This window comes from Mustela lutreola, chromosome 10, assembly GCF_030435805.1.
Source record: "Mustela lutreola isolate mMusLut2 chromosome 10, mMusLut2.pri, whole genome shotgun sequence".
NCBI lineage: Eukaryota > Metazoa > Chordata > Mammalia > Carnivora > Mustelidae > Mustela > Mustela lutreola.
The window spans coordinates 12,278,224-12,420,180 of NC_081299.1; the positions used below are offsets into that span (position 1 = coordinate 12,278,224).

General features: G+C 51.7%; 1 protein-coding gene across 1 annotated transcript; it reads left to right on the forward strand.

Annotated features, from left to right (window-relative positions):
* The first annotated feature begins 452 nt into the window (after positions 1–452).
* On the forward strand, positions 453–62,674 carry ACTL8 (actin like 8). Its single transcript, XM_059137277.1, has 3 exons — positions 453–617; positions 59,596–59,980; positions 61,467–62,674. The coding sequence occupies exons 2-3, from the start codon at positions 59,633–59,635 to the stop codon at positions 62,217–62,219; spliced, it is 1,101 nt and encodes a 366-aa protein (XP_058993260.1). The 5' UTR covers positions 453–617; positions 59,596–59,632; the 3' UTR covers positions 62,220–62,674.
* Positions 62,675–141,957: the final 79,283 nt, after the last annotated feature.

Here is a 141,957-nt window from a genome sequence, read left to right on the forward strand (position 1 = left end):
CTGAGCCACCCAGGCATCCCTCCATTTTTATTTTACATGCCAGTTTTGGGAAATGAACCTTACAATTTTGTCCTTGGGTGACAGTACCCTATGGGACTGTGACCGAGTTTGAGGAGTAATAGATACGGTCCGAGGTGACTTTGGGGGCTGTTAGGTCCATTTTATGGGAAGTATAAGAATGATGGCTGCGTCTTCTTGGGTAGAAATACAGAGTCGTGTTTACAGGAGTTCGGTTGCGTCAGGAGGGTTCCTATGGAGGCTGAGGAGTCAAAGGGATGGAGGGCACGGCTTAGCCCCCCCATCGCCTTTGCCACTCCAGACAGGTCCTTCCTGCCTGCTGGCTGGAAATGGAGCTGGGCCCTTTAAATTTCTTGCCAGCAGCCTGCTAAGCTCGGTCACTAGAGGGCGCTGGGGAGCCCGTGCGGCCACACGGGGCCCTGCTTCCTGGTTCAAGGCTCCCAGGCCCCTGCAGCTCCTGCAGCTCCTGCAGCCCCTCCAGCGCCCAGCTCTTGCTTGCACAGCGGCCCGCAGCTCCCCCAGCGCCCCTTTGGAGGCGCTTTTCAGGTCAGGTGTCTCACCAGAGGCGGCTGTGCGGCCTCCCCCAGGGCAGATTTCTGGTAAGTTTCCCTGGGGTGGTTTTCTAGCAAGTTCTACAGCTGTGGCACCAGGCCAAGTGTTTGCCATGTGGTGGGCCACAGGCCTGTCTTGTTCAACAGAGTCTGGTTGGCGGCCCTGGCTCTGTGTGTGTGTGTGTGTGAGTGTGTGTGTGTGTTTTCTGGGGGTTCCAGCTAGCTCTGGGGGGACACCTCTCAGCCTGGGGCAGGCAGATGCTTCCCTGGGGGCTCTGTGTCAGCCCCAGAGGGACCCCTCCCTGACACTCTTCTCTGGAGCTCTCTTCGGCTCTTTCCGGCCGGCCTCTCGGGAATCCCATCGTCCATTACAGCGAATCACTCCTTACGGGGGACGTTTCCCGTGGGGTGTGGGTGCTCCCTCCCCACTGGCTGCAGACGGATTTACGTGGCGTGTTGGAAATCACTGTTTGTTCATCCCTGTTCACAGTGATATTTCCAATTCGGGGCTGTTATGAATAATTTGCTCTGCATATTCTCCCCTGGACCCGGCTTTGGGTGTAATATGTTATCTCCTGGAGAGATGCTTTGAGTGGGGTTCCCCTGCGAAGGCCAGGCTAAGGGGCTTTTCGTCTTGTCTAGAGGGTGCTGCGGGCTTGCTGGGAGCTTTATGAGCCTGTTTTTTTTTTTTTTTTAAATAGTGGTGGTGGAATTCAGTGTGAGTTCTAGAAGGATCTCTTGGCCTTGTGTGTGGGGGGGGGAGGGGCACCAACGCTTAACTTCCTAGATGGAGGTGGCAGCTCAGCCTAGTGACTCCAGGCCTGTGACTTTGCTCCATGATCTTGTTGCAAATCTATGAAATGGGAATGTTCTCGTGCATCCGTAGGACGGTGGGGAGGACTGATGGGATAAAGCCTGTGGGCCTTGGGCACGGGGCCGGCAGGAGTGAGGGCCTAAGGGGTGGTAGTCAGAATGCAGAATGCTGCTGTTATTAGATGCTTGAGCTGGGGTGTCCTGCTTTCTCCCTGGCACTAAGTGTCGTGGATCTAGAGACCGAGAACCTAAAGGAGTGGGGAAGGGTGTTAGTGCCCCTTCCACAGGTGCCTCTGGACCCAGAAAAGCTAGGGCCCCTGCTGTCCAGTGCTGCCCAGGGCCTGGCACTTTCCCAGGCCCTGCTGATCCTTCCTTTTGAAGAGTGGACCCTCAAGGTGGCCTTGGGTTCTGGGATCTCTGCCCAGCCCCCTGACGGTTACCTCGGTGGGCGCCCTGCCAGCCTGAGTCCTGAGCGGCCGCACCCCAGCTAGTCAAACGGCCATGATTAGTCAAATAAGATTTCCATCTGTTGAGGAATTTTGGAGAGTTATTACTGGCTATAAAAGCAATCTGAGGAGAAGGATGGATCGGAGGGGGTAAGTGCCGCTAATTCTGTGGAGTAGCGACTCTTAAATAAGGCTGCAGATGTCCTTATCGGAGTGAGCCAGGTCCCCATCGCGGTCTGGGCTGGAGGGGGTTGGGCCGCTGTGGTGTTGGGTCCTTCTCTGCAGACGGAGGAAGAAGAGGGCTGCTGGATTGGAACTTTGGGGGTTATTGTGGCATTTAGGAAGATCCTGGATGTGAAGGGCCTTGGGCAGCGTCTGGCACACTGTTGGAGCTTAATGGATGCTGGTTTCTGCTCTCCCGGCTTCCTGCCCTTCTTCCCCTGGGGACTGAGTCAGCCTCCTGCACAGGGCAGCCATCTCTCTGGGCCAGGTTCTTGCTGTCCCAGACCCTGCGGGGCGGTTCCTGTAAGGTCGGAGCCTCCGTCACTTCTCTAAAATGGCCCATCCCAAAGGAGCCCTGGGCGGGAAGATTTTTGGAAATGTGGCCCTCGCATCCTTCGGCTTCTAATATATGCCTTTCCTCTAGGGCTCAGTTTGTTTTAACCTCCTCAGCATCTGGGGATGAAGTGACATTGTGGGCAGGAGGGTTTTGGGGGGGCCTCATCTGAGGTTACCTGAACCCCAGGTGCTTCTGCTTTCTTTGGAGAGGGGACAGAATTTTATTTTATTTTTTAAGATTTTATTTATTTACTTATTTGACAGAGAGAGAGAGAGCACAAGTAGGCAGAGCGGCAGGCAGAGGGAGAGAGAGAAGCAGGCTCCCTGCTGAGCAGAGAGCTTGATGTAGGGCTCAATCCCAGGACCCTGGGATCATGAACTGAGCCGAAGGCAGAGGTTTAACTGACGGAGCCACCCAGGTGCCCTCTTCATTATATTTCTGATGCTTAACAAGACTGTACTTTGGGGGTAACCGGGGGCCTGGTGGCTTCAGAGGGCCAGGGAGGTGGGCTGTCTTGCTGGAAGGAACTGAAACATAACCGAGTCCACCCCAGGGTAGAGGTGAACTGCCCCTCCCCAGAGAGAGGGGTTCACAGGGTCCAAACCCTCAAACATAGGGCTCTGTGGCCCAAGCATCGGAAGGCCCATAGTCTCCTGCCCGCTGGGCCAGGGGTCTTCTCACCTGTCCCTCCTTACCTCCCCTGCCCACCTGCCTGCCTCCCCACCCCTTGGGCCCTTTAAAACCGTAGGCCCATGCCTGGGCCCCCACAGCTGACCACACTTCCGTGCGTCAGAGTCAGCTGTAGAAAAGCCCGCATGTGTAGCCAGTGGCCATCAGAATTCAGTCCTTCTGGGGGTGGCTGTGCTCGGGGCTGGTCACTCTCCCGGGGTCCCTTTCTCTTTGCCAGATGGTTCGAGCATGACTGCTCGCTCAACAGCGGTTTACACTGGGCCTGGAGGCCCCTGGTGTTTGACTCTAGAGCCACGGGCCTGGGGCTGAGCAGGGTAGGGCAGGGGCTGGCCGGGCTGGGGGGCTGCGTTGGCATGAGGAACTGAGCCCCCCGGCCTAGTTGTGCCCATGGCGGAAGCCTTCTCCCTGAGCGTCCTCAGCCCCTGGGTCCTCCCTGACGACAGCTGTGGAGGAGACCATCTGGCTTCTGGCTGGGCTGCTGGGCAGGACCCTGACCTCGTGGGGACTCAGTTTCTCTCCCTGTGAGTGCGGACGATAAGGCTAACTCGGAGGGCCGGGCGACAATGGAACGAGCCTGTGGCTGGCTCCTTGCTTGCCTCTTTGGGGCAGGCGAGGAGAAAGGCTGGTCGGTAGGTGTATGCCTTGCTTCAGGCTCCTGTCTCTGAGGACTGAGACCTTGGTGGAGGGGAGGCTTTTGAGGCTGGAGTGAGCCGAGTCTCTGGAATTCCCTCCTGCCCCCCTGACAGAGAGGGGACCCAGGAAAGGTACCTGTGGGCTCCGGGGCCACCGTGGGATTTTTGGTGGTTTCCTTCCTGCCTGGGTATCATGATGTCTGCAGGTGGGCGGTGGGTGGTGGGCACAGGGGGTCTCCATCGGGGCCACTCCTGCGGTGGTCCTGGGCATGGCTCCTGGTCACTGTGCTCCCCGATCTTCTGTTAACCTTCCCTCAGCTCCCACCTGCTTGGATGTCAGGATGGCCCCCCCTAGCCCTCAGCTGTCCTGATTTCACCCATGACAAACCAGGTTTAGGGATTTGCGCTGGCTGGAGAGAGGGTCCAGCTGGTTTCAGGAGGCAGAGCTCACACTTCCTGTCATTTTATCAAAGTCAGCACTTACGTATTGAACTATGCGCTCTTATGCCAGATGCTGTGCTGGGGCAGAAGGCGGTGCTGCGGTCTTCTATGGGGAACATTCCTGGTTCCCTCTTAGGCACATCTGTACCCCTCTGTCCCATGGTTCTCCCACCTCGAGCTCAGGGAGGCTTAGATCCCGTGCGCCTGGCCTTCTCCTGGCCCAGGCGTTGGGAGACCCAGAGAGCTCAGAGCTCCCCCTGATGCCCCACTCTGCCCTCTCTTCCCCATTGTTGAACCCCAGAGGAGGGACCCCAGCCCCTCCGCGGCTCCCCGGGCCCCTTGCTTCCAGCCTGCGAGGAGAGTCTGGTGACCTTCTTCCCAGAGGGAGGAGGGTGCCGGGGATCCCTCCTCTGCCTAGAGAGGTGTCTTAAGGGGTCGCTTACATTTTTCTCTTCTTACTTCCTCATTGGCCAGAGGCCTTCTCCGTGGGACGGTTCCTGGGGTTTCTGGGTTCATGAGCACGCCTTGGGCACGAGAAGGCTTAGAGCAACATGATCCTAAATGTCTACCCCGCCCCCCAGCCCTGCCAGGGGCAAGAGGCTGGGAGCCTCGGACCTGACAAGATGTAGTGTGTGGAGAGGTGGGTGTCTGCCCTTGGGGAACTTAGAGACAGAGCTCTGGGCCTCAGTCTGAGACTCGGTTTCCCCTTGCTCAGTGAGGAGGGTAACCTCACAGCGGCCACCGAGGTTAAATGAGGCAGTGGGTCCTCTATGCTTCCCATCCTGGTCTTCGTGGTTTTCGATGATGCGTCCCAGACCCGCGCAGACAGCAAAGGACCGGAACAAAGCCACATGGTTGCGGCAGAGGGGGGCCCCTGATGTGTGTGCGAGCCTCTGGCTGGCCCTTCCCCTTGGTGAACAGCGGTGGGGCAGGCCTGGTGTATGACCCTGCGGTCCTCCATCCTGAAGATGCCTCGGTCCTTCCAGTGGCTCGGGTTCCTGAGGGGGCCCCCCACGGACGACCCCACCCCCAGCCTGATGCCCCCTCCAGCCTCCCTTCCTTGTCTCCCCCGCATGCTACTGACCGTCCACCAGCCCCGCTCCGCAGGCCGCCTGAGCGTGGCCGAGCGCCTGCCTTCTAATAGCTGCATATTTCTGCAAAAAGATTCTCCTCTTCTCCAGACCCTTAGTCCTCCCAACTTTGCCCACCTGGGTCCCCGGGGGCCTTCATGCGGAAGCTGGTGTGCTGCGAGGCCCAGCAGCTGCTTCTCTCTTCCTCACTTTCCACGTAGCCTCCTGCAGAAGGCTGTGGCCTCTTTGCTCACACTCCGGGCGCCTGCCCACAGCCCAGGGGTGGTGCTGGGCTTTGGGCCCCGGGCAGTGGCAGAAAGTACCTGGGAAGAGCTGCGTTATGCTCCAGGGCTGCTGTGTTCTGGTCCGTTCTAGGGCATGATCACTTATTTGTGATTGGTCTGCGCTCCCCCCGCCCCCCCATGGGAGACGTGGAGGAGGCCCTCCATGGCAGATCTGAGGACAAACCCTCTGTCTTTCCTTCAGCTTCCAAGGCCCTGGGACCTGCCTACATCTTGCCCTCCAGTCCTGCAGTCTCTGGCTGATGCAGCAAGATGCTTCGAGCCCTTGACGTTGGTCAGCCCTGGGCAAGGCACCTGTGGGTGCCTTATTTTATTTAGTCCTTATAATGACCTGACCTGATATTATTCCTGTGTCATCCCTTCAGGCAGATGACACAAGAATCAGCCTTATTCTGTGGGGTCAGAAGTCAGGACTGGCTTCCTAAACGAGAACTTTCCAGCAGTGGGCCAGTGGGCCTCATGGTGCTATGGGTTTTCCAGTGAGGTGGTCAGCATCCCATTGTTGGGAGTATTCAAGCAGGGGCCGATGGCTATTGTTCAGCTGGACAGAGAGGACAGTTCTCAGGTGGGAGGGGCTGGGCTGGGAGGCCTGTGGGGGGTCTGCAACTATCAGGATCACAATCCCCTGAGCCTTGAATTCTCTGCTCTAGATAGGAGAGGGAGTCAGTGCTCTCGTTCTCAGGATGAGGAACTGAGGCTCAGAAGCAGGCATTTCTGTGCCTGGGTCTCTGGTCCCTCCCCTTTCTTCTATTTATTCTGGATGGCCAGGTTCAGAGCAGGTCACCCCTGTGTCTTGCTTGGTGGAAGCACAGTGACCTTGGGGTCGGGGAAAGGGGGTTTGATCTAGTTAAATATTTCTCCACTCACTCTGCTAAGCATGAACCCTCCCCTGAGCACTTACTGTGTGCCAGGCCCTGAGGACATGGGGCTCCGGGGAGGTGGTTTCTGCCCTCAGTGAGCTCATGGTTGAGTGTAACCAATGGAGGAGGGCTTTGCCTGTGGTTCCCAAGCATCAGAATGAAACCCTGGCCTTGCTCAGATCGAAGGATCCGTCATCCGGGGCTGGGTCTGGCCATCTGTGCTTTGTCACAAGCTCCCCCAGGGCATCGTGGCTGAGACCCAGATTCAGGAAATGGGGACTTCTAACTCCGAGGGGGCTCTGTGGAGCCGCTGGGGGGCTCCAGCCAGAGGGCAGGTGTGGGGTGGGGGGGTGCCACTGGGATCCAGAGTCGGTGGGGAGAGGGGCCAACTGGAGGTGCTGGACGCTTCCCCCACTGCGTGAAAGGCAGCAGGCGAAGGGCAGTGGCAGGTGGCTTCCTCTTGTCATGGTGGGTCCTGGTCCCCTGGGGCTGGGGATTTTTATCCCCTTTGTTCACCACTGTCTCCCAGTGACTAGAACGGGGGCTGGCATGAGGAGGGGCTCACACTTCTGTAGGAGTGAACCTCCTAAGGTGGGACAGCCCTTCCTTGCCTTCAAGCCACACCCCCAGCTTGAGCGCTACGGACCGGTCCCTCTCCACGGCTGGCTCCCCCACTCCCAGCTTGGGGTTCGCCTCTTTGGAGGGTCTGCCCTGAGCCTGGGGCTAGTTACACACACGCCATCACCTCTGCTTCCTCCCCAGCATGAAATGTCCTGTCCCCACTGCCCCGCGAGGTGAGGTCTGGCTCTTGGTGGGCGTGGTGGGCGTGGTGGGCGCTGCTGCCCCGAACTGATACCCTTGTTCTCCTGCCTGCTTGGCTTGACAGCAGCTCTTGAGTCGATGAAGTGACATCGGCATCATTCCCCGGGGCCCCGAGGTGAGGCAGAGGTTCCCCCAGCTCCCGGGGAGCTAGAGCTCACCCCAGGCTCAGATCAGCCGGAGTTCATGCAGCCAGCCCTCCCGCGAAGTAATTACTGTAATTTCCCCTGCACAGCCCTCAGCTCTCGGGTGATATTGTGACCGATATGTGAGTAGCGGGAACACTCCCTGCCCTTGTAATTGAGGGTTTGGAGTCACTGCTGACATCTCCAAAGGGAGCCGGGGCTTCGTGGCGTGTGTCAGAGGCGTCACCTTTGAACTCTGGCTTTTTGACTCCGTGGCCGCTCTGCAGATCCAGTAATGACTCATGGGAGAGATGCGTTGTCTCCCCCAGCCCTGTGTTCCCATCCCTGGTCCAATCTGGAGCCTTGCAGTAGCCCCGTGAGCCAGAGGCAGTGTGTGGCCCTGACCCGGCCGGGGAGAGAAGTTGTGTGAGTTGCGACATCGTGCAGTGTGGGAGTGGCAGGGCCGGGCTGGGCTAAAGCTGGTGTCTCTTGCACCCACAGTGTGAGTTTTGTCACTGTCCCTTCTGTGTAGGTGCCCTGTGAAAGAGGAGCCCCTGATGATTCTATCACCTGGCTCAAATTGTTATAGAAGAGCATTAATAAAAGCAAAAACCATGACTTTGGGCTCTGAGGGCTCACCAGGCACTGTCCTCCTCGTCTTATAAGTCGAATGCATTGTACCTCCTGGCAACCACCCATGGTGATGGTCCCTGACTTACTGATGAGGGACCTGAAACCCAGAGGGCAGGTGCTGACCTGAAGACAGGGAGCCAGAAGGTGATAACTCCCAGATTGGAGCCCAGGCAGTCTCCAGCCCTGAACTTCTAACCATCCCGCCGTGCGAATGGCAGAAAGTTGACATTCCTGGACATGTAGTGTTTCTTGTTTGGGGAACTCATTAGTCCATTTTTTTCATCCACCTCCTTATTCATTTACTCATTCAGCCTTATTTATGGATCCTTGTTATTGCCAAGCATGGTTCTAGGTGTTACAGATTCAGTCCTGAATAGAACAAATTTCCCACCCCCATGGAGTTTCCATTTCAGTTGAGGGAGGCAAATCACAAGCAGACAAGGGACACAGTTTCAGATTAGGAGAGCTATGGAGAAGAATGAATGGAAGGGGGATGTGGAGTGATGGGAGGGGGAGCCTACCCAGTGTGGTCAGGGATGGGCTAAGCAGAGACCACAAGGAAGCAGGAGAACATGGGGAAGAGATTCTTGGCACGGGGAGTGGCATGTGCAAAGGCCCTGTGGTAGGCCTGTGCAAATCATGCTTGAGGACCTGTAGGGAGGATGGTAGGAGGTAAGGTCAGAAGGGTGAGTGGAGAGATGCTGTTGGGAGGGGGGGAATGGTGCATCTGAGTCCCGCTTCCTCCAGAGGGAATGACATCATCTGGCTCCCATTGTTGAAGATAGGCTCTTGGTTGGGGGGGGGGGTGAGGCAGAGGCAGAAGGACAATCCAGAAGCTGGTGGTATAGAGGAGAGATGATACCGGCTGCCTAGACCAGGGTGGTTCTAAGGAGTCTCTTTGAAATCTCTCCTCTTGACCCTTCCTTGTCGGGCTGACTTCTGTGTGTCCCTCCTTGGCAGCTAGGACCTTCCCTGCGCTTGTGCTGGGGGTGAGTCTGGCTGCTTCTGTGCCTCGGCCCCGGTGTGCTGCTCTTCAGGGCCCACTAGGCTGCCTTGCATCAGCCTCTCAGAGCTTCGGAAGCCCTTTGCTCTCGGATATTGAATAAAGATCTGTGCACGCTGTGTTTATCCTACTTAGGTGTTCAATATCTATTTTGGGCATCTGCAGAAATACCTAGTTTGTTTGTAATCTGCTCAGTTCCTTTTGTTCTTGCCTTTGTTTATTTATTTCTTCAAACAAGAACTATCCCCCCCCACCCCCGTGGCTTCTTGGCTCCCTTGGATTCTGTGGGCTGATGCTGGAAGGTGTTAAGCCATATTACTTAAGCGGTTGGCAACTTGGCCTTTTCCTGAAAGCATGAGGGTCGTGGTGTGTCTGGCTGTGCCCAAGTCCCTCCAACGAGACTGGGTGTCTGTGGGGTCAGTTCTGAGAGCTGGGTGTGCATGTATCTAGGTGATGCGAGGGTTTACACTTTCAGGTAGGGCTCTTTTTTTGGGGCAAACCACGGATGTGGACTCTGGTTGACATCAGCAGGAAAGGAGGTGATCAGGAGGCAGCTTGCACAATCAGAGGCTTGGCTGAAGGATTGGTTGTGAAAGACCAGGGACCCAAAGCCTTCCGAGATCCCATGGGGATGGGTGGTCCCAGTCAGCTTGAAATGATTCTGCAGTTCTGGAAATTCCAGGTCCCGGGAGAGAAGGCATCTCAGGGATGGGGTGTGGGCCATGTGACCCATCCTGGTTTGGCGGTGTCCTGCCAAGAGTGCATTTTAGAGGGGAGGTCGGTCCTGGAAAGGCATCTGCGCATGCCGGTGTCCGAAGAAGAGGGGACAGGTGCTTGGCTGCTACACATGCCCTCTGTCCCCAGTAAGGATCTCAAAGATGTGCGAGCTGTCCTGGCCTTTGAGATGCCAAGGGCTGTGTCTGTCCCACATAGAGGGTTACAGAATAGGGCCAGATTCCTCCGAGTGATTGGGGGACCAGAGTTCAGGGTAGACAGAAGTTTCTGGGTCTGGGGGAGGCTGCAGCCACACTGGGTCTCACTGGGCCTTGAGGGCTGGGTACTCTTGGGAGGGAGGGTGAGGGGTGCTCCAAGTGAGGCTCGGGCAAGATCACAGAGGCTGGGATGGAAGTGGAAGTGGAGAGGCTTTCGTGGAAGTGGAGAGCTGCTGGTGGGTGACTGCGAGGGAGTGGGGAGTCTGCGGAAGTGACAGGCCGAACATGTAATTGAACCTCTGTCTGAGGAGCTCAGGCTTAAGAGGGCAGCTGCATCTGGTTGTGGTGGAAGTGGACTGGGAGGAGTGCTTCTATAGAGCACCTACTGTATACCTACACTCCACTAAGTGCTTTGTTGTGGTCTTTTTTAGCCTGTACCGTGACCCAACTCGACAGTACTGCTGCTTACTCCTGCTATACAGAGAAAGACGCAAGGGCTCAGAGAGGCGACTTGGTCAAGGTCACACAGCTAGCGAGTAGCGAAGAGAGGGTTTAACCCCAGGCCTGGCTAACGTTCTCTCCTTGTCTGGGTTACAGAATCATCAGCTGTGAAGCTGGGCACCCTGCAGAGCGGCTCTGGGCTTTTGTCCACATATTTTTTTTCCTCCATATTCTTAGGTGTGTGGAGTGTGGCTGTGACCAGGCAGACGTGGCTAGGGCAGTGGGGTTGCAGCGGGTCCGAGGAGACTTTCTCTTTTTTCCTCCACCCTCCCTCCCCCACCCTGCAAAGTGCTAGAACAAAGCTTGCAGAACTGGAGTCAGCAGAAAAATCTAATTTTCTCCTTGGACACGTTTGTAGCTGACAGATATTAACCCCACCTCCAAACTTTCCTTCCAGGCAGGTCTGAGCTGAGTCCTACCCTGGACATTGGGTAAGGAGTTCACTGTGTGTTTTTAGGCAAGATGTTTCTTCTCCGTGGGCCTCAGTATTTCTACCAGTAAAATGGGAGTAGCGGTACTCAGGGTGGGTTGGGGCATCATGAATGCAAATGCTAGCGTAGGGTGGGCCCTCCACCCTCCAGGAAAGAAAAAGATGTGAATTGGCTGAGGGAAGAGCATGCTGGGGATGCAGGGGTCCTGCCTGGAGGGGCAAATCCTGTTTTGGTCTAATTGGTTGTCACTTTATAGGGCTGCCATTGCCAGATCTCTGAAGTATTTTAAGAAAAGCCAGAAATCTGAGTTGCACTCTTTAATATTTCAAAATTTAAATGTTAGCATTTAGAAATTTTGGGGAAAAAAATACAGGCCCATCCATGAAGGCAGCTTCCTGGGCTGAAATCGGCCTGTGGGTCACCGGCTGGCAATGCCAGAGTGGGATTATTTGGGTTTCTTCCAGCTGGACGAGGTACAGCTCCGTTTCATATGCGTATAAATAAAAATCAAATATTTGCCTTCTAGATCTATTGACTTGTAATTATTGATGAGCCCGAGGTTTATAATGCACGTCTGAGCTCAGAAGTGATGATGGGGTAGAAAAGTCTTTGAGAAACTTTAATCACAGATTAGGAATCCCTGAGCCTGTCTCTGTCCCTCTGGACTACTGCCTCTTATGTCTGTCTTTAATCCTTCCTGGAGCAGACACAGCCTAGCCTGGTTTCCATGGCAACAGAGCATGCTACCTCTCCAGATTTGGAGAGGGAAAAGCAGGGCGGGTGGCCTTGAGGTTTCTTTAGCCTGGACTGCAGACCCAGGGATTTCTGCTTTCTATCTTTGTAAGATCATGGGTGGAACAGTTTTATTGGAAGCCAGTGGGCAGCCCAAGAGCAAGATTTATTGGCTCTCATGAATTTTTAGAGACCTCTGGCTAGAGCTATTGACTTTATATCACATCTGCTACTGTTCCCAGTTTGGAGGGTCTTTGTGGATCAGTTCTGGAGTATCCAGAGAGCAGTGAGTTCGCTGGTCCTTTTTAGGGTAGGCTTGGGAAAGACCTAAAAGAGCCAACAGTGTTAGAAGAGGGTCCGGGGGTCATAGTGGCCAGTAGGCAGAGCAGGTGTTCTGGTCATTCCCACCAGGCACAACGAAGCCAAGAGGGCCCATTGATGGTGGAGAAGGATGGCTGCCCTGGAGCTAGGGTGTGTGCTCTCAGCCCCAGGCAGCAACCAGGAAGACTGCGGGAGTGGGTAAGACACGGACACTGGAGTCTGACTGCCTGAGTTCGAATCTTGACTCTACCACGTGGGGCTCTGGGACATGGGCAATTTATATCAACATCACTGAGTTTCTGCATCCTTATCTATAAGATGAAGACTATGGTACTATGGTACTAATATCCTCATAGGCTATTGTAAGATTGAAATGGTGCATGTAAAACTTATAGCATATAAATCAGCAAACTTTTTGGGCATACTTTTTCCGTAAAGGACCAGCTAGGAAGCATTTTAGGCTCTATGGGCCATCTTGTTTGCCAAACTCATCAAGTCTGCTGTAGCGACTTGAAAGCAGCCATAGACAATATGGAAATGATGGACGTGGCTGTGTTCCAATAAAACTTTATTTATAGACACCGGGATTTGAATTTCATATACTTTTCATGTGTCACCCAAGAGTCTTCTTTTTCTGAGTTTTTCCCCCAACGCTTTAAAAGTGCAAAAGCCACTCTTGGCTCAGAGGCCACATAAAAGCCGGCAGTGAGCTGGATTTGGCCCATGGGCCGTGGTTTGCTGACTCCTGCTGTAGGATAATGCCGATGATGTGTTCGTTAAGTGTTAGTCACTGATGCTACCTTTATGGTCGACCATTATTCTTTTCATCCTGGGAGGGTGGGTTGGAAGCATTAAAATATTTGGCCCAGAAAGAGAGGATTTTGGCCGGGGGAGGGAGCATGCATAATAATCATACCACTCAGGAAAGGAAGATGTTATCCCGGCGGAGGTATCCTCCAGGATTTGTGGGCAGAATTGACAGGGAGATGGATTTTTGGCTCCAAGGCTTCTAGCAGCTCGTTGCAACAGACGGCCTTGGGCTTCGTGAGCTCCTGTCACTAGAAGTGCTCAGGCAGAGACTGGACGCCCCTGATGCACTGAGGATGGGGGAGGCTGGCTTGCTAGGTGGACCGATGCTGCTGGGGTCTGAGTGGGGTTCCTGTGGCTCTGGTCACTGGGAGGAGGGTGTGTGTCTGTGTGGGTGGGGTTCCTATTTTCCCATGGTCCCTTTTCCTAATACTCAAAGCCCCTTGTCCCTTTCCTTGCTTCTTGAATAACCCTATGATGTGCACGGGGCCAACACTGACCCTGTCAAACCAGTGGGTGAGCTGGGGGATGGGGCAGGACACCTGGCTAGACCTGCTGGCCAGGCGGGCAGGCGTGCTTGGTGGAAACACATGGGCGGTCGTCCTGGATCTGGGTCCCATCACAGCTCTGCTGCTTTCTGCCTTTGTGCTCCATGGTAGAAAGGTTATTTAACTGCTCTGAGCCTCAGTTTCCTCATCTGTAAAGTGGAGGTCGAGAATCTCTCTGACAAAGTAGCTGTGATTGTATATAAAATGCCTAGCATGGTACATGGCGGATAGTCGATTTTCAAGCAGTGCTCATTCATGTCCACTGTAGTTCTGGCCTCTCATCCCAGAGCTAGTGTGTGGCCTGTGAGGGTCAGGGAGGATGTCCTCTGGGATGTGGTCTGTCTGCCAGCAGTTTGCCGTAGGGGAGTCTTCCCCCAAACCTGTTGTGCCAGCAGCTTGGGGGAGGGATGGGCATTAAGCAGGAGAGTCTGGGTTGCCCACAGGCCGGGGACCTTCTCCATCAAGATCCAGAGACTCTAATGTTGGACAAGGAGTCAGTGGTCCTGAGGATGACCTCTGGAAGGACCAGAAAGCCAGCGTGGATTCTTTTCCTGCACCTGTGGGGCTACTGGAGTCTGGGGCCTGAGGGAGGGACGTTGCTGGGGAAACTAACAAGGAGTACGACTGTGTCCAGCTGAGGCAGGCTCACGCCTGCAGGTAGATGCCCAGGGTCATGCCACCCACCTGGTCTCTGCTTTGTGGGCTGGGCTCTCTGCATGAGTGACTTGCCTTGGGCAGCCCATGAATCCTCATGGCCACCCTGTGAGGGGCAAGCCACTGCTACCCCACTTTATAGATGAGCAGACTGAGGCTGAGAGCTCAGAAGAGCCTCAAAGGAGGAAGTTGGCGAGTCAGCATTTGCAGCTGGATCTGATTGCAAGTGCCTCACCCCCCAATCCACCCTCCCCATCCCCTGTCACCTTTCAGCTAAGCCCTGATAAGGAGAGTGACCAAGATTTTTAGGGTGGTTCCTCTGCCCCAGACCCTGTTTCAGGTCACAGTGTAAAACAGTACATGTCCTCTTGCATTTTTAATTTTATCATCCTTACCATCTTTCTAGAAACTATTCCCACTTCACAGACAAGAAAACGGGGCCCAGAAAGGTTGCATAACTCGCTGGAGGTCACAAAGCTGAACTGTAGATCTGGATTTGAACTCAGGAACTCGAACTCTGAAGCCCATTCTCACTCCATCCTCTTGTCTCCAACTTGACTATAAAGTGCTTTAGTATGGTATCAGACACAGAAAAGATGTGCAATAAACATAAAAATCCGAGACCAGGGGGCCAGTGTGAGCTAAGTAGGAGATTGATGAATCTGGACTCATCCTGGACTTTGTGTCCCCTTCTGTGCGGTGGGCACATGACCCTCCATCACTCTTGGCTCATGGTATGGTTTGTCCATGTGGAGAGCAGCCCCTTCTGCTCTAACCTGATAGACAGACGTGTGCCTCTAAATCACTGTGCAGTGCAAAATTGCACAGTACGATCCCATGGGATTTAGAAGGGAAATGGGGTTCAGCACAGCACTCACGCTCTTTATCAGTGACACACAGGAAAGGGTAGGAATCTAATGAAAAGGTGGCTGAGTTCCAGCTACGTTTAAGGCTAAGGAATACACACCTACAAAATCAGTGTGGTGCTTCATCTGGAAAAAGACCTGAAGTTTGCACATGGGAGTTACGCTTACTCTCGCTAACCCCCCCAGTTCCAGCACCGGTTGCCCTGTGTACCAGGGGAATAGGAGAGAGGTAAAGAGAGTGAAAGCCCAGTGGGCAGAGAGAAAAAATATAAAATAGTCTGGCGGGGAGAGGATAGGGAGAGGGCATCCGGTTGCTTGTGGAGTGGCAGAAGGTAAAGTCATGGGAAACGCTGTGGAAGAGTGGAATGTTGTAGTGGCAGGCGCGGGTGGGTGGGGCAGGTCTGGTGGGCGGGGCAAGTGCTGGTGGGCGGGGCCCTTGTCTGGGGAGGTGCATATGTTTCCCGCATTCCTTGGCTGCTGGGCTCAGCCATGTGGTTTTCTGTTCACCCGGTGTTTCTTGTGGACGAAATGACGTGTGACCCATGAGACATTCGTGCAATGCTTACATTGTTCCCTGATCTATGAATCACAGCAGAGCATGTCTGTGTTTTCAAGACAAGTGTGACGGCAGAATTGACTCTATGTTGGAAGGTCAGGAGTTAGGATGAGTGGCGGGGTCTCTTCTGAAACACAGACTTCCTTGTAAGGTCCACCTCCCCATGGAAGACAGGCTTGTACTCTGCAGTTTGCGGCTAGGACAGCCTCTGGGATGGGGTGAAGCTTCTCCTTCTCTCAAGTCTGTCCCCTTACTGGCCCCCCGAAGCTGGTCTTTTGGAATCTCAAGGCACCACCTTGGCTTGTGTAGGAAACCCCCAGCCCACCCAGCATCAGCAGCTCCCTGAGCTTTCTGCTGTTTGGGCAGTAAGTCCCCAATGCTCTGGTGCTGTGGGAGCCTGGGGGGTCTTTCTGTGGCCAGACTAGGTGGGTCTAAGAATCCACTTTCCTTTGCAGTAGAGCCCACGGTGGGGCCTCCCTGTGAGTAATGAGGTCTTGTGAGTGGCTCCTCCTTAGAGCAGAGAGAGAGAGAGAGAGAGAGAAGGATTGCTTGGAATTTATTAGTCTAATTACATTTTCCTAATGTGGTTGACCCCCGCTCACAGCAGGGCTCTTATCAAAGCCGCAATCACACCAACATTATTGGAGTTTTAATAAGAGTCAATTGGTTATTGTCCTTGCTGCGTCGGACACTGTAGACGTAATCCCCAAAGCCCCTTGGGGAGGCAGGGAGCTTTCTTGCTTTGCTGGGATATTATTTACATTAATAACAAGGATTAGAGACTTGTTTTATGTGTTTAGGAGAAGCGGAGGATTTCTTTGTTCAGGCAGATCCTGGCCACCAGCTGAGCGCGGGGCACGGCGTGGAAGTCAGGAGCGCGCTGGGCTGGGACTCGGGTGCTCACTGCTCACCACGCCTTGCTGTGTGAGCTTTGGCAAGCTGCCTCACCTCTCTGGGCCTTCCTGTGTGAGACGAGAGGACCCAAGTCATGTCAGCAAAGTGAGAATGCCCAGGAAGCGCTTTCTTCACACAGAGCAAGTGTTCAGGGCAGGCCGTGTTGGAAATGGCCAGATCGGGGTGTGGTGGTGGCCGGGGCCCGCCTCTGTATGTTCATTAACTGTGCTTTAAAGTCCAGGAGTTGGGGCGCCTGGGTGGCTCAGTCGTTAAGCATCTGCCTTTGGCTTAGGTTATGATCTCAGGGTCCTGGGATTGAACCCTGCACCAGGCTCCCTGCTCAGTGGGAAGCCTGCTTCTCCCTCCCCACTCCCTCTGCTTCTGTTGCTTCTCTCACTGTGTCTCTCTCTGTCAAATAAATAAATAAATAATCTTAAAAAAAAAAAAAAAAGAAGTTCAGGAGTTTTCTGGAGTGAGCGTTTCTGGAGTGTTGGCTTACCTTACATACGTTTTGGGGAGGGGGTTAGTCTGGCCTGGTGGAGAAGAGATGGAATCACAAGGGCTCAGATTTCTGCTCTCCTGTCTGCTGTGTGACTTTGGCATCATGCTTGACCTCTCTGTGCTCGAGCTTCCCTGTCTGTAAAATGGGGATAATCAGAGGCTCTCTCTCTCATAGGGTTAGTGAGAGGATTAAGGGAGGTGATCCCTGCAAAGTAGTAGGACAGTGCGGAGCCCGTGCCGAAGATATACTGGTATTGTGAGGTGGACAGGGTGTCCGAGTTTCGGTAGTCTGCTTTATAAAGTGGGGGAATGCTGCCGCCTCTGCAGGGTCATTTAGAGGGAGCGGTGGGATCGTCATTGCCATGGGCTTCTGGTTCTCCCCTGACCCGAGAGGCGTCACTTCACGCCCTCTCATAGACAAGGGCAGTTGGAAGGGCGTGCTCTCAGTCCTGCTGGGCAGCGTGGCTGATCACTGGCTCCAGCTCCAGGGTAGGGTGTAGGCTGCCTTGTCCTCTGCTGTGTCCTTAGTGCCCAGCACATAGTAGGTGCTCAATAAATATCAGGACCACACCCCTGCCTGCATGGAGCTTACGGTCCGTAGATGGTGCTAATTGTAATGGTGGAAAATAAAGCAGGGAAAGGGATACTGGAGAATATTTAGGGAGATTTGCAATTTTAACTCCCCAGGGGCCAAGGAAAGCCCATAGAAAATTACCAACTGAGTAGAGACTCTAACGCGGTAAAGGAGCAAGCTGTGCAGCTGTCTGGGGGAGGGTGTTCCGGCAGCAGGAACAGCGAGTGCAAAGGCCCTGAGGTAGGCCCATGCCTGGAGCGTTTGAGGAAGACAAGGGAGCTAGAGATCCAGGAGTACAGTGAGCAAGGGGTGTAGAGGGTGAGGGCAGGGCCCCCCTGCTCTGACCTCCACTGAGGGCACCAGACTCGAGGCTGGATGGAGGCAGCTGGAAAGAGGCTGAAGAGCACCTTCTTTGGAGTCTTGGTGCCAGTATCTATGTCCCATATCTGACAACAGTGTCCCCTCTCACCTACTTGGATGCATCTATCCCCTCTGACTTGGCCTATAGCCTATTCGTTTACCTGTTCAGATGCAGGGGACCCAGCCCTGGAGCCTGGGGCTGAGGCGAGAGGCCTAGAGGTTCCTGAGAAATGCTCCCCACAAACGTCCCGGGGGGGGGGCAGCCCTTCTGACTCCTCAGAGAGGACTTGTCAAAGGAGAGCGGAATCCAGTCTCACTCTCAAAATACAGGGGGCACCCTGAGGCCAGATAGGGCAGGAGTTGGCAAAGTCACCCCAGGGAATTAGAGACCCGGAACCAACATTGGGCAGGAAGTCTGGGGCCCAACAGGTCCAGGTAAGCGGGGCAGGAATGGGGGTCTCGGGAGAAGCCTGCAGAGGTTGGCACTGCCCACCCTCTGGGTTAGCTTCTGGAGCCTGGCTTAGCTCTGCCCGGCAGCAGAGGACAGTGGAAGAAAGAGGGTTGGCCTGACAATGGGAGTGACCGAGAAGTTCATTACAAGCCCTGCACTGGGGAGGCGGTGCATTCTAGAGGGAAGTCAACAGATAGGTGCCAGCGGCCAGGAGGTCCAGCCAGCTCAGGCTGCGCCGTCAGCATTCAAAGCTCAGGTGGGCCCAAAGGTGACACCAAAAAGGAAATCTTTGTGGGCCTGGACTTGGAGTGTGTGCTGTTCCCTGTCAAGGTCACGCACACCTGTGAGAGCTAAGTCTGATGGGCCAATTCGGCCCTCATCCTGACTCAACACCAAAGGAACAACCTCCGTGCCGGCTTGCTTCAGTTCCATGTCGCCCTTAATGTTCGAGAACTTCTCTTCTGGAGCTCCTTTGAGGCTTCTTCCTTCCTCTCTCTTTCTCCTTCTCTCCCAACACTTGCCCGCCTCAGCTACTCTCAGTCCAATGGGGAGGACAGACCAGGGCTCATGAGCCCAGCGTGGTGTATGCAGGGGAGGTCTTAGAGCTAGGAGGGATTTCCGGGCAGTGTAGGGAAGTGCTGATCTTCCTCAGAGAGTCGGGAGGGCTTCTAGGAGGAGGCGTCACTCCTCCAAGGCAAGGAGAGGACTGGAAGAGGAGAAGTTACATGGGAGTCTAAGGTGGGGTAGAGGGCAGGGCACTGCAGGCAGAAGGGCACATAGGTAGGAGTGCGGCATGCCCGAGAGCCTGCAGAAAGTTCTCTATGGCTGCCGTTCATCTCTGAGGGTGAGGGGGGCATGACAGAGAGGGGGCTGAGTAGAAAATGCACTGAATGTCTTAGGGAGACTGATAACCCAATAGTGCTGGTCACATGCCATCTCTCCTCTGCAGCCATGGGAACACGGGGTATTGTCTGCCTATGGAGATGCCCAGGCATGGAGGTTAGGGTCATCAGCCCAGGTCACCCAGCCCATGAATAAGTGATGGGACAGGACTGGCACCCCTTAGCTTCTTTTCCCTAACTAAGACTTGAGACATGCCCCTGAGGGCCACAGGGAGCCATAGCATGCTTTAGAGCTGTGGACAGAAGCTTGTGGTGAGCACAGCATCAGGATCCAGGGCAGGAGGGGGCCTCCCTCCTTCCCCTTCCACGGGGCTCTGGTGAGAGCTGTCTGAGAGGCGCTCCCTTGGACCTGGAAGACAGCAGGGATCCTCTGGGGGTTGACAAGTCCAACTGCTTCGTGCCTGGAAGCAGGCAGCCAGGACTTGTATGCTGGTCCTGAGCCCTTCTGCCTCCTGTTCTGGAGCCTTCTACTCCCTTTGTTGCAGGGGCAGCTCCTGGAGGTGGGAGGGAGACTGCCTAGAGCCCCCTGGGGGTTTGGGTAGCCGCGTTCTCCCGGAGCCCGTCTCTCTGGAGCAGACTCCGCTTCCCTTCCACGCTCCTCTCCCCGCTTCTCCCTGCCACGTGTCCCCGATGGCCTCAGCTTCCCTCCCCGGCAGCCGTGCCATCTGCGAGCTTGGCAGTTTCACGCACACTCTTCCGCTCAGCTCACTTGTCAGGGTTTTAAATAAGCCCCGCTCTCGCACCGATCCCTAGAGTGGCCTCACTTTTCATGCTTTTGCTTCCAGAGGGACCTATTTGTCCCTTTCCTTTGCTTTCTGTTCCTAAGCCGGGACTTCAGCATGGCAGAAGCCCAGCCCCTCAAAAGTGCAAATCGTGGGCATGTTCCGCTGGGTCAGAACATTCAGGAAATCCTAGATACCATGTCCTGGCTCTCGAGGAGCCTCTTAGCCTCTCCGGAGTGCGACCGCCTGTTTACATACAGCATGAACCCACCATCCCCGCCAGTGACTTCTGCGTGCCCAGCATCTCTCGCTTGAGTGCCTCCTGAAATTCTTTACCCCAGGGCCCTCGGCATGCGTTACTCCCGCTCCTCAGTGTGTCCTGATTCTTTCACTCGCATCACCAGACAAATGTGTGCCCAGAGGTGGAAGGCAGCCCCCGTGTCTGAGATCCTTGGCCGGCGAAAGCAGGTGTGGGAAGGTGTTTTCACTCCGCGCACCGGCTCTGATAGATGACCGCTGCTAAGCGGGACGCGGAGAGATCCCAGGCTGCACTTGGACTTGGTGGGAAAGAATCTGATGATGGATTAGTGATGTCTGCTATGACAGTGAGGGAGCAGTGGGGTGGTGTGTGTGCTAGAATGTTCCATCTGAGGCCGGGGAGACTTGTCTCTTACCCTTTCCTCCCTCGCCATGCTGCGTGCCCTGGAAGCTGGCAGAGTGGGTATGGTGTCTGTTGGTGGCCTGGAGTGGGAGACAGGCTGGTCCCAGCTGGTTTGGAGAATAGTTAGGAATTGCTCTATCTTGAGATGTGTGCTTTTCCAAGGGCATGTGCCTCGCTAATAGCAAGTCAGGATGTGCCCCCTATGCCAAGGTGGGCTGAGGCAGCTCTGGGAGGTTGGGGATGAGCAGGAGGGGTTTATCCTGGCACCGAGTGTTGAGGTTGTTCTAGCTGTGCTGCAAAGGGCTTGGCCTTTTTTTCATTGGAGTCTCACTGGGCAGAGGGGCTGCAAGGTTGTAGTATTTTTGGTCTGTACACTAGGATGGCTCTCAGGCTCCTTGGGGTGGGGTGTGGGGAAGGGACACAGGGCTGGGGGCTCCCCAGGAACCATGAAAGGCACCAAGCACAGCTGTTCCCACCGAGACCCTGGGTCCTTTCCCTTCCTTCCTGTGTGAAAAGTAGAAGTGACACCGGGTTTGCTGAAGGTTTATTGTCGGGCGAGCCTGCTGATTCAGGGAAGGGCCAGCTTCTGGTGGAACAGAAATCCCAAGGGCCCTGGGATCTTACGAAGCAGGGGATAAAAGAAAGTACAGCATGTCTGGGGCCTGGTGTGCTTTCTGGCCACAAAGCTGTGCTGTGGATTTGCTGTGTGGCTTTAGGCAAGTTGCTTCCCCACTCTGTGCCCATCTTTCTTCTCGGTACAAGGAAAGGGAGTGATCAGAGATCTAAGGGCCTTTTCTGCTCTAACTGTGGAAGTGGGTTGTCCTGAGCACCACGGTGTCTGACGAACCTCAGGCAGAGAGTGTCTGAGGGCTGAAGGCTGGCCGTGGTGGGACATCCTGGGACCCCCACTCCCAGACAGGGACTGCGTGCTCCTGCATGAGGTGGCACGTGGGCCGGCGTAGAAGCGATGATGGACAGACTGTCAACACCAGCCTCTTCAGGGTCAGGAGAAGCTGAGCCTGTTTCTGGCCCCTTCTGTAGGCCTGCCTCTCCCCAGGGCTGGTTTTTGCTAGGAGGTGGGACAGCCTCGCGGAAGAACCTCCAGTCCCTCTCCATCCGCAGTGCTCCCTTCTCTCTCTCTCCAGCTCCAACATGCCCTGAGAGTCCAGCCACGCTGAATGGTCCGCAGCTTCCTGTTGGGTTTCTCCTCCGGGCATTTGCACCTGCTGACTCCTCTTGGGGATCCCTTTCCTTCATCTGTCCCTCTCTCTTCCTTCAGCGTCAGCCTGGCTAGATCTCTGTGGGTGTGACCTCTGCCCTGTGCCCTGCACCTGGCTGGAGGGAGAGGAGCTCCAAGACCACCCCTCCTGCGGTGCCCCTCACCTGCCTTGTCCGTTAAATTCTGTGCCACGCTGTCAGGGCTTGACTGCTGTCCGGTTGCAAATTCGGGAACGGCCCTTTTACTTTCTGTCCTGGTTCCTCATCCTCAGATCCTTAAAAGGAAATCGTACCTGTGTTAGTTGGGGTAGGCCACTCTGTGCTGCGTTAATGAATGTGTCTTGGAATCTCAGTGGGTTAAAACAAGCAACTCTAGCTCTTGCCCATGCAGACTCTGAGACGAGTTGGGGGATTCTCCAGGGTGGTGCCATTTCACATTGTACCTCTGAGCTCCAGGATAGATCTGTGGCTCTTCCATCTCTCTGTGGGCCTCCGTGGTCACTGCTAGAGGGGCAGCCCATGGAGAGGACCCTGTGCCTTTTATTTTATTATTTTTTTACTTAAAATCCTTTTAAAGATTTTCTGTATTTTTCTGAGAGGGGTGGGGAAAAGCAGAGGGAGAGAAAGAATCTTAAGCAGACGTCTCGCTAAGTGCAGAACCGATGTGGGACTTGATCTCATGACCTTGAGATCATGACCTGAGCTGAAACTAAGAGTTGGACACTTAGCCGACGGAGCCACCCAGGCATCCTGGCCCGGTGCCTTTTAGACTCCTTTCCCTGGAAAGTGATCTCTTCTTCTCACCTTCACCTGGTCACCTTCACAGGCCAAAACTGGTCTCATGGCCTACCTGGGGCCGGGAAGCGAGTCACCCATGTGCCGGGGACGGGGACCAGGATCTGGGTGAGCACCAGGGACTCTGCCACAGTCCATGAATCAAAACAGATTAGAACCTTTTGTTTTGAGACTGGCTGTGGCCAAGGAGCGGCATTAGTCTGGACGGACCTCGGAATGCTTCCCATGGAATATTGCGGACGGCAGAACGGGGGTCCCGAGAGGGCGGGGGTCTCCTCTGAGATGGCGGCTGCAGTCTGCAGGGGGGCCAGAAGTGGACCCCACTTCTCCCGCTGTCCAAGCGCTGTCCCTCCTTCCTTCTCAGCCCGATGCCGTAGCCCGGACTCCCGCTGTCTGATCCCGCTGCGTGATGCAGGCGGGGGTGGGGTGGCATCGTTGGGGCTCTTGTGAAATTATTTTAAGACCTTGGAAAGCAAATTAGAATTTCAAACCATCCAGCCCTCTTGAAAGCAGACCGGGGGTGTGTTAGAAGTAATTTAATTTTTACTTTGTTTTATTAATAGGACGTGGGAGGTGAGGGGAGGGTGTGAGATGCGGCGGAGGGGGCTGGCTGCCGAGCCTGGCTTGATGGAACCAGTCTGCCATCAGGAGCGTTGGAGGAGAGCAGGGGTGGAGGCACCCTGAGGACGAAGGGTGGAGGATGTCCAGGGAGCACAGGCAGACCTGTGGACTCTCGCTTGTACCAAAGAGCTTCTGACCTGGTGCCCTGATCTCTCTGGGATTGAGGGCTGTGTCCATTTCCCGGGGGTGCTATAGCAGATGGCCACAAGCGGGGTGGCTTCCAACAATGGAAGTGTTTCCTCTCATAGTTCCAGAGGCCGGAAGTCTGAAACATGGATCACCACTCTGAAATCAAGGTGTGGGCAGGGCCGTGCTCCTGCCAAAGGCTTTCCGGGGGGATTGTTCTGGTGCCTTCTGATACTCCTTGGCTTGTAGACACGTCCCTCTGCTCCCTGCCTCTGTCCTCCTTCCTGGACGGTTCTGTATCTTCTTCTCTTATGACACTAGGAACTTACAAGTCATTAGATTTAAGCCCTAACCGAAATCCAGGATGATTTCGTCATGAGATCCTTAGCAAATGACATCTACAAAGACCCTATTTCCAAATCCGTTTGTATTCTGAGGTCCTGGGTGGACGTGAGTTTTTAGGGAATATTATTCAACCCACTACAGGGGCTCCTGATGGGTGGGCTTTAGGTAGGTACAAACCACCCAGATTCCTAAGAAAACTGGTCACGTACACCAACCCCCCCAAAGACACATAGCTTGCTTTGATTTGTCAGAGACTCCAAGATAAGGGACAATCTTCTTGCAGGACACATCTCTGGCAGGTGGGACTGTTAGGACAGAGGATGGGTCATGGGAATCCCAGATAGAAGGTGGGGGTGGGGAGGATCTGGAAAATGGGCATCAATGAAGGGGCTGGTGGAAACAGAGGAGGTGAGCAGAGGGCTATTCTCAGGGGACCACGGCAGTGGGTTATACCCCTCAGAAGTCACAGTCACCTTTAAGAACATAACTTTTTCCAGATTTTTCCCCAGAAAAATGTACATTACAAACACACAGACCTTTGATGTACAATTCCCATGCCCCAAAGCCCATCTCTGGGCCCCCAAAGATCCTGGTTCGCACTACCACCAGTGGAGAGTTTCAGAACAAATGTGGGGAAACAGCCCCAAATGCTGTGGACAGAGCTGTGGACGGCACCATGGACAGTGCCGTGGATGGAGCTGTGGACAGTGTCGTGGATGGAGCTGTGGACAGTGTCGTGGACGGAGCCATGGACAGCGTCCACAGTTCAGGTCGGATGCGGCACTTAGGAAGTGGGGCTGGAGCTCCTGTATCTGCTTCTGGTTTGAGGATTAGAAGAGATAATGCGGGAGAAAGTGCATCCTGGTTTTAGAAGCTAAAGTACTTATTTCATCTTTTTTTGTCTGTATGTGTTAAACCGTACTAAGCAGGATCTCTTCGTGGTAGGGAAAATGAGGAAATGCAGATAAGCAAAAGGAGAAAAATCCCTTTAATCTCCTTACCCAGAAAGCCACAGTGACCGCCGTGATCTATGACCTTCCGAACCTTCTCTTCCGTATTTCATTTGGCACGAAGAGCGTGATAAACACGTTAATAGGGAAGCTCACGTTTTAACTTAAAATGTTTAACACCTTTGTGTGGGAAGAAATGCTCACGAAACATCGATACTAGCCGCACACGGTTCTGTTGTCCAGAAGCTCCGTGACTTAACCAGTCTTCTGTTCTTTGGACAAATGGCCCTGTTTCCTTTCCTTCTCTATAAACAATTGTGCCGGGAGCATCCCTGCCGCTCCTGCCGTGTATCTGCTTCCGTAGGGGGAAGTGTGTTGTGAGCACTTTCCTGACACCAGCCTTTGGTGCTGGGAGTGGAGGGTGAGACCACCCGTTTTCATGCTTTCTGGGGTTCTGGCTGGGTCCCGGTGTCGGGTTAGGCCTGGGGGCTCTCCGTGAAGGTGGTGTGCATTATTTAAGACCTTCGTGACTTCATGCTGTGTCCTGGACTGAAGTGGCTTGGAAGTCAGGAAGAGGAGTCCTGTTTCTCTGCCCATTGGCTCTCTGCATTGTTGGCACCCCTTGGCCCTTGGGTGTGGCCCAGAGATGAGCTGTCAGTCTCTCGTGAGCTTGAGGGGACCCAGGAATGCATGGTCGTGTGCTGGAGATGTCAGTCATCTCCTGGGCTCTTCGGCAGGCCACATGTTCTCCTCCGTTCTAAGAGAAGCTCTGTTTTCTGGGGGATGTATCTCTCGGGTCCCATTGGCCTGAAATTCTCCAATGATAAAGCTCTTGGCCTGGGCCAGTTCAAGATTTCCTGGTCCGTTGGCTCGAGTTTGGGATTTCTGAGGCAGGTCTGGGTCCCCTCTAGGTCCAAACAGGTCTGGCCTCTAACCATGTAGACAGGCCAAATGCTCAACTGTGTCAGGCCCTGTTGTCTCTGGTATGGGAGGAGGGCCCCTTACTTACGTGCCTCATAGGAAGCTTAGAAAGATTGGTTACCTTGACCCCTGTGGGTGAAGAAAAAGTACCGTATGTTTGGAAGAATGAGTTATAAATGCCCATTTCCCCAGGAGTTGTTACTGTTCAGAAACTGAACTTTTATTCTTTTTGTCTGCAGTTTTGAAAAGATTGATTTATGTATTAGAGAGAGAGGAAGGAGGGACAGAATGAGAGAGAGAGAGAGAGAGAGAGAGAGAGACTGTCAAACAGACTCCCGGCTGAGCGCGGAGCCTGTTGTGGGGCTCGATCTCACAACCCTGAGGTCACGACCTGAGCTGAAATCAAGAGCACACTCAGCTGACCCCACCACCCAGCTTCCTCTCTGTCTGCAGTGTTTCGACAGCAGTCTAGAACAATAGAACAGCACATTGCTCCTCCTGAGCACTCTTCTGCATGCTGTGTGCACATTAACTCCTTTATTCCCCGTGAGATAAGGCACCATGCTTCTCCCCATTTTATGGACAGGGAAGACTGAGGCCCAGGGGAAGCCGCATGAAGTGTTGAAAGAGTATGGGCGGTGGAGTTAGAGACACAGCGGGGATGTTTTTGACATGCTGGCCATGTGACCTCTGAACCCGTTTTATCCTCTGTGAGGGGAAAGTAAACCTTGGGCTCTGAGGGTCTGCCCACAGCAGCGCTGACCCTGCTGACCCCGGGCTCGGGCTTGTGTGTGCAGTAAACACCAGGGAGGGTGTTTCACTGATTGTGGATAAGAGGATTTGGATCGGCCCCTTCTGTTCTAGGGCAGCTGGGAGTTCGAATGTCCCTGTCCTCACCTCCTTCCTGGTCTCTCGGGGTCTCAGATATCTGTCCCCTGCTGGGATGGGGTGCCTGCAGGGTCTTTGGCCCCAGACACTTCTCAGCTGGTTTGTACTGGCTATTCTGTATCCCAGTGGTCACGCCTTACAGTTCTCCGTGTGTTCTTCTCAATTCAACCTTTTCTCTCTTACTTTGATGAGTGTGTTCATTTTCTCTTGCGGTATAACACGTTATAGTAGACTTCAGCACACGTGGACCATCTCACCGTTTTTGCGGGCCAGGGGCCCTGGCGCGGCTGAGCTGTGCCCTCTGCCCCGGGTCCAACGAGCCTGCCACCAATGTTCCATCCGGGCCGCATGTCCATGGGAAGGCCGGTCAGGGAAGCGTCTCCCCCACGTGCATTTAGCTGGCTGGCACAGTCGGCTTCCTTGTGGTTGTCTGACCGAGGACGTTCGTGCTCTTCTGGCTGGTGGCCAGGATGGTGCTCGGGCCCTGTGGGCCACCATCAGCTGCTGGTGCCTGCCCACAGGCCTCCGCCTTGTGGCCCTCTCCAGATGCAGCTGGCCACACGGCAAATCACTTCTTCAAGGCTAACAGCGGAGCCTCGGTCTTCAACCTGCGAGGGCAGAGTCTTACAGAAGGAAACACAACAGTTGGGGATCCTGTCCCCTTGGCAATGTTCGGTTGGTAGGAAGCAAGCCCCAGGCGCGCCTACACGCAAGGGTTGGGCGGGGGGCGGTTTACAACCGTGGAGACCATGAGGGTCACCTTCAGGCACGTCTGCCACAATGAGCTTAATAAGCTTATTTATATTGTGTAAAATAAGAGTAATTAGCTCGAAGCACTTTCCTCGGAGTGAAGAATATATAATCCATTTTGGCTATCAGATCTGTTTTGCTTTGTAGTGGTGGGCTGTGTTCTGGGGAGTTAAGGGTACCAGAAGAATAAGGTATTTATCTTCTTGCTTGAAATGTGTTTGTCTGTTTTGACTAAATTACCATGAAGTGAGGGGAAGACGGGAGCAAGTCGAGGATGGAATGAGCCCGAGGTCAAGGGTGATAATAGACGGAGGGAACATGTGTGTGGGCTTCCTCTGTATCCAAATGCCAGTGACTTTTTTATTTTCTTCTTATTATTTTATTTTGAGAGAGAGAGAGAGAGAAAGAGCGTGTAAGTGGGGTTGGGGAGGGGCAGAGAGAGAGAAAATCATAAGCAGACTCCTTGCCGAGCCCGGAGCCTAACGCGGGGCTCGATCCCATGACCCTAAGATCGTGACCTGAGCTGAAACCAAGAGTTGGACGCTCAACTGACTATACCCCCTGCCCCAAGGCGCCCCCATGTCAGTGCCTTTTTACAGTTTTATATAAATGCATAATAACTCTTATGTTATACATTTTAGCGTATCTTTCCTTCTGTCTGTCCATCCCTTAACCCTCCTTCAGTGACCTCACCCTCCCGCCCCCACCCCGAGACCATCTAGTATAGATCTTTTCCTATTTTCCCACATTCTTAGAATCACATACAGACTTAGACCAATGTTTTCATGTTCCCGGGTCACCTCTCACTCACCGATGTCCTGCGGAAACCCTTGTCACACGAAGAGCTGTCGTTCTAGCACATTCTTTGTAACGACTATATAGTATTCTAGAGTGGGGAGGTACAGTCATTGGCGGCCCGTTCCCTGGCTGAATGTTATTCCTTGTTTGTTTGTTACCATAAGAAACAGCATGACGAGGCACCTCCGTGCACACATTCGTCCTTAGGTCAATCCGTACATTTTACTTCTCTGGCACCTAATTTCAGGAGTCAAGTCATGCAATGGGTTTGTGTGCTTTTAATTTTCATAGCCCTTGCCAGCTTGATTTTCCCAGAGGCTCAACATTTCACCTTTATCCCAGAAATCTGAGGCTTGTCCTTTCCCTATATCCAGCAAGAGTTGTTACTGGTCTTGTTGGTTTTTGTGTTTTTAAAGATTTTATTTATTTATTTAGCAGAGAGAGAGGGATCACAAGCAGGCAGAGAGGCAGGAAGAGAGGGAAAGCAGGCTCCCCGCCAAGCAGAGAGCCCAACGCAGGGCTTGATCCCAGGACCCTGAGATCATGACCTGAGCCGAAGGCAGTGGCTTTACCCCACTGAGCCACCCTGGCGCCCCTGGTCTCGTTAGCTTTGACCAAGTTGAGAGGTATAAAGTGAAATCTCGTCATTACTTTTAATTTGCATTTCCCTGACTAGCAGTGGGTCTGAGCAGCTTTTGAGCTGTCCGGCTGTTTGGACGCTCTCGCCTGTGAATTACCTCTGCGAATCCTTTGCTCATTTTTCCATAGGGTCATACGTCCCCTTCTTGTAGACCTGTCGGCATTCTGTATTGTGTACATGTTAACCCTCTTCTGGCCTCTGCAGAGCAGTCAGTCCTCTTGTCCAAGATCCTCCGTTGTCTGTTACCTGTGTTCACAGTATCTTTCACATGCAAGCTTCTGAATTGTTACGTGGTTAGAAACACCCATCTTTGGGCGCCTGGGTGGCTCAGTGGGTTAAGCGTCTGCCTTCAGCTCAGGTCATGATCCCAGCGTCCTGGGATCGAGCCCCGCATCGGGCTCCCTGCTCAGTGGGGAGCCTGCTTCCCCCTCTGCCTCTGCCTGCTTCTCCCCCAGTTTGTGCTCTTTCTCTCTCCATCAAATAAATAAATAAAATCTTAAAAAAAAAAAAGAAAGGAACACCCATCTTTCTTTCCGTGGTTTCTGGGTCTCCAGAGTCAGTCCGGAAGGCTTTCTTATCCACACGTGTTTGCTTTACTTTTGCAGTAGTTCAGTCTGATATTTGCCACGTGTATGACCTGGGCCCGGCCCTGGGCCAGACACTTAAGACATGGATTATATAAGAAGTGGTCCCACACTCAAGGAACCCAGTGTCACTTAGATAATTACACCCAGCTTGACAAAGCAAAAGAGGCCACAGTCAGGGGGCTGCTGCCTCAGCTCAAAGCCTCCTGCTCAGGAGACAGGAGCAGGGGTGTCAAGGCTGAATGACCTCGGCACAGAGAAGCGGGACCTGGGCTGGTCCAAGCCCCCAGGAAGGTGGCTGCCTGCCGTGGCCATCTTCATCCATTCACCGCCTGCGAGAGGCCTGGGGCAGCCTGCGCTCGGGTTGGGGGCTGCTGGCTGAATGAGCCGGGTGAGGAAGGGGGTGGGGGAGGAATTCCTGCAGGGTGGAAGAGCAGAGCGGTGGCCGCAGGGTTGTGCTACGGAGGAGGCCTCACCCGGGCCACAGGAAGGGGTGTGCATGCGGGGGGCGGGGGCGGCGTGCCAGCACGCTGCAGAAGAGACCCAGAGCGGGTGCCCCTGGTCGAAGATGTAGTGGAGAAGAGCGTGGAAACTTCACTTCTTCCTGGGACCTCTGTGGTGGGAGCGGAGGGCCCGTGTTGGCCAGCTGATGTCCTGGCTTGCTGCGCGCTACCTCCGGGCTAGGAGCTCCTCCTGACCTGTGGTCATCAGAGTGGGCTACGTGGATCCCCAGGAAGGTGCGAAAAGAGCCACGGAGCACGGGAGACAGAATTAGAGCTTCATTCCTATTTCCGTCCTCTAGAGGTGTGTTTCGGCGTCTGTTTAATGATGCACATAAAACGAGGAAGGCAGCGCGCGTTTACAATGATAAACAAACACGTATTGGGACGTGTGCGCCATGAGAAGTTTGGAGACCGTGGATCCTAGGGGATGAGCTACTTCAGTGCCCCAGCCACTCCAAGGGTGGGGGGATCCATGTCACGGGAGGGAGGTGGATGGGGGGTGGACCGGGTAGGGTAGTTACCCAGGTGGGAGTAAACCTCTTCCAGGCTTCTAGAAGCATGGGGTCCTTCTCCTGTGTTCCCTCCCTGGAGCAGCCCTTTCCAGTCCCACTTACCTTTCATTTTAGCCTCTTTTATTTCCTTTAGAAAATATTTTGTGATTTGTAGTTATGCCTCTGTTCTGCCCTTGGACTGGAAGCTCCCTGAGGACAGGGAACCGGACGTCTCCGTCTTGGGGCCCTCCCCAGCCTCTAGGACAGCGCTCGGCACAGAGTCGGTACTCCTACCTCGCCACAGCATAGTCCATGCGTGTGTTAGCACATTTTAGGTGTTTTCCAAGCTCCATGACTGGAGGCATCATTTTGTAGGTGAGAAACTTGGATTCAGAGAGGCTGAGTAATTTGCTCAACGTCACACAGCTAGTTGGGTGGCGGGAGAGGAGGAAGGGAGTATCAACTTCTGAGCACCTTCTACAGAAATGTCTGGTCTCCCCTAACTTGGTACACCCTTACTGGCTATGAAAGGTAAGCTGAGGCTTGGGGGTGGGAAGAGACTTGCCCAAGACCACTCAGCTAGGAGGTGGAAGAGCTGGGATTTGAGCCCTGGTCCATTTGGGTCCTAAGCACATTTTCTTTCTAGCATCTCAATGCCAGTTCCTTTATTCTGGGTTTTCTGGGGTCTGGTGGTGGCTCTGTCCATAGTGGGTGCATCTGGGCACACGCCACGTGGCGGGCTCCCTGGGCAGACACCCCCGGGGGCAGCGGTGTGGAGGCGGCTGGGTCGGGCTGCCCGACAGTGGGTGCTGGTCCACGGGCACCCGGCCTCGGTGCCCGGCTGATTTGCCTGCTTGACGAGGCGAGTGATGTTTTATGCATGGCGCCTAATTTTGCCCCGGCGGTCTCTGGCTATATTTAACACCATTAATCATTATTGTTGGCTCCCGGGGGGATGGATCCCTGATTAGTGTCAGAAACACATCACACGAGGAAGAGAGAGGGGAAAAATAAGAGCTCTCCCCCGCCCTGCCCCGATGCCTCTGAACTGGAGCCGAGATGCGTGTTCGCGGCACCCTCCTCCCCGCCATCTGGGGAGTGCGTGACTCCGGCTTTTCCTTGGTTTGGATCCCAGACCTCCAGCGCTGGGCCTGCAGCCCAGTGGGGCGCCTCGGCATCCCCTCCTCTTTGCATCGGAGAGCGGGCAGCTCAGCCGAGCGAGTGCAAGAAAGGCCTGCCCAAGCACTTATTAGGCGCCTACTGTAGCCCAAGGTTCCCGCCCAGTGCCTTACCCACATTATCCTCAACACACTGCCTCTCATCTTCCCAGCAGATGGATTTTCAGCCCTCCCTGATGAGGGGGAACTGAGGCTCGGAGGCAGGTTTCACACGCCTGTGCCCGTGTGATCAAACATGTGGGAACAGGCTGGGTGTACCAGGGACTCCTTGAGTGTTGCATGACCACGTGGCTTTGCCTTCCGCTATCTGGAAGGGTTTTCCTTGGCATCGGGCACAGGAAAGAGCCCAGTCTTTCTCATAATCAAATATAAACCCGCGCAGAGACCTGGTTCTGTGCACATTTATTCTCTGCCCTCTTTGGGCCTCAGGTAGGTGATGGGAAGCCCCTTCTTACCCATCCCCTCCTTCTCCTGCTCATCCTGCCCCCCACCTTCAGGTTGGCAGCGGGGACAGTGGCTCCTGTCTTGTCCGAGATCATGGGACTCTCTCCTGAGCCCTTGTGGTCCTAGTGGTGGCCTCCCCTGGCTTGACTTTGAATAGGGCTTTGCCAAGTTTTTCCCCAGCAACAGTGAAGACGGGAGGTACCAGGAAAGAGAAGGTGAGGACAGAGGACACTGTCCTCCTATCACTCATCCCCTAGACTGGTGGCAGACCTCAGACCAAGGAGAGTCAGAGGTCAGTGGGGTGGAACAGGAGGTGGACCCAAGAGACAGGGGCCCTGGGAGGACAGCGTGTCTTCTGTTGTAGGAATGTTCAAATCCAGCAGCTTCCCTGGACAGGGATGACTCTGTGGGGTCTCCAGTTGTGGGGAGGGGGCGGTTTGCAGTGGCCAACTGGGGCTCTCACCCTGGTGTGGGCGGAGCTGAGGCTTGTGACTACCGGCCGTGTGCGTGGGCCCTGGGCAAAGGGCTCTGTCCACAGACTGTTAATGCTACCTGGGTAAAAATGGAAAAAGGGTTTTGATTTTTCCACTTTTTGCCCTTAACAGGGATTTCTTCGAGTTCTCCTTTCTCGGACCGTAATGTCTTCAGGCAGTTTCCAGTATTTTCTGGCCCCTTTCTGTTATTCGAACATCATCTCATGTCCTAGCCAAATCTCTTTATTAACGCCCCTCCCCCAGCTTCTCCAGGTCCTCAGAAGGGGCATAGGGAAGGGGGGCTCCCTCTTTAGTGGGCTGGGCAGGTGGTGGCGTGGGGTGCTGTCTGCTCTGGTTTGGGTTGGTTCTGTGCTTTCTGGGGGTCCTGCTGCTCTGATGGCTCCTCCAGGCTCCTGCTTCTTGATAAAACTCTCATCTCCTTGCCGACATCATCCATCCACGGCCAGCACTCTGGGCTCCGAGAGGCTGACCTCCTGTGCTCAATATGTGTGGGAGAGTTGGTGTTTAGGACTGGCTCTGCTGCCATGTGGCCAGTCCTGGCAGGGGACAAGAGAGGGTTAGGGAATCTGAGAGTACTTGGCCCTCCTCATCTCTCATTTGGCTTCAGCTGTATTCCCAGGGCACCTGGAAAAGTCACATCCATATTAGTTATATGCAAATTTCTCTTGTCTTCTTGCAAAGACCCCGTTGGTTTATGGGAGTATTCCCATCACAGGCAAGGAAACAAAAGCTCAGAGAGATGCAGTCATTTATCCAAAGCTGGTCAGCAGAGGATGGTGGGTAAGATTTGAACCCAGGTCTGGCTGGGGCACCAGGGTGGCTCAGTCTTGGTTTCCGCTCAGGTCATGATCTCAGGGTCATGAGAGGGAGTCCGGTGCCGGGCTCCAAGTTCAGTGTGGATGCTGCTTGAGATTCTCTCTCTCCCTCTGCCCCTCCCTGCCACATACCTTCTCTTTCTCAAATAAATAAATCTTAAAAAAAACAAAGGAACCCAGGTCTGGCTAACTTTATGGCCCTTGCATGAGGGCCTGGAGGATGGAGTCCAGCTCCCCAGACTGGGATCTCAGCGCTGCTGCTTCTTAACTCTATGACCTTGGGCAGAGTTCCTTAGCTTCCTTTGCTTTAGTTTCCTCATCTGTAAAACAGGGATGACCATGAACAATACCAGGATTGTGGGGAGGGTGGGATATGTTATACCCCAGGACCCATTTTTACATTAACCACCAGGGGTGTTGCTGGCGTTGTCCACGGACTGCACTGACCCCTTTAGGTCCCACAGGAGAAAGCGCTTTCAGGCCTCAAAGCCTGGAAGATAGGTATGAAGCAACCAACTGTCACCATGAGTTGTGTTCCCCTCTTTGCTTTGGCTGCTAGGAAGCTCTGTCAGATTGCTGCAAGCATGTAGGCCTTCCTGGTTTCATCTTATTTTTTCTACTTTCCTCTTTCCTTTAATTTTTTTTTAATGTCACTGTGTCTTAATATCTTCTGTATGAAGTTAGAGAACATTTTCCTGGTTGCCACAGACTAATGTTGCCATCACAGGGCAAGTTGAGGGCGATGTAGAGATTCTAGAGAATTACTCTTCCAGATAGTGCCTAGTTCTTCCCCCTCAGAGAAGAGCATACTTAAAAACCAATTGCTCTTGTGGGATGGAGTGGGTGAGCAATATTAGAAATTCCCTTTAACCTTTGAAATGCTGAGGTAGTAGGACAGTGTACTGATAAGGTCTGCAAAAGGAGGATTACATCCTAGGTCCCTGTATCAGTTTAAGGTTGATGCCAACTAAGAGGTCTAAGCAAGAGAGAAGTTGATTCACTCCCACATTCAAATAGTATAGAGTTGGGGTCCACCCTGGCCTGGCACGGGGCCCACAGTGCTGGGGCCCATCTTCCTCTCCATTTCTGATATGTGTAGCTTCCATTCCCCAAGCCCCTCATGCTTCCAGTCAGTTCCTGGAGCTTGCCAGCATGCCTGCATTTCAGCCAGCAGAAGGGAGGAAGAGAGGAAGAAGGGCATGCTTCTCCCACCAAGGACACTTCCTAGAAGCTGCAGATAGAAGCCCCCCCCCCACCTTTCTCCCCACTGAATAGTTTTCAGGCCACGCCTTGCTTCTAGAGAGGGTTCATCCCTGCAAACCTGGCTTTGGCTGAGCCCATTTCCTTCACTAGAAACACTCCAACCACCTCGCAGGGTTCTTAGGAGGATTAAGTAAGAATGTAGTAAAATATAACAGGTGTTCTGCAAATGTAAATTTCCTTCTATTTTTAGTGTTCCCTTCCCTCCATTACTTGGGAGGAAGAGGGAAGCTTTAGCTACACCAGGAAAGATTTAGGAGCAATTAAAAAAAAAAAAAAAAAAAAGAGCACTCTTTGGGAGCGACTGTTGCAACACACACCAGAACGGTGGGGGAACAGATTCCCCTTGGCTCCTGTCAGTGAGGCTGGAAAGTGGAAACTCAAAAGCAGGGCCAAGGTCCCGTGTTAGAGCAGTAGAGGTCAGATAGGTGTAGACACGGGCTGTGGACCCAGTGAGCTTGGAAGGGTGGTACCTGCCCTTCGGTTCCTGAACTTGGCGGTGATTGCCTTCCCTGCTTGCCCAAGGTGGATTGGGGTGTGCCTGTGTGGGTCTCTCCCTCCTTCAGATGAGCTTGGGCATTTCCAGGACTGCCCACTAAGCGAACTAGCATGGGGTGTGGCATGGTACAGGCTCTCATCCCCCCGATGCCCACTTTCTGCCAGGGTGGAACCCCCAGGAGCCCTTGTGGGGCCTTTAAAAGCCGAGCTGCTGAGCACAGGAGCCCAGAGGCAGCTGGTTCTGCTCCACGGAGGTTGCTGGGCCTGCTTCTCCCCGTGGGTGTCTCACCAGGGCGGAGTCAGCAGTGGGGCAGCACATCCTGGGGTCCCCCAGCTGCCGTGGCTACTGAGCATGCCCAGACCGTCTCTGCTGGGGATGGTGTGGTTCCCTGGGCGGGGGGGGGGGGGGGGCGGGCGGTGAAGGAGAAGAAGAGGAACAGGAAGTAGTTTCGGTGGGCTTTAACTTGATGGAGGGGTGGGGATGGCCCTGTGTGTGTGTGTGTGTGTACAGATCCTGGCACAAGAGATGCTGGAATTTTCCAACCTCCAGACTCACACAGCTACCATGTGACCGGTCCAGCATTCAAGCTCCAGATGCACTTGGCTTTAGATATTGATAGAATGCTTCTCGACCTTGGCTTCTAAATTCTACCAGGTGGACCCTTCTTCAGCAGCTGATAGATGCTCTAGATTCAGCCTACTGAGTCGGGAGGTTTAGGTGGCTGCTTTCTGGGAGTATGAACTTGTGCTCCTGGAGTTTGCTTGTTAACTTCCAAGCCGGGGATTTCCAGAACGAGTGAGCTGGCCCATCTCTGGCACTTTAGCATGAAGAGGCCAGCCCCGAGGGCTGAGGTGGGTGGGAATGTCCACTTCAGCTCACGCCCGGGTGTCCCTCTGCGTGGGCCCCCAGATTACAGCCAGTGGGGGGCCCTCCCTGGTGCCCCAGAGCCATCGCTGTCACTGGGGACCCCTCACACTCCTGCTACCCAGGCTTATAGCCCATTTTGGAAACACCTTTCACTCCCTTGGTTTAGCAGAAAGAGAGCAAGCTTCCAATCAGACTGCATTGAAGTCTCATATTTCTCCTGCCTTGATGGGGGCTGAGGGCACTCCCTCAGGACCTCGGAGCCTGTGCCTGTACTGCTATGGGCAGACCTCCTCGGCCACTGAGGGACTTTAGGTGGTGCCGAAAATGTGCCCAAACCCTGCTGGGACAGTGGGATTTTCTGAGCCGTGTCCTGCAGCCAACAGTAACCAATATTACCAGCAGAAAGGGGGTGTGAGGTGTGGCGGGGGCAAGATGCTGAGGGCTTGGCTTTGCAGGAGACAAGAGGGGTGAGATCTGGAATAATCAGGAGGCCAAAATGCTATCACATCTGAATGGGGGGGTGAGGGTTCTCCTCTTTCCAGAAGGCTTTTCGTGTAGCCAAATCCTGGAGTGGATCCGCAGTCCAGCTCCTCCTCACCACGTCTTTCCTTTAGGGGCGCCTGGGTTCTCTCCGGATCTCAAAGAATTAGCTAATTAGGCCGGTTCTGCCTAGAAGGCAGAGGGTGTATCGGTTTGTAATTCCGTGGAATGTGCAGTGGAACTGAGCGGCCTTCATCAGCCCAGCTCTGCCTGCCCTCTCGTCCTGAGCTATGCAGACCCGCAGACCTGGTGTTCACGTTGAGGGATGGAGCCCACGGCCTCACTTCCCTCCACCCTTGGGCCACCTTCTTCGGGGAAGGCATGGTGCCTACAGAGCTACCTGTCAGGTGGGGGAGCCGCGCACCGAACATGCAGTTGGGATAGGCAGCCCGGGCGGGGTCTCCAAGGGCAGGGGACTCTCTGATGCTGGGAGGGACTGGAGGCCCTCCTGGAGGGGTGCCGGCTCCCAGAGGAAGCCTAACAGAGTACCTAGCAAGTGCTGAACACAGGGAAGGACATTAAGCCAGCAAAAGAGGGGTGTATGGGGAGAGAGAGAGAGTGAGAGGGAGAGGGTGGATGGAGGGAGGGATTGAGATGTGAAAAGCCCATAGACTTTTCTTAGAGCTCTGGTTTCAAGATTCGTTAGTCTGAGTCGTGCCCTAATTTCTATCAGGATGATTGAATCTTGCCTGATTGCCTTGCATTCATTCCTCACACGCTTTTCACGTGCCAAAACTAGGTTAGCTTTAAAAAAAAAAATTTTTTTTTTCTATTTTTGTCCCCCAGGTAAAGCAAGTTCATGTCATTCTACCATTTGTCGGGTCAAGGCCCTTCCTCTGGTCTCACTGTTTGCACATCTTTCATTCCCTGCCTTGCGGCTTGACCCTTCCCACGGGGAGGCACCTGCTTGTTGCCTGTCCTCAGATACGTGTGTATCCATATAAACTGTGCAGGCTTCTGTGTTAACGTACGTCCCCGGCATTGGGCTACCAATGAGCTGGTTTTCTTTGTTTGCTCAGTGCTGTTTCTGAGTTCTGTCCATGGCTGGAACGTCCGGGGACAAGCCAGCTCTCCATGGATGGGTTCAGGGCTCTGTCTCTTCCTTGAGTGCCATCCACATTCGTGGCATCTCCAGTTCTCCAAGAACGAGGCTGCAAGGAAAGTCCTTGTAAAGCCTCATCACAGGCTGGAGGGGGCTGCTTCTCTGGGGGTGAAGACCAAGGTGGGAATGCCTAGTCAGCAGGTTGCTCCAGGACCCAGGGGTCCTGCTGGGCTCACTCCCACCAGGGGTCTGAGAGCTTCCTCCCCATCCCTGACCCAAGGCAGCCTCCCTTGCTCTGTTGGTGATTGTTAGTTTTGCTAATCTGGGGCATACAGAACACTTCCTTGCTCTCCTATGTGTGTTGCTGTCCGAGGTTTGTTAGAACACTTTTGTATCTTGATGGCTAATTGGATTACCGTCCCCCAGTGGGCTAGTTTGACACTTTACCCATTCCTCCATTTGTTGTCTTTTTTTTTTTTTTTTTCTCTTGTTGGTTTGTAAGAGTTCCTTGCTTGTGGCTGTTAGATATTGCCGGGTTCTTCTCACATTGTGATGTGTGTCTGTTAAATGAGTCTGCTTTCACGGAACGGAAATCGATCACTTTTATGTTGGTACATCTCTCTTCCGTTTTTTTGCCATTGGCCTTAGAAATTGTGTGTATGTGTGTGCGTTTTATAAGCCCTTCCCTGTGCCAAGGCCGAAAAGATTCTCCAACGATATCTCCCCTTAGCTTTAGAGTTTTACTTTTTAAATTTAGCACTTTGATCCATCTGGATCCTGTCCTGTGTTCTCTGTCTGTCAAGCAACTTCCGTCTATACTATATGTCAGTCCCTCCCTCTGCCACTCCCTCTGCCCCAAATTTTATCTTTTCCCCTCTCGTTTGGGACCACCTTTATCAGGCTTCACCTTGGCACACAAAGAGGTTCCTATCTGAGCTCTCTCTGCCGTTCTGCTCTTCATCTGTTTTTATATGAGCATTATAGCTGTTTTTATCGCTTTTCCTCTGGGACAATTCTTCTGGCCTCCTTGGAGGCTTTTTTCTTCTCTTTTGAGACTGAGCAATTTTCTTCTTCCAGATTCTTTTAGGATGGCTTGATTGAACTCTTTGAAAACCTGTAATTTGGGGGCACCTGGGTGGTTCAGTGAGTTAAAGCCTCTGCCTTCGGCTCAGGTCATGGTCTCAGGGTCCTGGGATCGAGCCCCGCATCAGGTTCTCTGCTCAGGAGGGAGCCTGCTTCCCGCCCCCCGCTCTCCCCACCTGCCTCTCGGCCTACTTGTGGTCTCTGTCAAATAAAAAAATAAAATCTTTAAAAAAAATAAAAATTTAAAAAAAAAAGATTTTATTTATTTATTTGACACAGAGAGAGATCACAAGTAGGCCGAGAGGCAGACAGAGAGAGAGGAGGAAGCAGGCTCCCTCCTGAGCAGAGAACCTGATGCCGGGCTCGATCCCAGGACCCTGAGACCATGACCTGAGCCAAAGGCAGAGGCTTTTTAACTCACTGAGCCACCCAGGTGCCCCAAATAAATAAAATCTTTTTTTTTTTTTTTTTTTAAGATTTTATTTATTTATTTGACAGAGAGAAATCACAAGTAGATGGAGAGGCAGGCAGAGAGAGAGGGAAGCAGGCTCTCCGCTGAGCAGAGAGCCCGATGCGAGACTCGATCCCAGGATCCTGGGATCATGACCTGAGCCGAAGGCAGCGGCTTAACCCACTGAGCCACCCAGGCGCCCCAAAATCTTAAAAAAAAAAAAAAAAAAAGAAAACCTGTAATTTTCACATTGAAATTACATTAAAATTTATGCATGAATTTGGGGAGTTAGCATTTTAACGATGTTCCCATGATATTTAGATTTCCTTTTTTTTTTTTTTTTTGGTCACTTAAAACTTTTCCTCATATAAGTCCCAGGGATTTGGGTCAGTTCTAAAATAGGATATATCTTTTTTTTTTTTTTTTTAAAGATTTTATTTATTTATTTGTCAGAGAGAGAGAGAGAGCAAGAGCGAGCACAGGCAGAGTGGCAGGCAGTCAGAGGGAGAAGCAGGCTCCCTGCGGAGCAAGGAGCCCGATGTGGGACTCGATCCCAGGACGCTGGGATCATGACCTGAGCCGAAGGCAGCTGCTTAACCAACTGAGCACCCAGGCGTCCCAGGATATATCTTTTATTTGATAACATGAGTGGTGTCTCTCATTGGTTATTGCAAATGCAGAGGAATGCTGTTCATTGTCCTGAGCATGTTTCAATTCTGGTGGATTTTTCTTCTATCAATGCTAAGATTTTATCTTAAATGTGAGTGTGATACTTTTATCTCTCTTCTTCCAATTATTTTATGCTCTATTTCTTCTTGTCCAACTGCGTGGGCCAGCACCGCCAGTGCCATATTGAATGGTGTTGTAGAAGGGATGGCAGACTTCTTGCCTTATTCCCAATATAAAAAGGAACAGGGCTGAGATTTTACCTAAAGACAGATTTGCTGTCGGTTTTATGGTGTAGCATTGATCCAGTTAAAGAAATTCTCTTCAATTCTTTGCTGAGTTTTTAAAAATAGAAAGTTAAATTTGATCAAAGGTGTTTGTCAATCTGTTGTTGCGATTCTTGCCACATCATGAGCCCCGAATACTGTGTAGAACCATCGATTGAATTCTGTGCCCTAAAACTAACCTAACTTTGTTTGTTAACTATTCTTCAATTAAAAAAATAAAAAAAAAAACTGGTTCTGAAATAAGCAAACCTCCCCTACTCATATAGATCTTAAATTTCACTTCAACTTAGAAATAAAGTCATAAAACAAGTTAACAAACCGTTAAATAAAATATATTCTATCTTCCTGTCTCAGAAATCTACCTTGATAAAGATCAAACTTACAAGATACCAAGATCACTGAATTTAATTATTATCTCACATTTTAGGGTTCTGTTAATAAGCCAGAAATATTTGGATGAATAATGAAGTAATCCATAATTTATAAATTACGTATTTATTCCACAAAACTGACGTTCCTTGCCTCCAGTTTGGTAAAATAACTAAATTTTGTTGTAATCAAGCCTTTCCCATAATTTGGGTTCTATGGATAGCAATAAGATAAAAGATGAAAAAAAACCCCATAATTACGTACAAAGTATACAAAATTAAACTTTTATGAACTATAAATTAAATATAAAAAAATAAAAAGACTTTCCTAAGCCTTCAGAAGATTTTCATCTAAAATTCAAAATCAGCTGCGAACATTAAGAGGTAAAGTATATATCAATAAAATTTTTAAATTCAAAGTTGTTTGAAGCCTGAATGTGCCTGAATGTGTTCGAAAACAGAACTCTGACCTTTGCTGTCCATGTAGCTGGCAAGATAATTGCCTCTAGATCCAGGTACATACAAATGTTAAGGGAAAGTAACTTGTTCAATGTTTCCGGTGTCCCTGAGTTGCCCCGGGAGGCAGCTGGGAATGCCGTCCAAGGCTGGCTAATCTGTGAGAGCCTCTACTCCCACGAACAGGAACCTGCAGGAATTGAGGACGTGTTCCTTCCTTCTGCAGGAATCTATTGCATGGGGGCTGAGAGGAAGGTTTGAGATGGTGGTTAATTCGCCGTTCCTCTTAGCAGAGCACTTCCGCTGCCCAAAGTCTGCCTCCTATAGCTCAGAGCTTGGGTCCTTGTGAGCTCCCAACCTTTGCACTCAGGTGGTCTCTTGTTTCTGTGATACAGGGCGGGAGCTTCTGCACCAGCTTCTTCTCTGGGGCCTGAATGGTCTTGGTCATGAGAGTGGATGTTGGGTTGTGTGGCCAAGTGACTGAGGATATGTGTGTGTGTGTGTGTGTGTGTGCGTGTGTGCACATGTGCACATATGTGTGTGTGCACACATACTCCTTGGGGGTGGAGTCCAGGGTCCCCGACAGGGTTCATAGAATTTAGGCAGCCGGCAAGGAGTGGAGGGGTTGGCATTGGAACCCAGGCTCTCTGACCCGGTCTGACCCCTGCTGCCTCTGGGGTTCATTAATTTGGCTCCTACCTTGGTTAGCGGATACTTTATGTTGAAGTTTTATTACTTATATTCATAAGTGGAATACGCTTATGATTTCCCTTGCTTATAGTATCTTTACTCAGTTGTGGAATTCAGATTATACTAAGTTCATAAAATGGAATCAGTGCTTTCCTTTTTTCCCTGTATTCTGTAATTGAGGGATGGTCCTTTTGGCACAGCTTACCTCTGTGCTCATTGGGGGTTACGACCCTTTGGGGGGTATCTTGGATTACCATTTCAATTTATTTAATGGTTTGGCTTGCTCAGCTCTTTTTGTTTCTTCATTTACCGATCATGGCGTTTTCTGTTTTTCTGGAAGCTTCTGTCGGTTTTCAAATTTGTGACCCACCCAGGGCAACGTGGGTCACAAGGGTGTTTCCCTGGCCTCCCCCATGAGTGGTGCCCTGGTCTTGTCCTCCAGGTTGGGGTTTCCCCAAGGGGCCCAGACACCTCCAGCTCTTGGACACTTCTCCTGGTTTCAGCATTGAAGTCAGTCTCCTTCTGTGGCCTCTGCAGGATGGGGCCTGGAGGAGGGTGGCTTGTATGGGCTTGGGAGCTGTGGTCAGCTGCCAGGGTTAGCTCTTGATCATGTCAGGATTGTGTTCAGTTACTGTGTCATGTGGGGCCTCCAGGTGGCTGGAAGCAGGTGGAGAGAGTCTATACTGTATTAAGGCCCTGCAGGCAAGCGTTCTTCATATGGTAAGTGATGCCCGTTAGTGATGATATCGGCTAAGGGCGGGAGCAGAGGACAGTGTATGCCACATCATTGTTCCCGAATTCAGTCACTGGGCCCAGTTCAAAGTCTCTGTGATTTTAGAGATAGAATATAAGCTCAAGGCAAGGATTTTAAAGTCAGCAAGACTTGTGTTCAAATTCCAGCTTTGCCAGATGCCAGCAGTATGCCACTGGGCAGTTTTTTTGGACCTCCCATTTTTTATCTATAAATTGGAAAATTGGGTATAAGACTTACCTCATAGGGTATGTGTCATGGCTAGGTGAATACAGACAACATCAGAATTGTGTGTCAGTCAGGAATCTAACCTGCTCAAACAAAACCAGGAAATTGATTGGCTCTAAGAACTAAAAACCCCAGAGGGAATCTGGCTTCAGGAGAAGTTTGATCCAGAAGTTCATGATGTTGCTCCCTCCCACCCCCCATCCAATTTTGAGCCATTCTTGGCTCTGCCCTTTTCTCTGGGCTCACTTTATCTGCAGGGGGTAGCTGTATCACAGTAAGGACGTGGGAGTTTCAGATCTGACATGTCTATGCTGAACAGGAGAATGGCCTTCTGTGATAAGAGAAAAAAAAGGTTCTTTCCAGAAGCCCTGAGCTAATGTGTCCTCATCATTGGCTTATATTGGGGCCGATGTCCCTCCCTGAAGCAGTCACTGTGGTGAAGGTTTTGGGACATGGCCCTGAGCTGAGTAAAAGGCGAGTCCAAACCCAGATGGGGGTGCTGTAGACCAGACGTGGTTGACGCGTGTACGACTTGGGGGGCCACCTCCCGTCTGGCCCCCCTGCTTCTGCCTGTGCCCACCACCCATTCTGAGTCCCTCTGCTAGTGTGGTTCTTCTAACGTGCAGGAGGGACGATCCTTCCCAGCCTGCTCAGAAGCCTTAGTGGCAACCAGCAACATCTTCCTTTAGGATTTCCCGACAAGGCCCTTGCCACTTTGCACCCCGTGCTTCCTGCTAAAAACACCTCATGTCCGGATTACTCCCATCCAGCCACGCTGGGTACACTGCCACCTCGAGGTCTTTTCCTCCTTCTTCCCCAGATATCTGTGTGCTTGGTGCCTTCCCCTCTTCACATCTTGGTCAAATGGCTCCTCCTCTGATCAGTCTGTTTATAATAGGAATTTCTTCCCATATACCTACACTTGTCCCTTGTTTTATTTTTCTTTATAGCCAATATTGTATAAAACAAGTGTTTCCTGCCTCCCTATAACACATATGCACACCCCATGACAGCTCCATGGTCTTCCTGTTCACTGGCCTATCTGCAGAGCCCAGCACAGTGCCTGGCATACAGTGGGTGCTCAATAAATAATTGTCAAAGGGAGTGCCTGGGTGGCTCAGTGGGTTAAGTGTCTGCCTTTGGCTCAGGTCATGATCTCAGGGTCCTGGGATTGAGCCCTGCATCGGGCTCCTTGCTCAGTGGGGAGCCTGCTTCTCCCTCTCCCTCTGCCGCTCCCCCTGCTTGTGCTCTCTCGCTCTCTCCCTCTCAGATAAATAAAAAATTAGAGATAAATCTTAAAATATTTGTCAAAGGTATAGCTCTAATCCTGCCACCTCTCACCAGCCCAGTGAGCACTCTCTCTCTTGCTGGCCTTGTCCTCGGGCTGGGTGGAAAGGGGGGCCCAGGGAAGAGATGTCACCTCCGATGATCTGTGACACGTGGCCTGGACATTGGCGTGTCCCCTCTGGTCCTTGGGGGCAGCTGGTTAAAGGCATTGCTCCCTGCTCCCTTTCTTTCTCTCGGCTGCCAGGATCTTATTAGCCCTGTTTACATGGCCAGGATGTCGAGCGATTAATTTTTAATGGCTTGGTTTATTGCATGTTTGAATGGTTTATTGAGTAATTCCCACATTTAAGTGATTAATTCCCCAGAGTTCAGAACGACTGGTTAGTTTTACATTAATCAGGGTTTCTGAATGCCAAGAGACAATCAATCAATCCTCCCTGCCAGGAGAGTAATGTTAAAATACCTCAAGGTACAATGGAGTTAAGAAAAGGAGTAATTAAAACCCTGTCTTCCCCTCATGCAAATTTGATGTCTCTCTCGATCTCTGTCTCTCTCCCTTCTACTTCTCCTCCCCCTTCCTCAGTGAAGGCACTCCCTGAACCCAGCTGCCCTTTGGAAGGATCAACTCTACCCTGTCCTTGGACTTCCTATGATGAAGTTTAGTCCATCTGCCTCAGATGGGATCTGCTCAGCTCCCTGCCCCCAGGAGGGGACTCTGGAGCTGATAAGGCCTGTTGCAAAGCCCCGGTGTCTGTTCCCCCAGCTTGGTTCCTGATGTATAGGGAAGCGCCGAGAACCATATCTGGCCTCATGATAAAATGTCTGGTTTCACCTGGTAGCCCAGCAGATGGGATCTCCCCACAGGAGGCGAGGGGAAGGTGTTTGGGATGGGGGCTTTGCCTTTGGACCCTACCATGGATCCCCTGTGGCCTCGTCAGCCACGAAGAGGAAAGAAATGTGAGCTGCTTTTGTATCTATATGGGTTCCCTACAGCTGCTATGGCCAAGGACCACAAACTTAGTGCTTATAAACAAGGCAGATTCATTACATTATGGTTCTGGAGGTCCAAAGAACAAAGGGAGTCTCATGGGCTCAAATCAAGGTGTTGGCAGGGCTGTGATCCTCTTAGAGGCCCTAAGGAAGTTTCCACTCCTTTCCTGTCCCAGCTTCTAGAGGCCGCTTACGCTCGTGAGCCTGTGGCCCAGTCCTCCATCCCCAGACCCAGCAGTGTCACTGCTTTTCTAGATCGTTCTCTGACTCTGACCTTTTTCCTCTCTCCTCCACATTTCAGGGACCCTTGTGATTCCCTGGGGCTCACCTGGATCATCTACACTGTGTTCCCCATCCCAAGATCAGATAATTAGTAGCCTGAATTCCTCCTGTAACCTTAATCCCCCTCGGCCACCTAACCTAACCTGTCTGCCCATTTGGGGATCGGGACACAGGCGACTTTGTGCTGTGCCAACCACAGCAGGGAGAGGCTGAGAACAGGCGGCTGTTGGGTTAGAGGCATGAACTCTGGAGCCGGAGACTCTGAGTTCATATCCCAGTTCAGTGCTCAGTAGCTGTGGGGACTTGATGAGTTTTCTGCCTGTGCCTCTGTTTCCTCACATAAACACCTGAGGCCGGTGATGCTATCCAGCCCGCAGGGTGGCTGTGCTCATGCGATGGAAGCAAAGTGCTCCTGTGGCTCGGGGGTCGTGGGAGGTGTGTGCAGGGTGAGCCGTGATTGAGTGCTGACATCCAAACACGGAGTAAGGTTCCCACGTCACGAGGGCTCCTTAGGGTCCAGCTAGAATGTAGATAAAGGTGCTGAGTTCCTTACAAAATATTTCCAACCAAACACAAGGCATTTTTTTAGGGTCCCCAGAGGAAGCCTTGGAGGACACACCCTGGAGTGCCTGTGTGCATAAATACCGTGCAGACCCGGGGTAGCGAAGACCCGGGGTAGACAGCTAGCAATAAGAGGCCCCACTGACCAACGGGAGCTAATGCAGTATGGTTCTGCAGTCCTTCCTGTAAGGAATCTTGCTTGTCCTTTCAGCATCCATGAGAGGTAGTTGTTCTCATCTGAAAAGGAAGGGCTAGAGAACCAGTTAACATGAGCCCCTTGGTTAGCCGCAGCAGTGGTTTACCCTGGGCTCTGGAATCCTGATCGCCCTGGAGACTTGGAGTCTTGGAGCCAGTGCCCTCATTGCTGTAAACTCTAATCTCTGCATCTGTACAACGGAGATGGTCCTATTCCCTTGTCATTGGATTATATCGCATTTAAATGAGATAATATGTGGGCAGGGCCTTGCCCCGAGCCTGGCACAGTGTAAGCACCAACAGGTGTTCTGGGTCATGGTTGTCTGTGGAGGAATGAGTTCCCATGTGGGAGTCGGCTGGTGCTAGAAGCTTTCTGGAGTGAAGGCTTGATTTGGATAGTAAAGGCTGGAAAAGTGTCAAGGAAGGGAATTTCAAGGAGAGAAGAGCTGAGGAATGGACACAAGACTCACAAAGCAAATACAACACAGCTCTTGCTTCAGATGCATGGGGAGGGGACCAAGAGGTGCGGTCAGCTGGCAGCCAGAGCCTGGTGCCTTCCTACGTCAAGCAGAGTTCACACTTCCTCTTGCTTATTGGCAGCAGAGCTAGTGAAGGGTTTTGAGCAGGGAAGTCACCAGAGGCTGATAGAAGAAACATTAGGAACATGGGAGTGGAGTCCCTATAGAACTATCATGCTGCCAGCTAGCTGGTGTGTGTGTGTGTGTGTGTGTGTGTGTGTGCGCGTGTGTGTGTGTGTGTGTGTGTGAATGTGTAAGATTTTATTTATTTGAGAGAGAGTGGGTGCTTGCATGCAGGAGCCCAAGGAGGGGGAGCGGCAGGCAGAGGGAGAAGCAGGCTTCCTGCTGAATAAGGAACCTGATGTGGGGTTCAATCCCAGGATGCCAAGATCATGACCTGAGCTGAAGGCAGACGCTTAACTGGCTTAACCAATGGAGCCACTCAGGTGCCCAAGCTGATGTATTTTAAAAATTGTATTCATTCAACATAACTTGATTTAACAAAAATAGGCCAGGTATGTAGTGGGACCATGGAAGCAAAAGACAAAAACTTGACTACACTGGGTCCTAGAGTCTGGTGGCCCTTGGAAGACAGAGAACACCCCAGAAGACACACAGCATCATTCAGTATTGGGATAAGTGCTGCTGTGATTCTGGCTGGGAGCAGAGCAGGTGGACAGGGAGAACTTCGATGGGGCAACCCTTGAACCCAGATGGTCATGGTGAGAAGCCACTGTTTCCAGAACTGGTGGAACAGGTGTTCCAGACAGAGGGCACAGGGAATGCAGGGCTCCCAGGAAGGATGGAGTAGGCTGTGTCCTGGGGAAGGAAGGAACAGAGAAAGGTCAGTGGGGCTGGAGGCCCATGCACCGAGGGAGAGGGTACAATATGATGCTGGAAAAGCAGGCAAAGTTTTCCTACGGTACAGAGTCTAGAATTAATTGTGGTTTGTTCTCGGGGTGCCTGGGTGGCTCAGTGGATTAAGCCTCTGCCTTCAGCTCGGGTCGTGATCTCAGGGTCCTGGGATCGGACCCCGCGTCGGGCTCTCTGTGCAGCACAGAGCCTGCTTCCTCCTCTCTCTGCCTCTCTGCCTACTTGTGATGTCTGTCTGCCAAGTAAATAAATAAAATCTTTTTTTAAAAAAGTATTTAAAACGGTGGTTTGTTCTGATGCCATTCAACTTTTTTCTCCACTGGATTAGTCTCATCAGCACAAAACCAACATATTATTTCTCGTCTATTAAAAAAAAAAAAAAAAAAAACCTCAGACTCCCCGGGGCCTCATATCTCTCCACATCTATTGTATTTCTCGGCTTCCTTTCACAGCAGAACTCATCAAAATCGTCTACGCTCACTGTCTCTGATTTCCGTCTTCCCATTCTTTCTTTTCCTGAAAGCTTTTAATTTTAAGAACCGTTCGTACTTAGCGAAGGTGCGAGAACAGTTCAATGCACTCTCAAAAGCCCTTCACCTCTACTCAATAGCCAATATCTTCTACCACATTTGCTTTGTGGTTTCTTCTGTGTACACGTGCTGCGTTATTTTCCAGATCTGCTTGAAAGTAAAGTGCATGGCGTTTTACCTTCAATACTTCTTCCTGCATCTCTTTAAAATCAAGGCTATATTATCCTTCAAAACCACAACATAGCGATCGAATGCAAGAAATCAGACGTTGCAGAAACAACCCGTGTTCAAACGTCACCAATAATTCCCCAAATATTCTTTTCAAAAATTCACTTAAAAGATTTGCTTGGAAACCAGCATCACCCTTTTCAATGTGATTCCACATGTAACCAAGATATAATCCAGTTCTTTCGTCCCCCCAGATTCCTCCACGCCCTTACGTAGTCAACCCTTTCTACCACCCCCAGCCCTTAGCAACCACCGGTCCATTCTCTGTGTTGATAGTTCTTGCTTTTTTTCCGGAACGTGCTAGAAATGCAAGCATACAGCCTGTAGGTCTGGCTTCTTCTGTTTCGCATGCTGGTTTTGGAAGTCCTGCATATTATTGTACAGGTCCGTAGTTTTGTTCCTTTCTACTGCTGAGCGGGACAGCGTTGGATGGACATACCCTAGTTTTTCCTCAGCTGGAAAACACTTAAGTTGTTTCCACTTGTGGGTGATTTTCATTGGTGTAAACGTTTTTGTGTGAACATAAATTTTTATTTTTCTTAAGAATCGGATTGCTGGGTTGATGGGTAGGTGGATGTTTAACTTCGTAAGAAACTTCCAAGCTGTTTTAAACCTTTTTATGCTCCCATCAGCAGTGTATGAGAGTTTCAATTCTTTCACATCCTTGCTGGTGACTGTCATTGTTCTTTTTTTAAAAAAATGTAGCCTTTCTAATTTGTATGTAGTAGTATGTCATTATGGTTTTACTTGGCATTTCCCTAATGACTAATGATGCTTAGCATCTTCTTGTGTCATTATCATCTATAGAGCTTCTGTGATGAAGCGTCCAAATTTTTGCCCATTTTTTAAAACGCTCATTTTTTAATTATTGAATTTTGACAGTCCTTTATATATTCTGGATATAAATTCTGTATCAGAAATGTGATTTGCAGATATTTTCTACCAGTCGTGTGGCTAATGTTTTTCATTCTCATTGTAGTATCTTTTAGAGAACAGAATTTTGGGGGCACCTGGGTGGCTCAGTGGGTTAAAGCCTCTGCCTTCGGCTCAGGTCATTATCCCAGGGTCCTGAGATTGAGCCCCACATTGGGCTCTGTGCTCAGTGGGGAGCCGGCTCCCCTCTCTCTCTGCCTGCCTCTCTGCCTACTTGTGATCTCTGTCAAATAAATAAATAAAATGTTAAAAAAAATTGTCTGCTTTCTGCTCAGGTCGTGATCTTGGCGCCCTGGGATCAAGCCCCACATTGGGCTCTCTACTTGGCGGGAAGCCTGCTTCTCCCTCTCCTACTCCTCCTGCTTGTGTTCCCTCTCTCGCTGTGTCTCTCTCTCTGTCAAATAAATAAATAAGATCTTAAAAAAAAAAAAAAAAGAACAGATTTTTTTTTAAAGTCTTGAAAAATGTTTTAAAAAATCTTTCCTTTTGTGGATTGTGGTGTCATATCTAAGAATGCCTGGATGTTCTTAGATAAGGTCATAAGATTTTTTTCTTATGATTTCTCTTATAAGCTTTACAGTTTGGGTTTTTTTTTTTTTTTTAAAGTAGGTTCTGCACCCAGCATGGAGTCCAACACAGAGCTTGATCTCATGTCCCTGAGATCAAGAGTCGGATGCTTAACCGACTGAGTCACCCAGGCATCCCCAGTTTGGGGTTTTATAAATATAGTTTGCATGATCTATTTTCAGATAATTTTTTGTGTAAGAGGTAAGGAATGGGACAAGATTATTTTCTTGTTCACAGCTTCAATTTTTTTTCAGCACTGTTCATTGAAAAGACAACATTTCAGCACTGCATTGTTCTACCTGGCATCTTTGTCAGAATCCTTGGCCAAACCTGCCGCAGTCTGTTCCTTACCACTCATCTGTGTGGACATCCGTACACTGATATCATACCATTTTGATGACTATGGATTTACAGAGGGTCTGAAAGTCAATAGTGTGAGTTTTCCAACTTTGTTCTTTTTTCAAAATTGTTTTGGACGTTCATTCCTTTGTCATCCTATATAAACTTGAGGGTCAGGCTGTGGATACCTGCAAACAAAACTCTGAAGGGATTTTGATTGGGATTGAATCAGTAAAATCAGTTTGGGGAGAATTGGCATCATAATGATATCGCATCTTCTCATCCATGAACAGAGCATCTCTATTTACTCAGGTTTTCTTTGGTTGCTTCCATCAGTGTTTGTAGTTTTCAGCATATTTTATGACACATTTTGTTAGATTTATGCCAAAGTCTTTTACGGTTTTTGATGCTATTATGAATGGCACTGTTTTTTAAATTTTTGACTTTTAGCTGTTTGTTGCTGGTATGTAAAATAAAGCTGATTTTTAAAATATGGAACTTGAATGATGTGACTTGGCCAAGCTCATTTATTAGTTGTAGGATTTTTTTTTTTTTTTTTTTGCAGGTTCTTTGAGACTTTCTACATAGGTAATTATGCCTTCTGTAAACAGGGGCAGTTTTATTTCTTCCTTTGCAATTTGTATGCCTTTTCTTTCTTGTTCTTGCTGCATTGACCTGGGTAGGACTTCTGGTTCATTTTGAGCTAGGAGTGGTGAAAGGTGACATTCTCACTGTTTCTGATCTTAGGGAGGAAAGTTCCAGTATTTCACCATTATCTGTAGGTTTTTTCCTAGATGTCCCTTATCAGATTAAGAAAATTCACTTCTAGTCCTAGCTCCTGAAACCTTTTATTATAAATGCACATTGAACTTTATGCAGTGGTTTTTTTTTTTTTTTCCTTCGAGATAATCATGTAGTTTTCCTTCTTGGTCTGTTGGCAGGTCAAATTATAATGACGTTAAAATAATGAGCCAGCCTTACATCTCTGAGATACACCCCGTTCAGCTGATATGTGTTATCCTTTTTATATATTGCTGGGTTTGCTAATATTTTATTGAGAAATTGTTTTGTATCTATGTTCGTGAAGGATTTTGGTTTATAGGGTTTTTTTTGTAATATTTTTGATTTGGATATCAGGGTAATGCTGTCCCCACAAAATGAACTGGGATGCATTCTCTCCTCCTCTTCTGCTTCCTGGAAGAGATTCTGTACAAGCTTTGCATCCTCCTTCAGTGTTTGGTTAAATTTACCAGTGAAACCATCCGGGACTTTCATTTCTTTGTTGTAAGCTTTTTAAACTAAAAATTCATCTCTTTCTTAGTTTGAGGACTATTCAGCTTATATATTTCTTTTTGAGTCCACCGTGGTAGCTTCTGTCTTTGAAGGACTCTGTTCATTTCACCTATGTTGTCAAACTGATAGGCAGAAAGCTGTTCATAATATTCTTTTTTCATGTCTCCTGGGTTAGAAGTAATGTCACCTCATTTCTGATACCAACCCTTTGTGTCTTTCCTCTTTTTTTTTTTTTTTCTTCTTGGTCTGACTGGTGGTTTATTAATTTATCGATCTTTTCAAAGGAGCGACTTTTGGTTTTATTGAGTTTTCGCTATTGGTTTCCTGTTTTCATTTTCAGTGATTTTACCCCTTAACATTTTCTCCCTCTGCTTGGTTTGGGTTTAATGCATGCTTCCTTTTCTGGTTTTCTGAGTCGGGTGGTTAGCTTATTGGCTTGAAACCTTCCTTCTTTTCCTCCTAGGAATATTTAATGCTATAAATTCCCTCTGAGCACTGCTATAGCTGCACCCCACCCCTGCTGATGGGTTGTATTTTTATTTCCATTCATTTCAAAATATTTTCTAATTTTTTTTCGTTGACCCATGAGTTATCTAGACTTGACTGTTTAATTTCCAAAGGTTTGGGAATTTTCCTGCTATCATTCTGGTTTTGACTTCTAGCTCAATTCCTTTATGATGAGAGAACATGTTTTATGATTTCAATTCTACATTTGTCAAGTTTTGTGTCGGGGCTCCTAAGATAGTTTATCTTGGTGAGGGTCCCATGTGCTTTGGAAAAAGAATGTGCATTCTGCTCTTATTTAATGCAATGTTATATAAATGTCAGTTGGAAAATCAGCAACGATACAGAATTTCTGAGCAGCCAGCCAGCTTGGCTGGTCTACTTTTTCTTTCAGTTACTGGAAAAGGAGTCGAGACCTACAGGTTGAGTGGTGGATTTTTCTGTTTCTCTTTCTGTATCTTTTAGTCTTTGCATAAAGAGTTTTGAATACCTGTTCAATGCATACACATTTAGGATTATTATGTCATTTTGGTTAATAGATCTTTTACCATTATGCAACACCTGTCTTTGTTCCTGGTGGTATTCTTTGTTCGGAAGCCAACCTTGTCTGATGCTAAGGTGGCTGCTCCTGCTTTCATTTGATTCATTCTTACATGGTTTAGTTTTTTTTTATTTCTTTGACTTTTTAGCTAATTTTTATCATTGTATTTAGAACGGATTTCTTTTAAAAAAAATACTTATTTGTTTATTTGACAGAGAGAGAGAAAAAACACAAGTAGGCAGAGAGGCAGGTAGAGGGAGAGGTAGAAGCAAACTCCCCGCTGAGCAGGGATCCCAATGCGGGACTCGATCCTAGGACCCTGGGATCATGACCTGAGTCAAAGGCAACTGCTTAACTGACTGAACTACCCAGGCACACCTAAAGTAGATTTCTTGTAGACAGTCTACGTTAAGTCTTAAGTCATTTTGTTGTTATTCCAACTGACAATCTCTACCTTTCAATTGATGTGGCTTGGGGCTTATTTTGGTGTAATTGTTGATTTGGTTGGATATAAGGCTACTCTTTGTGTCTCTCCTTCCCTGCACTGTTTTTTTGTTTCTCTGTTCCTTTTTTCTTGCCCTGTTTCAGATTATTTGAATGTTTCTTCGTGTTCTGTTTCACTTTATCTATTGGACTTTTGGGTTTATCGCTCTGTATTATTATATTTTTTTATTGCTTGCTCTTGGGATTGCCATGGATATACTTAGCCTTTCTTTTAAATTAAAAAAAAATTCTAGCTAGCCTTGAACAGTATAATTAGAGTTAGTGTTTACACTTCACATAGCATGTAACACTTGCAACCATGTAGATCCCTTTCTCCACCTCCTTTCTCGTGGGACTTACATGTTTTCCGTCCATATACCCTGGAAACACCACCACATGTTGTTTTAATTTTTTGCTTTCAATGCCCATATCCATTTTTTTTAAAGATTTTTATTTATTTATTTGATAGACAGAGATCACAAGTAGGCAGAGAGGCAGGCAGAGGGAGAGGGGGAAGCAGGCTCCCTGCTGAGCAGAGAGCCCGATGCGGGGCTCGATCCAAGGACCCTGAGATCATGACCCGAGCTGAAGGCAGAGGCTTAAACCACTGAGCCACCCAGGTGCCCCACCCATATCCATTTTTAAGAGGAAAAATGATCCTTTTATTTTTGCCCAGATATTGATGAAATCTGCTGTTCCTCCTTCACTCCTGGAGTTCTAGATTCTGGTGTCATTCTCCTTCAACCCAAGGAACTTTCCTTAACATTTCTTTTTTCTTTTATTTATTTACTTTCATCATTAGCATTTCTGAAAGGAGTACTGCTGGGGATGAATTTTCTTGGTTTTCCACTGAGAGTGTCTTATTTTGTCTTCATTCCTGAGGGATACTCTTGGTGGGTATAGAATTCTGTGATGACATTTCTGTCTGATGACAAGTCTGCAGTTTGCCTAATTGCTGTCCTCTGCCCCCCATATTTACAATGTTTTCATTTTTCTCTGGAGGCTTTTAAGATGAAGCAAGAGAAAACTTCAGTATTTGGTAGTGGAATACACTGTGTCTACACATGGGTCTCTGTGTTTTGTTTTGAAAATTTCTTCTCTTTGGGATGTGCCGAGCTCCCTGAATTGGCAGATTTATGTCTTTCACAGAATCTGGGAAATTTTTCAACGTCATTGCTTCAAATATTTTGTACTGTGCTGATCTTTCTTCTCTTCTTGTGGGACTTCAATGACATGAATAGTAGATGTTTTTATAGTGTCCCATGGGTCTCCAAGGCTCTTTTTGTTACATTACTTCCTTCCTGTTTTTCAGATTGAGCAATTTCTGTTGATATCTTAATTTATCTTATTCATCACTCTGCCACCTCCATTCTACTATGGAAAATACTTCTCAAAAGATTTCAGATATTATGCATACCTCTTGGTTCTTTTTATAGAATCTACTTCTCACTGAGAACACCTGTCCTTCCCCCCACTCCCAGAGCATCTACCTGTACATCTGTTGTAACCGTTGCTCGGACGTCTTCAGTAATTCCAGCGTCTAGGTCATCTCAGGGTTGGCATGTATCTCTTTTCCCTGAAGGATTAGTTAGGTTGCTCTCATTCTCTGTGTGTTCAGCAATTTTGGTTTCTACGCTGGATATCCTGAATCTTCGGCTGGGAGACTCCTCTGGAGAATGCTTGTGTTCTTGGTTCTGTTTTAGTGTGCAGCAGCCCAGCTGGGCTCAGGCTATACTTGGTCTTCTTCTATGGGTGGTGGTTCTCATGTCAGTTCCATGCGTAGGGGCTTTGCAGTGCTGCTTTGGGTCCCTCCCTTGCATGCACTTTTACATCTTAGGGCCTTGAGCAGGTTCTTACCTGAACGAGGGGAGTCCCTTCTCTGCTGTCTTCCTTCCATCCTCTTTGACTTACAAGCATCCCCCTTCCTGATGTTGTGGCCAGAAGACAAGTCTTCCCTTGGTCTTGGAGGTCAGTTATCTTCTCCTGAAGCTCTGCTGGGAACCCATCTCAGGCCAACACTGCAAGAGAGAAGGGGAAATCGAACAGACGAGAACTTCACCCCCTAGGTGTGTTGCTTCTCTAAGTTTTGATTCTTCTCTTTAATCTGCCTGTTTTGCCTTTTCCTTGGCTCTTTGCCTTGTGTTGGATGTTGTTAGTTTTATCCAGTGGGAGGCAGGGCTGTGGTGTTCTGTCCCAGTCTATACCAGAAGCTTGTGATAATGTTCTTCATGGTAATTTTATTTCTCTGATCCACAGCTGGAAAATGTACCTTGTGTTGGTGACCCTGTCCTTCCATTTTGAACACTTAACATTTCTTTTGGCAGAGCAGGGGGCCATTTTTGTAGAATCTCTATTCCCACACCCCTCAAACTTTTCTCCATTGGTAACACTCTGATGAAACTCTTGCCAAGGCTACTGGTGACTTCTGTGTCGCTAAAGTCCACAGATACTTCTCAGTCTTCATCTAATTTCCCTCTTCTTGACATATTTTCTCTGCTTGGCCTCTGGGATGCCTTCTTACCCCTTAGCCACTCCTTCTCACCATCTTTACCATTTCCTTCTCAATGCCCAGCCCCTAGACCTCAAATTACCCACAGGCACTGGTCTTGATCTACCCCCAAGTCTCTTCATGAGTTCATCCATCCCCAAAACTTGCAATTTCATCTGCTCAGTAAGTTCCAATTATATCTCCAGCTCAGACATCTGTAGACTCTGCCTCCAAGACATCATCATGTGTACTAATAGGCATTGTAAACTGTTATCAAGTCCAACATTAAAAAACCCCAGTTTATTCCCTGTCCCAGACCTGCTCCTTCTATAGTCTTGTCCATCTCAGTAAGTGGCTACTTCCTTCTTCCAGATTTTCAGGCCCCAGATCTTGGTGTTTTCCTTCATTCTTCTCCTTGTCTCATGCTCCACTGTAATAGCCTTTCCTAAATACCTCCAGACTCTGCTTGTCTTCCACTCTCTTTCTGGCTGCCACTGTAATGCAGGCCACCATCGTCTGTTGTGTCCTTTCCCTCCCCTGCTTCTATCTTGACCTCTGTGCTCTGTTTTTCATATCAGCCCAAGTGGTGTGTGTGTATATGACTCAAGTCAGATCATGTCATTCCTCTGTTTAAGCTCTCCTGCCCTGCTGGTTTCTCCTGTCTCTAAATAGTATGAAGGCCTTCAGGGTCCACCCAACATCTTTGGCACCCTTCCCTTAGCCCACTACATACATCTCCACTATATGGTCCTCCTGGCTCTTCTAGAACACATGCACTAGTTTCTTCCTCAGGGCCTTTACACCTGCTGTCCCTTTGGCTTGGACACTTTTCCAGGTAATTGCATACCTTATTCTCTCACTCCTGTTCTCTATTCACAGGTCACCTGATAGCGAGGCCTCTCCTGATTGCCCCATCCAGAACAACACCACACCTCTGTGCTCCTGATTCTCCCCATCCCTCTTACCAGATTTTATTTTTCCTCATTGTACTGAGTCCCCTCCCCTCCCCCCAGCATGGTGTATTGGATCTGGTGCTTACTGACAATCTTTCTCTGTAGGGCATAAGGTCCAGGAGGGCAGGAACCTCTTGGTCAACTTGCTCTAGAATGGTTCTTGGTACATTATAGGTGCTCCGTAGGAATTTGTAGAATTGGTGACTCCATAAAAATGCTTTTGGATATGCAGATTTTATCTCTGTCCTTGGAGCTGGGCTCCGTGTCATCCCCCAGACTTTCTTCCTACGTCATGGCCCAGGAGAGGAATGATGCACTGCCTCCTGCCTTCTGCTCACAGGCCAGGTCTCTTGGGCCACCAGCTTGGTGTCCCTCCACCACCACCCCCAACTCAGTGAGCATCCTGACACACAACCACGGTGGAGGTCATTCCAGCAGCCTGTCCTCTGATTCAGAAGGCCAGGGTCAGGGAAGCATCCATCACTGAGTCCACTCCTGTGATGCAGGGAGGTTGGTGGATGTCATCCTGGCGCCTAGTTCTCCCTCACTGGGTGATTTAGAATGAGGAATCCAATGTTTAGCCCACCAGCAGGCCAAAGAGGTCAGCACCTTGGCTCTAGCTCTCTTACTTTCTGCTCTCTCCTGTGTGATGTCAGAGTTATTTCAAGGTAGTAAGGCTTTGTCACAGCCCCAAGGTTGGTGGTGGTGGGGAGCCACTGGCCAGGGCCAGGCGGTGGCTGTCATGCCCCGCAGTGACGTGTGTGCACAGCTCCTGCCCAGAACGGAGGCAGAACACAGAGCTGGTAGAATGACAGCCCCAGAAATCACCTCCGGGCTGCGCTGCCTTCCCGGCTGCCTCTGTAACAAGAAACACCCACATGCGTTCCAGGCATGGAGTCTGCTGTGTGACAGTTCGTGTTCTATAAGGTGATGGCATCAACTTTCTTGGGTCCCCACACCCACGGGTTTTTTTCCCTTAACATTTTTGACTGAGAATAAAAATCCCTCATTTTTGTGTATAGTTGCAAGAGTTAAAAAACACATCTGGTCACATGCTTGCCCTCACGACCCAGACCTAGCACAGTCCGTCACCCCCCCAATTCCTGCCCTGACCCTTTGTGGCCACCTCCTCTCTCCACCCCTGGCTACTGGCACCCACAGATCTGTTTTCTTTTCTCTTTTTAAAGATTTTATTTATTTATTTGACAGAGAGAGCGAGAGAGCAAGCACATAAGCAGGGGGAGCCACAGAGAGAGAGGGAGAAGCAGGCTCCCCACTGAGCAGGGAGCGCTATGCGGGGCTCAATCCCAGGACCCTGGGATCATGACTTGAGCTGAAGGCAGAGGCTTAGCCAACTGAGCCACCCAGGCGCCCCCTGTTTTCTGTCCTTATAGGTTTACCTTTTCTGGAATTGCCACGGGAATTGAATTGTTCAGTTGTTGCCTTTCGAGTCTGGCTTCCTTCCTGCAGTGCTCTGGAGACTAACTCGTTATCACACGTACCACTTGCTCATTCCTGTTTGTTGCCGAGTATGACTCCACTGAACGGAGATTCGCTCATCCATTCTCCAACTGAAGGATCATTAGGTGGTCACTAGGCTTTGACGATTATGAATCAAGCGATTATAAGGGTGTTTGGATGAATGTAAATTTGCATTTCCCTTGCGGGAATACCCCGGAGTGGGAATCCTAGGTATGGTGGGTGTCCATTTACCTTGATATGTGAAGCTGCCATACTGTTTCCCAGAGTGTTTTATTTTACATTCCCACTGGCAACATATGAGGGCTCTAGGCCCCCCCACGTCCTCGACCTTCACTGGGTCTGGTCAGTGTCTAACCTTGAGCAGTTCTCCTAGCCAGGTGGGGCCATCTCTTTGTGGTTTTAACATTCATTTTTCTAGTAACTCTTTTCATATGTTTCCTTGCCATCCGTATAACTTCTTCTGTGATATGTTTGAATCTTTTGCCCACTTGAACTATTGGATTGTTTTTCTTCCATTGGTTTTTGTGAATTTGTTCATTTTAATTTTTGAGTGCAAGTTGCTTATCCGATATGAGATTTGCAAATATTTTGCCCAGTCTGTAGCTTGTCTTTTTGTTCCCTTCACAGTACCTTTCGAAGTGCAAGTTTCTGAGGCACTTAAGCATCTGTCTTCGGCTCAGGTCATGATCTCCGGGTCTTGGGATCAAGCCCTGAGTCAGGCTTCCTGCTCAGCAAGGAGTCTGCTTCTCCATCTCCCTCTGCATACCCTCACTGCTTGTGCACTCTCCCTCAAATAAATAAAATCTTTTTTTTAAAAGTGCACATTTCTTAAATTTTGGCAAATTCCAGCCTATCATTTTGTTCTCTTACGGACCAAGCAAATGATATTCTGTCTAAGAAAATCATACTGCATTGAGCTCACAGTGATTTTTCTCCTCTGTTACTTTTAAAAGTTGGATTTTAGTTTTAGATTGTATGGTTAGATCTATCATCCATTTTGAGTTTTTTTAATAAGGTGTGACGTACGGCTTGAGGTTCATTTTTTTGGATGTGGATATCCAGTTCCCCACCATTTACTGTAAAGACTATTCAGCCGCCCTTCCCTTGTTTCTGCACCGTGTCAAACTTGGGGAAGGTCTGTGTCTGGGTTTGTCATTCTGTCCCCTGTGTCTCTGGGACTAACCTTTCACCGGTGCCACATTGTCTTGGCTCCTGCAGTTTTGTAGTAAGTCTGGAAATCAGGTAGTGACCACACCTACCTCTCCAGCATGGTGGTTCTTTTTTTTTTTTTTTTTTTTTAAAGATTTTATTTATTTATTTATATGACAGATCAGAAGTAGGCAGAGAGGCAGGCAGAGAGAGGGGTGTGTGGGGGGGGAAGCAGGCTCCCTGGTGAGCAGAGAGCCCGATGCAGGGCTTGATCTCAGGACCCTAGGATCATGACCTGAGCTGAAGGCAGAGGCCTTAACCCACTGAGCCACCCAGGCGCCCCCAGCATGGTGGTTCTTATTCTCCTCACTTTCCAGGCATCGAAACTGACCAGGGTCATGGTCAGACACCCCGCGTACCACCTCTCTTAGGCAGTAACTTAGCCGCCTAGCTCCTCCTCAAAGCCTGCTTCTCAGGCTTAGCCTGATGCTCAGAGTGTAGCCTTTGGAATCTGCTTTGGGTGTAACTGTCACCCGCTGGTCAGCTGCATGGCCCTGGGAAAGTAACTTCAAACCCTCCGTGCCTCAGTTTCCCCACTGGTAAAATGGGGGAAACAGGGGTACCTGCCTTACAGGTTGCGGTAAAGATGAAGTGATCACCCACTCATGCCATGTGAAAAGGCATCCGATCATTTCTGACCAGCAGGCACGGCAGATGCACATGTTTCAACCTCCCATGTGAGGTATTTCTCCTGGCACTAGACAGAGGGCGTGCATCCCAGGAATGGTAGCTCTGCTGGTCCTCATTGTCGTTGTCATTGTCATGGTGGTTATGACTGTTTTTGCTGCTGTTGCTGCTAAGCTATTATTGCGGAGAACGGTGGGCCCTGAGGCTGATGACCCAGAGTTCTCAAATCAGATGGCCAACCACCATTGAGAGCTTCCTGGGTGAATGTTGCTTGCAAAGGCTGCCAGGAGCAGCAGGGCCCAACCTCTGCTCCTGTGGGGTAGAAGCGTGCCCCTGGCGTAACAGATGAGTGTGCAAAGTACAATGGGAGAGGTGGGTGGGAAGGAGGGCTTGGCAGGACTTTGAAGGCAGGGCTTTGTAGGATGATTAGGAGTTTGGGATGGGAAGAATATTGCAGGCACAGCTTGTACAAAGGCTTGGAAGGGGAAATGGACACACTTTAGGGGAGCCTGAAGTTTGATTCTGGGGTAGAGAGTGGGTAGCAGCCCACAGTGGCCTGGAATAATCCCCCGTCCTTTCTCTCCACAGTCAAGTCCAGGAGACCTCTCACACTTCTGCCTTCACCATGGCCTCGAGAACCATTATCATCGACCATGGGTCTGGCTTTCTGAAGGCTGGCTTGTCTGGGTGGAATGAACCCCAGATGGTCTTCCCGAGCATCGTGAACTACGTCCCGTGCAGGGAGAATCCTGGCCCCAGCTATGCCCAGAGGCGCGTGAGTCTAGGCATCGACATTTGCCATCCTGATACCTTTAGCTACCCCATCCAGCGTGGCCGTATCCTCAACTGGGAGGGCGTGGAGCACATCTGGTCATTTGTGCTGGAGAGACACAGACGGGAGCATGAGGACTTCCCTGTGATGGTCACAGAGTCCCCTCTGAAAGAGCCTGCGGACCGACGGAAGACCCTCGAGGTAAGATGAATGGGAACTAGCCTGGCATTTTGCATTCAGATATGGCCCCAGGGGCTATGGGGAGTGCTTAGATCTTCCTCTAAATCAAGGTTTGGCAAACTACAGCTGGTGGGCCCAACTGGCCCCCCATCTGTTTTTATAAATAAAGTTTTATTGGAACATCGCCATGTCTACCCTTTCACATACTGTCTTTGGCTACTTTCACACCATATCGGCAGAGCCGTGACGGTTACAGCAGAGACCTTATCTATACTATATAAAGGCTAAGAAACCTCTTTACTGTAGGTTTGCTGGATAAACTATGTGGTGTCTAGTTAAAGGTGGATTTCAGAGAAGCAACAAGTCATACTTTAGTGTAAGCATGTCCCAGGTATTGCACAGGACATACATATATGAAAACATTATTTGTTGTTTGTCTGAAAGTCGAATTTAATTGGGCAGCCTGTATTTTTAATTGCTAAATTTGGCAACCCCAACTGTCTAGCTTTTATAGAAAATGCTTGCCAACCCGTGCTCTAAATAAATCAGAAGATCCTGGAGAGTTTTAAGTGGGATTCATATTTCATTTCCTATTTGACAAAGAGGGACTGGGCTTCTATTTGGGAAGTGGATGGAGGCAGGACGGTATTCTGGAGTGTGGGTGTGGGGGAGCTCCTTCCCCCTCAGTAGGGCATATGGGTCTTCTGGGGCCTGAAGAGGTGGCTTCATGGCCAAAGGCCACATAAGGGCAGACTAGTGCTGCCTTTCTGTGTCTGTAGGGTCAGAAACCTGGGATGCAGTTGGAGCCGGGGAATGAGGGAGGCAGTGGGGGTGCTCTGTAAAGATCTGGGCGGGGGTGGTGGGTGGGGGAGAAGAGCAGCCTAGGGACTTTGCCAAAACCTAAATGTCAGCATTCCCGTTTTGTCTTGATGTGTGGAGAAAAAAAGGCTTCAATTACCAGGAGGTGAGAGTATGTTATCTCCTCCCCTCCCATCCACCCACCCTCCCTTCCTTCCTTCCTTGCTTCCTTCCTTCCTTCCTTCCTTCCTTCCTTCTTCCCCCTCCTTTTCTGGAGGCAGTGGTGGATATGATGCACACGTTTCTTGCCTAATTTCTTCTTCCGTCTTCTAAAGAAATGGGTCAGGCAGCAGATCGGCCACTTGGCCGTAGCCCCGCTGGTCCCGCTCCCATAGCCAAGCATCTCAGCACCGTAGCTGACAGCTCCTCTGAACAGTGGGGGTCCTCAAACAACTGCCCCCCCCCAGCAAATCCAACTTGTAATCCTCTAGTGCCTCCCTTGTTTCCACAGCATGAGCTCGCGGGGCCCTGGACCCCACCCCCTCAGGGCAGCGCCACCCCCTCCAGTCCCTGGGGGACACAGGTGTGCCCCCGCTTCAGTTCTGACAGCTTAGCACACAGCTCAGTCTTGGGGAAAACAGAACCCAGAAATGGATCAGGGCCTTTTTTGCGGGGGAGATACCCTAGTGGCGCTTCTCCCTTCTTGCAGATTATGTTTGAGTTACAGGATGTGCCGTCCATCCTGCTGGCCGACCAGCTGGAGATGTCCCTGTACGCCTCCGGCCTCCTGACCGGCGTGGTCGTGGATTCCGGCTACGGCCTGACCCGCGTGCAGCCCTTCCACCTGGGCCGCCCCTTGCGGTCCTGCGGCAAGACGCTGGAGTTCGCGGGCCAGGATCTGTCGGCCTATCTCTTCAAGAGCCTCTTCAAGGAGGATTGTAATCGCCACAACCTGTTCCAGCTGGAGACGGTGGCCACCACCCAGATGAGCAAGTGCTACGTGCCCCAGAATCTGGCGGAGGCCCTGGACTTCCGCCAGAGCCTGCCGAGCGGCTCGGATGAAAACAACACCTACCAGCTTCCCGACGGCACCCCAGTGGAGCTGACCCCCATGCAGCGGCTGGCCCCCGAGATGTTCTTCAGCCCCCAGGTGTTTGACCTACAAGGGCCCGGCATCTCCCAGGCCGTGGTGGAGGCCATCCTGGCCTGCGAGGCGGCCGTGCACCCGCTGCTCACCTCCCATGTGATGGCCTGCGGGGGCAACACCCTGTACCCCGGCTTCACCAAGCGCCTGTACAAGGAGCTGATTGCAGAGCATTTCTCCTCCACCAAGGCCACCATGTGGGTGGGTTCCAACAGGAACTTCAGCGTCTGGCTCGGAGCGTCCGTGGTGGCCCATCTGTCTTCCTACAAGTCCGAGTGGATGACCAAAGAGGAGTACGAAGAGAGTCAGCGGCTGTGACCTGTTGGCAGCTCCAGGGACCTGGCCCCCCGTCCCCAAAACTTGGGGGATTAATTTCCAGTGACAGGGTCTGGGGTTAGCAGTTAGCTGGCTTTGGAATTCCAAGGTCATGAGGGTATTTTTTTAGGTTCTAGGGTTTTATCTTGTTTCAAGAGTGGGATCCAGCCTAGATGGGGACAGGGAAGCCCTCCGGGGACGGTGTCTCCAGGGGCTGGACTGTCATTTGGAGCGGAGTGGCCAGTGATCATCTTCAAATTGCCACTTTCTTTTCGCTGGCGTCTTCCGTAGGCTGTCCTGTTCTCAGTTCAGTAGGTTTTAACCGGGGCGGGAGAGATGGGACCTTCTGCTGGGGTCCCCGTTATTTTTGACTAGGAGTTGGGGGGTGGGATAGGAGAGATGAAGTTTTTCTAGTTTTACTCATTCTCTCTGGCCAGGGAGAAATTGCTGTAGGTGAGCCCAAGGGGCAGCCCTCCCGTGGCCAGGGCCTTGTTTTGTATCTGCAAATAAACAACTTCTTTGGAACTGTGCTGGCTTCTGTCATGGATGGCAGTGGGGGTGGGGTGGGGGGGAGACTGTCTCGAGGGGAGACGCAGAGTGTGAGGACATGAGGACCAGCATGGGTCTGGGGCAGCCTCTGGGGACCCACTGGGCAGGATGGACAAGGGCCCAGAGTGCCCTGCTCTTCCTCGGCCGCAGTCTCTCTCTTAATTCCAGCTCTTTCAATATTCTGTTAAAGTGTGAGTTTCTACTGGTGTGATATTTATTTGGTAGATATTGGAGGGACTCTGGGGTGAAAGATACCAGAGGTTTCCGGTTTCAAGGAGATTGCAGTCCACTGTGGCGACATGGGCAGTAGATAAGGAAATCTATTTGAGGCGTGAAGAATGAAATAAGGAATGCACCGAGGTCACTTGCTCTGGGGGATGGGGGCTGTCTACTTTTGATGGCGTAGCCTGAGAGGAGACCGCTGGGGACCACGGGTGGTGAGTCACCGCCCCCTCCTTCCTGGACACACTGTGAGGTTACACTTACCAGCACTCCACTGTAGTTAGGTAGGGTCAAGTGACCATGCGGTAGGTGCTGGCCAGTTTAGTGAATGCCTGACCCTTAAAATAGCCCTATCAGCCTGCAGGGTGTGGAGGATCTAATGGGGGGAGGGAAGAGCTGCAAATGGAAGGAGGCTGAATGACCGGCTGGAGCATAGACCCCTCCCCCTCCCCAAGCCCCACCCAGCCCTACTGCACTGCACTGGGACATGACGAAACATCTGCCATGTCCCCCCACTGAGATTTGGGGGTAATTTGTTACAGTAGCTGTTTTGCAAACCCTGACTAATATGCAGAGAGAACTAACTATTTATTTAACAAGTTTTTTTTTTCTGGTAAGTGGCGAAAGTGGGGTTGGAATCATCTGGGTTCTCAACCAGTATGACTGCTTCTTAACTAGGCTCTCGGTTCCCTAATGTTAATGGAATAAAGAGTACAGTGGGCAGGAGATTGCAGCCCAAGGAACCATGAGGTTCCAGACACAGGAGGGGGAGTTTGAAGGCCACAGTCAAGCTCATGTTTTCTTTGTCACATGAGCCATACTGTCTCAGCTACAGCGTTATCCCTAAACTTGAGACACCAGTGGTCCCCAGGAGGGGAAGTGGGACCACCTGTAGTAGAACAATTCAGAGCCAGCTTGGCCTGGGCCCCAGGGACTCTGTCAGATTTGAGTTACAGGTGGCCCTGTCATTAGCTAAGCTACCTTGGGCAAGTTGCTTAACCTCTCTTGAGTCTGCTGGGCATAAAATAGGGAATAATATTTGTTTCCTCAGGGATTTGGGGTAAGGATGAGCTAAGATGAAGAAAGAGAAGTCTCTTTTTGTTTGTTTATTTTTTGGCTTAAAAATATTTATTTATTTGCTAGAGAATGGGGGAGAGAGTGAGAGAAAGCACAAGCAGGGGGAACAGCAGAGGGAGAGGGAGAAGCAGACTCATCACTGAGCAGGGAACCCAATGTGGGGGCTCCATCCCAGGACCCTGGGATCATGACCTGAACCGAAGGCAGATGCTTAAACGACTGAGACACCCAGGCGCCCTGAGAAGTCCCTTTGAAAACTAGAAGATGTTATTGAGATAGGAGAGGTGACTTTAAATTTTATAATTTGATATTGCATTCCTCTTAATCAGGAGTATGAATAACAATGGCAGTCATCAGTCACCGTGCATTACAAATGGAGTCACATTCAGTCCTCATATACACACTGTGATATTTGTCCCCGTTTACACATAAGAAAACCAAAGCTGAGTGATGTGAAGCTCTTGCTCAAGTTCACACACTCAAGGTTAGGCTGATAAAGGATTGACACAGTTAGGAATAGATTCAGCATTTCTAGAAAACTAGACTAGAAGTAGCTGAAACATATGGGGATTTCTTTGTCTGATGTGACAAGCAGGCAGTCCTGAAGAACAGAGGTATGTCTATATCATCAAGGACCCTTTCTGTCTTCCAGTTTTTCCAGTTTTAGTGTGTTGTCTCATGAGCACAAAATGACTGCAGCAGCTCCATACATCACATCTATAGCCCCTGCTAGAAAAGGAAGGGTGAAAGGAGTGTGCCATCTAGTCAATCTCTTTATAATAGGAAAGTCTTAACTAGCAGACTTCTGCTTATGACCTAGGGCATCTGTCCCTTCACAGAGAAGGGATTTGAACGTAGGTCCATCCATATCCATGTGGTTCTCCACAGTGCCAGACTGCCATCCCAGTTTTCTGGGCCCTGTTAGACCTGTTGGCTTGAGAAATGAAAATGTGTGATTTTTTCAGGCATGAGTGAAAGCTGCTTTTGGGTGGCAATCAAGTGTTGACATACTGAGTAGTAATCTTTGTGCTCCAAACTGCTCCTGAGCTTTAAAAGGCAGAAGGGGGGAAACTCAGAAATGAGTATGAGGAGAAGGGGGATCTGGAGAAGAGATGGGCAAGGGGTATTTTTTTTTTTTTCCTTATTTAGCTCTGGGCAACTGTCATCAGGACTCTTTTCTCATTTTATTTCTGAATGTAACATTTAACCTTTCTGTTCAAGCATCAAATCTGGCTGCCTGGTGTATAATTACGAACTTTTCTTCGCTTTCTCTCCCCCCTCCCCCACCCCGAAAGCTTTAAAAACTCCCTCGCTGGGTACCATCTTTCTCCTCCGACTCTCCAATTAAATTAAAAATAGCAGCTCTGTGGGGCTGTGCAGGGCCATCAACCTAACGTGGATCTGCTGGCATGCCAGGCCTGGTAGGGCGGCGAGTGGTGCCCAGAAGATGCCTGCCGGCTCCAGCATGGCCTAGCAGCTGCTCAGAGCTGGGGGAAGCTTCTCTTCCACAAGGGGTCTGAGGCAGCCTGCCAGGGGCAGCCAGGTGCAGGAGGGTGGGAGGCAGGGTCTTGGCAGCTGGGGTGGGGCTGGTGGAGGGGACAAAGAGAAGGGTCCTGAGGTGGGCTGTTCCTGGCTGTGAGGGTACAGTCCTGCCAGTTTCTGCTGCCAAGGCTGGGGGCTTGAGACCCTTGGGTTTGGGTTTGGGTGGAGTTTGGATGCCCAAGTTCCCTGAGGTCACCCTGGTAGAAGCATTAGGTTCTGGTGATGTGGAGGACAAAAGGAATACCTGTATCCTCCTGGCCCTAAGAGACACTGTCATTGTCTCTTCCACCTCTGGGTCCCCGTCCTTTAGAGAAGCAGATGGTGACATGGATGAGGACTCAGACTCCGAAGCCAGACTGTCTGGGTTGGCATTCCTGCTGGGCTGCTTTCTGGCTCTGTTGCCTTTGGGGAGGATACTTAACCCCCTGTGCCTCAGTTCTCCCATCTGTAAGACACACCTGGTGAAGAGGTCCCTCAGGGTGTTTTTGATGCTTATCATGTGAGTTAACACGTACAGCTTTGCAGGTGCCAGACACATGGGGCATCTAGTATTATTGTACATTATTATTATAACTGTTATTATTTCTATCAACCAGCTCTATCAACCAAGTCCTCAGGCAAGAACCTGGCTCTTCTGTTAATTTTTGCTTGCTCACATGCAGGAAGTTGCTAATGATACCAAATGGATAAAACACCGTGAAGTGCTAGCTTACTTTCCAGGGGGACATGTTTGCAGGGCAATTTCTTGTCTGAGTGATGGAGCAGAATCACATTCTGTCACCGAGTGGCTGGCTACAGGGAGAGGCAGTTGCCAGAGGGGTCTTCCATAGGAAGGGACTCCTGAGATGATTCTGGCCGAGGAGCAGGACTTAGCAAATGCTGTTCCTTTTGTTTGGAATGCTTGTCCCTGTAACCAGCCCCATAGCTGTCTTTGACAACCAGGTATCTGGGGTTAAATAGACAGGGCACTTAGAATGGCTGGAGAATGAGGGCAGTAGGTAGTGGGGACAGGTGGAGGGAGGTGGGGCCAGTTCTTGAAGGACACTGATTGTCACACCAAGGAGTGAAGGCTTCAGAACTGTAAGCAGAATCATGACATCACTTGGATTGGAGCTCTGGGTATAGCTTGGAGAATGGCCTAGAGAGGGAAGAGACCAGAGCAATCACATAAATCAGGAAAACACTCATTCTATTAGACTCTAGGCTAAAGGTTCTGTGCCATCCAGACCCTGGTCCACTCTGATGCTTTAGACTGGGGACAGAGTATGGGTGGTACTTGGGAGGTGGCTGTGGGTTTGAGGGACCATCAGATCTTCCATCCTGTCATCTGGCAGCTGTCTGGTAGCTGTCAGTTTTAGAACACTGCAACCTGCGTGGTAATGGGAGAGGCAGCCTGGGGTGCAGGACACGGGAGAGTGGTCTCCAAGGTGAGAGGCTGAGTTGGATTCCTGTGCAGGGCAAGAGCGTGCCCTGCCAGGGGAAAAAGAGAGAGAGAGAGAGAGCCCTGCCGGGGTGCCTGGGTGGCTCAGTAGGTTAAGCCTCTGCCTTTGGTTCAGGTCACGTTCTCAGGGTCGGTCCTGGGATAGAGCCCTGCATAGGGCTCTCTGCTCTCTCCCCCTCTCTCTGCCTGCCTCTCTGCCTACTTGTGACCTCTCTCTGTCAAATAAATAAATAAAATCTTAAGAGAGAGAGAGGGCCCTACCTCATCCAGGAGTCTGTGCTGGGCTGTGTTCTTCTTCAGCAATGCAAATGCTGGACAGCTCCTGGGGCTTCTCACTTTCTCCAGCTTTCTTCTCCATCCCAGAGCCAACAATTGCCTCTAACAGAGGAAGCTGGTTGACCAGGGGGGAGCTCAGCTCTGGGAGTCAGACTCTGGGCTTGACTCTGTTTCCCACCACATGCTGTATCACCTGGGGCAAAGAACTGCCCTCTCTGGTTCCAGGCCTTATCTATAAAGAGATAATTATAGTACCCTACCTCACCAGGCTGATATGGGGTTTAAAGTCACTTATCCATTCAATGAATATTTATTAGGCACCTACCTTGTTCTGAGAGCCCTTTTCTAGGATCTGTTAAATAGAGGAATATTTATAAAGTGGCTTAGCACAGTGCCTGGCACATAGTAGGTGCTCAGTAAGGGTTAAGTTTCTCCCTGCATCCCTGCTCTGCAACAAAAAACCGGGATTAAGGACTCTTGGAGCTATCAACCAATCCTTGTCTTCACAAAGCACACCCTGAAGCCCTAGCCTGCTGCCAGCTAAGATGCCTTTTCATCCTGTCCTTTTGATGAACTTTTGCACTAAGATGTTAGGATCTTGATATACAACCCCTCCCAGGCATCTTTGGCTTCTTAAAGAGGCCCTAAAATCAGAGTGTGAAAGGTGGGTCCAACTCTTTTCTGTAATTAAGACGGAGTTCACTGGACTCACCCAAATTCAGGCCACTTCCTTGGACCCTCGAATATTGTCTCCCTCCAGGGAGAGAATCATGCTTAGCCTAGCAAGGGCAAACACTGAGAAGGTTGAAGACACAGATTCATTTCGATGAGCCTTCTGGAACCCCGGCCGGGGGCTCACCGCTGCCCAAGATAGACCTGATTCCCACGGCCCCTGGATTCCATGAGGAGTGGACACCACCCGAGTGAGGTGGGGAGCAGGTGATAGCCACCTCTTCTGTGACCCTGCACTCAGGGAGGTCACTGTCTTCACCCAGCCCTCTGGGCCAGCAAACCAGGCTCCTGGAGGAGGTGTGTGAGCCCGAGGCATGGCTCCCGTAGGAGACATTCAGCTGGGGGAGGGAGTTGGCCGTAATCCGTGTTTAATTTCTCCAGGGCCTCCATTATAAATTCCATAACTCTACCAGTCAAAACATGACTAATTCCTGGGACTGCAGCCCCCACCTGGGAGCCGAAAGCCCTGTGCTACTTTTGCTGCCTTTTATCACCACTAATAAAGGCTTGGCAGTCAGAATTTAGCTGCTGTGGGTGGTTTCCTTGTGCACGTGGGCTCCTCCCTTCCCCCCACAGGGTCGTTATAGAGTAAGTGCTTGCTTGCTGGGCTGCTTTTCGACCAGCTCTGTAATATTCCCAGCCTGAAAAGCTGGGGCCACGGTATTCAGGGTTAATTGGGCCTTTGATGATTCTGACAAGGGCAGGACTGCTGAGTGATTTATGGAGGAAAGAATGGGTTCGCTGAAAGTAAATAGAGCAGAATTGCAGGTGTGATGTTTCACCCACCCCGCCTAACAGTCCTTGGGAGAGATCCAGGTAGGCAGTGGACCTCTGCATGACCCCACTTCACCCCTGCTAACTGTGCACCTCTGGGCAGGTTACTCAGCCTTGCTGAGCCTGTGCCCTCGTGGGGAAGACGGTTCCAGCCAGCCCTATCTTCTGCAGGGTTTTGTGAGTTTGCACTTAGCGAAGTGCTTGGCCCACCTGGAGGCTGGCCAGGGCTGCAAGGATCCCCTCCGGTCCTGTCATGTCATCTAACACCTTAGTCATTCCGTATTCATTATGAAGTTTCTCCCACAGGTCTTGCTAAGGTATTAGTTTGTTGTGTTTGCAATAAACAACCAGCTTTGCTTTCACCTCTAAAAATAGTGCCCGTTTCCAACTGCCTGGCCTTGGAGATGAGGTGGTCTCACTGCAGGTGGGAAACGGTGGACCACAGAGCCTTTGCCACAGGGAGTTCGGGGAGGGGGCGGGTTTGGTGCACTAGGTGGGGCTGGTGGGCACTGGGGTCTGGCCCTGCCTGGGAAGAGAAGGGTGGGATTGTCAAGGGCCAAGGACCTGGGGATGATCGTAGAGTCCTAGGTGAGCCCTAGGAGCAAGGCATTGCATATGAAGGCTGAAGCGGAGGTTCCAGAGACCAGCGTCTTCGCCCGGGCTCTGTCACGTTCTAACGTGTGACCTCAGGCTGAAGCTCAGTGCTTCTGAGCTTCAAACTTGCATCTGTAAATTGAGGGTACTAACAGTATCTACCTCATGGTGTAGAGAAGGCTATGGGAGCTACTGTCCTCCAAGTGCTTAGCACAGTGCCTGGCACTTAGTCTAATGGTCGTTGGCACCAAGAGCCCCTGCTGCTCTGAGGTCACTGGCCGTACTGGAGGCTGTGGGTTTGCTGCCGCATATCAGTGTCTCACCAGAGGTAGACAGGCCCCTCAGGAAGACCTGGGTCCCCCCAGAACAGCACATCCTCGACCCTGCACTGAGCAGGCTGGCTTCTCCTCCAAGCTAGCTCTTCTCTTGCTCCCACCTCCCCAGAGGTGGGTAATAGCTTTAATGTGGAAGTCTCTTGCCTTCTAGCTTCTGGGGATTTGCGTCAAAAGAGAGAGTGTCAATGTCAGCCAAGGACACCTGTAAGGGAAACTGTTGACCCGGTGGCCAAGACTTTGGAATTCAGATTTACCTCGACGATGAATCAGAGTAGCAATAAATAACCACCTTCTTGTGGTCTCCGACTCAAGATCGCCCCGGAGCAGCCACTTCTCCCCTACTCAGCATCGACTCACCCTGCCTAGGCTCTCATCTCTCACCTGGGTTGCTGGGAACCCCTCCCACCTGCTTGACTCCCACTCTGCCTCCATTTGGTTTCTTTTCCAAGCTACTTCTGGCCGGAGGGAGCCTGCTCAAAGTGCTGTCACATGGTGTTCTGCTGCAAAGCTCTCCCCTGGGGCCCATCTCACCCAGAGTGAAAGCCAAGATCCCCACTGTGTCCCACAAGGCCCTGCCTGTGAGACCCAGACTCCTCCTCTCCCTGCCCACTGGCCTCCCCGGTGGTCCCCCGTCTGGCCAGGTGTGCTTCTGCCCAGACTTTGGCCTTGCTGTTTCCTCTGCCTGGAGCACTGTCCCCAGACGTCTGCCGCCTCCTTCTGCTTCCGTTCTCCTCAAACACCATCTTACTACAGGCGACATAACTTCCCTGACCTCCACACCCTCTCTCTTTCCTCTCCCTGCTTTATTTTTCAAAAGACAGCTTTGTCTCTCCATGAGAATGTAAGCTGCGTGAAGGCAGGAGTCTGTGTTCTGTGCACTGCACTAACCCCAGGGTCTTCAACGGTGCCTGCATATAGTACCTGCCCAGTAAATGTTTGTCGAATGACTGAACGATTTACTGGGCAGGTACTATGTGCGAGCACCGTTGAAGACCCTGGGGTTAGTGCAGTGCACAGAACACAGACTCCTGCCTTCACGCAGCTTACATTCTCATGGAGAAGACAAAGCTGTCTTTTGAAAAATAAAGCAGGAGAGGAAAGAGAGAGGAAACAGAGAATAGCTAGCTCTTCGTTCTCTCCTGAGGACCAAGCAAAAGCGTGTGGTTCCAGTACCCTGCAGGATACTCCCACAAGCTGTTTGTCGAATTTTCTGGCCTGGCGTTAAATATTGGCCTGGGCTTGGGAGTCCATTTATTGAACTGGCTTTCAAGGAGCTCTGAAAGCTTGTCACCTGTAGGGTTTTGTATTTAGGGAGCTGCCTGAGAGAGTTTTCTGTGGTGGGGAGATGGACCTGATTGTAGAGCTAGGGAGGAAGCCCAGAGAAGTGAGGACAGGCTCAGGGTTCCCTCTTATTAGTAGCAGAGCAAGGTCCCCATCGGGTCATCTTGTTTAACAACCCTGGCTTCTGCTTACTGAGCACATACTCTGTCTTACCTGCTGGAGAGTCCAGATGAGCGGTTTCCATGAGGGGCTCACTGTCCAGACCCTCAATTTCACTGTCTGAGTTTTTCATCCCCAACTCTACTATTATTATTAATTATTATTTCATTATTTTTCTGACCAGAGCACATACCCTCCCCAATGTCGGTCACCCGGCCACCCCATTTCTCCCCCCACACCCCCCAGCAACCCTAAGTTTGCTTTCTGAGATTAAGAGTTTCTTATGGTTTGTATCCCTCTCTGGTTCCAAAATCTATTACTTAAGGCTCCACAACCTTCCTCCCAAATGCTGGAATGTTCCAGGCACACCCTCCATGTAAATGTCCCCTGCCTTCCCCTGCCCCTCTTCCTCTCGCTTCGGTCTGGCTCAAAATGCCATCCCCTGCCACAGTCTCTGTGTCCCCGGCCCTCCCATGCAATGAGTTGGGGGCAATACCTTTGCTTCTTTGGTATTTTGGGGAGGCCAAACTGTGGCTCCTGGGGTCCAGGGAATTTAGCTCAAAATCCAGGGGCAATAGCCATGCTGAGTGGAGACCTGGGGTATGTGTTTAGGCGGGAGACCCAGGTTCCAAGTCAGGGTCCACTTGGAGCCTTGGTGGTCTCACTTAGAAATGAGGGCAGACAAGAAGACATAACGGGGCCTAGCACATGAGGCACCCAGTACAGCGCCTGGCTCTGTAGGTGTTCAGGGCAAAGCTCATACAGACGTGCTCTCTTCAGCCAGAGGGCCTGGGTTTAAATCCTAACTCTGTTGCCCTCCAGCACAGTGACTTTGGATAAGTTACCTGACCCCACCTGAGTTAATGCCTGCCTGGCAGGGCTTGGGGGTCACTCAGCCAGAGCCTACAGGATGCCCATGGGCACGAGCGTTTCCTGGAATAAACCTGTGGTCTCACCATTGCTATGGCTAGGGAGAAAGACTAGACTGTTACAGAAGGAAACAGAAGAGGCAAATTCTCTTCCTAATTCATAGACAGGGAAACTGAGGTCCAGACACTCCCAGACCTGTCCTCGCCGCTCAGTACCTCTGTCTCCTCTGCCTACGCCACCCACCCCCCAGGACTGGAGGACAGTAGGGGCTCTGTGGCAGTGTCCCGCCTTCCCCAAGGGTCACCTCCCAGGGAGTGTCTGTGGGGGACGTGTAGCTGACTCCCCATCCTGATCCCCACTTAAGGAGCTCAGACTCTGGTCCCATCGAGCCTGCTCCTCTCCCCATTAAACAAGAAAAAATGTCTTGGATACGCCTTTGCCACAGCCAGTCCTAATCTGCAAACCCTGTAATTCTCTGAAAGGGAGAAGGGGGAGAAAAAGCACCTAAGCAGTCTCTCCGACTCCTGGGCCAAGATTTAGTGATGGGAGCTGTAGCGAGGTCTCGCATTACTGAGCCTTCATTACTTTTACAAAATATGTTCCGGTGGGTTCACCCGCAGCTCTAAAGCGCCGTCGTAAATAATTAAACTCCACTTGTCAAGAGGTGGTTGGCGAACCGCGCCACCGTGCAGGGGCGCGCTGGGCTGGGAGGCGGAGTTCTGGGACCCGGCTGGGGCGTCTGACCCCCGTGACCTTGGGCCGGTGGCTTCCTCTACTGGGGCCTCGGCCTCCCCACAGGCAGGTGAGGAGGTTGGAGCAGCCGGCCTCCAAAGCTTCCGCAGGCTCTTACAGTCAAAGCTGCTCACCTCCAGTGTATGTGCATTTCAGGAAGGGTGGTTCTGGGACCCTCAGTCTTGCCTCCTTCTGTGTATTCTTCTATCTACCCAAAGTCCAAGTGCTGTTGGGCCCCTGGGGAGCAGGTAGTCGTGGCTCAGGTACCTCTACCCTTTCAAATCTCACCGTCCGGTAGAGGAAACCCTCTGGGAAACTGAGCACAACCCTCGGGAGGCCCAGACCCCTGCGGAAGCAGAGGGGAGGGCCCAGGAAGGCTTCCTGGAGGAGATCTTGTTGAGCCCAGTCTGAGAGAATGGGTAGGACTCGGAGGAGGGAGGCCATTCCAGGCGGAGGGAATGGCCCGTGCAGAGGTGCAGAGGAGAGCCCAGGCACTCAAAAGCTGGCCCGCAGTTCTGTCAAGAGCCAAAGGGACCCAGGATGGTTGGTGCATGATAAAGCGGACCCGGGCCTTGAATGCCTAGCAGAGGGGTGTGTCCTGGCCTTGAAGGGGGAGGAGTGTCCGTGGTTCTGAGCTTCAGTCGGTGGCACAGTACTGGGCACAGCCGTTGGAGTTTAGGACCGTTCCAGTCCCTGGGAGACAGTGGGCCCTGACAAACCCCACTGCCTTACCCCGCGTTATCACCTGAACATGTCCTGAGTGCATCGCTGCCCTTGCTGTGCCTCCCCAGCCAGCCAAGCACCCACAGCAGGCAGAGCCACCTCGCCAAGGGAGCTGGTGGAAGAACCCCAACCCAGAACCTCAGGGAAGGGCAGGTACCCCACCCATCTCCCTTGGTAGAGGGGGGACACTCAGAACTCTCAAGGGCTCCCACCGCCAAACTCCCCTCCTCATCCCCAGCCCCCTCTTGGCCTTTTCCAACCACTTTTACACTAGAGGTGGGAAATCAGCCAAGGGTGGCAAGGCCTGTTCTCACTTGGTCTCTTGTAAATCCTGCTTGGGTGGTCTCTGCACCTCAGCTGGAAATGCAGGCATGTTTGGGAACTATTATCTCTGAGCACCATCTGAACAGACACCAAAATAGCTCCATCTTCACATCTACTTCCCTTCAAACATAACTCGAGCATTCCTACCGCAGGACCTTTGCACATACGGCTCTCTCTTCCTCTGCCTGAATATCTGTCCTCAGATCCCTGCATGGCTGAGGCCTCATGATGACCTTGGATATGTCCCCTTGTCCTGCACTTCCCCTCCCCAGCTGATGGTATCCACAGTCTAGCCTGCAGGTTTTGATCAAGACACCATCAGACAATGGGACATCTGAAAGGAACTGAGGTAGTGTGGACTGCAGAGCTCTGTCCACCTGTTCGATGCAGATGGCTAAGAATGGTGTGAGCCAGCCTGCCCAGCTTTCCCTGGGTTCTCTCCTGCCCTGATGGGTCCAGAGCCGGACGGAGATGCTCAGACCGCCTAAGAGAATGAAAGGGCTGGGGTGGGGGGTGCAGGTTAAGTGTGAATATTGTAACAGAAAGAAGCAAAGAGGTGACCTGGGCAGGTGACAAGGAGCTGTTGACCGCTTCCCTGCCTAGGGAGAGGCCATGGAGATCCCTGAGACGGCTCAGGAATGAGAGAGCCCGCCATGAGCGGGGATGGTGGGTGCTGGCGGAGGTGAGGAGAAGGGGATCTTTATCCAGGGGAGAGCCAGCTGTCACAAGAGGCTGGCCTGCAGGGGGCCTGCTCCGACCTGAGACGGAATTGCAGGGAGGAGGTGGGGCCCGCAGTGCCTGGGACGTGTGGGAGGTGCAGCGGAGGAAGCCAGCTTAGATGCTGGAGAATGGGACGGAGACGCGGTTTCTCAGGGGCTCTGGCCCTGGTCTCAGTTTCTCTCAGCCGGCTCAGCTCGGAGCTAAGATGGGGGCCTTAGGGCCTGGGACTCTCACACCAGACATTTTCCTTTGTCCTAATCTTAATGGGATCGGGATTTTAAATGAGGCCATTTAGCTGGTGGAGAATGGGGCAGCTGAGCAGCCACTGGGTGCTGGGGACAGTGTTAGCCACCACCTTACAGGAAGGTGAGGTGGGTGATGGGCGTAGGTGCCCCTCCCCAGGGGGGTTGCCTGCAGACCCTCTCCAGGAATACTGAGCCCTGTTCTGAGGTCAGTCCTCACCTGGGCCAGGCCTGGGGAGTCAGTGCTCCAGGAGTGACCCTCTGCCAGCCCCGCTTTCTACCTCTGCCTCAGGGTGGGGGTGGGGGGAGGGTTCTGAGCTGTGGCCCCCCCCCCCCCACTCTCTCAGAGCCTCCCAGCGGGATTGGGCCTTGCTTGCCCACAGTGGTAACAGCTCAGTGCCACCCTTAATGGCGTTCCTTCTGCCTTCTGTCACTTTGGGACTCCCTTGCTGTGTGTGTGACATCCTTTCTAATTGACTTGTAGCCAAATCTTTGCCTGCTTTGGGGGGAACCCAAACTGAGAAACATGGTCAGGAGAATAGAAGAAGAAGACGGGGTGTGTAGTTTTTGTCATGGAGAAACACAGGTTCACGGAGGGCCAGTGGCTTCCCCCATGACACCCCACCAGGAAGGGAAGAGCTTGACTCAGAACCCAGGTCTGTTTTAGTCCACGAGGCCCAGACAGGTAACGCGGGGGAGAGGAAAGAGAAGCCAGGTCTCTAGATCAAAGCCTTCCTGGGGTCTTGTTACAGGGCAGAAGGAGGTCCCTAGGTCATGCCCAGCTGGGCTTCCAGAAGATTCTGCAAGTGGCAGAATTTAGGAGAGACGCTGCTGACCCCACGACTTGACAGGGAGGGTCCCTTAAGGCAGGGGCCGAGGGGCTAATACTGTGCATATGAAAGCGAGAAGAGTCAGGGGCTGAGGTGTCCAACCCATGGGAGGGAGGGCTGGGCAGCTGCAGGGTCAGAGTGGGAGGGCCACCCAGCGCCATCCTGGCAGGTGGGGAAGAGGAATTTAAGACCAAATTGGAGGGAACAGACTCCGAGCCGAGCCCCCGCCGCACCCCCCCAGCACAGATGGCGCAATTAGAGAACCGCACAGATTCTCTGCCGAAGATGATGCCACTTGAGGAAAGGAAACAGTTCTGTGGGGGGTCTTTTCTCCATTTTAAAAGCAGCCGGCAGTGTGTAATTCCTTCAAGTAAATTGTATGGTTAAGTGCTTAGGGTGGGGACGCAGCCGCTTCCTGGCTTCCATGTGGGAAGGAGGAGGCTGCTGGGCCCTTGTATCTGGGGCGCCTGCTGGGGGCAGGCAGGGGCAGATGGCCCCCCCCCATATTGTCATCTGAGGCAGGATGGGGTCCGCCCCCGGCCTTCCCCCGAGATGGCAGGGCCTGACCCCAAAACCTGGGTCAGGAGTGGGGGTTTCAAGGGCATGTGATCCACTGCCCCCCTAGAAGGGACAGTCTCCCCAGGTCTCTCAGGGCTCAGGCCTCCCTGCCACCACCCCAGGGTCTGCAGGGGACAGTGGTATCCCCAAGCTTTGGGGAACTCCAAGAGAATGGGGATTCATCTGACTTGTTCATGAGGTATACAGCAGGCGCTCACTGGGACTCAAGCTCCATCACCCTTGGGGGCACGCTATTGAAATGTTCAGATGCCCAGCTGGGTTCCTTTGACAATGGTCTAAGAATAAGGCTTCCCTCTGGGGATTTTTAAGGAGATTCACAGAAGTGGTTCCCATGGACGGCTGACCAGCCCCCGGCACATCGAAGGGGTTCAGGAGGTGGTCGGTCTGGTACCCCCTGGATTCTCTCAGCCCTGCGTCCACCCTGTGGCCTCTGGGGTGGGGTGAGGAGTGGGCCACTGTGGACCCAGAGGGCCATGGGGACCATTGGTTCTCCCTCCAGCCGGGTCCTTCCGGGCACCCTGGCCCCCTACTCCCACCCCAGGTCCAGACTCCCCCTGCAGACAGGGAGGCAGGGGCCTAATGGCAGGGCGTGGGCCTCCTCCCCCATTTCTAACCTGTCACTTGCTTTGAAAAGGTCAGGGTCTTAGTTGGTTTTGAGGGCAGGGGTGGGGGCTAGAAGCCCTGGAGATCTCCCCATCCTGTCCCTTTCAAGGGTACACATACATCATTCTCTTGCAGAGCCGGGGATAGGGAGTGGGAAGATAATTCCAGGGAAGCGAGTTGGAGGCTGCTGGGGGTGTGCACACGTGTGTGTGTGTGTGTGTGTGTGTGTGTGTGTGTGTGTTTAAGCTGTTCTTCTCTGGGGCTGTGTCTGATTTTGCGTCTCCCTCTGGGTGTCTCAAGATATTTGTCTCTTTCTGCATGTCTGTCTCCTGCACCCATACCTGGGTGTGTGTTGTGTGTGTGTGTGTGTGTGTGTGTGTGTGTGCGCACAGAAAGGCACTTGGCTGCCTCGGGCCAGCCCCCTTGTACTCCCCTTCCTCCCAGCTCCCTCCAGACCAGCCCCTAGAGGAGTGGCCCAGGTCACCCTACTGTCCCCTCACTGAGCCCCTCCCTCAGCCCTTTCCTGGTCCCCAGTTGAGGGCCTGCCCCTCAGCCACCACCCTGGGCAGGCTGGGTCGTGGCTGTGGTGTGGGAGTGGGGAGTGATCTGTCAGGGAGGTGAGGGAGCGTGCATCATGGGGCCTGAATGTCAGCTTACGTGGCAGCTCTTCTAACCCACTGTGGTGTCCCATGCCAAACTGTCTCACCAAAGGCCTGGAAAGTATGGTGCAATGTCCACCCAGCCAGGGCCCTGGGACCTGTGTTAGACACCTACAGATAAGGGATGAGCCACCCTTCATACCCGAGGCAGTGATCCTGGGTGGGGAGGGCAGGCTTGGGATCAGTGCAATTCCATTTCCTTATGGAATGTTCTAGGCGCCCGGATGTCCCTCTACCAGGGCACCCTGGACTCTCAAATGAAATGCTGGATGTTCCAGACTGACAAGGCCTGGGGACAATTATGGCACTGGGAGGCCCATGTTCAAGTTCTGTCTGTCTTGATAATCCTGATAAAGTCCCTTGTTGGGTCTGGGCCTCAGTTTCTCAACCTGTATTTTGCAGTGCTGGTCCAGATGTCTTCTAGGGGCTTGTCAGCTCAGGTGAAAATGGAGCATAGGGCCCTGTATTAATCAGGATTCTGTGGGAAATAGAATCAGTAGGTGCACACACATACACACACACATGTGGGCTGGCGAATCTGAGATTTGCAGGGTGGGGGAGACATACAGGTAAGATTTGATATCGTGTTCTTGAGTCTGAAATCCACAGACCAGGCCAGGAGGTTGGAAGCTGAGGTGAGTTTTCATGTTGCATTCCAGAGGCAGAATTGCGTCTATTCCCAGAAACCTCTGTTGCTGCTCTTCAGGCCTTCAACTGATGAGATGAGGCCCACCCACCTTTTTGAAGGCAATCTGCTTTACTTGGTGTCTACGGATGTAAACCTTCCTCTCATTGAAAAAAGACCTCCACAGCAACACCTGAACTGGTGTTTGGCCAAATAACTGGACACCACAGCCTCCCCAAGTTGACACATAAAATTAACCATCAGAGCACGTGTTCCCTAGGCGATATGGCACCTGCTCCAGGCCCCTACATCTCCTTGGACTCACCATATTCTGCATCTCGGGCATTAAGCAGGTGCTTATGCTTGAGCGCAATGGTTTCCCCACGAGCATGGAAGCTCCTCGCAGTGGAGTGTATTTTGTTCACTAGCTCCTAGCTCCTGGGCACGCAATCGGCGCTTGCTAGGATTTTGTGTAATATAAGCTTCCACAAGGGCAGGGATTGTTGTCTGTTTAATTAACTGCTATATCCACTTCCGGTTCTCTAGGTTCTTAACAAATATTTATGGAATGAATGAATGAAGGAATGCTCCTGAGATGTTTTTGGAGTTAAGAGGTCCAGATGGATTTCTGCTGCTACTTCCTCCTTTTCCTCCAAGAAACTAGACTGAACCCCTAGCCCGAGTGTTACAGCCTTCTGGTCAGCCTGGGACACCCCCTCCCCTCACCCTCCTCTGCCTAGCCAAGTCTGGTGGATCCTCTGAGGTCCGCTCTGGCCCATCCCACACAGAAAGCCCCGCCCACCCAGGCGGCTCCTCCCCCCTCTGCTGGCTGCAGCAGGTGCATAGCCATAGAAGGCACCATGAGGGGTAAAGTGACTGCTCTGGACTCGGCTTCCTGGCTAGACGGAGTGAACCAAGCGGACCAGGTTGGAAGGTCCAACCTCCTCATTTTGCACAGGGGTCACCAAGGCCCCATGATGGGAAGCACCCCATGGGGGCCACGGGCATGATAGTAGCGGGGACTGGACGGACTCCTGACCTCGCAGTTCATCCAAAAGCCCCATCCACTGCACCTTCTGAAGACCTCTCAGTTCAGACTTCCCTCCCTCTTGGTAACCTGGATGCTTGTCCAAGCTCCCGTCGCCTCGCGCTGGGAGGCTGCAGGGCCCCCTTCGTGGCCTCCTGCCTCCTCCACTCCTCCACTTCCGCCCGGCGGTGATCCTGCAGCAGCTCGAGCCTCGGCTGCAAAGCCTTTTCTCCATGCACCCGCTCCCAGCCGCCCCTCCAGCCTTCTCTCCACCCAGCTGCCAGAATGATAGTTTAAAAATATAAATTAGATCATGACATTCGCCTGCTTAAAACCCTCCAGGGGCTCCCATTACAGTTAAAATAAAATCCAAAGCTCTGCAACAGGAGTTGGCAACCTTTTTTGTAAAGGCCCAGATAGTAAATATTTTCGGCTTTGTGGGCCATATGGTCTCTGTCGCAACTATACAACACTGCCTTTATGGCACAGAAGTGGCCGTGATTCGCAAATGAATGGGTATGGCTGCGTTCCAATAAAGCTTTATTTAGAAGAACAGGTGGCGGACAGACCTTGGCCTCGGGCTGCAGTTCGCTGACCCCTGACCTATAGGGTCTTGCATGGTCCCGTCCTCGCCCCTCCCACCTCGTCACTCACCATTTTCCTAACAGTTTCTTCGGACCCACGGTGTCCTTCAAGCCTTCGAGATACCCTAGGCTTAGCCCAGCCCCAGGCCTGTGCCTCGTGCTTCTTTCCGCCTGGAATACTCTTCTTCAGATCTTCCTAAGACTGACCTCCCTTGGGGATACCTGGGTGGCTCAGTCTGTTAAGCATCTGTCTTTCGTTCAGGTCATGATCTTGGGGGTCCTGGGATCGAGTCCTGCATCAGGATTTTTGCTCAGCGGGGAGTCTGCTTCTTTCTCTACCTGCTGCTCCCCCTGCTTGTGCTCTCTCTCTCTCTCTGACAAACAAATAAAATCTTTTTTTTCTTTTAGAGAAAGAATTTGAACTCTACTCGGGCATTATTTTGTGTGTCTTGATCATGGATGTGGTCCCACCACCAGGAAGGATGGCAGGCAGATGTGGACGTGTAAATGGTCCATAATGCATATTAACGGGTGCCTTGTTAAGCTGCCTGCCCAAGGTCACAAAGACACCGTGTGGCTGGGTCAGGATGGGCCTGCCCTGGCGTTGGGGAGGGCACAGGGCACCACCTCCACGGACTTCTCTTTCCTCTGACGCAGCAGCGTTCTGCCTCTTCTGCCTGCTGTAAAGCTTTTGGCCAACTTCTGGGCCACCCTGTCCTCCAAAGTAGATATAAAGTCACCACCTTTGAGAGACTCACATGACCACACTGCGGGTCGCATCAAGGAAGCTTGGCTCCGCGGACGGAAGTGATGTGGGAGCACTTGAAAATGAAGTGTCTCCCATACGAGTGTTTAATTATCTTATTATAGGACAGTAACTGGGCATTAAGATTTTTTATAATTATTAATAGAGTGTTAAACAATGAATTATCATGAACAATTAAAATTAATTACATTTCTTGGAGTTAATTAAATTACTCCTTTAACAGGACAAGTGGCTAAGCAGACATAAAAATTAGGAACAGGTACTACAGAAGTCTGCAGGAAGCCGGTGGGATGAGGCAGGGTGCACTTCCCTGTCCCGCCAGGGGGGGCGCTCCACCAACAGGCTGGGCCTTGGGAATCTCACAGTTCAGCTGAGCAGAAGGAGGAGGGGGAGGGGGCAAGGAGGAGGGGGAGGGGAACTGAACGGGGTGGACCTGGCCTCCCCCCACCCCGCCCCCCACAGGATCCTGCTTGAACTCCTACCTCCCAGGCCTGGACTGACAGGAGACCTCCCTGTCCCCCTGACCTTTCTTTCCATTCTTCCTCCTTCTTAAACCTTTCCTCCTCTCTTTGATGTGCGGGTAGGCATTGGAAGCACAGGGATCAGTCAGTCAAAATTCCATCCTGCCTGGAGCTCACGGTCGAGGAGAGAGCTGTAGCCCTGTATTCAAAACAGAAAGAGTCAGACAGCTGGGCTTGACTTCGGATGCCACCTCTTACCAGCGGTGTGACCTTGGGCAAAGTACTTGTTTTCTCTGTACCTAGTAAGTTCCTTCCTCTATAAGACAGCACCTCTCTCCTGGAGGGACATGAGTTCTGACATATAGAGCATGTAGTCCAGTGCTTGGAACATAGTAAGTGCTTGATACGTGTTAATATCATCATCGCTGTTGGCCTTAAGGAAAGGAAAGAGAATTTACCTGGCCTATTTAAAGGCAGAAAAGCATTTTTGGAAATTAAATCCTTATCCGAGTCTGTACACATAAGTAGGCCTTGGCAAGGTGGAGCTGTGAGGGAAGAGTATTGCAGGCAGAGGGAACAGCATATGCGAAGGCACAGAGGTGCTACCTGGACAGTGCCAGCGTGTTCCAGGACAGTTGCCTAAGTTGTGGACTGGGGAAAGACATGGCTTTGGAGGCATGTGGGGGCCTGCCTCCGAAGCAGTCATGCTCTTGTCTGGCCCCTCCCACGCTGAACTGTGGTGGGTCTATGTGACTGATGGAACATGACAGAGGTGATGATATGTCACTCTTGGGGCTGGGTCCTAAAAGGCAGTATGGCTCCTTCCTTGCTCTTGGATCAGCTGCTTTGGGGGAAGGCAGCTGCCATTTCCAGTCGTCCTAGGGAGAAGTCCAGGTAAGGAGCACGGAGGCCTCCTAGCGATGGCCACATAAAGGGGCCATCTTAGAATTGGATGCACCAGCCCCAGTCAAGACTGTGGGGGGCTGCCACCCTGCTGATACATTGGCTGCCTTGTGTGGGATAGCCAAGCTGGGGCCACCAAGAGAAGCTGCCCTAGACAGCAACCCGTGGACCCTCAGGGAGATGATCGATGTTTTTGGTTGTTCGAAGCCACTGTGTTTTGGGATCATTTCTTACATTACAATACAATACAATACAAATGATCATTAATAAGGGTGGAGAGCAGAGCCCCAATTGTGAAGGGTCTGGTTGGGGACCTAAAATGGGGGTAAAGTCAGATTTGCAGGTTAGAAAGGCCGTTCTGGCCCAGCAGAGAGGATGGGTTGGGGGATGCTTTGAGCTGAGAGTTACGGCAACTTTATTATGTTCCAGGCACCGTTCCAAGTACTTTGCACTATTAACTCATTTAATCCTCTGAACAATACTGTCAGGTAGGTGCTATGCTCAGGCTAATTTTATTTTATTTTGCTTTTTAAAAGAATTTATTTATTTATTTATTCGAGAAAGAGAGAACACAAGCAGGGGGAGCAGCAGAGGGAGAGGGGGAAGCAGGCTCCCCGCTGAGCAGGGAGCCCCACATGGGGCTCGACCCCAGGACTCTGGGAACATGACCTGAGCCCAAGGTAGATGCTTAACTGACAGAGCCACGCAGGTGCCCCCCTCATGCTAATTTTAAAGATGGAAGAGATTGGGGAAGGTTGGAAAATCTGCTCAGTATCGTACAACTAACAGTCCCTGTGAAGCTGGGTTTTGAACTCAGGCAATTTCGTGTGTCCTGCTCTTTCTGGCTTCCCTGGAGGCCAGTGTCAGGGACGCAATCACGTATGCCAAGGAGTTGGGAGCCCTGGATTGGGGACATGCTTGAGAAATGCCATTGCAGACTTGGGACCCGCTTGGACAGAAGGAGAAGGACAAGGAAACACCCACGGGTTCCTGCCCCCATTCCCCTCTTGGACTCAGGGTCAAAGGTGGTTCCAGAACTGGAGGTGGGGCAGGTTTGGGGGCAATGTAAGGTGGTCGTTTTGGGGGTATGCGAGTTTGCAGTCCCAAGGACATCCAGGTAGCTTCAGGGGGACGAGGAGCGTAGGCAGTGCTGTTCTGCCAGTCCTGGGAGCACCCTCAGGTTCTGGAGAGATGTGTGCTCCCCCAGTCTGCTCCCGCAACAGGTCCCGGGGACCCTGATCATCTCTGATCTGGGGTGATAAGTCAAACTTGAGGAAGGGGGACTCCCAAGGGCAGGGACAGATGACAGATGGCCACCACCTTTGGCATCGTTGCAAGTTTTCCATTTGGGCTTCCAGAGTCTCCTTGGGGGGGCGAGACGGAGGCCGAGTATGGAGGCGGGGGTGTCCAGAGCTGTTTCTCACTCCAGCGACTCTTTTCATTATTTTCAAATCTAGAAGCTACGAGGATGGTGAGCATGGATTTTCAAGCCCCGTACTGTGGCGTGCCAGGCGCTGTAACTTCATTTTTCTCTCGCGGAAGGGAATTTCTGTCCTCAGCTCTCTTTCTGCCTGAGGGCAGAAAATGTAATCTCAGACAATTCCAGGTAAACTCAGTCATTCCAGGTTTAAGCTCCGTTTGACTGGGGACGGCCTTCCTTCCTGCTCCTCTGGGGGCTAAGTTCCGGGGGCTTCGTGGAACCCGCAGGCCACATCGGCGCCTGGTCGTCAGCATCCTCCCCCAAGGGTCTCCACCAGGGTTGACGGTGTCGGGACTGCTCCTCACTCCCCAGCACCCCCCACCCCCCACCCCCGCCGGTGCCAGGTGACCAAGTTCCTGTCTGATCTCCAGGAATTCGGGAACTGTGTCTCATCTCTGTCTCTCGAGGGAGAAGACAGGGAAGAATCCGCAAATCGCTCTGCTCCTTGGAGCACAAGCCCAGAATTGAACCCCAGTTCCCCAGGGGCAGCTGCTGGCTCGAGGTCTGTTTGCAAAGAGCTTCGGGATTCTTCACTGCTCTAGACATCACAGGTGAGCCTGGTGGGGCAGAGCTCTGAGCTTTTGCACGAGAAGTGATGTTTACCCAAGAGCTCTGCCCTCTCCCGCCCTTGCTCACCATCCAGATGCTGTGGAAGAGCCTGCCTGTACCTGAAGTCACACCACGTCTTGCGGTGGGGGGGGGCGGCGCAGAAGCTGGGTGCCCTGGACAGACCCAGGAAGCGGGCAGGAGACGCCTGCCTTTTCCCAGGTGGGGCCCCTGGCGCTCAGAGAAGGATGGACCTTGGTCTGGGTCATTTGGCATCAAAGGGTTGGAAGCCGGCCTAGCATTCACAACAGCTGGAGAAAGCAGGGACCTTGGGCTGCATCGGCGACAGGGAGGGAGGGGGTGTGAAGACAGAAACTTCCCCATGTCAGTTGGAGTGATTGCCCCCTGAGACCCTGAGAGCTGGGCCACTGGCTGCTGGGACGCAACCTCCCGCCCCCGCCCCCCAACCCTTCCCACGTGAGGGAAGAGAACTTACTGTGGGCCATGACCTCTTCCGTGCACACAGTGGATCTACGAGACACACCTTGTTATTTCCATTTTACAGATGAAGAAACTAAGGCTCTTTGCCATGAGATGCCCAAGTGCCATTATAGATCAGCGACCAAGAGGGCAGTTTTAGAAATTGCTATTGTTGTATTATTATTTTTTTTAATATGGGCCCATCAAAACAACATAAACAATACTAAAGTACATAAGATTGGACTAGATTTTTCCTGGCTCCTTTCATGCTCTGTCCCTTGCATCGCCTCCCACCCGAGGGAACCGGTGTCCTCCCGAGCGTGTGAGTGTGCGCAAACCTAGAGGCAGGCATGCAGGGGCGCTGGGAGAATGAGGGGTGCCGTTGCCTGAGCCCCTCCACGACTTTGTTTTCTGTAACGTATTTTTTCCTTAACAGATTATTGCATACTGGACGGTGTATTCTGCCCGTCTCGGTCAAGGTGACGGGTGCAAGATACTATGTCTGTAGTTTCCAGCAGCTAATGGCTTAGTCAACCAGCCTCCCCCTTGAGGCACATCCCAGCCGCCTCAAGGTTTCTGCTCTTACCACATAGCGAGAGCCGTCCTGGAATGGACGTCTGTCGGGAATGGCATTTTTATGTCGAAGGATCAATTCTGGAATGGGACTGTGGGTCAAGGGTTACAAACATTTTTTTTTTTAAAGATTTTATTTATTTGACAGACAGAGATCACAATTAGGCAGAGAGGCAGGCAGAGAGAGAGGAGGAAGCAGGCTCCCCGCAGAGCAGAGAGCCCGATGCGAGGTTTGATCCCAGGACGCTGGGAACATGACCTGAGCTGAAGGCAGAGGCTTTAACCCACTGAGCCACCCAGGCGCCCTGGTTACAAACATTTTATGTCCCTGCAGATACCAGAGGCGGGATTTGAATCCAAATATGTCCGACTCCAAAGCACAAGGAGGACCCAGGCAAACAGGGGGTGGCCTGACCCCCAGGTACCATCCTGGAGTGTCCAGCCTGGGGCACAGGGAGACCTGCACCCCAGCCCATCGTGGCACCCCAGCAGGATCCCCTGCCCATGGGCTGTGGTCTTCACTCTCCCCGTCCTGGAACCTCAGAACGCACGGCCTGATTCATTCTCAGAAGCACCCTGTGAAGGAAGGGTATGCGGATTGTCATCCGCATTTCACAGATGGGGAAACTCGCAGTAGCAGGAGGCACAGGGCTGAGGCCGGGATGGGGGTTTGGGGGCTGAGGCCGGGATGGGGAATTATCGGAGCTAAGTCAGACTAGATGGTAGGACTCCAAAGCAGGTCTTTGAGGCTGTCCTTGTGAGGCAGGGAGGATTCTCTCCGTGCTCCCTGAGCGGGGAAGCTGGGGCAGGCAAACCACCCTACCCTCTGCTCCTGGCCCCGTCCGGGTATGGGCTCTGTGCTGCCATGGGAGAGAGGCCAGATTCCCTCCTGCTCCAGCTGTCTGAGACACTGGGGTGCACGTGAACATCATCTCTCATTAGAGAGATGATGGATGTGCTTTTGGCCTTGAAGAGAAGGAGCCATGGGAGGGGGGCCCAGAGAGGGGACAGCGCCAGGGCCCCCTGCTGGGAAAGGAGCGTGGGGCCCCAGCTGAGGGCAGAGGAAGGCAGGATGGGGCAGGGGCAGGGTGCGAAGGGAGAGCTGGAGCTCCCAGTCTGAGTAATGTCCAGCGAGTAACAATCCTGCCCTTGGACGGCTCCCAGTCGTATGGAGAAGAAAATGGAAAACTACGAGAAAGGCTTCGCGCCATTTTCAATTGCTGGAAATAGGAAAGGCAGCGCCTACCTCGAGGGGTGCCGTGAAGGACAGCGTGGCTGTGCGGGAATTACAGGGACTTGGCCGGCACTGCCCAGCCACCGGCAAGCTGTGTGGCCTCGGTGGTGTGACCTTTCCTCTCTGAGCCTATTTCCTCACTAAAAACAGGGATGCTATCTACGTGAGTTAGCCCTTATATAGCCCCAAGGACCGTGTGCTTGGCTGTGAGCACAAATGATACTAACGACTCTGATTCATTGTATTTGGGCGAGTTTATTTTATTTTAATTTCTTATTTTTCAATGTCTTAAAAAGATTTATTATTTATCTATTTATTTGTTTGCTTATTTATTTGAGCAAGAATGAGCAGGAGGAGGGGGAGGGGGAGGGAGAGGGACAGGGACAAGCAGACTCCCTGCTGAGCACAGAGCTGACTGGGGGCTAGACCTCACGACCCTGAGATCATGACCTGAGCCAAAATCAGGAGTCTGATGCTTAACCAACTGAGCCACCCAGGCACTCTATTTGGGCAAGTTTAAATCACGGAGGGCTTCCTGTAGGAGGAGAGGCCTGAGGCTAGACTTGGAGGACTCGGGCTCCTTTCCAAGTGCCTCTGGAGGATCTCAGCTGCTGGACCGTCTAGGCTTTCGGGGCCTCACTGCCTCTCCTTGCTCCTCCTCCGGGCAGCTGAGCCGAGTACGTCAGGCGTGATGACAAAGCAAGAAGACGTGTTTAAACGTGATAAAGGAAAAATATAATGGAGGTAATGAAAGGAACTGGAAGATGCCCACTGGAGGGTCCAGCTGATATCGGAAAAACCACTGGGATCAAATGCCCCCTTGCTTCTTGGCCGTGAGTACGCCCCCACGAAGGCCACATCAGTAACTCATGTTCACCTGCATCGGCAAAAAGAACCCACAGGACTCTGGAGGCAGCCCCAGCCGGCAGAGGCGGGAGTGTTGGCACGCACTGTGCACGAGTGCTGAGACCATGAGCAGGAACCGCGGAGGCCGTGGAGGCTGGGAGGCTCCTGGGGGGCAAGGCTCCTTTCTGGGAGCTGCTTCTTCATGACTTCCTGATTGGCTTCCGTAGCTGGCTTCTCCAGCCTTGACCTGAGAGACCTACCATCTGCTCTTGTCTGTTTAAACCCCCTAGCTCTTGCCCTGTGTAGGCTCCCCAAGGTGGAGGTGACAGGGGTTGTTGCTACCGGGACAGGTGGGGCTGAATGGAAATTAATGGGAAGTTGGAGGGTCAGAGACCCAGAGTCCAGCTTGGTAGGAGAGAAGGCTCGGCAGGGGGCTGGTAACGGGGAAGCACCCAAGGGTACCGTTCCTTTGGTTCTCATTTCTTGAGCAATGGCTACACCTTGGGTACAGCACTGATTCTGATTGCACTAAAGCCTCCCAATCACCCTATGAGCAGGTCCAATTGTTATCCCTACTTGACAGGTGAGGAAACTGAGGCCCAGAGAGGTTAAGTCCCTTTCCCCAGGTCACACAGCTTCTCTGCAATGGAGCCAGGATTCAGAGACAAGCCTGGAGAATTCCAAAGGCTGTGTAACAAGCAGGCCAGTCCTGGAAGGAACGTTCACGGGAAGGCTGCGGTCAAACCTTCCTGGGAACCTTGACCCGTGCAGGAGCCAGATCTAAGATGTAGGAAGCTGGAGTCCTTTTCTTGGGCAGGCTTTCTCCACACCTTTACCCTGTTCCCAGACCCAGAGGTACAATGGAGCTTGTCTGGCTCAAAGCTGCAGCTCTTTGGGGCCCCAGGAAGTGTCCCTTTCTGGTCAGATTCATTCAAGTCCACTCTCCTTGGCCTTGTGCCTTGCAGTGTCCCAGACACACCCGGCTCTGCCCACTCATATTGGGGATCTGGGGGCCCTAGGCATAATGTCAGTCACCATCCAACCCTCGCTGGGTCAGTCTTCATGGGGGGGGGGTCCTCATCTTGGACATGGCTGCTAGATCTCTCCTGGTCCTGCCCTTGGCTTTTCTCTTTAGATTGCACAGCTCTCGCTTTTGGCTTTAGGACCCCCACCCCCCAACATCTGCCCATTCCAGTCCTCTGAGAACACATGAACTTTGTACAAGAACACGTGACCCTGCCTGGACCCAGTGGCTTCTCTTGCCTCCAGCGGTGCCTGGACACTGGCCTGGAGGGACCATCTGTGCCGTGTTTTGAATTCCACGTTGAGGAGAGCAGTGACAGGAAGGGTTAAGGCAAGCACGGTGCACGGGAGGAGGAGGACGAGAGAAACAGCCCAGCAGGCTGCTCTATCCAAATCCCTGCTCCCCAGCGCAGGGCTGCTCACAGATAAATGGCTGAAATAGCACGAAGGTGCGGAATGGCACAGAGTTATTTTAAAGCGATTATGTGGGATAACAGTAATTATGTCCAAGAACAGAGAAGGTCAAAGCATCTGGTCCCACTGCTCGACTCCAGCGAGCCTCTTGCCAAGACAAGGCTGCAGGGTGAGGAAGGAGAGCAGAAGGAGGGGTGGGGAGGCGGGAAGTGGGGGGGAGGTGGGGTGGAGGAAGGGGAGGTATGGAGCCTTGGTCCTGACCAGGGCCTCCGCAGGGCTGCCCGAGGGCTGAGCTCCGGAGGAAGCAGAGCCGTCGGTTACCTGTGTTGCCCTGGCATCCCTGGCTCTGGACGGTTCTTGGAGACAGTGTGAGGATGACTCTCTTTCCCCATGGGTCACCTCCGTGGTGCTCATGCGCTGGGATGAGCCCTTCGCTCCTGTCTTGCCCTCATTTTTTCTCTCCCTCTATCCCTTCCTTCTTCTGTCATTGTCTCTGTCATGTTCCCCACATGCCCACACCGGTCATCCTTCCAGTCCCACCATCTGTCCATCTACCCAACACTGTCTGCTCCCTCACACGTCTACCCACCACGCTGCCTGCTTTTCCATTCTCCCTCCCATCCATGGCCACATTTCTTTTTTCTTTTCTTTTCTGAGGTTTTACTTATTTATTTGAGACACACAGAGAGAGAGAGAGAGCGAGAGAGCGAGCGCACATGAGCGGGGGGCGGTAGGCAGGACAGAGGGAGGGAGACCAGCAGACTCCCTCACTGAGCAGGGAGATAGATGTGGGCCTCAATCCCAGGACCCTGAGATCTGACCTGAGCCAAAGACAGAGGCTTAACCCACCAAGCCACCCAGGTGACCCCATGGCCACTTTTCTATCACCTACGTTCCCACAATTTAATCTTCCATATCCATCTGTCCACCCATAACCCTTCCACATGCTCACGGTAGCACCCACCGTGTCTGCTTTTGCTGTCTCCTGGTCTACCCATCCACCCACCTGCCCTTCACTGTCCACCTTCCCACCTATCCCCTTAGCTACCAGTTCTCCCTTCACCCATGTCTCTTTCTTCCCTTCCTCTCCTGTTGGTCCCCTTGTCTCCCCTTCCCTTTCCCTTCTCTTCCTTCTTCTACCCTCTGTGCATCCTTTCCTTGTCATATCCGCCTACCACCTGTTCACTGTCCACCCATCCACTGCCCCCTGTCCACCCCTCCACCATCCACTATTCGTTGCTCACAGTCTACCCATCCCCCATCCACTGTCCACTGTCCACCCATCTACCATCCACTGTTCACTGTCCACCATCCACTGTTCACTGTCCAGCCATCCACTGTCTACTGTCTACCCATCCACCATCCACTGTTCACTGTCCAGCCATCCACTGTCTACTGTCTACCCATCCACCATCCACTGTTCACTGTCCAGCCATCCACTGTTTACTGTCTACCCATCCACCATCCACTGTCCACTGTCCACCCATCTACCATCCACTGCTCACTGTCCACCATCCACTGTTCACTGTCCAGCCATCCACTGTCTACTGTCTACCCATCCACCATCCACTGTTCACTGTCCAGCCATCCACTGTCTACTGTCTACCCATCCACCATCCACTGTCTACTGTCTACCCATCCACCATCCACTGTTCACTGTCCACCCATCCACTGTCTACCCATCCACCATCCACTGCTCACGGTCCACTGTCTATCCATCAACCACCCACCATTCACTGTCCACCCATCCACTGTCCACCCATCCATTGTTCACTGTCCACCATCTTCCATTCACTATCCACCCATCCACTGTTCACTGTCCACCAATCCACCATCCACTGATCACCCTTATATTCCTCATCTTTCCAAACTTCCTGTGCACCCGCACATCTATCCACTCATCCATTCTTCTACCCGTCTGCCCTTCCTTCTTACCACCTCTCAGTTTGTCCACATATCCTTCCCTCCACATTCGTTCCTTCCTCTTCCATGAAAACCTTTAGCCCATCCAGTGTTCTCAAATGAACCCCATCATCTCCTGCTTCCATTGGTTTGTTTATGCTCTCCACCAGCCACTAGTGTCCTCCTCCTCAGCCCTGATTGCTGAAACCATACCCACTAATCAAAGTTTATTCTAAGGTGTCTATTTCAGGCAAGTGTAGCCTAGTAGAGAACATGTAAATCCACAGCCAGAGAGATGACTCTTGTGATTTTGGTTTAGCCATTCACTGGCCGCTTGACCTTGGGAAGGGGGCCTCAACCTCCTGGGTCCCAATTTCTTTATATATAAAAGGGGTGAATGATACCTACTCTGAACGGTAGTTAACACATTAAATAAGATTATCTGGAAGGTGCCCAGCAACATATGAGACACCCAGGGGACACTCAACAAATGTTTAACTCCCCCGAGGAAGAAATGCAAAACTAATTAAAGACCTCCTAGACTCTCAAGGTGTAGAGCAAAGATGGCTGGCTGGGCAGACATGCTTCCGGAGGCGGACTTCTGCTTTTGTTCTCTGCTTTGTATGGTTCCCGCTCCAACCATTGATATACCCACCAGAGGTGTTAAAAGCAGAGACAAAGGATGGGTGGTGTGGACAGCAGGATATGGTTAAATCAACTTCATCTCAGCAGGGGCCCCAGGATCAAACCATGGGCATCATGCCAACTGCTCGTTAGAGACAAGAGAACCTGCTTGCCATGCATAGCAATGACTCCAGAGGGCTGAGCTTTGCTATTTCCAAAGGGAGCTGGATGTCTGTGCAAAAGCCCCTCCATTGAACCCAGAGGTCCTGGACGCTCCCTGCTGAGATGAGCTGGACCCCAACGGGAATGTGTATTGGATTTTCCACCTCCCACAGGGAGGCTCAGAAAGGCTAGGGCTGCTTTTTTCTGAAGGAAGATGTCCTTTTTGAGTGAAGATGGTTTTCTCATGGCTATCTAGTGTAGTGGGGAATCTTATAACCAGGCTCTCTGATTTGTGACCACATCCTGGGTTGTAAGCCGGCCATACAATGCTAGTAAATGGAGAATAATGATCTCTCTGGGGCATTAATAGAAACAGGATCTGGTTTGCAGCATTTGCCCGTTTCTTGGTGTAAATGCTCCCACCATAACTGATTTCACGCTAGGAGACATTGAATGTGGTGTTGGGAAGAGATGCTCAGCCAGACACCATTGTAGGGGCATTTCGATCATACAGATACAATAGACACAAATGATCTTCAGTGCATAGATAGCAATAAAATAAAGTAAAATAATTATAAGGTGATGAATTTGAGTATTTATCATCTTCGTTTTTCATGTACTTTATTTAATGGTAAGTTTACATACTTTAATTTTTTTTTTTTTTTTTAAGTAATGGCTGTGTTTAACAACTGGCTCACAACATTTCTGAAAATTTAACACTCTTGGGCCATTGTGAGCCAGAGCCACTTTCACCTACTTGAGTTCAAATGAATTTGCATTCCCCAGCACTCTCAGCTTCAGGAATGTGGGAAGAGCATCATGCAGAAGTCTGAGTTGGAGAAGTAGAGAAAACCACCTTGGCTTTGAACTTTCGCTGGAGTGCTCTCCAGGGTCAATAATGTGCAGGGCTGATGGGTTGTCATATTCATGAAAAACAGAAGCGAAAATGTGATTTTCTATGTCATTCAGAAGGGCAAGTGGTAAAATGAGCTTTGGTCTCCACTAGACCTGAGTTCAAATTCAGATTTTACCATTGGATGGTAGTGTGACTTCAGCAAGGTACTCAACCTCTTTGAGCTTCTTGGGTAAATCAGATAATTTGTCAATTTGACAAATATTTATTCAGCATCTACTATATGCCAGGTACTAGAAATGGAGCAGAAAATAGACACCCCCCTTTACATATAGCTTACATTCTTGCCAAAGTATTCAATTATTTGTCATATAGTAGCTATGGTGACTGTTCTTTAGATATTATTGTCATTATTGATATTATTTAGGTTTACTACTCAGATGTTATTGCTTCCTCCACTCACAGAGTTTGGGTGAGGTGACAATGGGTGGGCTTCTGATTTTTCAAAACAAAGATATATTGCCTCCCAAACCACAGCATTTTCTTCCATGGGTTTGACATTTGTAGCTTTTAAAAAATAGAAGTTGACTCCCTGCCCTGGTGTGGTATGTCTTACCGGAATTTCACATCATCTGTTCCTTAATCATTCATCCATCTGTCCATCCATCCATCCATCCTTCCATCCATCCATCCATCCATCCATCCATCCATCCAGGCATCCATTCAACCATCCAAGAATCCAACTGTCTGTCCATCTAACCAACCATGTATCCATTTAGGAGGAATGCTTCTCCTTTCCCAATATTTCTTTCCATGTGAAGATAGCTCAGTTAGTGTAATTCTTGTCTTCTCCCCATTCAGTCCCAGGAGGGATGGAGTGATTTATCTGATTGGTGAGTTGTCTCACAGAGCCTGGTCCTTTTCCTCTTCTCCCCAACTTGGAGCTCTTCCACAGGGAGCAAGAATGATTCCCTAATCCTTTAAGACCTTCCGGGTCCATTATGACAGCCACTCCCCACATGTGACTATTAGCATTTTAAATGTGGCTCATCTGAATTGAGATGTGCCATTGCTGTAAAATATACTTTGGAACTTGATGACATAGTAGGAAAAAACAAAGATGTACAATGTCTCGGTAATAATTTTTTATACTGACAATATGTTAAAATGCTCATATGTTGGGGAGATAGGGTTAAATACAATATATTATTGCAAGTACTTTCACCTGTTTCTTTTAATTTTTTAAAAATATGGCTGCCAATAAATTTAAAGTTACTTTTGCGATTTGTGTTATACTTCTGTGGGACGATGTTAGTCTGGACGTAGGCTTTGCTCTTGTGTTGAGAGCGGGGAAGTGGGTGGCCTGCCCTCACCCTTAGCTGTCTATGACAAGGTGGGTTGGTCTGCCTAATTCTGGGGTTCACTGAGCACACCCATTTGGCTTTCACAGAGAGCTGTGTTCTGTTCTCCAAATTAGCCTTTATCCATACCAAAGGTGACATGTTGGCCTCTTTCTGCTACTCCTTTGTCTCATTTCCCAATGTGTTCAGAACTTGGGTGGAGAAGGGAACTATTTCTGGTCTATTAAGGACCCCCTGCCATTCATCTCCACAGTACGTACCAAGAGCTTACCATGTGCCTTGCCCCATGCTGTGTGCCGAACATAAAACAAACAATTCAGCATTGTGCCTGGCCTCAATCTGGATGAGATTTCAAATGATCATGCTAGAATGATTCCCATGTACATAGACGGTCCCAACTTTGCTTAGGATCTCAGGGAGATGCCTGCATTTCTGCAAGGATATCCACGGGTCTTCTAAGGGTCCCAGAATTCCTCGTTAAATACTCTGTTGAAAGCAGGGTTTTTCAATGTGGGTACTATTGACATTTTGGGTTAGATCATTCTTTATTGTCCTGTCCAATGCATCCTAGGATGTCCAGCACCATCCTTAGCCTCACTGGATGTCAGCAAGCGTGCCCCCCACCCCAGCCAGGTTACGACAACCAAGAATGTCTCCACACATTGCCAAATGTCCCCTGGGGGATAAAATTACGCCAGCTGAGAAGCACCAAATCAGAGGGACATACAGCTGCCTGGATTCAGACACCAGCACACGGGGCCATCCTATTTTTAAACAGACTGTGGGCTCCAAGAAGGCTGAGGCCGCATCTTATTCGTCCCTGGGCCCCCAGTGCCTGCCTGGTGTCCCCGTACCCTGCCTGGTGCAGGATATGTGGCAGCTCAGTTGAATGGAGCCCAAATGAAAGAACAGAGACTCCTTCACGCCCCCTTCCCCATGGCATGCAAAGCTCACTCTAGGACCTAGTCCTACACTGCCTAGGAGGCCGTGAGGAGCATGATACCTTTAATTATTTTAAACTCATACTGTGCTGAGAAATGTCTCTTGCTCCCAACTAGAAATCACTGTTTTGAGTAATGAGAAAGAAGTTATCGCTGAGAATCCTCAAACCAGACACTCCTGGGACCCCACCGACCTCTGCCTCCCTCTCCTGCTGCTGCAGCAGCTGTGAGTTGGGCAGACACAGGTGGGCATGAAGACTCCCTGCCCCGGGCCCCAGGGACCCCTTCTCCTGGCGCCATGGCCTCTGCTGTCTTCAGTGCAGACCCAGGATCGGGGATTCTCCAGCTTCCTGGGGGGCTCCCCACCAGGGCGCCGGGAACCTGGCTGACCCGGGAGTCGGCCCAGAGCTGGCTGCCGCTGAATGAAAAGACAAGAAGGCGAACAATGAGAAGAACGAGGGCTTTGGTGTTAGACAGACCTGGCTCAGATTCCAGATTGCACACTTTTATCTGCTGTGCAATCATCAGCAAATGACTGTCCCCTCTCTGAACCCCACTTCCTCACTGGGAAAGTGGGAATGTTGGCTGATTGTCTAAGTACCTTCCTGCTCTGATGGTTGAGGGTTATTTTTAGCCCAGATGACTGGCATCGACTCCTGCTTTGCTCCTGCTCAGGCGAATCCATTTTCCACTATAGGACGACTGGGGCAAAAATGGTTCTAGTTCAGCTTCAGCATCTGTGTGTTGAGGTTTCCGCTACAGACTTCTTCTGCCTCCTGCTTCCTCTCAGCTTCCGTTCCTAGGCTTGGCAAATGCCCGAGCAGTGGTAGTTATTTTGTTACTGATTCTCTTATTTCATCTTCGGTTGGCCTCTCTATGCCTCAGTTTCCTCATATGTACAACAGACGTAATAAATTGTTCTTATCTAACAGAGTGGCAATAATCAGGATCAATCCTCTAGGCAGATGAGGCGACATGCCTTGTCCAAGGTGATGTGATGGCAGGAGGCAGAGCTGGGATTAAAACCGGCGAAATCCAGGGTCCGAAGCCCAAGCTGGGGTGACAGTCTTCCAGGTCAGAGACCATTCTTCCCAAATGGTGGGAAGTACGGCTTTGCACTGGAGGCATGTGCATGTGCACGACCACAGGGGAGTCCACAGAGAGGAGTAGGGAGAGCACAGTAAGGAGATCCGTGGGTTTGAAGCAGAACTAGCAAGAGATACTCTGGGGGTAAGGCCGTATAGGACTCTGGGTCAGAGAAAGACCCGGGCCTGACTCTCAGTGACCCAGAGGGAGCGAGGGCTCTGAGTGAGCGTGGATGTGAGAGAGGCAGAGCCTCCCATCCAGGGTCCCATATCAGGTGGAAGGAGCTCCGGCATGCCTTCCCAGTGGTCTCCTATGGAGACATCTGGTGCAGAGGTACGACGTCCTGTAGCCTCTTCTCCCAGAAGCATCTGGAACCCGGCACTCAAGCCCCAAGTTCTGCTCGCCAAGGCCCAGCTGCCCAGCTTGAGCTCCCCGGATACACCAGCTTCTCAAGACTGAGTTCCCCCTCCCCCTCCCCACCAGCCTGGAGCTTTTCATCTCCTGTTTTGTCCCCTTGGGCAATTATTTATTATTTCCTTCTCCAAAGTGTTTCTGAGACACAGCTCTTATGAAAGATGTTGCACTGAATAAAGCGGGATGGCATCATAATTCACCCCGGCTGCCGCTGAAGTATCTGAACGACAACACATTACTGTCCAATTTCGCTGCTCTCTGCTTCGAAGGGGAGGCAGGAACCCCCAGTCGGGGTGCTCCGAGCTCTTTTCAGAGTTGCGCAGAATGGATTTGGCAGCTGTTGTGCTGAACGGGGTGTGAGCTGCGGGCGGGGAGCTGCCACTGAACGCTGTCAAGGGGGCCTTCTGCTGGGCCGCCCCACCTCCCCCCTCAGACTGGGAGGTCCTGCCAGGCAGGGATCTAACTCTTTGTCCTTCCGTGGCATCTTCTGTGATAACTGGTTCAAGGACGCTAAGTGAGCTGTTGTAAGACACAGTTCTGGAGTTGGGCCGGCCCGCTTAAGTGCATTCCCTACCTCCTGATCACTGCCTACTCTCGGGCCAGACTCTCAAGCCTCAGTCTTTGGACCTCTATAGTGGGGATGCAGGTATCTACCCAATGCTCGGCTGTGAGGGTCCCCATGCGATAATGGGTGTGGGTTATCTATGGCTGCATAGCAGATGAATCCAACTTCAGCAGCTTAAGGTAACAAACATTTATGATTTCACAGTTTCTGAGGGCTGGGAGTCCAGGTGGCTCAAGCGGTTTCTTTCAGTCAAGATGATGTCTGGGCCTGGGCCTGGACGGCCTGCTTCTACAATGCCACGCTCCAGCGCAGTTCCAAAGACCTCCTTTCATGACATGGCAGCAGGAGGCAAATGATCAAGAAAGCCACCAAGACGGAAACCCCACCGTCTCCCTGCCACCAGCGGTGTGGGTAAATCTAGACCTCTGCAGTCCTCACTACCGCCCAGTTTAGAACATTCCCATCATCCCCCAAAGTTCCCCTGTGTGCATTCAAAGTTCATCCCGGCTCCTGCTCTCCGTCCCAGGCAACCGCCATTCTGCTTTCCGTCTACCATACATTTGCCTTTCCCCGTCACTTCGTACACACGGAATCATAGAACGCGGGGTGTTTTCCAGCTGGTTTCTCTCTCCCTAGCAAGATGTTGGGAAGGTTCATCCACGTGGTCGCTCAGATCAAGAGTCCATTCCTTTCTATTTGCCAAAGAGCTTTCCACTGTATGGATATACCGCATCCTGTTTATCCATTCTTCAGCTGATGGACATCTGGATGGTTTCTGGTTTTAGCCTGGGGTGAATCATTGGGCAGCCAGGAGCACTGACCTTCATGTCTTCATGTGGATGTATGTTTTCCTTTCTCTGGAGTAGATTCCTAGGAGGGGTGTGGCTGGGTCATGATAAATTTACGTGTATCTGTGACAAGAAGCTGCCAAATTATTTTCCAAGGTGGCTCTACCCTTTTAAATTCCCACCAGTAATGCGTCAGGGTTCCAGTTGCTTTGTATCTTGTCAAAGCTTGCTTTTATCTGTTTTTTCGATGAAAGCCATTCTCCTGGACACATAGTGCTCTCACACTGTGGTCTTCATTTGCATTTCCCTAATGACTAATTGTGCCGAGCATCTTCTGTTGGGCTTGTTAGCCATTCATACATCTTCTTTGATGAAATGTCTATTCCAATCTTTTGCCTATTGGGCTTTTTGTCTTATTGTTAAGTTATAAAAGTTCTTTATATATTCTGATTACGAGTCCATTATCAGATCCATGGTTTGCAAATATTTCTTCCCAGTCTGTGGTTTGTCTTTTTATTCTCTTGGTGGTGTCTTCTAAAGTGTGAGAGTTTTCAACTTTAATAAAGTCCAACTTATCAGTTTTTTTCTTTTATTGATCATGCTGTTACTGTCGTACATAAGAACTCTCTGTCCAACCCAAAGTCATGAAGATTTTCTCCTATAATTTCTCCTGAAAGTTTTATAGTTTCAATTCTTATGTTTAGATCTATGATCCATTTGGAGTTAATTTTTGTGTATGCTGTAAGCCAAAAGCCCAAGCTGATTTTTTTTCCCCCTATGGGAACTAGCCAAATGTTCTAGTACCAACTGGTGAAAAGATCATTTTTTTTCCTCCTCCATTGGCGTCTTACATCCTTTGTTGGAAATCAGTTGACCATAAATTTAAGGATTCAGTCCTGGACGTTTAATTCCGTTCTGTTGCTCTATACATCAGTCCTTGTGCTGAGACCACACTATCTCATTGACTGTGGCTTCATGGTAAGTTTTGAAATTGGGTGATGTGAGTCCATCATCTCTGTCCTCCTTTTTCAGAATTGTTTTGGCTTTTCCACTTGCTTTGCATTTCCATATAAACTTTAGGATTAGTTTGTCAGTTTCCACACAAAGGCCTGCTGGGATCTAGGTGGGATGCTCATCTCTTTCATGACCTACTCTCCGAAGTATCATGCCATCAACTGTGCCACATTCTTTTGGTCACACGGACCAGCCCTGGCCGAGTATGGGAAGGGACTACACATGGGTGTGAGTCGTAGGAGGTGAGATCATTGGGGACCATCCTGAAAGCTGACTACCACCCAAGGGGCATGGATGCTCCTGGGGAGTAGTGAGAGCCTGGGTTTGCAGAAGACTTTCATCATTGACCCTCCAGGATAACTATCAGTTCCCTCGGGTTCTTCTCTTATCATTCTGATGATGTAAATGTGGAAATTGAGGTCTGGGGACAGGGATGGGCATGCACCAGAAGTGGGAGATTACAGGAAGCCAGGCTATCATCTAAGTTCAAGTGTGCTTGTGGGCTTGGGTACTTTCAAGGGGACTTTGTCATCTCCCATCACCCTGGAACTTTGCTGTAAGGAACTCTAAAGGACCATCAGGTGAAGCCTCGGTTTCACCAGTGGTGGTTGGACTCATCAGGTGTCACTCAGTTGGGGGTCTCGTACTTGATGCTGGCAAATAATAAGATGTCAGCTATTGTCACAAAAAGACTGCATCACAAATCAGCTGATAACTCAGCTGGGTGACAACTACAAGCATTTCCTCTCAAGCTCACATGGAATCAGTTCTGCTGATCCAGGATGGCTCTGTTTCTACCTAGAGGTTAGGTGGGCTCGGCTCCAGGCTGCCCACTGGGCTCAGGTCTGTCCTACCTGTGTTTCCACTGGGGCTCGGGCAAGGGCAGCAGCTGCCAGGTTGGCTCCCTGGAGTGCTATAGAGTGAGAAGAAACATGGGACACAACTGAGGCTTCTTTCCAGAACTGTCACACTATTGCTCCTGTCCACAGCCCATCAGCTAAGTCAGGTCACATGGCCACATCCAAGTCCATGGGGAGGAAACGTGCTCCGCTTTGTGTGCTGGGTGGTTCTGTGGGAGCACATGAGAAAGTGTGTGGATGTGGAATTTTAATAGGGGGAGGGCATGAAGGATGGTGAATCATATCCAATCTACCACACATACCAACATATGTGAATGATCTATCTTTAAAAAACTAGTTAGAGTGGATGTCAGACTGTCCCTGAATGGGCATGCTCAGTGGTCAGGTGCACTTATGGGCTTTTGGGGGAGGACACAAGGGGCCAAGTTACATCAGATGGACTCCTGGGGAGTCACCAGGACCTCCATGTGCTCTTTGCTGAGCAGAAGGTCTGAGCTGCACTTTTTATGTGTGATCATCCTGTGTCCTGTGGGCCAGCCTGGGGAATAGGGGAGAGAAGCACTCACACCTGATTTTCACTGGTCCAGATAGCTTCATCGAGCAACACGGCCAAGGCCATGCTAAGTGCCAAGCTTGATGAATCCTCCCAATGACCCAAAGAGGTGGGCTGAATTATTATCTCCATTTGATAGTAGAGGGAACCAAGACACAGACTGACAAAGTCCCTTCAGGTCACCTGGCTGGGGTTGGAACAGAGAGCCACCGGGTTGCAAACACGTGCCATTGCCCACTTGGTTTTCCCGGGACTCCTTTGGGGCAAGAGGCTTCATGAGAGTTGATCTAAACTCAAGTCTAAGCATGGCCTTTGTAACTTAGGGAGGAGCTGTCTGACCTCAGAGGGGGTGCCCTGCTCTCTGTTAGGGAAGGCGAATGCCTCACCTTTGGAGGCGTTGGCACAGAAGAGAGAGGGTCATCTTTCAGGGATGCCGGGAAGGAGTTTAAAGAAGTTGGAGGCTGAACCAGTTCGTACCAGAAATTTCTGAGCTCAGTGTCACTTGGTCAGTTAGTGCCAGGGTCACAATTCGGATCCAGGTCTCCTGACTCCCAGATTTGATAAGCACGGACTTGAGTCCGTTGGGGTTCATCTGGTCCAACACCCCATTTCTGTTTTACAGAAATGAAGGGTAACTGAGGGCCAAAGAGAACACACAGGGACACCTCCAGACTTAGTGACAATGCTGGACTTGAACTTTGGTCTTCAGGGAGACCCTCTGCCTCTCCTTCCAAATCCTGGGCTCTTGGGGAGGTGGGCAAGGGGGGAGGGGTGCTGGGGGGTCTGTTGTTTTGCCTGCCTAGGCCAGGAGGGAGTTAACAAGATAAGTAAGTGACAGGCACAGTCAGCACCAGTGTTTCTTGTTTAGAAATGCAAATGCATTGCAAGGCCATGCTCAATGCTTCACGTTTTATGCCACACAAATTATTCTTTTTTCTCCCACCCTCTAAGGCTTGTCTGGGATTGTTTGTACTACAAAAACCAGAGGGAATTGAGCCATTTTCTGGAACAATCCAGCTAAATCTGGCCTCTGGGAGGAGGCCAGCCTCAGCAATGAGGGCCCTCGCTCCCTGCTTGCTTCCTCCCTCTGGCTGGAATGAAGGGCAGGCTGCCGGGACACAGCCTCCTGCCCTTTCTGGCTTCCTCCTCCCAAGGACCAGAGATGGGCCCGAAGGGCAAGTCTGGCTCAGGAAACTCACCATGGGTGTGTCATCTCCATTACACAGGTAGGAAGACAGAGGCAGGGGTCTTCATTCAGGTCCCCATTCTCTCTCACTCTAGGAGACCCAAGGGAAGATCTAAACTACTTGCTTTTGTTCTCTTTGTCCCACCAGTTTTATTTCTGTGGTGTTGGCAAGTCACGCAGTACTCACGGGCTGTCCTGTGCACTCAGAGGAGACCAGTTGGATTATCAGCTTAGTCCCCAGCATGAGGGTCATGACTCTTGTTTCATAAAAAGGGAAACTGAGGGGCTCCTGGGTGGCTCAGTGGGTTAAAGCCTCTGCCTTCGGCTCAGGTCATGATCTCGGGGTCCTGGGATGGAGCCCCGCATCGGGCTCTCTTCTTAGCTGGGAGCCTTCTTCCCCGCCTCTCTCTGCCTGTCTCTCTGCCTACTTGTGGTCTCTCTCTCTGTCAAATAAATAAATAAAATCTTAAAAAAAAAAAAAAAAAGGAAACTGAAGCTCAAAGAGTGAAGAATCATGGTTAACCACATGGAGTCATCACTTTGTACCTCAAAAAATGGCCGTCTATTGTCTATTTCACATGGTTCAGCTTCTATCGCTCATCCTTGGTCTAAGAACAGCAAACCCATCTCTCATGTTTTAGTTGGACCTCATTACCAATGATTTACAGACTCGCTGGCTTCTGTTTTGATGAGGGGCGTGGCTCAGTGGGGCGGGTTCCCATTTCTGTAAGTCCCTACCTCACAGCCGTTACCTAGGCTCAGTGTATCCGTGGGCTCCTGAATGTCATCAAGGCAGGAGGCCTTCCTTCAACCATGCCCTGACTCAGTGGCATGAGGCATCTGCTGCTTTATAACAAAGGGCCCTGAAACTTAGTGACTTAAAACAATAGGCATTCATTATTTCAGTTTCTGTGGGTCCGTAATTCAGGAACAACGTGGCTGGGTGGTCCCAGCTCAGAGTCTATCTTGAGGTTACAGTCAAGATGTTGGATGGTGCTGTAGTCATCTGATGGCTTGACTGGGGTTGGAGGTCTGTTTTGAAGATGGTTCACTCATGTGAACCAAGAGGACCAAGAGCCTGACCACACGGGTTTCTTCGTAGGGCTGCTTGGGTTTGCTCACAGCATGGCATCTGGCTTTCCGCAGAGCAAGTGATCCAAGGGAAAGAAAAAGGGAAACCATGATGGCTTTTATAGCCTCCCTTGGAGGTCACGGTCTGTCATTTCCTTCATATTCTGCACATTAGAAACACATTGCTAAGGACAGCCCACACTCGGGGTCTATAGAAGGGAGGGATGTTGAAGAATTCATGGACATATATTAGTACTACCACATTCAGCCCTGGCCTGATTGCTGGTAATACACAGAATGAGAGAAACTTCCTGGTGTTCTTTCTGGGGTTTTGTTCTCAAGCTGATTACCTCTAATATTTCTCTTTGGGTAACTGAACAGTGACCTAAACAGTGCACTTAAGAAAAAAAAATACATTTGTTCTTCTCTTATGTGCCTCTCCCAGGTGAGAACATGGTGGAGAGCATGATGGACAACCTCTGGTCTACTCTCCAGGTGGACCAACACCCTTCCTCCTTGGGCATTACTGTATTATTAATTGGTTCCATGGGATGTAGACTAGACCATGGAGCTTTGGGGAAGGCAGATTTTGTGGTATCATGGGACAGGCGCTGGACTGGAGAAAGGAAGACTGGGTTTTATTCTGATCTGCACAAATGGGCTGCAGGAATCTATCAAAGAGTCATGACCCTGGGCACTATTGGCAGAAAATGCAGCCCAAACTGGCTTAAGCAGACACAGAAAATGTAATAGTTTATTTAAGTGAAAAAGATCAATGGCCGATCTGGCTTCAGGAGCTTCTTGAGTTGATTGAGTCCTCAATGATGTGGAGATGGAGGTGGTTCGCTGGTCGCTGAAGGTTCAGGCTCCTTCTTTCTTAGCACAAAATTGTGGCCCCAAAGCAGGCCAGGCATGAACTACATTTCCCAGCCTCCCTTGCATTGAGGTATGGCAACGTGATCCGTTACCATCAATGGAAGAGTGTGGAAGGAGTAACGCATGGCTTCTAGATAAAGGGTCTTGAGAGACAGATATGCTTCCTCCACCCCATTTCCCCGCAAGGGCTGAGTGCAGAGAACTCAAGGCACTAGGGGAGGGTGCAGCATGAGGTAGAAGAATCCTGGATCCAGATCATCTGAAAGACCCAGGTCAGGCTGTTATGTGAGTGAGAAAGAAATTTTTATTGGCCCAAGCCACTGAGATTTGGGGGTTTATTTGTTACAGCACCTGGTATTACCTTAACTAGTGCAGGTGCCACCAGGACCTCCTCCTGCTCTCTTCTCTGTTGGCTCCATGGGATGGCAATATGGCTGCCAGTAAGTCCAGAGCTCTGCTTCCCAGGTTCAAGCATGAAAGACTGTGAACAAAATCTCAGACTTTGTATCTCATTGCTTAACTTTGTGAGCTTATCCCAGAATGAATGACTGTGTTCCGGGGGTTGCAGGGCTTGGACTGGTTAGCCGAGTGCATGTCCATCCCTGGAGCCAGTTGCATGTGGGCTGATGTTGGGGACCGGGAAGGGGCCCCTCGCATTTGCCCCTCGCATCACCACTAACCTGGGCTTCAGGGTTCTTCTGGGTCAATAAAGGTGTCGGGCATGGGGATCCTGTGGAGGGGCTCTTGGGATGGAATAACCTGGAGAGCTGCCCAGCCTTGACATCTGTGACTCAGTGATGCTCAAGTTCCTTCTAGCTGGGACATCGTGGAATTGGCTTGTTTGGGCTCAGGGTTGGCTCTCCCAGCTGAGCATGTTCTATCTCCTCCATCCTTTTGTTCTTCCTCACATCTATGCAGGGTACTTTCTGGAAGGACATCAATGACTGGGCCGAAAGTGTGCGGTTTTGAACATCACTCACTTGGTCTCACCCGCTGCCAGCACTCTGGTTGGTTCCTGCCATCCTGGACCCTTTGATCAGAAGGAATTCATCAGAGCTGGTCTCTCCCCCTGAGAGGCAGCATTTTCATGTCCTTGCCTGAGTCGCTTGTCTAGCCTCGTCTAATGGGAACACCGTCTGTGAGGCCCTTCGTGTGGCAGATAATGAGGTATATGGCTCTTTCAAACACCTCCTCCCGGAGGCCCTCCAGACTGCCCCCGGTCCACGCAGAGCTCTCTGAACTCCCAGGTGATTTCTACTTCAGCACCTAATTGTAGTCTGTCCTTTAAATGAACAGTTTCCTACTCTTCCGTCTTGTATAAAGTCCTTCAGGACAAGAATATATTTTCTCTTTTCTTGTGTTCCCCATGGGTCCTTGGGCAGAACTGAGCGCAGAGTCAAGGACATGAAACAAAACCAAGATGACATTTATTTAACATGGGCTAACTGTCGGACACCCTGCTGGGCGCGTTTGCATCGGGGCTCCCGTGTGGTTCTCACCAACAGCCCTGTGAATTGGATATTTGGACACACATTTTTATGCACAAGAAAGTGACACTTAAGACAGACTGTGTCACATGCCCAAGGTCACACAAAGAGGAAGAGAGAGGATGACAATTCATATACATGGCACTGTGATTCATTCAGTGTTTGCGTCTTCCTCCGTGGGCGGCGTCTCTGTGGGTTCAGATTCTGCCTTGACAGCGGAGCCGCGCCATTGGAAACCGAGAGCTGCCTCTGTCCAGCTTCAGTATCTGTGTGTGGGGAGCCTTCAGGATGTCCAGGCCCTCTCTTTATCCCACTCCTCCACACCACTTCATTCGCCAGACCCTTGATACAGCGCTTATTTGGCGCTTACAGTATGCTTGAAACGATTCTAAGTGCTTTACAAGTATTTGCACATTTCGGGCTCATCTTATGAAGTGAGTGCTATTGTTATCCCTATTTTGCAGATGAGAAAACTGAGCTCAGAGAGGATAAGGGACCGACCAAATATGAGAACTAGGACTCTAACCTGGTCTGCCGGGTTTAATAAACAGTGGTTGAATTGGATTGAATCAACTCAGTGATTTCGGTCGGACCCACTCGGGAGGAAGTTTTCATGAGTTCCCTGCAGGGCTGAGCTAACCATGTCCATCTTTCCCGGGGACTGTGATCCAGGAGAGAAGTCCCACTCCCACGAGGGAGGCCCTAATGGGGTTCCAAGTGGAGCCAGCAGCATGGACTCTGCCAGCTGTTCCGAATCCCAGAGCTGCCGAGTGTGGTCCAGGGGCGATGTTCTGCTGAGATCTGGGTTGGTGGTGCTGGGAGCTGCCAAGCCCTCTCTGTAGGCGGCACCCCCCAGCACCTGCAGCAGCACCCCGTTCTCTCCACCCTCCCACCTCGAGGCAGCCCACAGGCTCTCACTCTGGTGCACGGAGCAGGTTTCCAAGGTGTCTTGTTTGATCTTTTGGGTCTCTTTTCCCCTCTGCTTGACTGGCAGCTATCCCACACCACCTCTGACAGATCTCAGGATTATTGCACAGTCCCTGGCATGGCTGATGATGGCAGCTGAGGCAGGAGGAACAGAAACTGGCCAGCTGGCAGCGGAGAGATTTGGGGACTGATCCAAATGTGCCTTCCTCCCTCGGGCCTTCTCTTCTCCTTTGTGGCTCCGGCTGTTTGCAATTCGAGATGCCCTCTGAGGACGACTGTGCTCCCAGGGGAAGCAGAGCCCGAGATCCAGGGCAGAGCCTCCCTGCCTGCTATCCTCCATCACCACGTGCTCTTTCTTTCTCTTTGGAATTGAGCATGAAATATTTCTGAGTGAAGACAGGTGCACACGTCAGCGACCAAGTTCTGTTTGCTGACCCCTCGGAATTTATTTTGTGTTTCAAAAGTGGAGTCACATATGGGTTCGGCTCATTGTGACCACTGCCCATCGTGCAGCCAGACACGGTCGCAAGGGTTTCTGGACCCCTTATCTACTTTGAAGGAGGCAGGTGGGTATAGGTACCCCCCCCATCTTAAAGGTGAAGAAACCGAGTTTCAGAGGTGAGCTATGCCCTGGCATTGAGCCCACAGTCAGGGAAGGGATGGTACCAACATTCAAAAGCAAGATTTGTCCACACAGCCCCCGCCTCCTCCTTCACCCCACCAGAAGCCAAAGCAATGAGGACAAGAGACAACTGTGTTGTCATTGTCTGTGTGTGAGCCCCTTGAGCGAGGGACTGTATCTTCCCTGTGTCCTCGGTCCCTGGGCACCTGCTGGCTCTCGGTAAACACTTGAGTGACCTTGACAATGAGAAGGGGTTTGCTTGGGAGAGGGATCAGAGTAAGACTCTAGGACTCTAGATTAGGTTCCTGGGGCTGCTATAATGAAGGACCACAAACTGGGTGGCTTAAAACAACAGAAATTTATTCTGTCATGGTTCCAGAATTTAGAGGTCCTGAGTCAAGATGATGGTAGAGCCAGGCTCCCCCTTAAGGCTCCCAAGGAAAATCCCTCCTTGTCGGGAAGATTGCTGTCCTCCTTGTCTGAGATGCTGGTGGTTGCCAGCAATCCTCGGGCTTCACTGTCCAGGAGGTGTGTCACACCTCTGTCTGTGTCTGTGTCTGTGTCACTGCTTCTGTTGTCACATGACCTCCCTCCTTGCCTTCCCCTTGCTCCTCTGTGTCTCTCTGTGTCTCTGCAAGTCTCTGTCTCCTTGGAGGAACTAGTCCCTGGGCTTAGGGCCCACCCCAATCCAGCGCGATCTTATCTTAACTAATTACACCCACACCGACCCTATTAACAAATAAAATCTCATTCTGAGGTTCTGGGTAGACATAAACTTTGAGGAGGGACCACTGAACCCTGTACAGACTCTAATCCATCGTGTGCCAGCCGTGTGCCCTTGGGAAAGCCACTTACTTTGCTGGAACTGAAATTCCTCATTTGCAAAAATGGGGCCAAATAGGGTCTACTCATGCGAGAATTCTGAAATTAAGTGTAGTAATAATGCCAATGCACCTGGTGCTCTGCAGACGCCACACATAGCTGCGATTTTTCTGATTACTATTATTTCTATTATTAGATGAAATGCTAGGTGAATGTAGAATAGTGATATTTATGTTTAGAAGGGGATATATTTAGAAGGTGATGAATTCCAACGGGGGTGTGCACAATTTATTTGTTTATTTATGTGTTTATAATTACTGGGGCTTAGAAGGGCACAGCAAATAACACCTCGCTGTGTGTCCAAGTTTGGAACCAATTGGGAAGCAGATGCCTGAGTCAGACAGAAGGAGATCAGACATCATCCTGATCCTGATGAAGCCACGTGGAGGGTGTGGCTCGGTTTTCAGCCCCCTCCCTAATGCTCAGCTCCCTGCGGAGCAGCACAGAGCTAGACAGAGCAGGCAACTCTGGTCCTACTCCTTCACCCAACCACCCCTGGGGGTGTCCTCTGCAGGCAGGGGGGCAGAGGAGGGTGGAGTGTATCTGCACATACTCAGTGCCATCCCAGACTCAGGGATCCAAGGGCTGGGGGGAGGGGGAGGTTATCAGAAGACAGGAAACCAGGGAGGACATTCCTCCAGCAGGTATATAAAGCAATTCTAGGACTGCCACCTTCTAGCTGGGACACCTGTAGCAAGTCGACTTAGCCTCTCTGAGCCTGTTTTCTCATCTGTAAAATGGGGACTATAAGAGATCTTTGTTCTTAGGTCTGAGTGTGAATGAAATGATTTATTGCCTGTGAAGTACTTGGAACAGCGACTAGGTCAAAGCAGGAGCTTTGTTAATATTGGCTTCGACTTCTATTATCTGCCTCATCGCTACCGTGCAAGGCTCAGGATCCATGGAAAGGCAAGGGAACTTAAACTTTAGCCTGATGCTTCTGTAATATAATTTGATTCTGGGAAGGGGGTGGGACACAGCGACCCCACCCGCCCTCAAGCTTCCTGAGAAAATGTACTCTGTACTAAGTCATAGACTGTAGAGTGCTTTCTGAGTGAAGGGAGCTTTGATGTTATTGTGAAACATGAGAGCTGTTGACAGAACCCCTCTCCTGTCTCCTGGGCTTGGAGAATCCTGGAGTGAGGAAGACCCCTGGCATTTGAGCTGGGCTGCGGGGAGGGTCATGGGCGGGCAGGAGGTGTCAGCAGCCTTGTGGATATGGAGGAGTTGGCACCAGGGGATGTTGGGAGGCTGTGAGGGAGGATGACATCACCTGGAAAGGACTCTGCTCATCTCTCTCTAGCCTAGAGCAAAGGAGAGAAGGAGAACATGCTGGCTTGCAGGTTGGAAGGTTTTCTTTTCCCACGAGCATCCAGCACGCTGCCCAAGGAGCTGGCTCCTGACCGGAGCTGACCCTTCTAGGGCTGAGTGCCTCGTGGCACAGCTGTGGAGAGCTGGATGTGGGCCCCTCATAGGTTGTTCTGGAGGCCAACCAGCCTGGTGCTGCTCCTGAGCCCAGAGGTGGGGGTGGGGAGGGGCGCAGATGGCAACTCAGAGCCCTGTCCCAAAGGTTTTCATCCTGGGATGTGGTGCCCCAGGCTGAACAGGAGTCCACAGAAATTAGTGGCCCTCTGAGTGGCTGACATCTCAAGGCATCCTAAAATCAAACAGAATGAATGTGTTATGAGGAATTTTGGATTATCCAGGCTCCAGGATCTTTCCCTGGTCTGGATAAGGAGGAGACAGCTTGAATTTGAGTCCTTGAGCAAGTTACTAAATCTCTCTGAGCCTCACTCTCTTCATCCATCTGGTGGCCGTGATGATGGAATACCTTCCTCTTCATTGGGGATGTCATGAAGATTGGCAGACAAAATTATGTGAATATCTCAGCACGCTGCCTGGCACATAGTAAGTGCTTACTGATTGCTAGCTGTATCAACAGTGATGGCAGGGATAGTGGTGGTGATGCTGGTGGTGAGGACGGAGAGGATGGTGGTGATGGTGTTGAGGATGGTGGTGATGGTGGTGAAGATAGAGGTGATTATAGTGATGGTGGTGACGGTGGGAGGGGAGTGATGATGGTTGTGTGGATGATGGTGGTACTGGTGATGGTGTTGGTGGTGGTAATGATGTTGGTGCTGGTGGTGATGGTGGTAGTGAGGATGGAGATGATGATGGTAGTGATGGTTGTGGTGTTGGTGGTAATGGTCGTGGTGAGGATGGAGATGATGGTAGTAATGGTATTGGTGGCAATGGTGGTGATGGTCATGATGATGGAGATGATGATGATAGTATTGATGGTGGTGGGGATGGAGATGATGATGGTGGTGGTGATAGTGATGATGGTGTTGGTAGTGGTGATGGTATTGGTGGTGGTAATGATGTTGGTACTGGTGGTGATGCTGGTGGTGAGGATCGAGATGATGATGGTGGTGATGATTGTGGTGTTGGTGGTAATGGTGGTAATGGTCGTGGTGAGGATGGAGATGATGGTAGTAATGGTATTGGTGGCAATGGTGGTGATGGTCATGATGACGGAGATGATGATGGTGATGGTATTGATGGTGGTGGGGGATGGAGATGATGATGGTGATGGTGATAGTGATGATGGTGTTGGTAGTGGCCATGGTGTTGGTGGTGGTAATGGTGGTGGTGTGGGTGGTGATGGTCATGATGATGAGGATGATGGTGGTGGTCATGATGGTGGTGGTGGTCATGATGATAGGGATGATGATGGTGGTGATGGTGTTGGTAGTGGCTATGGTGCTGGTGGTGGTAATGATGGTGATGATAGTGGTGATAGTGGTAGTAGTGATAGTGGTGATAGTTGTGGTGGTGGTGGTGATGATGATGGTAGTGTAGATCCAGGCCTAGGATTTGGTGCTGGTGATATGAAGATTTAAAAAGGAAGGCAGGAGGGGCGCCTGGGTGGCTCAGTGGGTTAAGCCGCTGCCTTCGGCTCAGGTCATGATCTCAGGGTCCTGGGATCGAGTCCCGCATCGGGCTCTCTGCTCAGCAGGGAGCCTGCTTCCTCCTCTCTCTCTCTGCCTATTTGTGATCTCTCTCTGTCAAATAAATAAATAAAATCTTAAAAAAAAAATAAAAAATAAAAAGGAAGGCAGGAAATATAAACATGTAATTTGTAATTGTCATACTTTGTGTGACAAGAACAGTTATGAGGAACATGAGGCTGAATTGGTCAACTCTTCAAGAAAATGCTTTGATTGATTGATTTAAAAAATCAATTGTTTGCCATTTTTTAAAAAATGAAAGGCACTGATTGCATGGAGGGGAAACCACCTGTGCAGTGGCTTGGAGACCTGAAATGGCAGGGTGTTGACTCTCACTGAAGCACTGAAGCATGACGCCTGGCTGCAGTGGTAAGGCATGGACTGCAGGTCATGGAATGCCATGCCAAGGAGTCTGGCCTTGTTCTTACAATGACGGGTAAGTACTGAGCACACAGCCTAATTGGATCAGCTGAGACGAGGGGTAGTCGGAGACCCCTGACTGTACCGGCTCTTGTGTTTGTGCAGAGAGGTGATGGTTGGTGGGGGAAGGCTTAGAATGGCCGGACACCCATGAGGAATGGATATTGTCCGATGGTTGGGCTTCAGGGGTTGGAGGTATCAGTGAATTTGGGAGCTGGTGTGGGACCCAGAACTGGGGAAACCAGGATGGAGGCTCAGTCACTAGGTCCAGTTTGGTTTCTGTCCATTTCCCTGGCCCAATGCTTGCTACAGAAAGCCTCCAACACTCTTCTCAGACTGACTTACTCTGGGACCCAAGCTGTCCCTAAGCCAGGGCTCAGCTACACAATGAACGTTGATTAACCTATGCTCCTTCCCCCATTCCTTCCTTCATTCAATGTCTGCTTTGTTCAATGACCTACAGTTAGCTCTTGGTGATGGCTTTGCCCTCTGACTACCCCAAAGTCCCGAGGGGGTAGCTTCAGAGGTGTGTACACCTGTATGTGTCTGTCTTAATGGTGTAGGGGACTGGAAACTTCCCAAGGACGGTGGGACCTGGGCCACATTTTCCAGGCTGGGTGTCTCCCTCTCTAGACCATGCCCTCCTCCAGAGCAGGTGCCGGCTCCCAGTGGCTCTGTCATGTGCCAGTGCAGGACATGGAAGGTCCTAGAAGGTTTGCTCCTGTGTGTTGAATGAATGCAAGGATGAACCGATGAGCTGAAGTGAGACTCAGGGGAGACAGGCTGCCTCCAGCCAATTCTTCCCCTTGCTGGAGCCAGTGCCTTGCCCACCTGCCTGGTTACTGAAGGCCTGGGCAGCCCCTTGCTGGGAGCCGGCACCTCGCCCCCCTGGCTGGTTACCGCAGGCCCAGGCAGCAAACCCTGTGGAAATATAGAGTGTTATCTAAATGCTAAATAGCAGCAGTAACAGCCGAGATGGGCTCTATGAACAATGTACAGGCTTATTGGCCATATCCTGCCTCCTGTCCTCCCTACTAAAGACGTTCTTCTAGAAGGCCTGTCGGGCCGGGTTAGTGCTCACACTTTGTCAGGACCAGAGAGCATCTCCGAGGCGGTGCAGACGCGGGCCGTGCAGGCAGCAGCTGGGGCAGAGCCGGGCTGCAGGCATCTGGTCCCAGGGCAGGGGTGGCACTGCCGACCTTGTGTGACCTTGCAGACGCCCGATTCCCGCAATACCCCAGCACATCCTCAGCTTCCTCCTTCATCACTGAAAAGAATGTCATGACCGTCCCTGGAAGCCCATTGTGCTCTAGGCATCCCACCCTTACTTTGTTCCAGAGTCTTCCAAGGGGCCCCAGAAAGTTCTCCATTTTACAGACAGGGAAAGTGGGGCTCAGGCAGGGGAGCAGACCCCCCCAGCTAGTGAGTTCTATAAATAGGCCGTAGCCCAAGGCAGCCTGACTTCAGGCCTCTGCTGGCAGCCAACAGGAGGGGCGGGCTGGATCACAGGTTTGTAAAATGTTTGTAGTGGAGGGAAGCTTTGTTCCAACAAAATCTTACACAGAAACTCTCCATAGGAAACAGATGAAAGCAGAGTGGGGCCGACTGAAGCTGGAGGAGGGGGAGGGGTGGCAGGCCCTTCCCGACGCCCCTCCCTCCCCCTCTCCAGCAGGCAGGGCTCCCTTGGGGGCTGAGTCTGGGGTACTCGGAGGGTCGTGGTGATCTAAAAGTCAGGAACCATTCTTCCTAGGCTAGACGGGGACCCTGAGCCCACAGGGTTTCCCAGGAAGGACTCAGATAAGGCCACACTTGAGTGTTACAGCCTGCCTCGCCTGCCTCGCCATCGGTGACCCTGGGCCCATGTATTATCCAGGCTGGGCCCCCTCCAGCCATCTCCTTCAGCGGGGCCTCGCCAGGGCAGCTGGTGGGGGAGGGGCACTGCCTGCCCTTTGACCCTCTGATGGAAGAAGCAGAGGGGACTGTGGGAGGATCTTGGTTCTCCATCCTCCCCTGAGGCTCATCATCACCCAGAGTCTGCGTGTCTCACTGTACGCTCAGATGTGCTCAGAGGGAGCCCTGGGCAGGACCCGGAGGTGTAGGGCCCAGAGCTGGGCAGTGAAACGGGCGTGGACAGGGTGGGGTGGCTCTGGATCGGGCCTAGCAGGGTGCTCGTAATTGCGGGGTGTGGGCCACAATTTCCCCTGGGCCGCCACTGGAGTCCCTATCACTCGGTCCTGGAGATGAGGGACAGATCCCAAAAAAGAACAAAGAGCTCAGTGAACGGTGGTGTGGGGTGTTGGATGGGGCATGGGCTCTGAGGGGAGGGTCTCAGTGGGGTGGGGGGACCCCTCCGATTGACAGACCCTCTGGGGATTGTTCTGGGAAAGGTCATTTTGGAGGACAAGTCGAATCCCCCCTGAAGGGGGATTAATGGTTCCTTTTTGGGGTTTGGTTTGTGGTCAGTCTCCACCACTCCACCCAACCCCCTCCTCCTGATGAATGCTTGAGCCCCAAGTGTCCGTTCCCCCACTGTGACCCCTCTTTCTACTCTGCTTTCCTGCCTTGTGGTCTCGGGCTCATCAAAACACCACCCCCTACCCCAGACCCCCGTTCTGACCCCACCCAGCCCAGGACCTGGTAAATGTGGATTCTAGTCCCACCCATGTCCCTACCTCACCTTTCTCACCTGTGCATCGAGGGTTGACCCCTGAGGGTCGCTGCGGCTGGGAACCCCCAGATGGCTTCGACTGGAAGTCTGTGCCCCACACTTCCTCCTCCCTCGGACTAGCGCCTGGCTGTCTCCACCATCAGTCACTCTAGGTGGACTCTGAAAAGTCCATTTGGTTTATTAACACAAACACTCTTGGCACCAGTCCGGGAACAGCAAATTGAATGGGAGTTCACGGAAGTCGGGGGATGTGTTTATCACCTCCCGCTCGGTCACCTGTCGCAGGGTGAGGGCTGCTCTTGGGGGAAGGGGATGGGGTGAATGTCGTCACCTCCCAAAAGCACCTCTGCGTGGCCACCATGGGCTGCTCTCTGCCTGGCAGGCAAGGGCTGCTCTCTGATCTCTGTTCCACGCCTGGCAAGGTCCTGTAACTTTCCGGGCCTTGGGGTCTGCTCCCATGACCGGGAGTACAAGGAGCTGGGGACATAGTCTGGACGCTGGCACCAGACCCTGTTCTGCTGGCAGCTGGCTGAGGGACTGCCAATTGTCCCTGTCCCCTGCCCTTTCCCCACTCTCACTCTCCCCAACCGTATAATGGGGTAATGATTCACCTCCGTAATCATAAACCCTGGGGCTTTGAAGATGAACAATAATAAATAATAATAATAAAGCCAAGCATGTGCCAGCACTTTGTATATTAGGAAATGTCATCCTTGCAAGAACCCAATGAGACGGGTACTGTTCCTGGGCCCCATTTCCCGGGTGGGGACCCTGAGGCCCCCGAGGTTATCGGGTTCTAATGAGGACTGGTGACACCATGACCTCACCCTGGTATGCATCTGGTAGGATGGCTCATGGGTGCCAGGGGTTGCAGAGTGGGGACAGATGGGGAGAAACCCAGGGAGGAGGTGGCAGCTGTGTTGTCGTCTTGAGGTGCGAGGTCAGCCCTGGGGCAGAGAGGACCAGGGAGTGGGCATTCCAGTCACTGGGAACAGCATGTGCAGGCATCTGGGGGGGCTGCCTTGCTTTGGCCCAGCCTGTCCAGGAGCAACAGGTGGTTTGATATGGAGGGATTTTGAGAGGAGACATGGGCCTCTTTGTGGGCACAAAATACCATGACTGGGGGGCTGAGACCACAGACGTTTGTCCCTCACAGCTCTGGCGATGGGTCGCAGCAGGGTGCCACTGATGGGGTCCTCTGGGTCCTCCAGCTCTCTGGCTTCTCTCCTCTGAAGGGCACTGATCCATCACGGGGGCCCCACCCTCACGACGCATCTAGCCCAGCTCACCTCCCTGGGTCGCCTCTGTAAGTACCACCCTGGGTGGTAGGGCTTCAGCAAATGAATTTGGAGGGGCACCCAGTTCGGTCCACTGCACGCCAGCTCTGGGGAGTTTCTGCAAAGACTCAAGGAGGAAGGGCCCTGGGGTGGAATATTTTCTCTCGGCTCCTAGGACCGTGGGGCAATCAGACGCTCAGAGGAAGGGTGTAGAAGGCACCTGGAGCTCTTCTGGAACAGTGGGTGGCAGAGGGGCTCCACTCCCTAGGAGGGGTGGACCTTCTGGAGCCCACCTGGTGGACAGGGAAGGGGTCGGTGCCTTTACCTGGAAGAGGAGGGTCTCCCGAGCCTGGAAGCCATTCGCTTTAATGAATGCCTTCTCTGGGTCTTTCATCTGGGCTACAGTGCGGTCGGCTCCCCCTTGCTGGGCACTGGGAGAGGTGGGCTTTTGTCCCCCTGCTCCCCGTGAGGCAGGTCTCCCAAGAACCAGGTCTTGCAGGAAGGTGAGAGCACCTGGTCCTGGAGTGCTGGGGCCTTGGAATCAGCCTGGTCCAGCCTGCTGGCCACTTTCCAGATGACAAAACTGAGGCTCTCCTGGCATGTTCTTCAGGTGACTTGTTCAAGGTCACAGAGAGGCGGTGGTGGAGTGCGGCTGGCCCAGAGGCCCCCAAGCCTGGTCAGTTCCCCTGCATCAGGAATTCCTCCGGCCCCAGCTGTTGTCAATGGAGGCTCTTCTCTCTCCTTGCCTCCCTCCTCTCCTCCACCCTTCCTTCCCACCTTCGGTCCTCTCCCCGCACCCATTTCCCTCCATTGCCCATCCCCCATCCTCAGGCCCCAGGGACCAGCCCTCTGCCTGCCCTGCCTTTGTGAGGAGCATGAGTGGAGAATGTAGGTCAGGGAGATGAATTGTGCGTTGAGGTGAGCAGGTGCACGACAGCGGCGGTGGGGGGTCGGTGTGCTACCTGATCACGAACCCTACATCCCTTCAAATGCTCAAGAGTAGGACTTGGGAGCTTGCACCCACCATGCCCAGAGCAGGTGCTCTCTCTTCCAGAAGGGGCAAGAGGGAGGGACAGGGTCTTTGCTCCAAGGCTGCCTGCTTGCCCTCGACCATCTCCGGTATCCATCCCTTCTCCCTAACAACCCGTCTCTAGTCTCTATAGCACCCCTCAGCCCTGGGCCTGGGTGCAGCGACTCCAGGAACACCTCGGTGGCTCACTCCCTTCCTCCATGCGGTCAGAGGGTCTCTAACCCTGACCACGCCCCAGCCCAGCTCCTGCCCCTCCCCCACCCCCAGAGCTCATAAGGCAAGCCCAAGCCCTGCCCCCGTGTGGGATGCAAACTATGCCCCCTCAGACCTCACCTCCCCCACCATCCCCCAGCCTCCATACCTGTGCTTGAGTCTTGCAGTTCCAGCCCAGCCACGGGCTCACTCCTTCACTCTGGAGCTAGGCCACCTGCTAGGTCCCCCACTTACACATCAGGAGATGCGCAAACCACCCAAACCTTTGTGCCTTTGTCTCCTGATTTATAAATTGGGGGGTCAGTAGCACTCCCCTCACATATAAAGAGCTTCAACAGGGCTTCCCAAAAAGTAGGCTCTACACAGGTCATTACGATGATGATGATGTGTTTTGGGGGTGGCTGACCTGGAGACCTGAAACACAGAGGTGCATTTCAGGCCCGTCTCAGCTTCTGCCCAGCACTGAGCCCAGTAGATGTCCAGCAAGGGCCGGCTGAACAGATCAGTGAATGGGGAAGGATCTACTCTCTGGGACCTCCTAGTCCGACAGAGAGGACATGGCCCCAGGCAGTCAGATGAGGGACACAGGCCACCCTCATATGTTTCCAAAGGGCCAGGGTATAGACGGTTCAGATGTCTGCAGCCTACCAGGCAATGCTAGATAAAGAGAGCCCCTATCTGTGTGGGAGCAGGAGATAAAAGACTACTTCTTGGAGAAGGAGTTGTCCCGATACAGCACGGGCAGTGCTGGGGCTCCCTCTCCTACCCTCTGTCCACTCTGCAGACTGGTTCAGCCAGGGGTGTCTCCCCAGCTGCCTGTTATGACCCCTGTGCCCTTGTGGGGGGTGGGGGTTCTGCTGGAGAGCAGGGAAAGGGAAGTGTGCTAATGCCCTAGAGTCTCTGGACCAGGGAGCCAAAGGTGGCTGCCCTTTCAAGATTCCTGATGCCCACCTCTGCGTTCTGTCCCAGCTCACCGCACCACCCCGGTTGGGCCTTAGCGCCCCCTTCAGCCCCACTGCCCTCAGATTTCACACACACATCCTGAGCACCAGCACCCGCCATGTCCTCGAATGCTCACACGAGCCGTCCAGGGGGATGGTAGGAGCTCCATTTTACAGATGGGAAACTGAGCCCTGGGTGTCGTGACTTGCCCAAGGTCACACGGTTAGCTGGTGGAACACCTGGGCTGGAGCCAAGAAAAAGCCCCCACCCATGTCACCTCAACCCTCCTGCAGCCCTTCACACCGAAGACATCATAGAGGCTTCCTTGCCTCAGTTTCTCCACCTACCCAGGGTCTCCTCTTCTTTCTCTGCTCTCCAGGCTATGGAGGGTTAATCCAGGCCAGCTCCAGGAACACCTGGGAGAAGACAAGTTATAAATAGAACGTATGGTGGCAATGTGCCAGTAGCCACCTTTGGGCCTTGGGGCACAGTTCTGGTGCCAGCTGTCTGCGAGGGTACCAGTGGGCAGCACAGTCTCCCTGAAGTTTGCCTGTCTGGGACGCGTCGCAAAGGTCATTCCGTCCCACGCGCTCTCCTCCCTTCCCTCCTGCGCATCTCGTTCCTTATTCTCCTTCTACAGCCTCTTCCTCCCCAGGGAGGCTGGGCTGAGGGAACCCTGTTGACCGCAGTCTAGGGCAGAGCCTACAATTGTTCTAGACCTCGGTTTGCTCAACTCCCTGTAACAGGCTAAATGGGGACCCCCAGCAACAGCAGGTTGAATCCTGGCTTGAGGAAATGTGACCTTATTTGGAAAAAGGTTTCTAGATGTGATTAAGTTAAGGATCTTGATTTAAAAATAGAACTACCAGAGGTGCCCTGGGGGGCTCAATCAGTTAAGCATCTGACTCTTGGTTTCTGCTCAGGTCATGATCTCAGGGTTGTGAGATAAAGTCCCACACTGGGCTCTGCACTGGGTGTGGGGTCTGCTTAAGATTCTCTCTCTTTCCCTCCCTCTGCCTCACCACTTCCTGTCTAAGAAAAAAAAAACAAAACAAAACATAATAAACCTACCGTAAGGCCCAGAAATTTTACTTTTGGGTATTTATCCAAAAGAAATAAAGATATTTATTTGAAAAGATACCTGCACCCCTCCCCCATGCCATGTTCATAGCAATGTCATTTACAACAGCGGAAACACAGAAGCAACCTAAATGTCCACTGATGGATGAGTGGATAAAGAAAATGTACACACACACACACACAGAGGGAGAGAGAGAGAGAGGAATACTACTTGGCCATGAAAAAGAGGGAAACCCTGCCATTTGCAACACCATGGATGGACCTTGAAGGTATTATGATAAGTTCAGAGAAAAATAATTGTGAGATCTCACTTATATGTGGAATCTAAAATACAATAAAAAACCCCAACCCATAGGAACAGAGGACAGATTGGTGGCGGATGGGGAGGGTGTGAAATGGGGAAAGGTGATCAAAAGGTACAAACTTCCAGCTATAAAATAACTAAGTCCTAGGGGATGTCACGTAGAGCATGGTGGCCATGGGTAACAATACATGTTGAATATTTGAAAGTTGCTGAGAGATTGGCTCTTAAAAGTGCTCATCAGGAGGGAAACAATGTGTAACTAAGTGGTGACTTTTTTTATGTATATTTCGAATGGTGATTATTTTACAATGTATACGAATGTTGAATCATTAGGTATCCCTGACACTAACATAATGTTGTCTGTCAATTATATTTCAATTAAAAAATGATTTTAAAAAGAGATAAGGATCTTGAGATGGGGGTGATTTAGATGATCGGGGGGGGGGGGGGCTCTGAATGCCATCACAGGTGCCCCTGTGAGTGGTGAGGGAAAGGTGATGTAGGGGCCGAGGCAGGGATTGGAAGCCTGCAGCCACAAACCGGGGAACATCTGCAGCTTCCAGAAGCTGGGAGGGACAAGGAAGGGATGCTCCCTGAGAGTCTCCAGAGAGAGCCTGCCTGCTGACACCTCGAACTGGTCCTGGAGAGACTGATTTCCGACTTCTGACCTCTAGCACTGTGTGAGAACAAGAGAATCTCTGTTGTTCTAAGGTGCCTCATTTGCCATATTTGGTAACTATTTGTGGAAGGCAGAGGAGGACTTGGCCAGAGGGTCCCGAGAGAGAAGGGAGGTAGACTGAGGCATGGGTGGTTGCATGGGAGGGGGGACGGGGGCTTGAGAGCTCTTCGAGCATGAGGCTAGGGCCGATGGGGCTTTGCTGACACAGACAGGGCTTGAGGGGGAGCAGTGAGCACATTAATCAAAGGTGAGAAGAGCTTCCTATAACTCCTCCCCTCCCCTCCCTGCCCTCCCCTCCGCTCCCCACTGCAAAAAGTGGTAGAGATGTACAGGGCTGTGCATCTCAGATGTGGTGCGAATTAGCAGCACCTGGGAAATTTTAAATGTCCTGACACCCAGACTGTACCAAGACTCATGAAATCGGAGTCTCTGTGGCTGGCCTTACACATATTAGTAATTTTATTTTATTTTTTAGTACTTTTACTTTTTAAAGCACTTTAGGTGGTCCCAGCACGCAGGCAAGGGTGAGACCCCCCAGTCTAGGGTTCGAGAGCCAGGGCACCATGTCCTAGTCCTGCTCTGTCCACAACTTCCTGTGTGGACAGGCCATGGCTTATGTTCCCTGTTCATTGGCCACTTCTCCTTCCTATGGGGCCAGCATCCTGGTCTCCTGCTGGACCTGCCACCCCTTCCCCACTCTTAGGCTTTGTGAAGTGCCTGGGCCTAATCTACCCAGTTGGTCCTTGGAGCCAGCATGTGACTCAGGTCTGCACAGTCAGCACACTCTGTCTTCTTTAGCCACCAGAGGTTGGCTCTGGGACACACCCACCATCTGGGCACTTGGCCTGCTGTTATCAGCAAAGAGCCAGGTAAACTAGGAGGATGTGAGTCTGGAGGCTGCCAGGTGGACAGAATCTGGTTCAGCAGTAAAGGCAGCACAGAGAAGGGCAGTACTGAGTTGGAGAGACCTGAGCCCCTAGATCCAGCTAAGCCTGAAGGTGTACTGCGAGGCCTCTCAGATACATGAACCTGTCATTTCTGCTAGCATTTAAGTTTATGTGGGGCCGGCATCTGTCATAAGAGAAATAAAAGTGTCTTGCCTAAAACACTGTGTATCTCCCTCTGGACTCTGCTGTCTATCCACAGTGTGGTGAGGTCACTTAGTAATTCTTCAGAGTCCCTTCCAGCTTGAACAGTCTATATATCTTACCTCTCTGGCTAGCTCATGGACAATGTGCTTTCTCTGGCTTTGTCAGGTTGAGTGTAGCTCTGGGAGTCTGGGGTCCCATGTGGGGCTGCAAAGAGGCTCATCCTGGGGCTCTGGAGGCTGGAGGTGTAAGAGAGGTACAGAGGGACATGCTTTATTTGACAACGTAATTAATGAAACAAAACAGTCTTCATCATGGCTATCCTTGTACTCTTTTCCAAATAAGATCACCACCTACAGCTCCCAGGGATGAAGACCCAGTATCCTTATCTGGGCCACCATTCAGCGTGTTACAAGGAGTGGAGTCACTGTGGTAAAAATCCTGGGTATCTCTAGGAAGATTGAACTAAGGCACCCCTCCCTGTAACTTTGTGTGGAACTCAGCGAACTCAGCTCCCCTCTCGCAGAGCTCAAGTCTGTCCATAGCCAGTAATTATTAGCTATTCCGCTCAGGTAAAACCTCCCTGTGGTGTCAGGTTTGCACAAAGTAGACCAACTGCAATTCCCAAGGCTCTGAAGCTGTCTGACCCTGACCAGATTCTGAAGATCATGACCCAGAGAAAAAACATACAGGCAGACAAAGAAACATGCTTCAGTGTCCAAGACGGATGTCACCGTAATTCCACCGCATGCATTGCTAACTGTGTCACCTGGGACAAGTCCCTCAACCTCGTTCAGTCGCCTGTCTTTATATGACAACCCCAGAGCCAATCACTGTGGCCAATGGGAGGCAATATGCGGATTGGCCAGACCTGGTCACATGTCCACTCTGGAGGGTAGGGAAGCATGATAGCCCTGCTCACCCACATAGACCCTCTGGGAGGACAGACTGGGTGCCCAGTAAATATTGAATTACTAATCTCAGCCCCTGACTCCACCCAGCAGGCAGCCCACCTTGGGAGGGACTCTCAGCACTTCCCTGTTTCCTCTCCAGGCTGATCCCAACAGGTGCACAGCAAAGCCCGGTGTGGAGGAGGCCAGAGGCTGGTCCGGCAGCCTCAGTATATTTGGGAACCTGCCTTCAACCAGGCGAGTCTGCTGTCAGGACTTCAGTTGGAACCTACCTCCCCTTCATCTCATCTCTGCCAGGATGCCCTGATCTCCATGTCCATGCTCACCAGAGGCCAGATGCAGGTTCAGATTCCCAGTTGTTTCTGGGGTCTTGTCCCATTTCTACCAGTGGCCCGAGCCTGGCCCCTCTTCCTGCCTCCCTCTCCCTCCCGTCTCTGGCCATCATGTGTCCCCCATGTAGAGAAATTAGTGTGCACTGGGGCAGTGAATTTTGCTTGCTGTAATGGATGCCAGCTTTTGCCAACCTCTACTAGGGGTGAGCCCCAGCACCCTTCCAGAAGGGCCCAGAAGCTCTCAGCAATCCCCTTCCAGCTCTATACAGGGACAAACTCACAAATACATTCTGGGCATCTCCAGCGAACTGTAGGTCCTCTAAACCTTGGCCTCCAGGTCATCCCCAAAGTCTGCCTCCCTGTATGGAGAATCTCCAGGTCATTGAGCACAGGCTTTGGAAACAAAAAGTTCTGGGTTCACCTTCTAGCCCTGCCATTCGCTGGCTGGGTGACTGGGACAAGTGGCCGGCTGCCTCTGAGCCCAGGTTCCCCTTTGTAGAAAATGAGGACAGCATTTCTTTCTCTAGGATTGTCAGAATTACTGGGGGCAATGTGGGAAAAGCAGACAGCGTGTGCTCCATGAATGGTGTCTGGCACTCTCTCAAGTCTTGTTTTATGCTCTTAATTCATTTTATGCATTTTTATCTTGGGCTGGATAGTTCAGGATGGTTGAGCTCTCTCCTTGGGTTCGAATTCTCCCCCAACCCTCAGAGAATAGTTTTCTAGAGCATCCCGGAAGTGGATACAGGAAATTTTCCTAACAAAACAGAAATAGACTTACTTTGCCCAAGAAAGAAATGTGTCTTCCTTACACATCTGGTGATAGTTTTCGAAGATGCTGTTGGTGTCTGCCTACCTAGATGCTCTGGGATCCCTCTTCCTGGGTATGTGTGCCCGTCCCTGGGTTGCTGAGGGCGAATAATGCTGAAGGCACCCTGCCAGAGGGTAGCCCATGGGTGACTAGAGCCACTAACTCAGATATCAGGGAGGACAGGCTTCTGTCTGCACGAGGCGATTGATCAATGACTACATGGGCTGTGTCAGTGTGTGTGTGTGTGTGTGTGTGTGTGTGTAGGGGCTGTGGAAACCCAACTCCCTTGTCTTAACATGGGACAAACTCTGCCATGCAGTTTACATTCCTGAACTCTCCACAGGATCTAGCACTTCATCTGAACCCATCTATTTGCCTAGCTCCTTGCCTTCCTATCCTGCTTCCCTCTCCCTTTACAGACTTCTCAGGAGAGCCCTCCTTTAAAAAACCACTTGCATGCAAATCCCATCCTAGGCTCTGCTTCTGGAAAACCTGACCTAAGATAATAACTAACCTTTTACTGAGCACGCACTACGTCAGACGCCAACCTAAGCATTCAACCTATGCGAACACATCCAGTCACCTCACACCTCTGTGAAGCAGGCACTGGGAAGGCAGCTGCTGACGTGTAGCGAATTCTCACTAGGGCTGACCTTTCGAACCAGAAGATAATTACAGAAATGATAGTGTGTGCCTTGCCGGGCTAGGTCATAGGCAATGCTGAGGGTTCTGTCTTGCTCTCTTGGGTCACCTTCTGGGGGGAAGCCAACTGCTATGTCATGAGGACACTCAAGCAGTCCTCTGGGAACATCATCTGGTGAGGAACTGAGCCCTCCTGCCAACAGCCAGCACGAACTTGAGAACTTGCCAAGCACTGAGTCTGCCATCTTGGAATCATATTCTCCAGCCCCAGGCAAGCCCTCAGATGACCGTGGCCCCAGATGACATCTCAAGAGACTCCAAGCCAGAACCACCCAGCTAAGCTATTCCTGAATCTCTGGCTCCAGAAGGAATCTTAAAGGTTTATTGTTTTAAGCCATGAAGTCTTTGGAAAACATTAAGTTTTATTATTTAATCTGTCACTGCTCTGAGTGACTGGTTGCTTGATTCCAAGGGGCTTCTGAGAAGCGGGTGAGATGGGTCTCAAGACCACCTGTTCAGGTGGAGAAGGGAAGGAGCATTTATCCCGTGGCTTCCAACTTCCACCATCCAGGGGTTGCCTCGTGGGCATAAACGTGTCTGAGCTTGTGGGTTGTGCATACATGTGCACTGGACAGGTCCCTGTGGGCATCCGGTGTCACCAAGGGAAGACAACTTAGGGCAGAAACAAGACACTTCCCAATGGTTGCACAGATTGGAGTCCATGCAGAACTGTCACCACCGCCATAGTTGGAGCAAGAGGCGGTGCCAACAGCAACGGACTGGGTGTCCAAGAGGTTTCCTACACACCGCTTAATGAGACGTGGTGGAATCAATGAGTGAGGGAGTGAATACAGGAGGGAACAGTCTCCACAGGGGCTGATCACCCACCTGCAAACAGTGCAATAAATATCCCCTCCCCGTCCACTGGTGGGATTCTGGCAGCCTGGGCAGAGTCAGGGATAGAGAGACACCCGGGCTGTGCTTCCAGATCTGGGTGGGATCCTCTCGCACTGTCACTCAGCTCTGTGTCCTCACCCTTCCTGAAGGAGAGGGGGCCTTGAGTCCTGCCAGTGAGCTCCAGGTAAGAGACAGGGACAAAGACAGAGAGAGAGAGCGTTAGCCATCAGCCACCCCTGGCTCTGGGCAGGAGGCAGCATCGGGCTGGAGGAAGAGCCCACAGTGCCTTTTCCTGTGGGCTTTATCTTGCTAGAGCAACAACCCTGTCCTCTGGAGCCTGACAGGGAGATCACAGACCTGGAAAGTGTTCCACAGCCTGGAAACTGGACCAGAACAACCTTTTGCTGGGCTGGGAATGCCCAGCTGGGTTTCTGAGAAGTGTCATGGCTCCACGGCCATATGGCTCCCCACTTTCCCCTCCCTTTCTTCACAGAGGAAAATTGGGCCCGAATGACAGCTCTCAGCCCCCATACAGCCCTGTGTCATACACCTCCTGTGTCATACATCCCCATTTTACAGATGGAAGAAGTGAGACCCAGAGGAGTGACTTATCCTGGAGCTGTGGCAAGACGGGGATGAAAACCCCTTCAGGGGTCTTTCCTATTCATGCCCAGAGAAGGAGTGGCTAAAATCATCAATTCTGTGAGGAAAATGGGCTGCAGCATGATTTTGAAAAGGGGAGTGGCCAGAGCCCTAGATCAGAACCCTGCAGATCTCTTGTGAACCCGGGCTCTTGTCCCTGCTTGGGATCTGAGGCAAGTCATTCCTCACCCTGAGCCTCTGCTTTCCCTAGGGAAGGAGGGGTCTGGATTGCAGATGCACTGCTGTCCTTTGCCAGGAACCCTGGCTAGGAACCACAGTGGAGTGCTGCCTTGCATTTATTAAGCACCTACGGTATACCTGCCCCAGGCAAGGCAATCAGCAGAAGTGTTTTCTTGCTTCCATGACTCAGTAAGTCTGGTATGACCGAGCCTGCTTTACAAATGACGAAGCAGAGGTTCTGAGAGGTGACAGCTGAGCTAACTTGCCCAGAGACACTGAGCTGCTAAGGCCTAGAAGCAAGAATTGAGCCCAGGTCCCCCTTTGAGCCACTAAGCTACACGGCATCCTAAGGAAAAGGATTTTCTCTTCTTGGGGCTGCTGCTCATGGGGATACAGCAGTGAGTGCCATTTATGGGGCATCTACTCTTAGTCAGGTTTCATTCCAGGTGATTCTACGTGTTACACAAGTCTCTGGATAAGTGAAGACCTTTTCATTTGCAAGCGGAGAAATCCAGTGCAAACTCGGTCAGGCAAAAATACTTATTGGCTTCCTTGATTGATATATCCTGGGATGGATCCCTGCATGGCCAGATCTAGGACTAAACCTTATCTTCTGTTTTCTCCATTCCACTCTGCATGATTCCCTTCCCCGCCCTGTGCTGGAGCAGGGATTTTTTTACCCACGCGGCTGCCCCCAGACTTCCAACCCTCCGGCCTAGGGTGAAAGAGACTGTCACTCACCTATGTGCGTATAGCTCTTCCAGGGAAGGTCGCTGATTGGCTTTTCTCTGGAGCGGAAGCCCACCCTTCGCTCATCAGCATTTCCGGGACTGGTTGGTGTTTCCAGGGCTGATTGGTGTTTCAGGGCAGTGGGGTGTGTGCCTGGCCAGGCCCGTGTCACATGCCCACTCCGGAGGGTGTGGTGGGAGGAGCTGGGGTTCTGCAATTGGCCATCCTCTCCTCCCCTGGAATCCTTAATGCTGCGCACAGAAAAGACTGCATATACCCGATTCAGTCCCATTAACCCTCACGCAACCCCAGGAGCAAGGCACATTTTGTACATAAAGACGTAACGGGTCCAGAAGGATGAGTAAACTGTCCAGGCCACAACACCGGCGAGTGACTCACGCTAATGAGTATTGAGAGATGGGGACTCAGTTAAGCTGAATGTAGAAAGCATTAATTGAGCACCTCCTGTATGCCAGGCTGCACAGAGAAGCAGGAACCCTGGCCCCTGCCACCACGGTGTCTGCAATCCACCTGGGGAGACCACAGTTAAAGAACAACAGTGAATTTGAACAATAGGTGGGGGAAGCAGCAGAAGGGCTGTCAGGAGGCTGGAGGTGATTAATTGCTAAATGAGCGGCACAGACAGTAATTGCTCGAGGAGTTCCGAGGCGAGCGAGAACTACGGGCTGCAGTCAGGAACGTGTTTCTGAAAGAGAGAGAGACCCTGAAGGAAAAGAGGATTTGGGGTGGGGGGAGAGTCTCCCACGTGGGTCAAAGGGCTGGAGACCCAGGCACTCCTGGCTCTGCAGCCATGTGGCTTCGACGAGATTCCCCAGGCTCTATGTACAACACAACACGTTCTCTTGCCTTTGCCCGTGGTCTCCTTCAGGTCCCAGCTGTGTGACCTTGGGCCAGGCGGTTCACCTCTCTGAACCTTAGGGTTTTCATCCATAAATTGGGAGATAAGATTCCTGCTCTGCCTACCTCACGAGACTGTGTTAAGAATGGCATGAAATTTTGTGCATAAAAGTACCTTGGGAAGCGTAGTATTTGTAAATAGAGTGATGATTATGGATGGAGAACTTCGATGCACTTATTCTTAGCCTGGGGGGCTCCGAGCATGTGTCAAGGGAGGCTTGCTGTCCCCCTATTTAGCCCCATGCTTTATTTTAGGCTGACATAGTGCATAAAGTGACCGGAAGCCAAAATCACCTGCTTCCCAAACATGGTACTGCCCCTTAGTGCTGGTCGCGCTCCAGCACTCACGCCTCTAAGACCCAGCTCCAGGATTAAAAGGGGGCACATAAACTATGCCTGTGCCTGGTTTAGAGGAGGTTAACTTATGTCAAACGCCCTTTCCCTTTGGGGGTGCCTTTCTCAAAGCACTTCTTTTATGCTCAGAAGTGACCCAGGGCCAGGAAAATGAACTGGGATTGGCCAGATGGCCTGATCCGGGCTGCAGGACGGCAGTGGCCCTGGTGGGCAGAGCAGGCGGTCCTGGGGCGGGCGTAAGGCTTGAGAGTGGGAGGGGGGATGCGTGTACCCCTCGCTCTCACCGGGGTCAGCACACCATCCACACCATCGCTCTGGCCGCATCTTGCCCACAGCTTATTTCTGTGCTCCTCACAAGCTAAGAATAGTTTTCACATTTTAAAAGGTCTAATTAAAAGTAAAAAAAAAAAAAAAGACCGCGCTGCCCGGACTCATGCAGTGTACAAAGTTTAAAACATCCCTCTCTGGTTCTTTCCAGGGAAAGTGGGCTGACCCCTGACCCCTTCTGTTGTAAACACAGAGAACCCGCTTGTTCTTGTTCTTCTCAAATCCGACATTTAATGAGTCTACCTGGAGACTCATCGTAGAGCAACCCGAGGTTGTCTCTGATCAAATAAAGGTTTGGGGAAGGTGTGTCTGTCAAGCCCCAACCACAAAAACAGAAACGGCTCCAAGTGTTTGAAATGGGGCGGGAGGGGCTGTGGGGGAGGCTTCATACAAAGACTTGGCATCTATCTGCAGGTGACGGGAGAGCTGACCCAGGAGGGGAAGGTGCCACTACCCCTGGCTCGAGGGATGGGGGCGGTGAGACTGGACCCAAGGTCCTGGGTCCTGGGGAACCTGGAAGCTCAGCCACCCCAACCAGTTAGAGCTAGCAAGCGCCCTGTGGGACGGGCAAGTGAGGGGAGGGGTACCTCGACTTCTCCCTTCTTCTGTCCTCTAATTTTCCAATGGTGCTTTCTCTGGGCTACACCCGGCCACAGCCAGTTCCCACGGGAGTCTCTGAAACATCCCGCAGCTCCTGGCAGTCCTGGGCTTTTGCTGGAACTGGAGGTAGGGTGCGGGGGGGGGGGGTGTGTAGAGGGAAGGACACACAGGCCAGTGGAGTCGGCCAGGAGGGAGAAGCAGACGCTGCCAAGTCAATCCCTCTGATGGCCACTGGCAAGGCTAAATGCCCAGGGCCATAAAAGCCTATCTGTGTCAGGGGAGGAGAATTTGCACAGTGTCTAAGTTCACTGCCGCACCCGCCTTGGCAGCAGGCATCCTGTGAGATGTGGGACCACGTTCATTGCCGTTTACTTGTGACTTGAATTCAGCTTCTATTTAATGAGTCCGAAGCGGTCTTGGCCTTCCCACTTCCTGCCTGCCTTTCTCAACCCGGCATTTCCTCTTCTTTGCCGTCATGGAGGTGAAGACAGTAACCCAAGTTCAGACGTTCCCTGAGCCCCTTCTTAACCTTCCCATTCTCGGGTACCAGGTCCAACTACCTTTGTGACCCAGGTCCTGTGGGCACACGGTTGGTACCATTGTTTTTCTTTTTTTCCATTCTATTTTTAAACACACTAATAAATCTAGTGAGGGAGAAAACTTTCTACCACGGCTGTAAATAGAAACTCGGAATCATATGCCATCAATATAAATAAATACCATGAAGCGGAATCATGTTAATTAAATTCTGGCTAGATCCTCCTGCTTTGGCAAAGGCTGTGAATATGAGGCTCTTCGTTAAAATGGAAATTTGTTAAAAATAAAACGGAGAGGTGTTGCAGAGTAGCACCAAGGGGAGAGTTTTTCCTTGATGTGATCAGAGGGCCCGAAACAGAGCTGGAAAGGGGTTAGGTCTCCCTCCCTGAGTGTTTTTAGGCTATCGGGGCTACTGATGTCACTTCTCTATCCACCTGAAATCACACGGATATCACACGAAATCTGTCCCACCACAGGGCTACGTATCACACCTTGGGGAACCCAGCATAAAGGCACCCTTATTCCCAACCCGCTCTGTTAATCTTTCCTCTAAAATTTTATTAGCCATTCTCCCACGTTTACGCTGGTTCTTACCTACAAGTCAGCCGTTTTTATGCTTCTTAAGGCTTTGAAATTTCTGTCAAAGTAAATGAATGTTCAAAGACACTCCACGTTCTTTGATTAATTAAACCAATACCCAGAAACGAGGGAAATTCCTGTAAATACTTTATTCATGGAACTAGGGCAGAGAGAGCTCATGTTTACTCCTCCACCTTATGAAAATTCCAAGTTTGTTTTTTTTACAAACAACACTCTAATGATTAAGTTTTCAACAGTTACTTATAAATAGTTACAACTTACCTGTCATCTGTATCAACATTTATAAATTAATGACATGGTTTTTATGCTATTACCGATGTTCGGGGATGTTTGTCTTCCTGGTGGTAAGCTCAGCTAAATTTTAGGGAAGTCTACCTACATTACGAGTGGGTGCACACGTATGTATAATATAATATATACTATATGAGACTATAATGTTACATATTGCAAATGACACATTGATATTATACATATGTATATTTCTTAAGTATTTACTAAATGTCAGACTCTCTCTAAGGTGCTCTATCCACACTTCATCCTCACAATAACCCCATGGGAGAGTACTATAACAATTCTCATTTTTCCATAAAGAAACTGAGGATCAGAGAGGTCAAGTCACTTGCCCAAGGTCACAGGCTGCTAAGCATCAACACCAGGAGTCAAGCATGTCTGACCCCAGTACCAACCGTCAAAAGCAAAGAATGCTTTTCTCATTTTCCAATCCCTCCTAGAGAGAAACGGAGGCCGAGGGAGGACCAGCCTCGCTGTGGTCCCACTGCCACTGCCTTAATCTGGGGAGAAGTCAGCTCCCACCTCCTGCTACCCTTTCCTGGGCCCTCCTGATTCTTGCACATCCCAATGCCGGACAGCGCCATGGCTGTCTGTCTGGTCAACCACACTGGCAGAACGGCCACCGTCCAGCTGAACACATTGTCAGCATTCCTCCTAATTCTTCTGCCTTTTCTTCTGAACAGAGCATGGAGCTTCCCTTCCATCCCCACCCTCTGGGTCCTAATGTGATTATCTGTGTAGCAGAGAAACATATAAATGTACATGACTTTGAATTATGGGGAGTGCCAGGATAGGCTGTATTTAAAACAACAACTCTATTACTCAGAGCTCGAGAAGGCCAGAATAGCATTATCAGGAGGCCTTCTGCTGACGTGTGCTGCGGGATTCCATTGGCTGATGTTTTAGGTCGATTATCCCTTCGTTCAGATCCAACTAGTAATTAGCATGTGGCCTACGAGGTGCAAGGCCCAGGGCTAGGCCTGTGTGAGGGGCGGGCCCGAATGGAAGTAAAACTTTCTGGTCTCGAGGGACTTCCTGCTTCCTTCCTGCACCCCCTCTTCCCCCCTCTTTGCTTTGTCTTTCTTCCTTGCCTCCCCATCGCCTGCTTCCCTTATTCCAACAGATTTGGGGTCCTATTATGCTCTGGGCACCCTGCTAAGGTATTCACACAAAGATAAAGCATGATTCCTTTTACGAAGGAGCTAATAAATTACTATGGTTGAAGGTGTGGGAGCTGGAACGGTCCTTTGTAATCACGCCAACATCTTGTTTTCGAGGGGGACAAGCAGAGTCACCAGAGGAGTGAGTGGCCTTCCCCCAGGTCACACAGTTGGGAGGCAGAAACTTGGGATTAGAATTCTAGAATTCTAGAATCTTTAGACATGGCTCTTTCTATCACAGTGGGCTCAAACCACATAGTGTGGCCATGCGGGTACACGGCCGAGAAGCCTGGGTCCAGCCAGCCAAGGCCAGCTGATGGCAGAACAGTTTCCTGGGATGGGTCCTAAAACAGGAACTCCATATGTGACCCAGTGGTCACTGACCCCATCTTGCTCCCTCCTCCCAGACTTCCCTGCCATGGTCCCCTGAGGACCTCAATAGGAATCGCAGCCCCCTCTAAGCGCGGCTCCCTTTATCCCTACCCCTGCGCCCCAACCAGGCCCACATTTGAGCAATGAAAAGTCCAGGAAGAATTTCACTGCAGTAGGTGAGCTGAAGGTCATGACTGCAAGTGGCGTGTGGCCTTGGTTTTCATGGTTACACCTGCTGCTCTGAGTCCTGTCCCCCGCGGGGGGCTCAGTCCCTCCCTCTTGATGTCCAGGTCTGATCCTGCAACCCAAATCCGAATGCTTTCTGCAGCATCCATAAAAAGGTTTTCTGACCCCTCAGATTCCCAGAAGACACAGCTATTATGGAGTTCCCACTGCATACAAAGCTCCCTGAGGCACACCAGCAGGGAGACCCCAGGCAACTCAAGGAAGCTCTCTGTACCTCTGCCTCTCTTTGGAAAATAGGCCTATACTCAGTACTTGCCCGCCAGGCTGTCCTGAGGACAATGATGGTGAGCACGCGGGCATAAGTACAAGCTCTGAGGCGTGTGCAAGGCCATGGTGTTCAGAGAGAAATTAGCTATGGTCCCTGGCCGGCGGTCACACTTGTTGCAGAGCCTACAGAGTCCACTGTGTCTGGCCTACCCCTTCCTGCCCCGAGTGCCAGTCAAGCACCGTGCCCTGCCGTGTCCCCGTCCCTAGACTGGGTGGCTGCCATGTCCCTTGGGAAGGGTCACCATCTGATTTGCCAGAAGGATTCCTGCTCAGGTTCAGTCCCTCACGGCTGGTGCCGGCAACAGTAGGAGAAATCAGGCTGAGTGGTTTCCAAAGGTTATCCCGTTGAGTCTGCATGCCGACCCTATGAAGCAGATGAGAACATGACCTCTGTTTTACGGATGGGGAAGTGGAGGCTCAGAGGGGTTAAGGAATTTGCCCAGTGCCACACCGGTGCCGAGTGGCAAAGCCGGGACCCTGGATCCTCAGGCCACCCTCTCTCTCTTCTGTAAAGGAGGTAGTTCCCATCTTGCACCTTTTCTCATCCCAGTTGGCTCCCTGGAATGCTGTCTGCTCCTGTCACACTGCACCCCTGCAGCAGGGGTGAGGGCCGTCCTCCAGGCTCTCTGGATCTGCCCTCTCTCAAGCTGAGGAGTTTTCCAAACAGGCATCTGCTCTGACCTCCTCCTGACCTTGACCCCCTGGCCTTCCCTCTTGCATCTTGAGGTCCTTCCTTCTCGGATGCAGTCGCACTGTCGTGGGACTCACTCCCGCTGCCCTTTCTCCAGACGCACCGCCCTAGGGCCCCCGCCTTTGCAAGCACACACCTTCAGCAGCACCCATGTGGGCCTGCGGGGCTCTCAGCCTGGGGTTCCCGGAACACCAAGGAATGGGGAGAGCCTGGGTTCCGGGCACCCCAAGCCCTGTCAGCTGGTCCCCAGGAAAATGTTCCTTGGCCAAAAGCCCCAGAGAACCCCGACATTGACAACTCCTTGAGAAATCCCAGGATAAGCTAACTTTTCCCAGATGTATTTGACAATTGGATTCTTTTTTTCTTTCCTTTTTTCCCCTTTGTGACTCCAGGTAACATGTTAGAGAACTTCCAGGGCCAGCCCTGATGGGAAGCAGCACACTGATCTCACCTGTTCGAACTGTCTCCACCTCTGCTGACGAATTCAATTAGTCCTTCAAGGTCCCATTGGAAGCCCACCCCTTCCAGGAAGCTTTCCTTGATTCCTTCAACTAGACACCATCTTTCCCTACTGGGAGCCTTAACGCCAAGGAGTTTTGGGAGCAACTCTGCCACAGACGCCGGGTGGCACAGAGCCCGAGACAGACTCTGGAGTCCCATGAGGGTTTGTGTCCCGATGTTACGCTCTGAGGTGCTGGGTGACCTAGGACATGGTTACTCAACTTCTCTGAGCTCCACGTGTAACCGCGTCCTCACCTGCACCGCGGGACGGTAACAGAACCCGTCGGCGGTGTTTTCACAGGAACAGCACATGGGAACGCACGGCACATAGTACGCAGTTAATGAGCGGAAGTTGCTACTATTACTGTGGTTCATGACATTAGCGCCATCAAGAATGTCGAAGCCTGTCTGCTGAGTTGAGCTGCAATCTGTGCCGGGACATAAAGGGCCGCTTGGAGGGCGACCTTCTCTCAGAGGCTCCCCTCTGCCTCCTGTGATGGGCTTGGGGCCGAGGGATGCTCTGGCACATGAATAGTGGATGGGGTGGCTCGTGCCTTGAGTCAGCTCCAAGAAGGAGGCTGAGTTGGGAGACAAGAGCAGGGAGCTGTCAAGGCCTCCCTCCCTCCCCGCTGGGGTAGGAAGCCCAGAGGCCGGCTTGGGGTCAATGAGTCTCTTCTTTCCCTGTAATATTCTGACAAATAGACTCTCCCTACCCTGCTCCTCCACGGATCCTCTGGTCCTTTCTCTGGCTGCTTCCTGCCTGGTGGGGACCTCGGAGCAGGCCATTATTCCTTAATTACCGGCTAAACGCTCTCATTTGTTCTCTGTTTGTCAGCTGCGAGCCCCCGGGCCAGGGCAGCGGAGAGAACTTGGAGATGCCTCATGGAGCTCTGGCTTCAGGGAGGAAAGCTGCCCGCATGTCCTTCCTCTCTGAAGACGGAGTGGCTCCCGGAGCTGGGGTTGGCCGCGCTCCCCGCCGCCGTCTGCCCTTCTGTCTTGGCTCTCCTCCTTGCTTTTCTCTTTGTTGTCTTTCCCTGTCTCGGTCTTGGCCTCTCTGCTCCCCCTCGCCTGGTGCGGTCAGATGAACCTGGACCCCGCACGCGTGAAAGCCCGGATCTGAACTCTGGTCTCCCTTTGGCCAGCCGGGCTACTGGACGTCCGCATGGGGACATGCAGGATGGGTGGAGCGGCGGCGCGGACTTCACGGCCGCTCGGGGAGGAGCAGGCAGGGGCGTATTGCCCACTGTGGTTGTGTGTGTTGTGCAATGACTGACTGTAATTACAGTTTCGTCCCAAGCAGTGGTCCACACAGATGACATAGATCCAGGAGGCGAGAGTTCTGCCTTTGCAGTAATGCTGTTGAAATGTCTTCTCCGTGTTCTTCTCCCTGGGTGGAAAATCAGCTGGCTAAGAAATAGCTAATCCACGGTGCAAGTGCGCCCACGGCCAGGGGCTGGTTGGTTGGGCATCCCGCCGGGTCAGGAGGAGCACTGAAGCTGCTGCAGTTTGGGTTCTGTGGGAAGCCAGCGGCAGGCGGGTGTGCGGGATGGATCTGAGGGGCTGCTCGTGGGATCAGCACCTGTGGGTAGGAGAGGAAGGAAGCAGGACTGGCCAGAGGGAGAACCTGAGCTGGAGCACAGTCCCCCATGGCCTTGGCTGGCCAGAGCTGGGATGCCTCTTCAGAGTCTGCCCATGTTGGGTGTGCTGTGCCTTTCTTCCCGTGTACCCACCAGTCGGGGGTGCGGGCCACCCTGCAAGGGGGCCAAGACTTGGGAGAGGTGACACCTTTGCCAAAGGCACCCCTGAAGGGGGCTGACTGTCAGGGTTTATCTGCAGATAGCCTTCCCAGCAGCTGGGACACCAAGCCTTTGCTCCTTCCTGAGGACTGGCCTGGAGGCACATTACAGAGATAACTACAGAAGTTCCTAGAATGTCTCGTCTCGTCTAGTCCCGACCCAGCCATGCTGGGACCCAGTTCTGCTTCTGCTGACTCTGGTCCTCCCAGCCCCACTTGCTGTTCCTGCATCTTTTGTCTTCAGGGTCCTGATCCGCCTGTCCCCTCCTTCAGACTCAACCGAGACACAGGACGTGGCTTCGAAGGACCCAAGCCTTTTTCTAACCTTGCCTCTTTCGGCTTCACCCTACCTCCAGTGACCCCTCTCTGGAGAAAGGACGTAAGCGCTTTCATCAGTCAGCTCCTGGATTCTTGCTCTTATGGAAGGGAGCCATGTCACCAATCACACAAAGCAGCAGATAATGCAAAATCATTTACCTTCAGTGGTGTTACGTGATTATAAGAGGGTGGGAGAAGCATGGTGGGATTAAGTGTGTGCCCCCTGGATTCTGCCCACCTGAGTGTGTCTCTCAGCTCTACCACTTGCCAGATGCACGACCTTGAAAAAGTAGGACACCAGGCTGTGCCTCAGTTTCCTCATCTGTAACAAGGTGGGTTTAATAATGGTACCTATCTTGTACAGCAGCTGTCAGCATTAAATGAATCATTACAACACATCAAGCCCTCAGAACGGTGGCTGGGCCACAGAAACTGCTCCATAAATCCCAGACAGTAGCCAGTGGACAGGGCATTGGAGAAGGGGACCCAGCCCCAGGGATAGTCCTACCTCCCCAACACAAGTGCATTTCCTCTAAAGGACAACAAACAGCATGAACTCTGTCCACTGTTGTCTGCCAGGCCTCCTGGCAAGTTAAGGGCCTCAGTGCACAAAGTCCAGGGATTCTGGGGTATCTGTCTTGAACCCCGCAGGGCAGCAGAGAAAAGGCTGAAGGAGCCAGCGAGAGGAAAATCTGCATCTTGAGTCGCCTTCAACAGGCTCATGTACTTGGGGGGTGGGGGAGGGTGGACAATCAAAGTGAGGTTGTTCTCCCTGCTCTGGAACACTCCTTTCGTATCTGTGAGGCAAGGGGTTCCTGACCAGGCTCTAGCTGGCTTTAGGTCTTGGTGGATCTCTGGGCACAGAGGCCGTGGATCCCAGGGGCCAGCAGATGGCACCCTCTCTCCTGTGTCCGCCCTCGGGGCAAGGTTTCCCAACTGGCAGACCCTCAAGGACAGGTCTGAGGATCTCTAAGGCCGCTGCAGTGAGGGGAGTCCTTGAACCCTGAGCATCTCTGCTCTCCCCCACCATCCCTCCCTACCCACCTCTCCAAGCCCCAGCTCTCTGGCTCTCATCATGGCAGATGGGGCTGGCCCTACGCCCTGGAGATGGAGGTTGGCCCTGCTTTTCTGTCTGACCCCTGTTACTCTGGATCTGCGGTATTTCGCAGACACCGTCCTCATGCCCAGGTCTGCACTGCAGGGCTTGGCGAGCAACAGGACCAGTCGCCGCCTCCCCATCCCCATCCCGACCATCTCCTGCTGCAGGTGCATGGCGCTCTGAGATGCCACACACAGTAAAGCAGCCGAGGGAGGCTAAGCAGTGGGGTAGATGAGAAGGAGCTCCTGCAGCCTGGGGTCCTGTCTGCGGCCCCAGGTCTTTCCTGGAGGGGCTGGGGTTTGCTGGGAGCTGGAGGTGATGCTCTTTGAGTCACAGGAGATGAGGAAGTGGAAAGCGGCCCTAAGACATAAGGGCGTGGATAACTTCACAATTATTACCCAGCATTTACTCTGTGCCAAGCACGCAGCGAACCTACAGCCAATGATGCAGGTACTATTACCACGAGAGAGTCAGTGATCCGAGGTGAACGCATTTATTGAAGGTCACGCAGCTAAGAAGTGGCGAGAGCATCTGCCTGACTTCGGAAGTGAGTTAGACCATGGGATGCTGTGGGGAGGAGCCTCGGGCACGAGTTAGCCCCTCAGTTCTCTTCTGTCCCCAGACAGCAGTCCTGCGACCTTGGGCAAGGCACTTCCTCTCCCTGGACCTCAGTTTCCCCATTTGAAAATGGAAGCATTGGGCTAGCATGCTCTCGAAGGATCCTCCACCGTTAGGAGTCCACGAATAGACTTTCCCTGGCATTAGAGCTTTTTAAAAACTGTGTGCAAGAACCCGCATATGGGCAAGCCCGGCCTTATGTACAAATGAAGTAGGTGGCAGCCTGCACGGTGTGAACAGTGCTGCTGGGAGGGGCCCTTGCCCGGAATATCTCCGTCGTTCATCCTGCTGCCAATGCGCCTGGAGTCCCATCGCTCTAGAGTCGTGCCTCCTGCGTGTCCCTATCTCCCGACGCCAGGACCTGGGTGGGCGGTGGAGGGCGGGTGGCTAACAGGTTTGGTCCTCTCCTTCTGGGAGGAAGGGTGCTTTCGTTCTGATGAGCATGGAAACGAGTTTGCATTTCCTGAGTTCAAAATAATTCTCCTCTGGGTAAGAGAAGGCTGCCCAACGCCAGCTGGGAGAGCAGGGGCCCTTCTTCCTTCAGTTCACCGGTGGGGAGGGCAGGGAGGAGGGCGGGGGAGCACGCTGGCTGCTTTGGGAAGCATCCCAGGTTTTGGGTCCAAGTGGACCTGGGTTCGACTCCTGACAACTGGTAACCTTTGGGGTATGCTCTGACTCCCCCCCCCCATGCCAAGTCCCTCACTTCTCTGCGACTCAGCTGCTAGAATGCCTTCTCCCAGAGGAGGTGGGAGCCAGCCCGGCACCAGCCCGGCACCAGCCCCGCCAAATGAGCATGTTCCCAGGAGGTGCCTGGAGGCTGGCACCGGGGAAGTGCCATACCTCTCCCCTGGATCCTTCTGGCAAGGCCAGCTCTACACCTCTCCCCTCCCTTTCAACAGTCTGTCAGCTGCTGATGGACGGGAAGCTGTCATCCACTTCCCACATCCAACACTGCCACCATGTCCTGCACCAGCCCCCTCCTGGCTCCAGGAAGCTGGGAAGCCATTCCTGGAACATCTGTGAACCACAGCTAGCAATAACGCCTGCCTGGCACAGCTCTGCTGCATGGGTGTGGTAATGTGCTGGCACGGAACGGGGGCTTGATGTGTCTTGGTGACACCCCAACCATTTCTGTTAAGGCTTCTGTGTTTTTGAGCTAAAGACAAACCTGGGGATCGGGCCAGATGGGGACCAGGTCCTTACTCCCCATAACTTCCTGGTACACTTTGGCCCCAGGGACCTCCACAGAGGGCAAGCACCACAGTCCCTAAATGACAGGACTATGGCTGCACGATCCGCGAGCGGCACACAGTAGGTATTCAACTGATGGTGCCAGACTCAGGAGAACACCCAGGTGCCTTCTGGGGCACCTCTGGCCTTTAGGGGGTCTGGCTGGTCTCTGCACTGCCGTCTGCCTTCATCCCTGCTACATTCCCTCTGGCTCATCTGCTTCCTGTTCTTCCTGGAACATACTGGGCATGCTCCTGCCTCTGGCTTTTAGCCCTTGGGGCTCCTCTTTCTGGAAGGCCTTCCCAGATATCTCACTCCCTTCCCAACTCTTTATGTGTGACCTCAGCAGGGAAGGCTCCCCCTACCCCCAATACCAAGGACTCAAGGGAAATGAACACCTCCCTCCCCCACTGACCTCTCTCTTCCACCACCCTGGGTGTTTCTTTATCTGCTTAGGGTGAAAGCCAAGTTGCAGGGGTGGCAATTTTAACAAGACTTGCTGGCTGTTGTACCCTCAGCTGTTAGAACAGCGCCCGGCACATAGTAGATGCTCAGTAAACATCTGTGGGATGAATGAATGGATCCATGAATGAATACACGATGGGTGAGAATTTGCTCAGATTCATTATTTCCCAACACGAGTGCTCCAGATCTCCAGGGTACCAAAGGCTGTGCAGGGATTCCAGAGTTATTCTCAATGGCTCAAAAAGAGTAAAGGAGACCAAGTATTTACCTGGGATTAAAGCCACACTGACAGTAGCTTGATAAATGAAGTGCGTGCCATAATACTTCATTCAGTAAACATTAACTGAGCACCTACTGTAGGCGAGGCACAATGCCAGGTGTTAAGATTACGGCACTGGGAGACACAGAGTTTGTGCCTTTTGGAGCTCACAGTATCCCTGGGGAGTGGACAACTTGCATGGAGTGGGGTCCTGGGTGCCTGCATTGACAGGGTCTCTGAGTCTGCTTTGGATGGTCCTGCATTGAGAGCAAATCTCTGCTGTGCTCCGCCCGGAGAGAGAATCTTCCCTCATCCAGCTACACCCCAGCCTCCATTTCCTGTCTACAAGGTGATCCTTAAGACCCTCTCCAATTCCCATATTCCGTAGTTTACTGGGAAGAGTTCAGGGACACAGAGGCATTGGGTGCTCCTGTAGGAGGCCGGGACACGGAGGGACAGCTCACCACTGGGGTCAGATGAGGGTAAGCTGAGCCCCAGGCCCTCCCTGCTGCCCTCTATGAGGGGAGAAAGCTCTTTTCCCTCATCAGCATCCTGGCACGGCATGCCCGGAGCTGTTTTCCCCCAAGTGGTGAAAGCCAGGCTGAGTGCCAACTTGTTAGGAATAGCTTCCCAGCTTCCTGGAGCCGGGAGGGGTCTGGGTGAAGGACGTGGTGGCAATGCTGGGTGGGGGAAGAGAATCACAGCTTCCCGTCCATCAGCTGCTGACAGGCGGCTCAAAGGGAGGGGAGAGGAACAGAGCTGGGCTTGCCAGAAGGATCCAGGGGAGAGATGGCAGCATTTCCCGGGTACCAGCCTCCGGGCTTCTCTCAGGAACATACCAGCTCAGTGCGGATGCTGCTGGGGGCTGGTTCCCACCTCCCACATTCCACAGCCCGTGGGTGCTGAATCCCACAGTAAAGGATTCGCCTTGGGGAGGGAAGCAGTCAGAGAAAAGCACCAAAGATCTTCATGGGAAGGGGGTGACTGTCTCATCCCCCCCCCCCCAAAGCAGGAAGTATTTAAGTCAGATACCAAGAAGGACATCCTGACACGGCCAGAGCTTATATCATCAAAGAGGAGTGTGGATACCTTCCTGGAGATTGTCCTTCCTGATTCCTGAATCATCTGTATGAATTCTCATTTGTTCATTCATTCAACGTTACTTAGCTTACTATGGGCCAGGGCTGAAGGCTGGGGAAATAGAGATAAGTAAGACAAAGTCCTTTCTCTTAGGGAGTGAGACAGCTAACTGTTTAACACGCTGAAGCTGCTTGCGCCATCAAAGAGGGGCTGATGAAGACAACAGGAGTTAGAGGAGAGAGGAGAGATGACATTGGGGCCAGGAGGATCCCAGGAGGCTTCCTGTAGGAGGCGGAATCTGCGCTGGGCCCTGTAGAATGTCATATACCCTGGAGGAAAGGACAATATGCACGAAGACCCAGAGGCGGGAAGGTGCCAGGTGCAGGTAGAAGTGGCAGGGGCACCACATGGCCGAGGGAAGATCTGGATGTCAGGGAAGCCTGGGTCACCTGACCCACATCTGATCAATCAGTATAGTCCCTTTTTCTGGCTACAGGATTGCGTCCAGAATGGCACGTGATCCAAGCTGGTGCAATGAGAATCAGCCATGGGACCCCTGCATAATCATCTCCATAGCTCATGTTACTTACAACCAAGGGGATCTGTCTTAGCTTAGGCCACTTCGAACAGAACACCATTGACCCAGTGGCTTACACAACAGACCTTTATTTCTCCCAGTTCTGGAGCTGGAAGTCCTAGATCAGGGTGCCAGATGGTTCTATCCCTGCAAGAACCCTCCTCCTGGCTTGCAGGTGACTTGTCTCCTCACATGTCCTTACCTGGCAGAGAGCAGTGAAAGCTCTGGTCCCCCCATCCCGTTATGAGGGCACTAATCCCATCATGGGGGCTCTACCTCCACGACTTCGGCCAAACCCAATTATCGCCAAAGGTTCCAGCTCCAAATGCCATCCCCTGAAAAATGAAGGCTGTAACATCTGAACTGGGGAGGGACACAAGCTTTCTGTCCATACCAGGGTTATCTTACGCAATGCTCTATTGGGGGATAGGAGATGGGGAACAAAGAGATGTGGGCTTAACCTCCAATCTGTCCCATACTCACTGAGTAGTCTTGGACACACTCCCTGCCTCCCTCTGGGTCTCAGTTTCTGTGAGTGTAGAATAAGGAACCCTAGCGAGATGAACTCTGAAGCCCTGCCAGCTCTTCCACTCTGACGTCATCATCTCTCCGGCCACCTGCTCTCCAGCCTTGATGCCGCCATCTTGTGTGGGGGCGACGGGGGTGGGAGCGGTGGGGTGGGGCTGGATTCTGCAGAATATCTGATCACCTTGCCTGCACTTCCATGCAGTAGCAAGATTGGGGACACATTTTTTTTTTTGGATGAGACTTTGCATCTGGAAAGGAGCTGAAAGCCTGCCAGGCTGTCAGGCTCCAAGAGGCCAGGCACTCTGCATGTCCCGCAGCACAGCGCAGCCTGAGCCCAGGACGTAGAGGCCCGGGGACTCTGGCTCTCCCGCCGTCTCCCCCATCTCAGTTCTCCATTAAGACCAGGAAGTTCATTATTTCCCTGACTGGCTTTTCTGGCAAGACTCAAATTAATTTTCCATCTCTCCCCCTCTCCCAAGCCTCGCAATCATTAAATGCCAGGGAAAGTTAAATAAACAGCTGATTTACAGACGCATTTTCTTTCTTTCTTTCTTTCTTTTTTTTTTTTAAAGCTGGAACCTCTATTAATCAGTTGTGCCGAGAGCAGCCTGATGAAGCCGTTGGTGCGCCCTTCAGATGAGCGAGCTTGGGGTCAGGGGGCCTAGAGACTGGCAAGAGGCTCCTCATCAGGAACTAAAAATAACACAGGCTCTGGCTGCTCCTCTGCCCCTCCCCCCAACGAGGTCCCAGGCTAGGCCTTTTCTGTGTGGAGGACTAAGACAGGCCTGTCCCCACTCCCTGAGTCTCCCCACTGCTCTGAGCTGCAGGGGATTTTTGCGGATAATGTCACTCAACTTCACCACTGTATAGAGACTCAGAGAGGGAAAGGGAATTGCCCATGGTCACACAGCAGGGCTGGGACCAGAACCCTGAATCTTAGTTTGGGGATAAGGGAGAAAGAAGCTTCCAGAATGAAATGTCTTGGAGAATCAGACAAGAAAAGAAAGCACATGGCATCTCCTGGCACCATTGGATGGCCGCAGAGAGGTCATGCACGGGTTCACCTGGGCACACAGGTGCATGGATACATATTCACCCGCAGACACCCCCCAGGGGCACAAGCCTTTGGGCACACTTGCACAAGTTCCTGGCTCCTGACCAGCTTCTCTTTTTCATGCTGGAGGGCAGAGTGATTTTGTCACCTCCCTGGACTGAGTCCCTCCATCCACGATCCCTTCCAGGATTATCTAGGCTGGATGGAGGACGTTTGCCCACCTGCTTTCCGTCCCACTCGATCTGGTGCCCTGAGGCCCTATGAAACAGTTTGCACCGTCACTGGGAGGTCGGCCCAGCAAGGATCTCAGTGGACAGCGCTCACCACCTTGGGTCCCCGTCCTTCCTCTCCCCTTAATAGCCGGGGACTCTGGGCCCCTCAAGACTCACTAAGGATGGTGAGCCCTCCTTCTGTAAAGTGGAGATGAAAGTTCTTACCTTCCAAAGCTGTGACAAGGATTACAGGCAAGGGTTTATACAGCACCTGCTCCTGGATTTGTTCAGCAAACACATGTCAGCGACCCAGGTCCCAAGGGGTGTTCCTGCCTGAGCCCCATAGTAGATGCTCAGTAAACGGAAGAGATTGTCAGTATCTTGCCATCAGGCATGGCCTGAGCAATTGTCTTCTGCCGGGTGCAACTAGCTAGACTCCTGGGTGTCTCCAGGGCGCAGCCCAGGATGTCAGGTGAGACAGACAGTAAGAAACTTATTCCCAGTGATGAAACGATGGTCACGACCAAATTTGATCTCACATATCTAGACGCTTCCTACATGCCCAGGGGCTCTGCTATAGGCTTTGTCGCTTTGTCTTAATAAATTCTCGAAACAACCCAGGAAGGGAGTGCTGGTGTTGCCTTCATTTTACAGATGTGCCAGCTGAGGCACAGAGAGGGTTAGCAACGTCACGCAGCTGGTGGGCGGTGAAAAGGTCAACGGAAGCCCAGAGGAAGGGTTACTAAGCCCAGAGGGGCAGATAGGCGGGGGAGCCCTTCTTCTTCTTCTTTTTTTTTTTTTTCTAAATTTCATTTATTTATTGGACAGAGATCACAAGTAGGCAGAGAGGCAGGCAGAGAGAGAGGGGGAAACAAGCTCCCTGAGCAGAGACCCCAATGTGGGGCTCGATCCCAGGACCCTGAGATCATGACCTGAGCTGAAGGCAAAGGCCTAACCCACTGAGGCACCCAGATGCCCCAGGGGGAGCCCCTCCTAAGAGGAGAGCCTGAAGGTGGCCCTTCAACCCTGCGATCCCTCCACCCTCTAGAGAGCCATCCACTTCCGGACCCAGAAGGAGCAGTCATGTGACCCATCTCCCCTGGCCCTGGCTGATTGGACCGGGACGGACACCTGACCAAGGAGCTGGGCCAATCAGACTCTCTCGCTCTCAAGAATTTAAACAGGTGGAACCGGAGAACGGGAGCCACAGTGTGTGAAGCCTGGAGGGGTCTTAGGGGAGCTAATGCAGCGGAAGGAAACGGGACGGGAAACGGGACGAGGCGGGTCCTGAAAGATCTGAGACCCGCAGAGCTAAGAAAGCGCAGTCGGGTTTGGGATTGGGTAGGAAAGAGCGGGAATGAATCAGGTTTGGACGGATTTGTTCCC

Coding starts and splice junctions, on each gene's coding strand:
- ACTL8 (XM_059137277.1), top strand. CDS start 59,633: ATGGCCTCGAGAACCATTATCATCGACCATGGGTCTGGCTTTCTGAAG. Junction 59,981..61,466: donor ACCGACGGAAGACCCTCGAG/GTAAGATGAATG, acceptor CCCTTCTTGCAG/ATTATGTTTGAGTTACAGGA.